The sequence below is a fragment of the Mobula birostris genome, chromosome 32 (genome assembly GCF_030028105.1).
Source record: "Mobula birostris isolate sMobBir1 chromosome 32, sMobBir1.hap1, whole genome shotgun sequence".
Lineage (NCBI taxonomy): Eukaryota > Metazoa > Chordata > Chondrichthyes > Myliobatiformes > Myliobatidae > Mobula > Mobula birostris.
The window spans coordinates 9735023-9879201 of record NC_092401.1 but is presented as its reverse complement, the minus strand read 5'-3'; the positions used below and the strand labels follow the sequence as shown (position 1 = coordinate 9879201).

Genomic DNA, 144179 nt, shown 5'->3' with positions numbered 1-144179 from the left:
TGGGCAATTAAAGGTTAGTATTTCAAGTTGATAACATTCATGTAGTCTAGTCCAGCCGAAGTTGTTTCTGCTCGGTGAACTAACCTAGATTCGCAATCGCTTGCAAAGGATACGAACTTGCACTTAGATCCCAAGTAGAGATTTTTTCTCAAATGCACCGCACGGTTTCACTGACTCAGTACTGTGGATGAGGCATCACTGTACGTGAAAAGGCAACCTGATTACTGTTGAATCATAGCTGATCTACCGAGACGTGTCTTTGACTTTGTGCAGTCACTGAGTGCTAACGCACATGTCACAAGAGAGTCCTTTCAGTACTGCAATGTGTCGCCATCTCCAAGCAGGTTCCTCACCTCACTATGAAAATTGTTCACTCTGGGAACTCTGACACAGTGTGTTCATCTTCACAGGATCACCGGACTCAGCTTCCTGCTCTTTCAGCCCATGCCATTGAAAACTACAGCACAGAAACAGGCCCTTTGGCCCATCTAATCCATGCCGACCCATTTAAACTGGCTACTCCCATCGACCTGCACTGGGACCATACCCCTACCATCCGTGTACCTACCTGAACTTCTCTTAAACATTGAAATGCTTGCATGCACCATTTGCACTGGCAGCTCGTTCCACACTCTCACCACCCTCTGAGTGAAGAAGCTTACACTCATGTTCCCCTTAACCATTTAACCTTTCACCCTTAACCCATGACTTCTAATTGTAGTCCCACCCAACCTGGTGGAAAAAGCCTGCTTGAATTTACCCTACCTATACACCCTCGTAACTTTGTATGACACTGTCATACATTCCAAGGAATAAGGATACAATTTAATGTCAGAGAAATGTATACAATATATATCCTGAAATGCTTTTTCCTAACCTATTTGATCTTTCCTTATAACTCAGGTCCTCTGGACCCAGCAACATCCTTGTAAATTTTGTCTGCACTCTTTCAACCTTATTCACTTCTTTACTGTAGGTAGGTGACCAAAACTGCACACAATACTCCAAATTAGGCCTTGTTTTATGTTCCATTTGCCTTCAGTTTAGCTGATCCATGTTGTTGGAATCAATGACCTTGTGGTTTGGTTCATTCAGTTCTTGACCTTGTTCTGGACAGACCAATGACTCCAATTGAAACACTCACAACACGCTGGAGGAACAGAAGAAGGGTTCCGGCCCGAAACGTTGACTCATCGTTTCCACGGATGCCGCCCGACCTGCTGAGTTCCTCCAGCGTGTTTTGAGTGTTGCCTTGACCCCAGCATCTGCAGACTATTTTGTGTTTAATGACTCCAATTGGCTGCATACAAAGCACTCTGTAGTTTGGATTCAGTTCTTGCAAGTGTGTCGTCTAAAGCCTCCATACTTGAGGACTGAGAAGGAACAAGACCAACTGAGGCAGCTGTTCCTCAATTGCACACCCAGAAACATAACATTTATTTCCTCATGCCGTTAGTTTCCATTGCAGTCTCCTTTTTGAAAATTTGGTGCATGTATTATTCTAGGATCATACTCACTTGTTGCGATCTTAAACTACAATTTAAGCTTACAAGTTGCATTAGAAGAAATAAAAACAAATACATGCTCACTCCAATATTTCTCCTCCTCTCCCTCCTTGCCCAACACAGTCCTTCTTAGTTTAGCAACGCAAACAACAGGAATTCTGCAGATGCTGGAAATTCAAGCCACACACATCAAAGTTGCTGGTGAACGCAGCAGGCCAGGCAGCATCTCTAGGAAGAGGTGCAGTCGACGTTTCAGGCCGAGTCATGACGAAGGGTCTCGGCCCGAAACGTCGACTGCACCTCTTCCTAGAGATGCTGCCTGGCCTGCTGCGTTCACCAGCAACTTTTATGTGTGTTGCTTCTTAGTTTACTTGTCTTTCTTCAGTAAAAGTTGCTCCTATGGTCACCAACTAATGGCGACTCTGACATCCTGCACTCGTTCCTTGTCGACCTTTACTTACTTGTGCACAAGGAGAGCAGCAAGACCCTTTTCACCACACTGCTCTGAAGATTGAATAAAGAAATGCCATTTTTAAACAGGAATCTGTAAATTGTATGCAAATACTGGTTCAATAGAAACTCTTTGCATTTCTGAATGTCATCATTTGCATACTTAAGTATTTGAAGAGCTTCAAATTCCTTCGTATACATATCACTAAGGATCTTATTTGTGGCTGTGTGGTGAGAAAAGCACAACAGCCACAGACGGTTGAAGAAGTTCGGCATGAGTCCCCAGATGCTAAGGATTTTCTAAGGGGCACATTTGAGAGCTTCCAGACTGGCTGCATCACTGCCTGGTATGGGAACTGTACTTCCCCCAATCGCAGGACTCTGCAGAGAGTGGTGCGGACAGCCCAGCACATCTGTAGATGTGAACTTCCCACTATTCAGGACACTTACAGAGACAGGTGTGTAAAAATGGTCTGTAGGATCACTGGGGACCCGAGTCACCCCAACCACAAACTGTTCCAGCTGCTACCATCCAGGAACCGGTACCGTAGCATTAAAGCCACAACCAACAGGCTCCGGGACAGCCTCTTCCACCAGGCCATCAGATTTTTACCCCTCATGTAGTCAATTCAATCATAATACAATTTTGGGTGTTAATAACCCATTAAATCTATATGTTAAAGGCCCATAATACTTACAATTCAGAATCAGGTTTAATATCACTGGCATATGTTGTGAAATTTGTTGTTATGCAGCAGTACATTACAATACATAATAAAATCTAAATTACAGTAAGTACAATATATATATTATAATAATATATTATAGAAAGAATATACATATCTAATATATATCCAGTATTACAGTAAGATGTATAAATATATTACTATGGTTGGGGAGTCGAAGACCAGAGGACACAGCCTCAGAACAAAGGGATGTCCTTTTAGAATGGAGGAATTTCTTTAGCCAGAGAGTGGTGAATCTGTGGAATTTGTTGCCACAAGCAGCTGTGAAAGCCAAGTCATTGCCTGTATTCAGGCAGAGGTTGGTAGATTCTTGTTTAGTCAGGGCATGAAGGGATACAGGGAGAAGGCAGGAGATTGGGGCTGAGAGGGAAATGGATCAGCCATGATGAAATGGCAGAGCAGACTCGATGGGCCAAATGGCCTAATTCTGCTCCTGTATCTTATGGTCCTATAGTTAAAAAGTTAAATTAAATAAATAGTGCAAAGAGATATGGAAAAGAAGCAGTGAGGCAGTTAAAGTTAGTACAGTAACTGTCCCTTTTGCATTTTTATCTTATCTTGGTATGCTCGGTGACCTTTGGCCCTTGACTTGAACAGAAGGGCTGTACAAAGGTTTTCAAGAGTTATGTTCAGCCAGGGTGACTGCACAATGTCTCCACACTATCTGCATCAGCTTATCATCTCGACTGTGGCCTTAGTGACCGTTCCTACATAGAAAGGCTGTACAAAGTGTCTGCACTCTCTTCTGTTAGCACACCATTGTAACCCTTCCTTTATCCACCACGCAGTCCAAGATGTGTATTACATGAGGGGAGCTCCTCCTTACTGTCTGCATCAATTCTGGAGAAATGCACTGTACAGCTCAGCAGAAAGTCACCGAATGAACAAGCAAATGGCACCTAACTTTGATTACTGATCTCCCTCCATCCTAGTACAAGATTACTTAGCATCTCGGGTCTGTTCTACAGTTCAGTGAAATGCTAACTACCTTGTGACCTTTGTCTCTTTATCCTCCCATAACTTTATCCCTTTATCGTTTTAACTAAGTTATTTATAATTGACAATTGCTCCAAAATTGTATGTCGAGTAAGTTCCCCTGCTCCTACCTATTTCTGTTTCCAAATGGGAAATGGGTCTAGTGGTATGAATGGAGAGGGAGAGTGTCATGAGCCCTGGGGGCCTCTGTGGCTTGCTGTAGAGTGCTGGGCTTCAGATTTCTCAAGCACCTGTATTTTTAATTGTTAGAGCCATTACGCCCAGGTGCTTTCCGTTTGGTCTTGTTGGGTTGATTGTGACCGGCACGAGTTTCCCACATTCTATGATTATTTAAAGGGGGCTCTCACTGTACTCTGGAAGCAGAGTCCTACTGTGTGTTGGAGAATGATCTGTCTTGCAGTGTTGAACGCAGCAGGCCAGGCAGCATCTCTAGGAAGAGGTACAGTCGACGTTTCAGGCCGAGACCCTTCGTCAGGACTGTCCTGGTGAAGGATCTCGGCCTGAAATGTCGACTATACCTCTTCCTAGAGATGCTGCCTGGCCTGCTGCGTTCACCAGGGTCCTGACGAAGGGTCTCGGCCTGAAACGTCGACTGTACCTCTTCCTAGAGATGCTGCCTAGCCTGCTGCGTTCACCAGCAACTTTGATGTGTGTTGCTTGAATTTCCAGCATCTGCAGAATTCCTCGTGTTTGTGTCTTGCGGTGTTGCTCGGTCCTGCCTCTGATACCCTGTCAGTACTCCTATATCTAACCTCTTGTTTCCGGCCCTTCACCGAAAGTCTACCATTCCTCCACTCCTGTGCCAAGTCATTGTCAGTGCTTACCAATACTGAGGCTGCCGTCTGCCGCACCTGGGTTGAGTTGGCCAGTGACAACCATGACAGAGAGAGCAAGAAAGATTAGTCCAATCAAAGGGAATTTTTTTGAGGGAGTTTGCTTTTTTTCTCACAGAACTGCATCTTCATACTTCTCTCTCATCCTATCTGCTGAAAGATCCAGCTTTCTGTTTCCTCTCTGCTCAGTGCTCACATTTCGTACTGTCTCATCTCCTCTCTATCACTCTGTAGAGATATCAGGTACCAGTGTATGGAACAAAAGACAATAGGTGCAGGAGTAGGCCATTCAGCCCTTTGAGCCAGCACCACCATTCACTGTGATCATGGCTGATCATCCACAATCAGTATCCTTTTCCTGCCTTCTCCCCATATCCCTTGACTCTGCTATCTTTAAGAACTCTATCTAACTCTTTCTTGAAAGAATCCAGAGAATTGGCCTCCACTGCCTTCTGAGGCAGAGCGTTCCACAGAACCACAGCCCTCTGTGTGAAAAAGCTTTTCCTCAACTCCGTTCTAAATGGTCTACCCCTTATTCTTAAACTGTGGCCTCTGGTTCTGGAACCACAACTTCAGAACCCCAATTGTCCAGTACAGGCACCTGCCTCCATTTCTAGTGGTTGGCCCTGGAGAGAGGATACAAAGTGTTAGACCAGGCCCATCACAGGTGTAACAGACACAAGAATGTTGGAGGAACTCAGCGGTTCAGGTGATGGATGGAAATGAGCAGTCAATGCTTCGAGCTGAGAACCTTCATTGGGACAGAAAAAAGAAGGGGCCAAAAGCCAGAAAAAGGGGATGGGGAAGGGAGAGGAGCACAAACTGGTTGATAAGGTGAATCCAGGTGAGACGGGGTAGGGCAGGAGGGGAGAAAAGGGAGGAATGATATGAGAAACTGGGAGGTGATTAGTGGAAGAGGCAAAGGGTTGAAGAAGAAGGAATCTGATCGGAGAGGGCAACAGACCATGGAATAAAAAGGAGTTGGGGGTATCAAAGTTCAAATTACATTTATTATCAGTGTGTATACACTATACACCCTTGAGTTTTGTCTCCTTACAGACAGCCACAAAACAAAGAAACCCGAAAGAGCCCATTGTTAAAAAAGACCATTGTGCAGAGAAAAGCAAACTATAAACACTAGCAAATACCATTCTGAACTGAAGACCATTGAGAGAGCCAATCCACAGACCCCCAGTTCGGGGCAGAACCGTGTAACTGTCCGGGAGCACTGAGTGGAACTGACTTGTCCCTCTGGCGCCAACATCCTGACCTTTTCAGTCCGGCCCAGAGCCTAGGTCGTTGTCCAAACGTGGGGTTCAGTCGCTGCAATATGCTCTGGGGCTTGGAACCTGCCACCTCGATTCAACGAGGAAGGTGGTGATGAGGGTGGGGCAGGGGAATCAGAAGAGCTATAGGGGTAAGGGTAAACAGGGTGGGGTGGTGGAAACACAGGGAAATGAAATCGATGTACAGTAGATGCCATAAGGCTGGAGACTACCAAGATGGGATATCAGCCAGCATTCCAATTTAATTTAGCAACATTTTCTTCTTGGTCTTTTTTTATCTCTGGTTTAGCATCAATTTATTTCCTCCCACCCACCTTCCACTGCATTAGATTTTGTATTTCATGATATGGCGTGGGTTCCAAGTCTGTCACTTCTTCAAATAGTTCAGTTTATTATCAGAGAACGTATATAGTACACAGATTGAAATACTTGTCTTCGCGGACATCCACAGAAGAAAAACAGAAGGACCTCAAAAGAATGAATGAAAGGATGTTAGAACCCCAAAGACCCCTCTCCCCCCTCCCCACACAAGCAGCAGCAAGCATCAACACAAAGAGCTCCCCCCTTCCCCCCAACTTCAGCGAAAAGCATCAGCACCCACCACCTACCAAGCAACAGCAAAGCACCCAAAGAGAGACCATGCTCTGCAGTCAACACAAACTATAGCTTACCCAACCGTTCGACATGCTGCAGGCTCTCCCTCTCTCTCAGTAACGAGGGACAGAGAGATGTCACCCCATTCTCACAGCGTACGGGGAGACTGACAGTCTAATGAATAAACCAGATCTAGTTCATGGGAACAGCGGGAAAGAACTCTACAGGTCATGGGTCAAGGGTGAAAGGTGAAAAGTTTAAGGGGAACACGAGGGGAAATTTCTTCACTCAGTGGGTTGCGAGAGTGTGGAATGAGCTGCCAGCACAAGTGGTGCATGCAAACTCGAGCTCAATGTTTAAGGGAAGTTTGGATAGGTACATAGATGGTAGGGGTACGGAGGGCTATGGTCCCGGTGCAGTTTGATAGGAATCTGTCTAGGTACCATATCTGATGCAGATGTTGGTGACCATGGTTTTCCATACAGATCTATCCCTCGTTCTCTGGATGACTTCCATCTCCTCGATGGGTAGCCACCTGGCTAGGCTTTTGATGTACATAAGCCGAGGTCTTCCTCTAGGTTTGCTCCCCTCGATCTTTCCAGAGAGTATGAGTTTTTCTAGTTCATCTTTCCGCACGAATCTGAGTTGTCTTTCTCTTATTGTTGGTACGAGTAGGCAGCTTAAATGGTTTGTCATGGACTAGATGGGCCAAAAGGCCTGTTTTTGTGCTGTACTTTTCTATTCAACACTTGATCTGTTCTTGTGAGTTATTGAACTATAGGTAAACAGTACTAGTAGGAGGCTAGATACCTTTAACTCACTGGATATTTCCCTATGTGATCATGTAGGGAAAATTTGTGCGCACACAACAAATAGATTGATCACATTTTTGTTTCACTCCTTTGACACCCAGTGTGGAAACTGTGTGTCCCCCGGCCACAACCTTCCATTCCCCTCCTCGTGTGGTGGCAGTAGGAACATTTACTGGGGAAAAGTCTGCAATGAGGCCCTGGCGATTTAGTGAAACCCCCTCCTCCCTTCCATCTGAAGGTACTTGCTTTGGGCTGTTATCGCTCATTCAAACCACAAGCTCCAGTTAAAGTGAGAAATTGTAAATGTGAAAACTGCATTTTAGTCAGAGATGGAACTACCCTTGAGAGTAGCGAACCAGAAAAAAAAACAGGGGCTGAAACTAAAATTTAGTGTTTATGGGAATGTAAACAAACAGGATGTGAGAGATTCTTCTCCGCCCCCAGAACTCTCGCTCTCCAGCAGACTGACTCTGGACCTCATTTCACTGCAGGCTCTGTGTCGTTCCACTCAGGATTTTCAGTCCTGACACTCAGTGCCGTTTACGTCCATCTTAGCAGAAGCCTTTTCTTCTATACACTCACTTCATCACTCCACTGCTCACACACATACGCCAGAAGACCACAGAGCAGAATTAGGCCATTCGGCCCATTGAGTCTGCTCTGTCATTCCATCGTGGCTGATGTATTGTTTTCCTCACAACCCCAACCACCTCCCTCCTCCTCGTTACCTTTGACGCCCTCACCAATCGAGAACCTGTCAACCTCCGTTTTAAAGGCACCCAAACACTTGGCCTCCACAGCCATTTGTGGTAATGATTCACCACCCTCTGACTAAAGAAATTGCTCCTCATCTCCGTTCTAAAGGGAACATCCTTTAACTCTGAGGCTGTCTCCTCTGATAGACTATCCCACAACAGGAATCTTCCTCTCCAGCAAACCTCTATCTGGGCCTTTCAATATTTGCTCGGTTTCAATGAGACTCCCCCTCATTCTTCTAAACTCTAGTGAGGAGAGGCTCCTCATACATTAACCCTTTCATTCTCAGGATCATTCTCATAAACTTCCTCTAGACATTCTCCAATGCCAGCGTGTTCTTTTTTTTTAGATACGGGGCCCAAAACTGCTCACAATACTCCAGATGCGTCTGAATAATGCCTTATAAAGCCTCAGCGTTACATCCTGCTTTTATATTCTAGTCCTCTTGAAATGAATGCTAGCATTGCTCTTGCCTTTCTCACCACCGACTCAACCAGAAAGATAACCTTTTGGGTATCCCCCATATAGAAAGCCTGATCACTTCATACACAGAGCCCAGATCACCGTTCAGAATCAAAATCAGGTTGTCTTTCACCGGCACGTGTCATGAAATTTGTGGCAGCAGTACAATGCAATACGCAACAATTGAGAGAAAAAAGCTGTGAAATACGGTAAGTATATATAAAAAATAGTTAAATAAGGAGTGCAAAAAATAGGAAATAACAAAGTAGTTGAGGTAGTGTTCATGGATTCAATGCCCCATTCAGGAATTGGATGGCAGAGGGGAAGAAGCTGCTCCTGAATCGCTGATTGCGTGCCTTCAGGCTCCCGTACCTCCTTCCTGATGGTAACAATGAGGAGAGGGCATGTCCAGAGTGATGGTGGTCCTTAATGAGGCGTCGCTCCTTGAAGATGTCCTGAATACTGCGGGGGCTGGTGCCCATGATGGGGCTGACTCGGCGTATGAACAACCCAGTGCTTGCTCGGAGGAGCAGCTGAGTTCTCCCTCTCCCAGTATGCAATACCTGCCCCATTCATCATTGGGAGTACACAGTCAGTCTATCAATGGTCACACTGAATGTTTCTACAAAGGTTAGCACATTACTTGTGCATGACCGTGAAATGAAATACAAGTGTCCACCCTGAGGAGGTAAGTTAGCGCTGCTTGTTCAACATCATTAGGAGTTTTGACTTGTCTTTCACTTTCATTTATCAAACACACAATAAGATCCTCTATTTTCTCACAAGCACGAGAAAGTCTGCAGATGCTGGAAATTAAAAAGCAACGCACACAAAATGCTGAAGGGACTCAGCAGGTCAGGCAGCGTCTGTGGAAATGAATAAGCAGCCGACGGTTCGAGCTGAGACCCTTCTTCAGGAGCGGGAAGGAAGGAGGGGGGCAGACGCCAGAATAAAAAAGCTGGGGGAGGGGAAGGAGGCTAGCTGAAAGGTGATCGATGAACCCAGGTGGGTTGGGAAAGGTCAGGGGCTGGAGAAGTAAGAATCTGATAGGAGAGGAGAGTGGACAATAAATGAAAGGGAAGGAGGAGGGGACCCAGGGGCAAGTAATAGGCAGGTGAGAAGCACAAGGCCATAAGACATTGGAGCAGAATTAGGCCATTTGGCCCATCGAGCTTTCTCCGCTATTCAATCATGGATAATCCTTTATTGATTGCATGTCCAAGCAAGAACCTATCAAGTTCTGTCTTAAGTACACCAAACGACCTGGCCTCCACAGCTGCCTGTGGTAATAAATTCCACAAATTCACCGCCCTCTGGCTAAAGAAATATCTCTGCATCTCTGTTTTGAAAGGACGCCCCTCTATCCTGAGGCTGTGTCCTCTTGTCCTAGATTCCCCCACCATGGGAAACATCCTTTCCACATCTACTCTGTCTAGGCCTCTCAACATTCAAATGGTTTTAATAGGATTACCCCTCATCCTTCTAAATAGCGAGTTCAGGCTGAGCTATCAAGCTTTCCTCGTATGATAACACTTTCAGTCCCAGAATCATCCTTGTGAACCTCCTCTGAACTCTTTCTGATGCCAGCACATCTTTTCGTAGATGAGTAGCCCAAAACTGTTCACAATACTCAAGTCTCACCTGTGCCTTGTAAAGCTTCAGTATCACATCCCAGTTCTTGTATTCTAGATCTCTTGAAATGAATGCTAACATTGCATTTGCCTTCCTCACCACCGACTCTACCTGTAAGTCAACCTTCAGGGTATTCTGCACAAGGACTCCCAAGTCATAGTCACAGTCATAGTCATAGTCATACTTTATTGATCCTGGGGGAATTTGTTTTTTGTTACAGTTGCATCATAAATAATAAATAGTAATAAAACCATAAATAGTTAAATAGTAATATGTAAATTATGCCAGTAAATTATGAAATAAGTCCAGGACCAGCCTATTGGCTCAGGGTGTCTGATCCTCCAAGGGAGGAGTTGTAAGGTTTGATGGCCACAGGCAGGAATGACTTCCTATGACGCTCTGTGTTGCATCTCGGTGGAATGAGTCTCTGGCTGAATGTACTCCTGTGCCCATCGAGTACATTATGTAGTGGATGGGAGACATTGTCCAAGATGGCATGCAACTTAGACAGCATCCTCTTTTCAGACACCACCGTCAGAGAGTCCAGTTCCACCCCCACAACAGGCAAGTCCCTCTGCATCTTAGAATTTTGGATTTTCTTCCTGTTTAGAAAATAGTCTGCACATTTATTTGTACTACCAAAGTACATAACCATGCATTTTCCAACATTGTATTTCATTTGCCACTCTCTTGCCCATTCTCCTAATCTGTCTAGGTCCTTCTGCAGCCTACCTGTTTCCTCAACACTACCTGCCCCTCCACCAATCTTCAATTCATTTGCAAACTTGGCAACAACGATCATAAAAAGAAGCGGTGACAACACAATCCCCTGTGGAACATCTCTAGTCACTGGCAACCAACCAGAAAAAGATCCTTTTATTCCCACTCACTGCCTCCTACCAAACAGCCAATGCTCTACCCATGTCAGTAATTTTCCTGTAATACCATGGGCTCTTAACTTGTTAAGCAGCCTCATCTGTGGCATCTTGTCAAAGGCCTTCTGAAAGTCCAAATATACAACATCCACTACACCCCCTTTATCTATCCTACTTGTAAGCTCCTCAAAGAATTCCAACAGGTTCATCAGGCAAGATTTTCCCTTAAGAAAACTGTGCTGACATTCCAACTTATTATATTAAGCCACTTAAATACCATACTATAATATTATTGTACTTTATACATGTGCAGAGCACATACCAATACAGGATGATCAAAAATGGCGGTGATGAAGAATACAACCAGATAGAAAATACACATGCTCCAGAACCACCCAATGGGAAATAGCCACTAACTCTAATCTCACGCCCTTCCCAAAAACCCAAGAAAAAGGCAAGCAATCTATGATAGAGTTCAAAGCCAATGACCGCTCCATCTGTATTTTCTTTCCCTACCCCCAGTTAGTAAAACGAGTAAAGTGACCTTGTAAACAAGACAATAAAGTCTCAGCAAAGAAAAGCATTTACATTCCATCATCTAATAAACAAGAAACAACCAAAATAATGTTATCTCTTAGAGAGAAAAACCAGCACCATCTTTAAGTTTAACATTAACTCCCTAAAAAAACTTTAAATTGATTTGTGGAGGTATCTCCATCCCGATAACAGAGAATATTCTTTCTTCTCACATGTTTATAAAAAATATTCGAGGAGCAATTATATTATAATCGATCCCCCGCTTCTTGCCTAGTGTTAAAAATTGCAAATATGACACTATTGCTATATCTGATCATGCGCCTTTGAGTTTGTCTTTTGAATTTGATGATGTCATTCTTGCCCGCCCACCATGGCGCATGTCTCAGACATTATTGCAAAAATTTAACTTTGTCAGTTTTGTTGAAACCCAGAAAAAAGTTTTTTTTTTATTTTTAATGATATAGGGGGTATGTCTAAATTAATTATATGGGATACATTTAAAGCATTTTTACGTGGTCAGATTATTTCTTATTCAGCTAAACTTGAAAAACGGACTAAAGCAGAATTAGATAGAATTTCAAAACAAATTAAATATTTAGATAATATTTATGCAATTTCCCCCAATATTGATTTATTTAAACAAAGGGTGGAACCTCAATCACAATATAACCTGTTATTAACTCATCCCATTGAAGGCTATTTGCTTAAGTTAAAGAGCCAATTTTATATGTTTGGAGATAAAAATAATAAACTGCTCGTATCTCAATTAAAAATGGCTACAGCCAAAAGGCAAATCATGAAAATTCGTAGGAAAGATGGTACCTTGGCTCAGGAATATGAAGAAATTAATAAGATTTTTCAAGATTTTTATGCTGAACTTTATACATCTCAATGTCCGTTAGATTCCTCTGAAATGAATGCTTTTTTATGAAAGACTGTTTTTCCTAAAATCCCGGCTGAGGATCAAAAAACTCTTGATGCTCAAATCACTGAAGCCGAAATTCATAAAGCTATTTTTTCAATGCAATCTGGTAAGTTCCCAGGACTTGATGGTTATCCTGTAGAATTTTATAAAAAATTTGGAAAGTTGCTTTCTCCATATATGTTGGAAATGTTTAAGGATTCTTTTGAGAAAAGTGACTTACCCTCTACTTTTTATGAAGCTTCTATTTCTTTAATTCTTAAAAAAGATAAAGATCTCACTGACTGTGCTTCATATAGACCTATTTCGTTACTGAATGTTGACGCTAAGATTCTGTCAAAGATAATGGCTAATCCGTTGGAGAATATTTTGAGTAAAATTATTTTTAAAGATCAAACAGGCTTTATAACAGGTGAGAAGACAGCTGAAATGTCTCAACCCAAGCAAGGCTGCAGGACCGGATGGAGTCAGTACCAGGGTGCTCAAAGCCTGTGCACCTCAGCTATGTGGAGTACTTCGCCATGTACTCCTCATACTCTATGAGGCTCCAGAAGGTTCCTGTACTGTGGAAGACGTCCTGACTTGTCCCTGTGCCGAAGACACCGCGCCCCAGCAGCCTCAATGACTACAGACTGGTGGCATTGACCTCCCACATCATGAAGACCCTGGAGAGACTTGTTCTGGAGCTGCTCCGACCTATGGTCAGGCCACACTTAGATCCCCTCCAGTTCGCCTACCAGAGTTGAGGATGCCATTGTCTACCTGCTGAACTATGTCTACACCCACCTGCACAAGCCAGCGAGCACTGTGAGGGTCATGTTTTTTGACTTCTCCAGTGCGTTCAACACCATCCGCCCTGCTCTGCTGGGAGAGAAGCTGACAGTGATGCAGGTGGATGCTTCCCTGGTGTCATGGATTCTTGATTACCTGACTGGCAGACCACAGTACATGTGCTTGCAACACTGTGTGTCCGACAGAGTGATCAGCAGCACGGGGGCCCCACAGGGGACTGTCTTGTCTCCCTTTCTCTTCACCATTTACACCTCGGACTTCAACTACTGCACAGAATCTTGTCATCTTCAGAAGTTTTCAGATGACTCTGCCATAGTTGGATGCATCAGCAAGGGAGATGAGGTTGAGTACAGGGCTACGGTAGGAAACTTTGTCACATGGTGTGAGCAGAATTATCTGCAGCTTAATGTGAAACAGACTAAGGAGCTGGTGGTAGACCTGAGGAGAGCTAAGGTACCAATGACCCCTGTTTCCATCCAGGGGGTCAGTGTGGACATGGTGGAGGATTACAAATACCTGGGGATACGAATTGACAATAAACTGGACTGGTCAAAGAACACTGAGGCTGTCTACAAGAAGGGTCAGAGCCGTCTCTATTTCCTGAGGAGACTGAGGTCCTTTAACATCTGCTGGACGATGCTGAGGATGTTCTACGAGTCTGTGGTGGCCAGTGCTATCATGTTTGCTGTTGTGTGCTGGGGCAGCAGGCTGAGGGTAGCAGACACCAACAGAATCAACAAACTCATTCATAAGGCCAGTGATGTTGTAGGGATGGAACTGGACTCTCTCACAGTGGTGTCTGAAAAGAGGATGCTGTCTAAGTTGCATGCCATCTTGGTCAATGTCTCCCATCCACTACACAATGTATTGGTTGGGCACAGGAGTACATTCAGCCAGAGACTCATTCCTCCGAGATGCAGCACAGGGCGTCATAGGGAGTCATTCCTGCCTGTGGCCATCAAACTTCACAACTCCTTCCTTGGAGGGTCAGACACCCTGAGCCGATAGGCTGGTCCTGGACTTACTTCATAATTTACTGGCATAATTTACATATTACTATTTAACTATTTATGGTTCTATTACTATTTATTATTTATGGTGCAACTGTAACGAAAACCAATTTCCCCCAGGATCAATAAAGTATGACTATGACTGTAAAGGGTCGATATTCTTTTTCAAATGTTCGGAGACTATTTAACATTATATATTCATCCTCTTTTAAAACTCCACAATGTTTTGTATCTTTGGATGCTGAAAAAAGCGTTCGATTGAGTCAAATGGAAATATTTATTTATTTATTCAATGTTTTAGAGAAATTTGGCTTTGGTGCTAATTTTAATAATTGGATTAAAATGATATATAAAGCCCCTATTGCTACTGTTCTCACTAACAGTTGTAGGTCTCCTTTTTTTCAGCTTTCTTGGGGGACAAGGCAAGGTTGTCCATTAAGTCCTTTGTTGTTTAATTTAATATTAGAACCCCTTTCTATTACTCTTCGTGAAGCTAAAAATATCCATGGGATTTTTGTGAATGAGACCATGCATAAGATCTCTCTTTACGCTGACGATTTATTGGTTTATATATCTAATCCTGACGAATCTATTCCTGCCTTGCTAAAATTATTTAATGAATTTGGAGATTTTTCAGGGTATGAAATAAATTTCAGTAAAAGTGAATTGTTTCCTTTAAATGATTCTGTCTCTATATATGATAACACTCCTTTTAAAGTCACGGACTCTTTTAGATATTTAGGTATTATAATTACTAAAAAATATAAGGATCTTTATGAAGCCAACTTTGTTCCTTTAGTAGACTCTATGAAGTATTTACTTAGTAGATGGAGTCCACTTACATTTTCACCTGTTGGTCGTATTCATATAGTTAAAATGATGATTTTACCAAAATTTTTATATTTATTTCAGAATATTCCTGTTTTTTTGACTAGGGAGTTTTTTGATTGGATTGATTCTATTATTTTATCTTTTATTTGGAATAATAAAAGACCAAGAATTAGTAAATGTCACTTACAAAAATTGAAAAAGGATGGAGGTCTTGCTTTGCCTAATCTAAGAATGTATTATTGGGCTGTTAATTTATAATTTATTATTACAATGGGATAAGCGTCCTTTATCTAAGATTAAACAGGATTGGGAAAAGAATCTCAATTTGACTTTTATGACGGAGGATTGGATGCAGATTTTGAAGTTGGTTAACTCTTCTTCAATTTGTGCTAGCCGTTCATTGATTCAATTGATACATGTCTTTCTGGTTATATTGGGTTGATAAGAGTGATCGGACAACTTGGGTAGACCTGAAACTGAAAGTGTTAAAACAGTTTTATTTAACATCATTATTGGGAGCTGCTTTACCTATACAATTAGCTCAAGTTGCTAATTTAAACCTATATCCTGTGATTAAGTATTCTTTACAAATTTGACTCCAGTTCCGCAATTGTTTTAATCTTAAAAAATATAAACTTTGTAGTTTAATTTATCGAAATTACTTTTTTAAGCCTTCTTTGAGTGATCCAATTTTTTTACTTTGGAAGAATAAAGGTATTAATTCTTTTTTGAATTTATTTAAAGAAGATAGCTTTATGTCTTTTGATAAATATTCTCTTTCATACTCACACTTTCTGCAATACCTTCAAGTTAGACATTTTTTACAAAAATATTTAAGTAATTTTCCTTACATATTGGAGGCTGACCTGTTAGATGCTATTATGAGTATGAATCCTTCGATCAAGGGTTCTTTTGGAAGAATTTATAATTTATTATTACAATGGGATAAGCGTCCTTTATCTAAGATTAAACAGGATTGGGAAAAGAATCTCAATTTGACTTTTATGACGGAGGATTGGATGCAGATTTTGAAGTTGGTTAACTCTTCTTCAATTTGTGCTAGCCATTCATTGATTCAATTTAAAATTGTACATCGTTATCATTTGACAAAGGAGAGACTTCCTAAAATCTTTTCTAATGTTGATAGTCATTGTGATAGATGTAAAACTGAGATAGCTACACTGACACATATGTTTTGGTCTTGTTCTATATTGGAACAGTTCCAGAAGTCAGTTTTTTCAATAATTTCTAAAGCACTTAAAATTAATCTACAACCTAATAAATTAACTGTGCTTTTTGGAATAATTCCTCAAAATATTCATGGTATTTCTGTGTCTGACCAACATGTTATTGCATTTGTTACATTAATAGCTAGGAAGGCCATTTTGTTGAAGTGGAAGGATACATCAGCTCCCACTTTGTCACAATGTTTCTGTCAAGTGATGCTATGTCTTAGTTTGGAGAAAATTAGAAGTCAAACCTTTGAACCTTTATTTGATTTTGAGAAAAGATGGGGCTCATTTGCTCGTTATTATCATTTAAGCTAATTGATAGATTTTTTCCACGATCTAATTGTAAATTTTTTGGTATATTTTCTTTTCTTGCTGGTGGTTTGATGTTTATTTTTAGATGCTTTTTTGTATGACGCGTGGGTCCGGGGTTGTACACCTAATGGGGTTTTTTTTCTCACTTTTTCTGCTTAGTAGGTTTTTTTTGTTATCACAAATTTTTTTTTCAATCTTTAAGATAATGTCTTTTTTGAGACATTGTAAGTGTTGTTACTTCAATGTACTCATGTTATTTCTTTTGTCTAATATAACAATAAAAAGATTTGAAAAGAAAGAAAACTGTGCTGAAGTTGTCCTATCTTGTCCTGTGTCACCAAGGACTCCATAGCTTCATCCTTAATAACATCAAACAGCACTGTAGAACTACTGACACCAGAAGGATTTCAGGGGTTCAGGCTAACTGGTCTATAATTTCCTTTCTGCTGCCTTCCTCCTTTCTTAAAGCGTGGAGTGACAGTTGCAATTTTCCAGTCCTCTGGCACTATGCCTGAGTCCAATGATTTTTGAAAGATCATTCCTAATGCCTCCACGATCTGTACCGCTACCTCTTTTAGAACTCTCGGGTGCAGTTCATCCGGTCCAGGTGATTTATCTACCCTCAGGTCTTTCAGTTTTTTGAGTACCTTCTCCTTGAAATAGTAACTGCACTCGCTTCTCTTCCCTCACACCCGTCAACATCTGTCACACTGCTACTGTCTTCCACAGTGAAGACTGATGCAAAATACCCATTCATTTGCCATCTCCTTGGCCCCTGTTATTATTTCACCGGTCTCATTTTCTAGCGGTCCTATATCCACTCTCATCTCTCTTTTATTTTTTACATACTTGAAAAAACTTTTACTATCCACTTTGATATTATTTCTAGCTTGTTTTCATATTTCATCTTTTCCCTCCTAATGATTCTTTTAGTTGCTCCTGTAGGCTTTTAAAAGCTTCCCAATCCTCTGTCTTACCACTGTTTTTTACTTCGTTGTATGCACTCTCTTTTATCTTTACATTAGCTTTGACTTCCCTTGTCAGCCAAGGTTGTACTATTTTGCAATTTGAGGATTTCTTTGTTTTTGGAATACATCTATCCTACACCTTCCTCATTTTTCCCAGAAACTCACGCCATTTCTGCTCTGCTGTCATCCCTGCCAGCATCTCCTTCCAATTTACTTTGGCCAATTCCTCTCTCATGCCACTGTAATTTCTTTTACTCCACTGAAATACTGCTACATCAGACTTTACTTTCCCCCTTTCAAATTTCAAGTTGAACTCAATCGTATTGTAATCACTGCCCCTAAGGGTTCTTTTACCTTAAGCTCCCTAATCATTTTGGGTTCATCACATAATAATCCAGTCCAGTTTTGCTGATCCCCTGGTAGGATCGACGACAAACTGCTTTAAAAAGCTATCTCTTAGGCATTCAACAAACCAATTCTCTTGAGATCCATTACCAACCTGATTGTCCCAAGAGACCTGCATGTTGAAATCTCCCATGACATTGCCCCTTTGGCATGCCTTTTCTATTTCCCGTTGTAATCTGTGGTCCACATCCCAGAGACTGTTGGGAGGCCTGTATATAACTGTCATCAGGGTCCTTTTACCCTTTCAGTTTCTTAACTCAACCCACAAGGATTCAACATCTTCTGATCCTATGTCACATCTTTCTAACGATTTGATGCTATTCTTTACCAGTAGAGCCACAGCACCCCCTCTGCCTACCTTCCTATCCCTCCGATATAACGTGTAACCTTGAACATTCAGTTCCCAACTACAACCATCCTTCAGCCAAGATCCAGTGACTGCCACAACATCATACCCGACAATCTGTAAAAGTGTAACAAAATTAGCCACCTTATTTCTTATACTCTATGCATTGAGATATAACCCTTTGAGTACTGTATTTGCTACCCTTTTTGACTCTGCATCCCTAATGCACTGATAGTCACCCTGCTGGCTGCAATTTTGTCCTATCATCTGCCTGCCCTTCCTGACAGTCTGACTGCACATTATCTTTGATTTTAACCATCCGTCCTATCCTGAGTCCCTTCACTCCAGTTCCCAACCCCCTGCCAAATTAGTTTAAACCCCCTCCAACAGCTCTAACAAACCTGCCCGTGAGAATATTGGTTCCCTCAGGTCCAGGTGCAACCTGTCCCTTTTGTCATATCTCCCCCAGAAAAGATCCCTATGATCCAAGGACCTGAAGCCCTGCCCCCTACACCAGCTTTTCAGTCACATATTAAGCTGCCAAGTTATCCTGTTTCTACCCTTCCTGGTGTGCGGCACAGGCAGCAATCCAGAAATTACTACCCTGGAGGTCCTGCTTCTCAGCTTTCTACCTAGCTCTCCTGGGGAGAACATACAAACTCCTTACAAACAATGGCAGGAATCGATCATTGGTGCTGGAAAATGATTGCACTAATCACTACGCTAGTGTCCACTACATATTAGTAACCCTGGTGCATCTTTTGATTTTTCTCCAAGAGGACCACAACCTTGTCGTTGGGTTTGGAGGCTTGCGTGGCTCAATGACCCGGAGGGCTATGCTGGCTGGAGTCAGGACTTCATGCCAAGCAGGTCAAAGGTCAGCCTAAGAGTGGTCCACCGGTCCTCCAGGTTCAGGGGTTCAGCTCAGGGCTAACAACCCTGACTGAGAAAACAAAATTGTTACAGAAACAGCAATGAAGAATCCTTCTGCATCCGAATGCAATGGTATTCCTCATTCTCCTCCCTGGATTCGTGTGACAGACTGTAATGAAAAATGAGAGGAATCTACTGACATTATGAAGGAAGCCCTGAGCACCGGCGTAGATGGAGGATCTTCATTGCTGTGTAATGGGCAGCAGTTATCTTTTGATCTTACTTGCCAATATTTTTAATGAGACTTTAAATTAGATTAGATTAGATCATGAGGACACGCTGTCCTCTTTTATTGTCATTTAGTAATGCATGCATTAAGAAATGATACAATATTCCTCCGGTGTGATATAACAGAAACACAGGACAGACCAAGACTGAAAAACTAACAAAAAACACATAATTATAACATATAGTTACAACAATGCAAGCAATACCATAAGAACCATAATACCATGAGCACGGTAAAAAAAAGTTCAAAGTCTCTCGAAGTCCCACGTCGCACGCAGACGGGAGAAGGAAGAAAACTCTCCCTGCCATGCCCGACCACAGTCCGACTCTGAGTCGTCCGAAAACTTCGAGCTCTGATCAGCCCTCTGACACCGAGTACTGAGCGCCATCTCTGCTGAACACTTCGACCTCAGCCTCGGTTGCCAGCAGCAGGCAAAGCTGGGGATTTTGGGGCCTTCCCTCAGAGATTATCGCACAGTAGCAGCGACAGTGAACCGGGCATTTCGGAATTTTCTCCAGATGTTCCTCTGTGCCTTCTCACATCTGTCTCCATCAAATCAGAATTGTCCACGGCCCCTATTTAACAAATATGGTATCATTTCACCGGAGAGCTGCGCGTGCTGCGTCGCGCCATCATCTTCTCCTCCCGCCTCCTTTCAACTTTTTAAAATTTAATTCTACCCTGTAGCTTGCATATTCCACTAGGCTTTGTCAAATGTCGAGCTCTTTGTACCTTACATAAGCTTTCATATATTTTCCTTTTTCTTCCCTGACCACCTATGGGAATCTAGATTTACAGAGAAGGGGGAGAGGTGTAGAGAATGGAGGAATTGACTGTGATGGGGACACCAAGAGTATCCATATTCCTGAACACCCATGGGTGCTGCACGTTGATGACTTCACATAACTTCTGGTACAAAATGGAAAGACTGATATCTGAAATTGCTCAATTTAACATTCAACGTCGAGGGTTAAGCCTGTGCCCTTCGATGTGTCCCTCCTCTCTAATCTGATGTGTACTTCCTATTCCTAACAATGTTTATACTGATACTTAATCTAAATTGAGGAACCGAAGTTCAAAATGCAAAGAACATTTATCATCAAAGTTGTATAATTTACATAGCCTCGAGATTTTTCTCCTTACAGGCAGTCACAAAAGAAAGGTACCCAATAGAACCCGTAAAAAAGGCCGTCAAACACCCAACATGCAAAAACAGAACAAATTGCGCAAACAATAAAAGTAGGCAAATAACAGCCGGAACTGAAGTTCACAAAAGTGAGTCCACAGCCACAGCCAGTCATCACTGCAGCCGATCCAGAAGCCTGTTAGTTAGCGGCCACAGCTTCAGTTTAGCACAGAGACGAGTAAGTGTTGTGCAGCAACAAACTGAACACTGGCCGGTCCCTTGTATCCGGCCCCGACACCCTGATATTTTCATTCTGGCTCAGCGCTTAAATTGACCAAACATCAGTTCGTTCCTTGCCACTTCCTTACGCTCTCAGGCCCAGGCCTCAGATTGGCCCATACCCAACCTTTCCAATCTGGCCTGGTGCTTAAATCAAGCCTCGCTCCTTGTTCGCCGGCCCGGGAGTAACCCAAGTGCTGAGCTAAACCTTGGCCAGCGCTGAGTTTGAAAAGAATGGACAGAAATCACAGTTGGGTTTACTGTTATCTGCACAAATACATTGTGCACAGATGCAATGAAAAACTTACTTGCTGCTGCATCACAGGCACCTCGCATCAGATAAACAGCATTCACAAGCGAAACATAAATTATACATCATTTTCACAGCAAGGAACACAACTAGAACAAAATAAAGTCGATTTTAGTGCAACATGGTTATAGTGCTTATAGACTATAATTTTAAACTATAGTGATTACAGTTTTGTTTGGTTTGCTCAAGAACAGAATGGTTAACCTGTCCTTGAGCTGTGAGCACGTGGCCAAGTGGTTAAGGCATTGGACTGGCGACCTGAAGGTCATGAGTTCGAGCCCCAGCCGAGGCAACGTGTGTTGTGTCCTTGAGCAAGGCACTTAACCACACACTGCTCTGCGACGACACTGGTGCCAAGCTGTATGGGTCCTAATGCCCTTCCCTTGGACAACATCGGTGTCGTGGAGAGGGGAGACTTGCAGCATGGGCAACTGCTGGTCTTCCATACAACTTTGCCCAGGCCTGCGCCCTGACCCTGCAGATCCATGGTCCTGCAAGACTAACAGATGCCTTGAGCTTGAGGGCGTGGGACTTCCGGCTTCTGTACCTCCTGCCCAATGAGTGCTGTGAGAAGATGGCATGACCTGGATGGTGGGGATCTTTGATGACGGATCTTGCGTTCTTCAGGCCCCACCTCCCGTAGACATCGCCAGTAGTGACGAGGGATGTGCCGGTGACGTATTGAGCAGCGTCCTCCACTCTCTGCAGCTTCTAGCATTCCTGCTCATTCGAATTGCTGCATCAAACCATGATGCAGTCAGGATACTTTCGGTCGAGAAGATCTGCAGATGCTGGAAATCCAAAGTGATGCACACAAAATGCTGGAGGAACTCAGCAGGCCAGGCAGCAACTATGGAAAAGAGTAAACAGTCGACGTTTCAGGCTGAGACCCTTCGTCAGGACTGGAAAAAAGAATCGAGGTCAGAGTAAGAAGATGGGAGGGGGAGGGGATGAATAAGTACAAGGAGGTAGGTGATAGGTGAAATGGGAGAGGGGGAGAGGTGAAGTAAAAAGTCGATGGTGAAAGAGATAAAGGACTGGAGATGGAGGGGATCTGATAGGAGAGGATTGAAGACTGTGGGAGAAAGGGAAGGGGGAGGGGCACCAAAGGGAGGTGATGGGCAGGTAAGAAGATAAGGTGAGAGAGGGAAATGTGGATGGGGAAGGAAAGGGGGTTGGCAAATACCATAAGTTCAAGAAACCGATGTCCATGGCAAAAGGTCGGAGGCTACCCACACAGAATATAAGGTGTTGCTCCTCCAACCTGAGTGTGGCCTCGTTGCGACAGCAGAGGAGGCCATGGACTGACATGTCGGAATGGGAATGAGAAGTGGAATTGAAATGGGTAGCCATCTTGCTTTTTCTAGCAGACTGAGGATAGGTGCTCGGCGAAGTGGTCTCCCAATCCCAGTAGTCTCACAGGTGAAGTGTCGCCTCACCTGGAAGAACTGTTTAGGGTCTTGAATGGTGGTGAGGGAGGAGGTGTCGGGGCAGGTGAAGCACTTGCAAGGATAAGTGCCAGGAGGGAGATCAGTGGGGAGGGATGAATGGAGAAGGGAGTCGCGTAGGGAGCGATTCCTGTGGAAAGTAGAAAGTGGGGGGGAAGGGAAAGATGTGCTTGGTTGTGGGAACTCCTAGGAGGTGGTAGAAGTTACGGAGAATTATGTGCTGGATAATTTCAGAAGTACATCTGTAGAAGTTTGTTTGAATATTCAGTGACAAATTGAATTTCTTTAAATTTCTAAAAAAGTAAAGATCCTGGCATACTTTTGCATACTATCAATGTGCTGGGCCCAGAACAGGACATCCAATACAGTAACACCTGGAAATTTAAAACTGATAACCCTCTGTATGAAGGGGTGGAGATATGTCTCTACCAAAGGAGGTGGAAGACTGTCCTTCCCTCCGCTAGCCTACAGGTCACCCTTGGGCAATGTGTACCCCCTGATAAGTGTCACATGGAGCCTCGGGAGCAGGTGATGGATAGTCTTGTGAGCAGCCGGTACACATCACAAGTCCTGGTTATGTGACCGCTGACGCCAGGCAGACAATCTCTGAAGAGTATTGATAAAGGCTGGGGTCACCTTGTGAAGACACTGCCCAGAAGGAAGCAATGGCACACCACTTCTGTAGGAAAACTTGCCATGAACAATCATGGTCATGGATAGAGAAAAGAATAAGGACAACAGCATGAAGAGGGTCTTCCCCACAGACATCGATCAGATTAAAGACAGATAGAAGACCATGATTGCCCATGTCATGCAACATGAAACATAATGATGATGATGGACCCTCCCTACCTCCGATCCTCCCTCCTCCTTCCCTTTCCTGAATCAGTAATCAGCTCTTTAGATTAGATTATGAGGACACTCAGTCCTCGTTTATTGTCATTTAGAAATGCATTAAAAATGATACAATGTTCCTCCAGAAAGATATCACAGAAACACAGGACAAACCAAGACTAAAACTGACAAAGCCACATAATTATAACATATAGTCACAACAGTGCAAAGCAATACCGTAATTTGATGAAGAGCAGACCATGGACACGGTAAAAAAAAGTCTCAAGTCCTGATAACCCCATCATCTCACGCAGACGGAAGCACTGCAAACTTGCCGATGCACCCGATCGCAGCCGACTCTGAGTCCGTCCGAAAACTTCGAGCCTCCGACCAGCCCTCCGACACCGAGCACCGAGCACCATCTCTGCCGAGCGCTTCGACCCCGCTCCAGCCGCCGAGCAACAGGCAAAGCCGAGGACTCGGGGCCTTCCCCTCCGGAGATTCTGGATCACACAGTAGCAGCGGCAGCGAAGCAGGCATTTCAGAAGTTTCTCCAGATGTTCCTCCGTGCTTCTCATGTCTGTCGCCATCAAATCAGGATTGTGCACGGCACCCTACTTGACAGATGACAGACATTCATCACCGGAGTGGCCGCTGCGAGCTGTGTCGCGCTGCCATCTTCTTTAGTTTTGCTACCATTGTGCCAGTCATCTCTCCTGCAGCACCACTCAGCCCGGTATCCAATAAGCCAATTCATCGCCACCTGTGGGTTGTCCAACAACAGTGGTTTTGTTAGCAGACCTGAAGATGGCATTGGAGCTGTGCTTAGCCACACAATCATGTGTGTATGGAGAATAGATCAGGAGGCGAAGCACACAGCCTCGAGGTGCACCTGTGCTGCTGATCAGCGAGGAGGAGATGCTGATACTAATCCTCACTGATTGAGGTCTGCTGATCAGCAAGTTCAGTAACCAGTTGCACAGGGAGGTACCAGAGACCCAGGTCTTGAAGCTTGATAATGGGAAGGTAGAGAAATTAATAATTAATGATTGACGGCACTATGGTTTTAGATAACTAGCTGCTTCACAAATCAATGTCAGATGGATATACTGATAATTTTTAGATCTTTTGGGGAATGCTGTGATTTCCAGATGTTTATATGAGGAATTCTGCAGGTGCTGGAAATTCAAGCAACACACATCAAAGTTGCTGGTGAACGCAGCAGGCCAGGCAGCATCTCTAGGAAGAGGTACAGTCGACGTTTCAGGCCGAGACCCTTCGTCAGGACTAACTGAAGGAAGAGTGAGTAAGGGATTTGAAAGTGGGAGGGGGAGGGGGAGATCCAAAATGATAGGAGAAGACAGGAGGGGGAGGGATGGAGCCAAGAGCTGGACAGGTGATTGGCAAAAGGGATATGAGAGGATCATGGGACAGGAGGCCCAGGGAGAAGGAAAGGGGGCAAGGGGGAAAAATCCCAGAGGATGGGCAAGGGGTATAGTGAGAGGGACAGAGGGAGAAAAAGGAGAGTGAGAGAAAGAATGTGTGTATATAAATAAATAACGGTTGGGCTACAAGGGGGAGGTGGGGCATTAGCGGAAGTTAGAGAAGTCAATGTTCATGCCATCAGGTTGGAGGCTACCCAGACAGTTGCTCCTCCAACCTGAGTGTGGCTTCATCTTTACACTAGAGGAGGCCGTGGATAGACATACCAGAATGGGAATGGGATGTGGAATTAAAATGTGTGGCCACTGGGAGATCCTGCTTTCTCTGGCGGACAGAGCGTAGATGTTCAGCAAAGCGGTCTCCCAGTCTGCGTCGGGCCTCGCCAATATATAAAAGGCCACATCGGGAGCACCGGACGCAGTGTATCACCCCAGGACTCACAGGTGAAGTGTTGCCTCACCTGGAAGGACTGTCTGGGGCCCTGAAACGTGGTAAGGGAGGAAGTGTAAGGGCATGTGTAGCACTTGAGATCAGTGGGGAGGGATGGGAGGGACGAATGGACAAGGGAGTCGCGTAGGGAGCGATCCCTGCAGAAAGCGGGGGGGGGGAGGGAAAGATGTGCTTAGTGGTGGGATCCCGTTGCAGGTGGCGGAAGTTACGGAGAATAATATATAGGACCCGGAGGCTGGTGGGGTGGTAGGTGAGGACCAGGGGAACCCTATTCCTAGTGGGGTGGCGGGAGGATGGAGTGAGAACAGATGTCAGCTTCCTTTGGTGGTGGTTCAGATAGCAGAACATGATGTCTGAACGGATTTCAAGAATGAACTCGACTAGAATTTCTTCTGGTTATTTGTGTGACGCAGCACCCAGGTCCAAATGGGAGAATGGCTAATATTGTGAACTTGACTTCACAGTAAGAAGCACAATAAATGTACAAAGAGTAGCATGAAATTAAAATGTAAATGAAGTAAAGAAACTGATATTACCAAAGAGCGAGTATTGCAGAAATTAATGGGATTAAAACCGTACAAATCCCTTGGATGAAGAATCCTACAAAAAGTAGTGGATATGCCCTAGTCTGTTATGTGTAAAGCCCTTCCCCACTAGTGATCACATCTACATGAAACGCTGTTTCCGGAAAGCAGCATCCACCATCAGGGACTCCCACAATCCAGGACGTGCTTTCTTCTCGCTGCTGATTGAACACACTGGTTAGGTGGCCTTTCATTGATTCTGTTATAGTTACTATTCTAAACATTTGTTGAGTATACTCACATGAAAATGAAACTTTGATAATAAATTTACTTTGAACTTTGAACATTGCAGATCAGGATTTTAAAAGTGGTGCCTCTAGTGAAACCGAACGCACCAGCACTGATCTTCCAAATTGACAAGAATCTGATTGATTTATAATCCCGTCGAATTATAAGTCAGCAAATGCAGAATTTTTTAGTTCAGAAAAAGTTATGGAAGAATACAGGAAACAAAGGCCCAGTTTATCTTTAGCACTAGCCAGCACTGTCTATAATTAATAGTATCATATCAGAGCAGAGCAGAGTTAGAAAATTGTAAGATTTGTTAAGATGCCGCTTGGGATATTACTGAAAGTAATGGCTCACTGAATAATTGATAACAGGGAGAGCAGATTAGTGGAAGTTCAGAAAACTGAGAATGAGAATAAATAGCCTTTAGCAAGTTGACAGTATATTATTAGTGGGGTGCCACACTGCTTTCTTAAGGTTGTTATAGCCGGGGGTGGAAATGGGGACAAGCTCCCACTACCTATTCAATGCTCCCAATGGTGTGCGTCTCAAATAGCCTCTGACAACCAAATCCTTCTTCTGGCCTTCACGTGTGCCTTAGCTACCAAGCCTGGCGGAACCCTTTCTACTGACAGGAGAAGGGGCAAAGGTGGGTTACAGGTGCCTTCAAACCAGTCGCTTTGGGCAGATCAAGCTCGCCAGCCATGCTTGGCAGCTCAGCTGGGAGAAGGAAATCTCTGATCTCAAACCTCCACTGCCTTGTGGCTATACCCACTCATGGGGAGAGGCTTTGGGAGTAAACCCTAAGGGAGCAGTCTGGAGCTGGAGTCACTAAGGCAGTCCTACGTTGAGTTCAATGTTGACTGGCAGCTCCTGTGACCCTGCTGGTACCAAACTGTATCGGTCTCTGCCATTCGTTTTGGTTCATCAGGTGCATGGAGAGTGGTCGCTTGTTACATGGGCAGTACAATACTCCATATCGTACTGCCCAAAGTTGTGTATCCAAACGGCTAGGAGGCAATACCCATGGTCGACTCTGACTGATGGAGGCCCTCATCTCTTATTGATCAAGCTATTTACAGGCTATGTTATGGCATATGAAAATTAGATTAGCTTTATTTCTCACATGTACATCAAAACATTGAAACATATAGAGAAATGCATCATTCATATCAACAACCGATATAGTCTGAGGTTTGCTAGGGGCAGCCCACGGGTGACACCATGTTTCCAGCACCAGCATAGCCGGCACAGGACCTACTAACCCTAACCTGCACGACTTATAGATTGGAACTGCCTGGAATGGAGTAAGGTGCAAACTCCTCACCGAACAGCACTGTCCTCGTGTTTGCGTTACACCAGAAGGATTTCAGGAGTTCAAGGTAACTTCCCCCTTGTCAACATCAATTAGGAAAGTGTGAAACTGCTCTCCTGCCAGTTCTGCCGAAACCCATGAATGAGTTTTAAAAATGAGAATTTAAGTGGTGAGGTGTTATTACTGAGAAATTAGATTCCATGGGGGAGGGACAAGTCTGTTACTGAGAAATTGTTGCTCAGTTTTGCAGAGGCAAAATCCAAGGGCATCCACAGGCATGGGCTCAGCATAACCAACTGGCAGCTAAATTGCGCTGCTGAACTCACACCTCCTTCACCCAGGCTGAATGCTGACCTCTAGCACACGTTCTGCACTGTTAGCACCACATGGGGTGCCTTGAGATGCTCCAGTTTGCCCTCCCCTACTTCCCGTCACGCCGCAGGCTTTTAGCGCAGCGATGAAGATCCTCCAGCTCTGATAGTGCTCAGGGCTTCCTTCAAGATGTGAGTGGCTTCCTTTCGGTTTTCACTACCGTCAGTTGTGCAAGTCAGTGCCTTTACTTCCTGAGAAAACTAAAGAAATTTGGCCTGTCCCCTAAAACCCTCACTAATTTTTATAGATGCACCGTAGAAAGCATTCTTCTAGGGTGCATCACAACCCGGTATGGAAGTTGTCCTGTCCAAAACCGAAAGAAGCTGCAGAAGATCGTGAACACGGTGCAGCACATCACAGAAACCAAACTTCCGTCCGTGGACTCACTTTACACCGCACGCTGTCGGAGCAGTGCTGCCAGGATAATCAAGGACACGACCCACCCAGTCAACAGACTTTTCATCCTTCTTCCCTCCGGGAGAAGGCTCAGGAGCTTGAAGACTCGTACGGCCAGATTTGGGAACAGCTTCTTTCCAACTGTGATAAGACTGCTGAACGGATCCTGACCCAGATCTGGACCATACCCTCCAAATATCCGGACCTGCCTCTCGGTTTTTTTGCATTACCTTACTTCCCATTTTTCTATTCTCTATTTATGATTTATAATTTAGATTTTTAATATTTACTAATTTTAACTATTTTTAATATCTTTAATATTTAATATTTGTAATCCAGGGAGTGTGAAGCGCAGAATCAAATATTGCTGTGATGATTGTACGTTCTAGTACCAATTGTTTGGCGACAATAAAGTGTAAAGTATAAAGTATAAAGTCCCGGGTGGAGACTCAGGAATACCATCGCACTCAGATGTAGAAGGATTCTTCATTGCTGTTTCCGTAACAGTTTTGTTTTACCAGTCAAGGTCAAGGTTGAACACCTGAACTTGGAGGACCGGTGGACCACTCTTAGTCTGGCCTCTACCCTTTGACCTGTTTGGCATGTGTGACCCTACCAAGAGCCAAAGCACAAGGCCCTGACTCCAGCCAACATCGCTCTCCGGGTCATTGAGACACACAAGCCGCCAAGCCCTACGACAAGGTTGTGTCTCTCTTGGAGGAACAGTTTGCTCTGACATCCAAAAATTCATGCAGGTTGGTAGGTTAATGCACCACTGTTGTTTGCCCCTTGTTTGCAGGTGAGTGGTAGAATCTGGAGGCGGGAGGAGAAGATGGCAGCGCAACGCAGCATGCGCAGCTCTCCGGTGAAATGATATCGTTTCTGTTAAATAGGGGCCATGGACAATTCTGATTTGATGAAGACAGAAGTGAGAAGCAGAGGAACATCTGGAGAAACTTCTGAAATGCCTGGTTCGCCGCTGTTGTTACTGTGCAATCGAGAATCTCCAGAGGGTAGGCCCCAAAATCCCCGGCTTTGCCTGCTGCTGGCAACCGAGGCTGAGGTCGAAGCGTTCGGATAGAGATGGTGCTCGGTACTCGGTGTCAGAGGGCTGATCAGAGCTCGAAGTTTTCTGACGACTCAGAGTCGGACTGTGGTCAGGCACGGCAGGGAGAGTTTTCTTCCTTCTCCCGTCTGTGTGAGATGTGGGACTTTCGAGAAACTTTGAACTTTTTTACTGTGTCATGGCCTGTTCTTCTTCAAGTTATGGTATTGTTGCACTGTTGTAACTATATGTTATAATTATGTGGTTTTGTTAGTTTTTCAGTCTTGATCTGTCCTGTGTTTTTGTGATATCACACCGGAGGAACATTGTATCATTTCTTAATGCATGCATTACTAAACGACAATAAAAGAGGACTGTGTGTCCTCATAATCTAAAAAAAACTGATGGGAAGATGTGAACCATTTTCCATGCCTTGGGAGGAATCCGTCACCATACATCAGTAATGTAATTCACCAGTACCTTATGAGGTTCTGCATTTATGGACTAGACTTTATCAGTCTTATGGTTTTTATAGTCTGTATTCTTGCCCGTTCTTTCTTATTGGTGCATTTTGTTCATTTTTTTTTCGTTTGGTGGAACGGGGTTTGGGAGTTGATGATCTTGTTGCTGTTCTTTTGTCTGAAGTGGGGGTGGGTCTGATGTTTTTCTTTGAATGACTTGCATGGTTTTCTTTGTTTTGTTGCTATCCGGAGAAGACGAATCTCAGGGTTGTATACAGCATACATACTTTGATAATAAATTAACCTTTGAACCCTAGATATCTGTAACTTCAATCTTTGAGAAAAAGCTTATCTGACCACGAAAACCTGAGCCCTGGCACAAAGGTCACAATATGCCAGGCAGCAGCGATGGCTGCCCTCCCATATTCTTCTGAGATTTGCACTGCCTTGAACTTGACCCTCCAGGCACTAAGCCAATAACACCAACGGTGTCCACAGAATTGTTTTAAATTCACCGGAATGAAACAAGTCAACATCTGCGGCAATGTGGCCTGATTTACATTCAGTTTGCTATCCAGAAGAGGACACATTGTCCACTTGCCCAACGCAAGGGCGCTGCAGTAGCACAGAGGTTAGTGCAACACTATTACAGCTTAGGGCATCGCAGTTCAGAGTTCAATCCCAGCATCCTCTGTAAGGCCTCTCCTCCCCCTAGAATGCGTGGCTTTTCCCTGGCTGCTATGATTTCATCCGAAAGACGTACGGGGTCGGTTAATCAGTCATTGTAAATTGTCCTGTGATTAGGTCGGGGTTGAATCAGGTTGTCGGGGGTTGCTAGGACAATGCTGTCCAAAGGGGCAGAAAGGCCTACTCCACGCAGCATTGCGAAATTAAATAAATAAATGACAGTCAAAACTGATATTTTTCCAAGCTCATAAAGATAAAATTACCTTTATTTGTCACATATAGGTTGAAGCATTAAGTGTAATACATGGTTTGCGTCATTGACAAACGCAGTCCAAGGATGTGCCGGGAAGAGGTGCCAACATAAGCTACCCACAACTTACTAACCCTAATATCTCCAGTCTGTCTTTGAAATGTGGGCGGAAACCGGAGCACCTAGAGGGACCCCACATGGTCACAGGGAGAATATACGGACAGAAGCTCTATCGCTGTCGCCGGAAAGCGGTGTGCTAACCACTACACTACCATGCCATCTGTACCACAGGCAGAGAAAGGAAAAGATTCAAGAATGTGCTCAAAGCCTCCTTGAAAAGGTTCTCCATCCCCACTGATTCCCGGGAGGGCCTGGCTTACAACCTCTCCAGGTACAGAAGGAACATTCGGGAGGTATTGAGAACCACAAGTTCTCGAGATCAGTAGCTTTCAGAAGCCCTGTGCAAGGCAACAGGGCGGGCACATCACCTCACCAATTTCCATTAATGGAGAATGCCTATGCATACCTTCTTTAATGTGGGGTGGCTGATGCACGGGCAGTCACCACACGATCCTTGATAGGTCGGGGTCAGGGTCCAGTGACATCGAATGCAAGATGACTGGGGACCTTTCACTGCTGCAGCCTTCCTTCCCGTTCACTGCCATTGTAACGTGTCATCATCTTCCGTCAGCTCCAGTGTCGATGTCTTGGTTGGATCGCACTTTTTCTTGAACCCAGTCCTTGACCTTTCCGCCATGGGTGACCCTACCAGACGGTATCACTCCCGGGATCTCAGGAATTCACAAGCTTCTCCACCGTGACAAGGTGACGATCCTCAGCAAAGCCCTCACTTATCCACCTGATACTCCATCAGCCACCTCCTACCTGACCTATGGAAGAGTCGACGGCTAATCGACTTCATAAACCACCCCAAAAAGTGCAAAACCAGAGTGGAAGCGAGCAAACCGTCCTCATTCCTGAGGGACTGTCCAAGTAGAAGATTCCAGAGTAAAATTCACCGAGTTTTTGTCATCAAGGGAATAGGAAGATCTTGGGTAAGAGCAGAAAAAAACCTAGAGATATTCAGCAGGCCAGGCAACATATCCAGAGTGAGAAATAGAGCTAATGGTTCAGGCTAATTCACGAACACAAGGTGTAGGAGCAACACCTTATATTCCATTTGGGTAGCCTACAACCTGATGGCATGAACATCAATTTCTCAAACTTCCAGTAATTGCCCCCCTCCTCTCCTTCACCATTCCCCATTCTTGTTTCCCTCTGTCACCTCATCTCCTTACCTGCCCATCACCTCCCTCTAGTGCTCCTCCCCCTTCCCTTTCTTCTATGGTCTTCTGTCCTCTCCTGTCAGATTCCCCCTTCTCCAGCCCTTTATCCCTTTCACTAATCAACTCCCCAGCTCTGTATTTCACCCTCTCCCCCTCTCCTGGTTTCACCTATCACCTGCCACCTTGTACTTCTTTCTCCCCTCCCCCCCCCCCACCTTCTGATCTTGACTTCTCCCCTTAAGCCCTGGACTGTTTACTGTTTTTCTCTTTTCCATAGAGGCTGCCTGGCCTGCTGAGTTCCTCCAGTGTTCCCTGTGTGTTGCATCAGGCTAATTATTTCAAGTTTACAGTGTTCTGTCTTGCAAAGTGTTTTGTCTTACGGTGGGAGGAGAAGATGGTGGCGCGACGCAGTGCGCGCAGCCTCTCCGGTGAAATGATATCGTATTTGTTAAATAGGGTACCATGCACAATTCTGATTTGATGGGGACAGCCATGAGAAGCACGGAGGAACATCTGGAGAAACTTCTGAAATGCCCGGTTCGCTGCCGCTGCTACTGTGCGATCGAGAATCTCCGGAGAGAAGGCCCCAAATCCTCGGCTTTGCCTGCTGCTGGCGGCCGGGGCCGGGGTCGAAGCGCTCGGCAGAGATGGTGCTCGGTGCTCGGTGTCGGGGGGCTGGTCGAAGTCTCAAAGTTTTCGGACGACTCAGAATCGGACTGTGGTTGGGCATGGCAGGGAGAGTTTTCTTCCTTCTCCCGTCTGCGTGAGATGTGGGACTTTCGAGAGACTTCAAACTTTTTTTACCGTGCCCATGGCCTGTTCTTCATCAAGTTCTGGTATTGTTGCACTGTTGTAACTATATGTTTTAATTATGTGGTTTTTGTCAGATTTTCAGTCTTGGTCTGTCCTGTGTTTTTGTGATATCACACCGGAGAAATATTGTATCATTTCTTAATGCATGCATTACTAAATGACAATAAAAGAGGACTGTGTGTCCTCATAATCTAAAAAAAAAACGTTTTGGAGAGCAGGTGGCAATAAAGGCAAAGTAGGGAGCCAGTTGGGATTTTACTGGCTATCACAGGAAGCTTAAAATGGCATATTAACTACTGTTCCTACTTCTGATGAAATTGTCGTGGGGAGGAGGCCACCCTACTCAAACTGACCAGCAGGTGGAGTCAGTGTGGAGAAAGTTTGCTTGAGAAGAAAAGTATCTGCTAAATCAGAGGCAGAACATTGGAGCCCCTTTCTTCAGTGATGGCAAAGTGGGGGAGAAGATACTCCAGGCAGAATGTTCAAATAACCCAGGGGCAACTAGTGAAAGGTGATAAAATTATACAGCATTAGCAGTCATTTAAATAGAGGTTCTGAACTTGCTTGGGGCAGCAATTTGAGCTGTGGAGCTGCCACCTTGCACTTCCAACAATCCAGAGTCTATTCTGACTCCTTGTGTTTTCACATTCTCCCTTCTTCACTTTCTGTCTAGCATGGATTTCCCCAGTTTCCTCCCACGTCCTGAAGATACAAAAGCACGTACCACCGGGCTCAAAGACAGCTTCGACCTCACTGTTTGAAGACTTCTGAATGGTCCCCTAATACGATGAGATGAATTCTTGGCTGCGCAATCTATCTTCAGGCCTTGCACTTTATTGTCTCCCTGCACAGCACCTTCTCCGTAGCCTGTTGCACTTTATGCTGCACTCTGTTATTGCTTTACCTTGTTCTACCTCAGTACAGGTACACCGTGTAATAATTTGATCTGCATGAGTAGTATGCAAGACAAGTTTTCAACTGTACCTCAGTACATATGACAATAAATTCAAGGGATTCAAAAGGATTCAAAAAACTTTATTGTCATTCTAATCATACATCAGCTGTGCAGGGCAGAATGAGACAGCGTTTCTCAGGGGCAGTGCAATCATAACATAACAAACGTCAACACTAAATAATAAACATAACAATAAATAGTAAAACACAACAGCCACATGTCAGTTAAATCAGTTCTAAGTGTCCAGCGCAAGTTAAAAGTGTCCAAAGCAGAGTCGGGTAGAGCAGCTATTTAGCAGTCTGACTGCCTGTGGGAGGAAGTTGTTTAGTAGCCTTGTGGTTTTAGTTTTGATGCTCCGGTAAGAGGTCTTGGACAGAAGGTAGGGAGACCCTAATAACCTTCTCTGCTCCCCTAACCACCCTCTGCAAGGCTTTTTTGTCGACAGCACTGCAACTGGAGTACCAGGTTGTGATGCAAAAGGTCAGCACACTCTCAACCACGCCTCTGTAGAATGTAGTTAAGATATTAGTGGGGAGTGATGCTTGTTTAAGCTTCCTCAGAAAGTGCAATCTCTGCTGGGCCCGTTCCACAATCCCAGTGGTGTTCCTGGACCAGGTGAGATTGTCCGAGATCTGCACCCCACGGAACTTGATGTTTTCCACTCTCTTCACTGTGGAGCCGCTGATGCTGAGACAGATCAGCCTGAGGTCAGTGCTCAGGCCAAGAAAAATCAATGCCATTTCCAAATATTGGTCAGATAATTGGCCCTCTTCTCATTGTTACCATCAGGTAGGGGGTACAGAAGCCTGAAGGCAAACACTCAGCGATTCAGGAACAGTTTCATCCCTTCTGCCGTCTGATTTCTAAATGGACATTGAACCCATGAACAATACCTCACTACTTTTTTATTCTAATTTTAGAATAAAGCAACAGTACCTTTATTTCCGGCAGAGCATCAAGAAAGCTCACCTCTGTCCCAGGATACTGACGGACTTTTACCGCTGTACCATTGAGAGCATACTCACCAACTGCATCTCAGTGTGGTACGGCAATTGTCCCATATCAGACCGCAAAGCACTCCAGCATGTGGTGAAAACTGCCCAGCGGATTATCGGCACCCAATTGCCCACCATTGAGAACATCTACCATAAACGCTGCCTGGGCAGGGCGAAAAGCATTATCAGGGATGCATCTCACCCTAATCATGGACCTTTTACTCTCCTCCCATCCGGTAGGCACTACAGGAGCCTCTGCTCCCGCACCAGCAGGCACAGGAAGAGCTTCTTCCCTGAGGCTATGACCCTGCTGAACCTCTCATCACAGCGCTAAGCAGTATAGCCCCCATATTGTACTGTCTCAGTACTTTTATATTTGTGTGCTGTAGCACTTTTTTTTATTTGCAGTTATGTTGTGAATAACACTATTCTTTGCATTTCTGGTCAGATGCTAATTGCATTTCATTGACTTTGTATCTGTACTCGGCACAATGACAATAAAGTTGAATCTAATCTAATCTAATAGAATCAGGTTTAGTATCACCAGCATGTGTCATGAAATTTGTTAACTTAGCAGCAGAAGTTCAATGCAATACATAATATAGAAGAAGAGGAAATAATAATAATAATAAATCAATCAATTACAGTATATGTATAAGGAATCGATTAAAAATTGTGCAAAAAAATAGAAATAATATGTATTAAACAAGTGAGGTAGTGTCAACGGGTTCAATGTTCATTTAGGAATCAGATAGCAGGGGGGAAGAAGCTGTTCCTGAATCGCTGAGTGTGTGCCTTCAGGCTTCTGTATCTTCTACCTGATAGTAACAGTGAGAAAAGAGCATGCCCTGGGTGCTGGAGGTCCTTAATAATGGATGCTGCCTTTCTGAGACACTACTCTTTGAAGTTGTCCTGGGTACTTTGCAGGCTAGTACCCAAGATGGAGCTGACTAGATTTACAACCTTCTGCAGCTTCTTCCGGTCCTGTGCAGTAGCCCCTCCATACCAGACAGTGATGCAGCCTATCAGAATGCTCTCCATGGTCCAACTATAGAAGTTTTCGAGTATATTTATTGACATGCCAAATCTCTTCAAACTCCTAATAAAGTATAGCCACTGTCTTGCCTCTTTATAACTACATCGATATGTTGGGATCAGGTTAGATCCTCAGAGATCTTGACACCCAGGAACTTGAAACTGCTCACCCTCTCCACTTCTGATCCCTCTATGAGGATTGGTATGTGTTCCTTTGTCTTTCCCTTCCTGAAGTCCACAATCAGCTCTTTTGTCTTACTGACGTTGAGTGCCAGGTTGTTGCTGTGACACCACTCCACTAGTTGGCATATCTCACTCCTGTACGCCCTCTCGTCACCACCTGAGATTCTACCAACAATGGTTGTATCATCAGCAAATTTATAGATGGTATTTGAGCTATTCCAAGCCACACAGTCATGGGTATAGAGAGAGTAGAGCAGTGGGCTAAGCACACACCCCTGAGGTGCACCAGTGTTGATCGTCAGCGAGGAGGATATGTTATCATCAATCCACACAGACTGTAGTCTTCTGGTTAGGAAATCGATCAATTTGCAGAGGGAGGTACAGAGTCCCAGGTTCTTCAACTAAGGCCGTGTGAAGAGCCATTGAGATTGCGTCTGCTGTTGACCTATTGTGGTGATAGGCAAACTGCAATGGGTCCAGGTCCTTGCTGAGGCAGGAGTTCAGTCTAGTCATGACCAACCTCTCAAAGCATTTCATCACTGTCGATGTGAGTGCTACCGGGCAATAGTCATTAAGGCAGCTCACATTATTCTGCTTAGGCACTGGTATAATCGTTGCCTTTTTGAAGCAAGTGGGAACTTCCACCCGTAGCAGTGAGAGGTTGAAAATGTCCTTGAATATTCCTGCCAGTTGGTTGGCACAGATTTTCAGAGCTTTACCAGGTACTCCATCAGGACCTTCCGCCTTGCGAGGGTTCACTCTCTTTAAAGACAGCCTAATATTGGCCTCTGAGACAGCGATCACAGGGTCACTGGAGGCAGCAGGGATCTTCACACCTGTAATTATATTCTCCCTTTCAAAGTGGGCGTAGAGGCGTTGAGTTCATCTGGTAGTGAAGCTTATTTTCCACTACTTATTTAATTTAACTATTTTACATATCTATATTTACTGTAATTCACAGTTTTCTTCTATATTGTCATATATTGCATTATGCTGCTGCTGCAAAGTTATTTCACAACATATGTGGGTGATATTAAACCTGATTTGGATTCTGCCCCCTAGTGGTAGAACCTGGAAAGAACTGATGGGAATGCAGGCAGAATAAATTAGCAGAGGAACAGACACAAAATGCTAGGGGAACCCAGCAGGTCAGGCAGCGTCTATGAAAATGAATAAACAGTCAACGTTTCAGGCCTAGACCCTTTATCAAGGTTCACAAAGGGTCCTACAAAATCCTACAAAATGCAGTGGATATGACCTGGTCCATCACGGGTAAAGTCCACCCCACCATTGATCACAGGAGGAAGGCAGGAAAGCAGCATTGATAATCAGAGACCCTCGCCACCCAGGTCATGCTCTCTTCTCACTGCTGCTGCCAGGATTGTGCTACAGGAACATCAGGACTCACACCACCAGGTTCAGGAACAGTTATTACCTCTCAATCATCAGGCTCCTGAACCAAAGGGGATATCTTCACTCAACTTCACTTGCCCCATCACTGAAATACTCCCACAACCTCCTGTCTTGCTTTCAAGGACTCTTCATCTCACGTTCTTGATATTTTTGTTTATTTATTTATTATTGCTGTTATTATTATTATTATTATTATTATTATTTCTTTTAGTATTTGCACAGTTTTTTGTCTTTTGCACACTGGGGTTGAATGCCCAAGTTGGTGCTGTCTTTTATTGATACTATTATGGTTATTATTCATTATTATTCTATTATAGATTTTTTGAGTATGCCCATAAGAAAATGAATCTCAGGGTTGTATATGGTGACAAATATGTACTCCGACAATCAATGTACTTTGGACTTTGAATGGGTTTATGTGAAACTCTTTTTGAATGGGTTGATAATCATGGACAAACCTGCCATGAAAACAGTAGAATGTAATATTTTAAATATAAAAATGCTAAATATATATGTAGCCCCCCCCCCGGCCACCCTCAGGGTCGCTCGGCTCGCTGTCGTCTAGGGAAACAGCCTCGGCCCCGACAAACTGGGTAATTCATTTGTGTGGATGCTGTGTGAGATACCCCACCCCACCCAAATAACAGACAATACACCAGATGCAATTAAATGATTTACAGTTTATAGATATTACTGGGATTATATAATTAAAAGAGAATAAAATATAAAAGGAAAATAAAAGGCGCCACACTTATCAAAGTTCAATCTCTTCGTGCACAAAAACTGTTGGAGCTCAAGGACCTTCTTCTTCACCCTGCGACCCCTCGGACCACCTCGACCAGCCGCCTGGGACCAACAACGGTGGTCGACCAGACGCTCCACACGAGTCCGTCTCCGTCTCCTCGCCGAACGTCCCGCTCGGGGTCCGACCCCGTTAGCGGACTCACAGCACCTCGTCCATCCTCTGTCTCACTCTCCCGCCTTCTGCCTCAAAACCCCGCGCATACAGTATCTTCAAATACACCAAAACCATAACAACTATCCCAATTGGTTAATAGCACCCTCTTATCACCCTCTAAACCACTATAAGCTGCTAGCGCAAACTTTCTCGGCGTTTAAGACAACAAAGCCGCATTCTCCAGATTAACATAACAAAGACGTCATTTTAATTAGCCTCCGCAGTAACATAAAAATCGAAACCCCCTTACACTCTCCCCCCACCAAATAAAGTCATGTCCTCATGACTTCTAAATAACTGGCCACCCAGTCCTATAGACACACAGCACACACATACACAGATACACACAGTGACAGTGCTCCCCAAACAGTGGACCTTACTCCCGTCCCACGGGCGCTAAACAGGCCAACCTATCTGGGAGCTTCTTAACTCTCTGAGACCTCCGTACCCCCTCACCTAAACCCACAAGGCTCAGACACTACTAGGGATACCTTGGGCCTGCTTGCCAACTCCTCTCTCACTCAGGCCACCACTACAGCTCGGAGCCCCCAGTCCCATGTCCAGGGCCCCGCCTCTCCTCCTTCCCAATCCTGCCGCAACTCAGACTGCCCACAGCTAGCCCTCCCCACTACACCTGACTCAGTGGGAGAAGGGCCAAAGGTCTCTTCCTCAATCACGGGGAAGTTAGCGAAAGGCAGCATGTTCCACATGTGCAGCACATCATCCTTCGAATCCGTATCCTTCCTCATTCCCTCGATCGATAGCTGCTGGTTAAGTTTCTCCAAACTGAAACATTTAGCCGGGGCTACCCCCTCAGCCTCCTGCAGTCCAGACGTCAGCTTCTTCGGGGACTCCTTCAGCTCTCGCCACAGCCTCAGCAGTTCTGACTCAGGGTTCCTGGCCATCTCAATCTGGGACGCAGTTACCCCACCAGCTTCTTCCTCCCTGACCTGAAAAGCAGCAGTTAAAGGATGTTCAGCCTCCAGTTGTTTCTTCCTGAGGGCGTCCTCCAGGTCAACGTTCAGTTTTTCCACTTCATTTAAACTCGCGATAGTCATCTTCAGGTTCCTTTCAAGCGTCCGCCTCCCTTTTCCGAGATCTGTCCTCCTAGCCAGAGAAGACACACTGAAAACTTTCCCCCCTCTTTCAAATAACTGACAGCTGTCACTACGGTGTAAGTGAACCTGACAGCTCTAACACCGTCACCAGCCCGCCTACTCAAACTTTCAACCAATCCCTGTCGCTCTCCCTCAACCGAGCCTGCCACTCATCTAACAACTGAGAGATCCACTCCGCCCACGTCTCACACGCCTCCGCCCCTCTTGGGATGGACACTATCCCAAGTGCCAGGCGGAGCCTGCCAGAGCTAGAACATTTATTCGCAGACTCTACCTCCAAATCAGACCACTCTTTCCTCTCTCCCCCAACCGCATGGCCAGCCCCTAGTGCCACCTCCAACTCGTCAATGCTAGTCTGAACTCGAACAAAGACCTCACCCACCACGCATACAGCAATCACCAGCAAATAACCCACAGAGACACACATTACAGATTTAAACAGGGCACCCACACAGCATACCAGCAGACTCAATCCTGGACAAAGCCCACACAATATAGCCCCCCCTGACCACCCTCAGGGTTGCTCGGCTCGCTGTCGTCTAGGGAAACAGCCTCGGCCCCGCCAAACTGGATAACTCGTTTGTGTGGATGCTGTGTGAGGTACCCCACCCCGCCCAAATAACAGACAATACACCAGATGCAACTAAATGATTTACAGTTTATAGATATTACTGGAACTATATAATTAATAGAGAATAAAATATAAAAGGAAAATAAAAGGCGCCACACTTATCAAAGTTCAATCTCTTCGTGCACAAAAACTGTTGGAGCTCAAGGACCTTCTTCTTCACCCTGCGACCCCTCGGACCACCTCGACCGGCCGCCTGGGACCAACAACGGTGGTCGACCAGACGCTCCACACGAGTCCGTCTCAGCTTCCTCGCCGAATATCCCGCTCGGGGTCCGACCCCGTTAGCGGACTCACAGCACCTCGTCCATCCTCTGTCTCGCTCTCCCGCCTTCTGCCCTCAAAACCCCGTGTGTACAGTATCTTCAAATACACCAAAACCGTAACAACTATCCCAATTGGTTAATAACGTATTTCTTATCACCCTCTAAACCACAACAAGCTGCTAGCGCAAACTTTCTCAGCATTTAAGACAACAAAGCCGCATTCCCCAGATTAACATAACAAAGACGCCATTTTAATTAGCCTCCGCAGTAACATAAAAATCGAAACCCCCTTACATATAGATTTTTGTTGGAAAATAATTTTAAAAATCAGATATTTAAGCACATATATCAGTGATCTGAGCGGGTCTGGTTCTCATTTGCAATTTCTGAAATAACCTGAGGCTGAAACGGGGAGAGACGGGGCGAGGATGAGCATGGCGTTCACTGAATATTGCGTGTCAGGAGGACATACAATTATCCAGCAATGCAGGTAGAGACTCTGTTGAAGAATCCCTTATTGCTCCATCTCTCCTTGTCATAAAAAGTATTTACCCTGGAATATTACCAGGAGCTTGAAGACGCCTGCAAGGATCTAGTTCCTGCTGGTTACTTGCTGAGAAAATATTTCATGGAGGCGGGGTGATATTGGTATTGGTTTATTAATGTCCTGTGTACTAAGGCTAAAAGCATCTGTTATGCATGCCAGGTGGATTACACCGAGAGAGGAAAATAAAGCAGAATGTAGAATATATTGTTGCAGTTACAGAAAAAGTCCAGTGCAAGGAGACAAAGTGTAAGGGCTGCTACAAGAAAGACTGGGAAATCAACAGTTCCTCATTTAGCATATGAAGGGTCTGATAACTGTGGGTGCCTGGCAGGAGATGGAGGAATTGAGAACCGAGCGGGGAGGAGTCCTTGTTTATGTTGGCTGCTGTCCCGAGACAGCAGGAAGTGCAGACAGAGGCCATGGAGGGGAGCCTGATTTTCATATTCGATTGGGCTGCTCCGTGTCATTTCTTGCGATCTTTGGCAGAGTAGTTGCCTTAGGCAGATGTGATGCATCTGGATAGGACACTTCCTGGAAAAACTGTTGATTCATTGAGGACATGCTGAATTTCATTAGCCTTGCGAGAAAGTAGAGGCATTGGTGTGATTTTTGTTTTGGCCATTATGTGGCCGGAACAGGACAAATCGCTGGTGAGGGAATCTTTTAACCAATTCACCTCACCACTATTGATACAGACAGGGGCATTTACTTCACCCCGCTTCCTGAAGTAATGACCAGTTCCACTATTTTGCTGACACTGAGGGTTCATGTCTTGACATCATACCAATTTTGTCAACACCCGAAGAGCTTGGGTTGTACTACTATTTATACAAACAATTTCTCTCTCAGTATGTACGCAGTCAGGAAGGCTTTCTGTTTGGCTTATGCATCCCCTCCTTCGCAAACCATTTGAGCACTTTGTCCTCCTGCTACTTCGTTGAGTTGTGTCTTCTCACGTTGACCCAAATTACTTCTCAGATACAGGGGGCGGCACACTGACACAGCCAGGAGAGCTATTCCCTCATGGCTCTCGTGTACCAATTTCAACTCTGACCTTTGGCACTCTACTGCACAAAGCTTTTGCATTTTCTTTGTACATAGGCATCCATTAGTCTCATGAGACCATAGATTTGTGCCTTGGAAAGTTTCCAGGGCGCAGGCCTGGGCAAGTCTCCCCTCTCCACGCCACCGATGTTGTCCAAGGGAAGGGCACTAGGACCCATACAGCTTGGCACCGGTGTCGTTGCAGAGCAATGTGTGATTAAGTGCCTTGCTGCCTCAGCCAAGACTCGAACTAGCGACCTTCAAATCATTAGACGAACGCCTTAACCACTTGGCCACGCGCCAACACTTTCTTTGTAACAATGTGGAAAATTCCCTGGTATTCCGGTTTCTACCTACGTCCCAGGATGGGTGGGTAGATTAGCTGGTTGCTGTAAATTGGGTGAGTGGCAGAACCAGGCAGGGATCTAGAATGACAGTCGTACAAAACGGAAACAGGCCCTTTGGCTCAATGAGTCAAATCAAGCATCTACCGACACTAATCCTCGACTCACACTGATTTCTCCGCAGTTTCTCATTAACTGATAGAGGTTTGTAAGATTATGAGAGGATTAGATAGAATAGGCAAGGAGTATCTGTTTCCCAGGGTAGAAATGCCAAATACCAGAGGGCATGCATTGAAGATGAGTGGGGGTAGATTCAAAGAGGATGTGAGGGGTAAGTTTTTTACTCAAGGGTGTTGGATGCCCTGCCTAGTGTGGTGGTAGAGGCAAATACATTAGAGGCTCTTAAGAGACGTTAGATAGGCACATGGATGTAAGGAAGATGGAGGGATATGGGCATTGTGTAGGTAGGAATTAGTTTTGGGTGTATTTGATTTGCTTTTTAGCTGGTTCAGTACAACATTGTGGGCCGAAGGGCCTGTTCCAGAGCTGTACAGTTCTATGTTCTATGTTCTGTATTCCATGTTTTACGTAACTCCCTGTGGATTCCACCATTTGCCTAGACAATGAGGTTAATTTATAGTGGCCGATAATCCTACTAACCTGTATGTCTGTAGGACTTCGGAGGGAAGCAGAACACCCAGGGGAAACGCATGTAGTCCCAGGAGGAACCTGCAAACTCCACACAGACAGCACTCAGCAGAGGCTCCTAACCCTTCTTATGCCATGGGCCCCTACCATTAACCAAGGGGTCCCAGGTTGGAAACCCCGGCACCCAACCTGGCAGACCACAGTACGTGTGCTTGCAACACTGTGTGTCCAACAGAGTGATCAGCAGCACTGGGGCTCCACAGGGGACTGTCTTGTCTCTCTTTCTCTTCACCATTTACACCTCGGACTTCCAACTACTGCACAGAGTCTTGTCATCTTCAGAAGTTTTCAGATGACTCTGCCATAGTTGGATGCATCAGCAAGGGAGATGAGGCTGAATACAGGGCTACGGTAGGAAACTTTGTCATATGGTGTGAGCAGAATTATCTGCAGCTTAATGTGAAAAAGACTAAGGAGCTGGTAGTAGACCTGAGGAGAGCTAAGGTACCAATGACCCCTGTTTCCATCCAGGGGGTCAGTGTGGACATGGTGGAGGATTACAAATACCTGGGGATACGAATTGACAATAAACTAGACTGGTCAAAGAACACTGAGGCTGTCTACAAGAAGGGTCAGAGCCGTCTCTATTTCCTGAGGAGACTGAGGTCCTTTAACATTTGCCGGACGACGCTGAGGATGTTCTACGAGTCTGTGGTGGCCAGTGCTATCATGTTTGCTGTTGTGTGCTGGGGCAGCAGGCTGAGGGTAGCAGACACCAACAGAATCAACAAACTCATTCGTAAGGCCAGTGATGTTGTGGGGATGGAACTGGACTCTCTCACTGTGGTGTCTGAAAAGAGGATGCTGTCTAAGTTGCATGCCATCTTGGTCAATGTCTCCCATCCACTACATAATGTACTGGGTGGGCACAGGAGTACATTCAGCCAGAGACTCATTCCTCCGAGATGCAGCACAGAGCGTCATAGGAAGTCATTCCTGCCTGTGGCCATCAAACTTTACAACTCCTCCCTTGGAGGGTCAGACACCCTGAGTCGATAGGCTGGTCCTGGACTTATTTCATAATTTATTGGCATAATTTACATATTACTATTTAACTATTTATGGTTCTATTACTATTTATTATTTATGGTGCAACTGTAACGAAAACCAGTTCCCCCCAGGATTAATAAAGTATGACTATGACTATGATTGAACCCAGGTCTCCAGAGGTGCAAGCCAACAGCTTTCCTAGCTGCTCTCCGGTGTCGGTAGAATATGGAAATACAGGGAGAATAGTCACAAGGAAAATGTGTGCTCTATGATCTGACATGGACTTGATGGGTCAAAGTAATCCCCACTGTGTTGTAAGGAAATATGGTGTACACCTCATAAATAAAAGAGATAGAGTCAACAAGAGCGATCTTTTTTTAGAACTGAGATGGCAATCTTTATGCCACACTAGAACAGTCTCAAGTGCCAGCCCACGCCCCGGTAGCTTGAAGCCAGTCAGTGTAACTTATGTGTTTTCCATAGTATTGTTTTTGCCCATTTTGAGATCATGGGACCATGCTCTCTCAAATACAATATTGTTTAGTAAAAAATTGGTCAAAAGTGGAAATAAACCAAAGCTCCCTAAAAGAAATGTGCATGATCCTCTTCAATAGTACCCTTCCTTTAGTTTGAATTAACAATTATTTTTCAATATCTTGGAAAGTTAGAGAGTCAGGGACACCCCCCCCCCCCATCACCCAGGCCATCCTCTCCTCTCACTGCTGCCATCAGGAAGAAGGTTCAGGAACCTCAGGACCCACAGCACCAGGTTCAGGAACAGTTATTACCCCTCAACCATCAGGCTCTTGAACCAGATGAAATAACTGCACTTGCCCCATCACTGAACTGCTCCCACAACCTATGGGCTCACTTTCAAGGGCTCTTCATCTCATGTTCTCTATATTTATTGCTTATTTATTTATTATTAGTATTATTTCTTTTTTTTTGTGTGTTGTCTTTTCCACGCTGGTTGAATGCCCAAGTTGTAACAGTCTTTTATTGACACTATTATGGTTATTATTCTCTTGTGTACTTATTGAGAATGCCTGCAAGAAAATGAATCTCAGAGTTGAATATGGGTGACCCTGATGATAAATTTACTTTGAACTTTGGAATTTTTAACCTTCGGAAGAGATCTTTACAGGTGATGTAGTACGCCACTTCTCCGATGCCAAAGAAGGAAGCCCAAAGGTCAATCAGCACTGGAAGCCAAGGCACGACAGCTGAGGTCCTGGTTCTGCGGGTCTGTAAGTCCACTGGAGAAGTTGAAGGTGCAGTAGGGACCGTAGTGGTTCAAGAAGGCAGCTCATCACCACGTTCTCAAGGGCAGCTAGGGATGGGCAATAAATGCTGGCGTAGCTGGCAACGCCCACATCCCATAAACGAATAAATTTTTAAAAGCTGCATCTTTTCTGCATCTGTTTGAGGCTGGAGGCCGACATGCAGCCTGTCACGGGTTTAGAGGGCTGTCTATGTGTGCATTGGGAGGGTGGGAGGGAGGGAGGAAAGACACCTGTTTTGCTGTTGTTGTTATTCAAATTTGTCCTGTCCCCTAAAACCCTCACTAATTTTTATAGATGCACCATAGAAAGCATTCTTCTAGGGTGCATCACAACCTGGTATGGAAGTTGTCCTGTCCAAGACCAAAAGAAGCTGCAGGAGATCGTGAACACAGCGCAGCACATCACACAAACCAATCTTCCGTCCTTGGACTCACTTTACACCGCACGCTGTTGGAGCAGTGCTGCCAGGATGATCAAGGACACAAACCCACCCAGCCAACAGACTTTTCATCCCTCTTCCCTCCAGGACAGGGCTCAGGAGCTTGAAGACTCGTATGGCCAGATTTGGGAACAGCTTCTTTCCAACTGTGATAAGACTGCTGAACAGATCCTGACCCAGATCTGGGCCGTACCCTCCAAATACCCGGACCTGCCTCTCAGTCTTTTTGCAATACCTTACTTCCCATTTTTCTATTTTCTATTTATGATTTAAAATTTAAATTTTTAATATTTACTAATTTTTACTATTTTTAATATTTAATATTTGTAATCCAGGGAGCGGGAAGCGCAGAATCAAATATCACTGTGATGATCGTACGTTCTAGTATCAACTGTTTGGCGACAATAAAGTATAAAAGATTGTGTGCCTGGCAAACGTGCAGGGCATGCTGTGTTGGCGCCGGCCGGCTTGCAGGCTGCCCCCAGCACGTCCTTCGGTTACGTTGGCTGTTAATGCAAGTGACGCAGTTCGCTGCATGTTGCAATGGACTCGCGATAAGTAGGTGAATTTGAGTCTGACTCGAGTGTCGAAGTGTCAAAAGTTGACACTGCAGCTCCTTGACCCTTCACATTTGCACTTGACTTGACTGAGCGTAAGCCAAAAGCATGCGTCAGGGACAGTCAGAAGCCCAAGCCCCCCAACAACGAGGTTGTGTTCTGTATGAATAAATGTCTCCTCCTTTTGCTTGTTGTTTTTGACAAGCTATTTTAAATTTGTCATCTTAAGCTATCAACCCACTACATGAGGAAATCCTTTCTTCAAATTTATTCCGGTTCAAGTTTATTGTCATCCAGCCGTATACAAGTGCAGGACTGCGGGGAAGTTTTAGGCTCATACTGTATATGTAACCAGGTGCCTCAGACTTTGGCACAGTACTGTATTCGTCGGTGTGGAGCGGGAGCAAAGGATGTTGGGATTGGTGAGGGTGGAGCACCGCGAGAGGGGTGTGGGGTAGCTGGGAGACAAGGAGTGCCAGTGACAGAGGGTGGTCGCGGGTGCAGACGCACCCAGCCCTGAGACACCAGGCCTTGGGGCAGGGAGACGGGATTCCAAACAAAGGGTTTATTGATCACTACAGAATGTCTCTCTGGTGCTTCCTGCTCCCTGCCCTCTCCCTTCCCCTCTTCCCGACCACCATTCCCCTCGCACTCGCATCCACAATAGAGACTCGTATCGGAATCAGGTTTTTCATCACTCACATATCATGAAATCTGTTTGTTTTTGCAGCAGCAGTACAATGCAAAAATCTTAGTATAGATCTTTTGCACAGTACTGTAGAATGGTAAATGAAACGTTCCTATGGACCCAGCTGCACAACACAGTATGTATAACTCACACACAACGCATAAAGTAATATTACCACAAATAAATTAACAAATGATAAGGTGTATGTATGACACAAGTTAAAAAGTAAACTGTATAATGCTACTAGTGCTTCATACCTGATGAGACCTGGGTGGTGGCAGGGAGTTCAGTTGTCTTACAACCTGGGGGAAGAAGCTGTTTCCCATCCTAACAGTCCTTGTCCTAATGCTATGATACATGCTGCCTGATGGTAGGGGGTCAAAGAGACTGTGGACAGATGGCAGGGATCATTGACAATGCTCAGGGCCCTGCATGCACAGCACTTCTGATAAATATCTCCCATGGGTAAAAGAGAGACCCTAATGATCCTCTCAGCAGTCCTTACGATCCTTTATAGGGCCTTGCAGTCAGATGCCTAGCAATTTCTGTACCAGATAGTGGTATAGCTGCGCAAGATACTCTCAATGGTGCTCCTGTAAAAATTGGTTAGAATGGGGGCAGTTGGGAGGTGGGGAGCCCTCACTCATCTCAATCTCCTCAAGAACTGGAGAGGCTTTCTTAATCAAAGAGGTGGCGTTGAGGGGCTGGGTGAGATCATCCGTTATGTGCACTCCGAGAAACTTGGTGCTCCAAACTCTCTCCACGGAGCAGCGAGGAGTGGTCAGCCCGTACCTTCCTAAGGTCCACAATCATCTCTTTGGCCTTGTCCACAATTCCACTCAACTTGCTGTGCTTGCACCATTCCACCATTCCACTCTCCCTCTTCTCTAAAAGCCGTCTCACCATTGTTGCTGATGAGGCCAACCTCCCGTTGTGTGATCAGTAAACTCGATGACTCAGTTTAAACTGGATCGATCAGTACAGTCATGGCTCAGCAGCAGTCCTGAGGGCTGCCAGTGCTCAGCATGATGGAGCTAAAGATGTTGCTACCAACATGGACTGACTGTGGACTTTCAAGCCAAGTCAAGTTTATTGTCATTTAACTATATACACGTATATAACATATATAACCATATAATGTTTATAGAAACGAGACAACATTGCTCTGAACCAGCGTGTAAAGCACAATAGTATACATAACACATGATAACCTATGAAGATAAGGATAAAATCTACAGATGAATCACACATAAATAACAAACTAAAGTGCATTAATATTAAATATTGTAAGGTACGGAACAGGTTGACCAGTGACACTTTGAATATGATCCAGCTGGGATTTCAGAAGCTAATGGCCTGGGTGAAGAAACTGTTTCTCATCAAGTCAAAGGGGATGCTGAATGGATGGGTGGGATCCTTAAAAATAAAAAGGGCCCTGTGTACGCAGTGTTCCTGATAAATGTCCTCTTGGATGGTAGGGAGACCCCCATGATCCTCTCAGCTGTTCTCATGGTCCTTTGTAGGGACTTCTGGTGCAGTTTTCAGCTGCTCCCATACCAGATGGAGATGCAACTTGTCAGGACCCTCTCAATGATGCTCCTGTAAAACTGAGTTAAGATGGCGGGGGAGCCTTGCTTGCCTCAATGTCCTTAGGAAGTGGAGACGCTGCTGTGCCTTCCTGCTCACGGAGGTGATATTAAGGGAGCAGGTGAGGTCATCCATCATGTGAGCTTCCAGGAACTTGGTGCACTTAATTCTCTACGGAGGAGGAATGTATTTGCACAGAGGGATGGTTCATCTGCACCTTCCTGAAGCCAACAATGACTTCCTTTGTCTTCTCCACGTTCAGGCTCAGGTTGTTCTCACACCAATCCACCAGCTGCTCCACTTCCACTCTGTACTCTGTCTCCTCATCATTCTGGATGAGGCCAACCATTGTTGTGTTATCCACAAATTTGATGACACGGTGTCAGTACCTCCAGCTGAACTCTGTCTTCTTGTGTGTTTTCCCCGGCTATCAGTCTGTGGTTTTGTATCGCCACGTGCTCCTGTCCCCGCTCCTGCTCTACTCCGGCCCCTGTATTACTGAGTACTCCGTCTCTCACCTGTTTCCCATTATTACCTGTATTACTGCCACCTGTGTCTCATTGTGCTCCACCTATCATCTGCCTCTCTGGTTATTCTCAGTGTATTTCAGTCCTGTGTTTTCACCTGATTGTGCCTGTGAATTTTCCTGAGCCTTTCCAGCATTCGTATCTGTACTCTATCTATTTCCCGATTCTGGTTTTTGGATTTCTCTGGATGTTTTTGATCTCTGCCTGAACTTTGATGCTGACTTTGTTTGCACCTTGGGATTTGTTACTCAATTAATATCACTGTGTGCACGGTACTGGGTCTGTGATTGGGTCCCTGCTCCAGTGTCCTGACACACGGTTTGAGCCCGATCCCGAGACACAGTCATACGTCAGCAGTGTAAACAGCAGTGGGCTGAGCACACAGGCTTGGGAGTGCCAGTGCTCGGCGAAATGAGATGTTCCTGCCCACACGGACTGACTGGCCTTACTCTTCATTAGTCCAGTCTCCAGTTACAGAGGGAGGTGTAGAGACCCAGTGAGGACAGTTTCCCCACCAGCTTCTGGGTTATGATGGTGTTGAACACCAAACTGAAGTCCATAAACAGCAGCCTGGCATATGAGACCCCATTCTCCAAGTGAGACAGGACAGAGTGGAGGGCAGAGACTATTGCATAGCAGTAGATCGATTTGAGTAATAAGCAAACTAGAAAGCGTTCACTGTAGCCGAGTGAGAGGCTTTAATGTGCTCCATGACCAGCCGCTCAAAGCATTTCATAATGGTTGATGTTAAAGCCACTGGGCAATAGTCATTTAGGCAGTCTACTGTCACCTTCTTTGGCATTGGAATGATGGTTTACACCTTGAAAACTGAGGGACAATGGATTGTTCCAGAGAAATGTTGAATATATACATCAGCTCCCCTGTGCAGTGGGCTGCACAGTCTTTCAGAACCTGACCTGGATATGTTATCAGGCCCTGTAGCCTTGTGTGGGTTAACTCTGGCCAAGGTCTTCCTCACCTCTGCTTCAGTCAGACAGAGTGTCTGCTCCCTGGGGGAAGGGTGCCTTCCTCACCAGCACTTTGTTCTGCACATCAAACCGGGCGTAGAAGACATTCAGCCTTTCAGGGAGTGGAGCATCCTGGTCACTGACACACAGGGTAGACTTGTAGTCTGTTATCCTCTGAATTCCCTGCCACATGTGCCCCGCATCACTGGTATTGCAGAAGTGGCTGTAAGTTTTCTGAGAGTGTTCCCATTTCGCCTTCCTGGAGCAGGAAAGCACAGTTCTTGCTTCCCTGAGAGCTGTCACATCCCCCGATCTAAAGGCAGCATCACGATCCCCCAGCCGTGCTCGGACCCCAGCAGTAAGCCATGGCTTCTGATTTTCCCTCACCCAGATGTGTTTTGTGATGGTAACATTCTCAGTACACTTTTCTATGTAACCTGTCATAGAATCCACGTATTCCTCAATGTTAACATGGTTGCCATTGGTAACTTGGACATCCTCCAGTTCCTAATACCAAGAAGTCCAGGATCCAGTTACAGAGACAGGTTTTAAGACCCAACAAGGGCAGTTTATCCACCAGTTTCTGAGGGATGATGATATTAAATGCCGAGCTGAGTTTGATAATTTGCATCCTGACATACAAGGCACCATTATCCAGGTGGGACTGGATGAGCAGACATCTGAATTTGAGCAATAGGTGAACTGGAAAGGGTCCAATACAGCAGGAAGATGGGATTTAATGCCATCACCAGCCATTACTTCAATCACCTCAACACTGAACTGATTCCACAGCCTATTGACTCACTTTCGAAGACGTTACAACTCATGTTCGCAGTATTATTTATTTATTTTTACATTTGCACATTTTGTTGTCTTTTGCACATTAGTTGTTTATCCATCTGTGTGTAGTTTTTCATTGATTCCAATGTATTACTTTATTCTACTGTGAATGCCCTCAAGAAAATGAATCTCATGGTAGTATATGGAGAAATTTACATACATTGATGATAAATATACTTTGAATTTTACTGTTTACTAACCAAACATAGTTCTGCGGACTGACAGGAGAAGCTCGGATGTTCACTTGGAATATAAGAGATTGAGAGGGCATCTCCAAGTCCAGGGTCCACGACCCCTTGCTTAGAGGCATTAGTCATTGTTAAGGAACTCCAAAGGGATCCCACTATCAAACACATCTTTACCTCTACCTCCACTACTGGCATACGGCAGGGATCGCTCCCTCCATGATTCCCTCGTCCAGTCATCCCTCCCCATTAATATCCCTCCCAGCACTTAGCCCTGCAAGCAAACAAAATGCTACATCTGCCCCTCCACCTCCATTCAAGGACCCAAACACTCCTTCCAGCAGAGGCAACACTTCACCTGTAAATCTGTTGGGGCCATCTATTGTATCCACAAGACCATAAGACATAAGAGCAGAATTAGGCCATTTGGCTCATTGAGTCTGCTCCACCATTTAATCATGGCTGATCCTTCTTTCCCCTCCTCAGCCCCACTCCCCGGCCTTCTCCCCATAGCCTTTGATGCTGTGTCCAATCAAGAACCTATCAAGCTCTGCCTTAAATACACCCAGCAACCTGGCCTCCACAAGCTGCCTGTGGTAATAAGTTCCACAAATTCACCACTCTCTGGCTAAAGAAATTTCTCCACATCTCTGTTTTAAGTGGACACCCCTCTATCCTGAGGCTGTGCCCTCTTGTCCTAGACTCCCCCATCATGGGAAACAACCTTTCCACATTTACACTCTCTAGGCCTTTCAACATTCAAAAGGTTTCAATGAGATATGTCCCCTCATCCCTCTAAATAGTGAGTACAGACCCAGAGCTATCAAATGTTCCTCTTATGATAACACCCTCAGTCCCGGAATCATCCTTGTGAACCTCCTCTGAACTCTCTCTGATGCCGGCACATCTTTTCATAGATGAGGAGCCCAAAACTGTTCACAATACTCAAGCTTCACCTGTGCCTTATAAAGCCTCAGTATCACATCCCAGTTCTTGTATTCTAGACCTCTTGAAATGAGTGCTTACATGGCATTTGCCTTCCTCACCACTGACTCAACCTGCAAGTTAACCTTCAGGGTGTTCTGCACAAGGACTCCTAGGTCCCTTTGCGTCTCAGATTTTTGGATTTTCTCCCCGTTTATAGTCATAGTCATACTTTATTGATCCCGGGGGAAATTGGTTTTCGTTAGAGTTGCACCATAAATAATAAATAGTAATAAAACCATAAATAGTTAAATAGTAATATGTAAATTATGCCAGGAAATAAGTCCAGGACCAGCCTGTTGGCTCAGGGTATCTGACCCTCCAAGGGAGGAGTTGTAAAGTTTGATGGCCACAGGCAGGAATGGCTTCCTATGATGCTCTGAAAATTAGAAAATAGTCTGCACATTTATTTCTTCTACCAATGTGCAATACCATACATTTTCCAACATTGTATTTCATTTGCCACTCTCTTGCCCATTCTCCTAATCTGTCTAAGTCCTTCTTCATCTTACCTGTTTCCTCAACACTACCTGCCCTCCACCAACTTTCATATCATCTGCAAACTTGTCAACAAAGCCATCTATTCCATCATCTAAATCATTGAAATACAGCATAAAAAGCGGTCCCAACACTGACCCCTATGGAACACCACTAGTCACTGGCAGCCAATCAGAAAAGAATCCTTTTATTCTCACTCACTGCCTCCTACCAATCAGCCAATGTTCTAACCATGCCAGTAACTTTCCTGTAATACCAAGGGCTCTTAACTTGGTAATCAGCCTCATGTTTGGCACCTTGTCAAAGGCCTTCTGAAAGTTGAAATATACAACATCCACTGCATCCCCTTTACCTATCCTACTTGTAATCTCCTCAAAGAATTCCAACAGGTTCATCAGGCAGGATTCTCCTTTAAGGAAACCATGCTGACTTCGTCCTATCTTGTCCTGTGTCACCAAGTGGTCCATAACCTCATCCTTAACAAGTGACTCCAACATCTTCCCAACCACTGAGGTCAGGCTAACTGGTCTATAATTTCCTTTCTGCTGCTTTCTTCCTTTCTTAAAGAGTGGAGTGACATTTGCAATTTTCTAGTCTTCTAGCACTATGCCAGAGTCCAATGATTTTTGAAAGATCATTACTAATGCTTCCACAATCTCTGCCACTACCTCTTTCAGAACTCTTGGGTGTAGTTCGTCTGGTCCGGGTGACTTACGTACCCTTAGGTCTTTCAGCTTTTTGAGCACCTTCTCCCTTGTAATAGTAACTGCACTCACTTCTCTTCCCTCACACACTACAACATCTGGCACACTGCTAGTGTCTTCCACAGTGAAGACTGATGCAAAATACTCATTCAGTTCATCTGCCATCTCCTTTGCCCCCATTATTATTTCTCTGGCCTCAATTTCTAGTGGTCCTAGATCCATTCTCAACTCTCCCGATGCAGCCTTTACACTGATGTGACCTGTCGTAAACTGGGGAACATTTCATCGAGCACCTCCGCAACAACTGCCAAAAGTGGAACTTCCCAGTGGCCAAACATTTTAATTCCAATTCCCATTAACATCCCAAGGTGTTGATTCCTGACCTCCTCTTGTGCCATGAAGAGGCCACCCTCAGTGTGAAGGAGTCACACTTTATATTCTGTTTGGGTAGCCTCCAACCTGATAGCATGAATATCGATTGCTCCTTCTGGTAAGAAAAAACTTCCTCCCTCTTCCCTCTTCTTCTATTGCCCACTCTGGCCTCTTACCTCTTCTCACCTGCCTATCACCTCTCCTGGTGCCCCTCCCTCCTTCCCTTTCTCCTGTGGTCCGCTCTACTCTTCTATCAGATTCCTTCCTCTCCAGCCCTTTCCCACCCACCAGGCTTCATCTATCACCCTTCTAGCTATCCTGTTAACCCCCTCCCCCCACCTTTTTATTCTGTCATCTTCCCCTTTCCTTCCAGTCCTGAAGAGGGGTCTTGCCCCGAAACATTGACTTTCCATAGATGCTGCCTGACCTGATGACTCCTCCTGTGTGTTGCAAGAGTTAAACTGTTTCCTTTAGCAGAGGGGTCGTTCGTTATTGTGATTTGCAAAAGTATCTAAAGTGATATGAGAAAAAGCATTGTTATGCAGCGAATGATTGGTAATGTAGAAGAGCCATTTCCGACTACAAATACGTGAAAATCTGCAGACGCTGGATATCCAAAGCCACACACACAATATGGTGGAGGAAATCAGCAGATTGGGCAGCACCTATGGAAAAGAGTAAACAGTAGACGTTTGGGATGTCCTGATGAAGGGTCTCAGCCTGAAATGTTGACTGTTCACTCTTTTCCTTTCCATTTCTGACTACTCTGTATCCTGTCAATCTTTGATTATTCCTAAAATCATGGTACAGGAAATGCTGGAAACACTCATCAGGTCAGTAGCATGTATGGAATAAAACAGAGTCATCCTCTGTCACGGTAAAGAGCAAAATACTCTTTTATTAACTGAGTGGGTCCATCTCCTCACCTATAACTGATTACTAGTACTGTAACCTTACTGTGTAACCCAAATATTACTATCTTAGAGCTGCTCTGCTCTGACGAGAACATCCCAGTTTCTCAAACCACTCTACATAATCAACATACCTGCTCCTCAGCAATGTCTGGGATACCATTGTATCTTTCCCAATACACCCTCAATTAATCTAAGCAATCTCTTGCAATGTCCTTGAGGATGATCTATGAACACACTTGATGTGAGAGTACTCAGCAATTCCCAGGCAACCATATTTCATGTCCGAGCAGAATGTTTATATATTCTTCCTAGTTGTAGGCTACTTATTCTATTACGACCTAATAATATCTTGCCAGGGCGACAAGACCAACATAAGGTGCATTACCGCCACCTACTGAGTTGGAGACTGGAGCAAAGATTCAGGAAGAATACCCACAAAATTCACCCCCCCAAAAAAAAACAAACTCAATTGATATCAAAAAGTCTAATGGGTGGTAGGCTGGAGACATGTCTCTACCAAAGGAGGTGCAAGGTGCTTCATCCCTCTGCTAGCCTGCAAGGCACCTTGGGCAAAGTGTAGCACCCCACCATCCCACCCTGCCCTGCCCCCCCCAATATGGGTCATGTGAAGCCATGGAAGCAGATGGTATGAGCAACTGGTGTATATCACGTCCTGGTTATGTGACCACTGACACCAGGCAGATAATGACACCTGTCTTGTAAAGACATTGCCCAGAAGAAGATAATGGCTAAGCACTTCCTGTAGAAAAAAATGTTTGTCAAGAACAATCATACCCAACTGCTCTACTCTCTCCATACCCATGACTGTGTGGCTAGGCACAGCTCAAATACCACCTATAAGTTTGCTGATGATACAACTATTGTTGGTAGAATCTCAGATGAAGACGAGATGGCGTACAGGCGTGAGATGTACCAGCTAGCTGAGTGGTGTCGCAGCAACAACCCTGCACTCAATGCCAGTAAGACCAAAAAGCTGATTGTGAACTTAATACCAATCTTCACAGAGGGTTCAGAAGTGGAGAGAGTGAGGAATTTCAAGTTCCTGGGTGTCAAGATCTCTGAGGCTCTAACCTGGTCCCAACATATCGATGCAGCTATAAGTAAGGCAAGGCATTTCATTAAGAGTTTGTCACCTAAAATACTCGAAAACTTCTACAGATGTGCTGTGAAGAATATTCTGACAGGCTGCATCACTGTCTGGTATGGGGGGTGGTGGGGGGCTGACGCACGGGACCAAAAGAACCTACTGAAAGTTGCAAAATTAGTCAGCTCCATCTTGGGTACTAGTCTCCGTAGTATCCAAGCCATCTTCAAGGAGCAGTGCCTCAGAAAAGCGACGTCCATTATTAAGGATCCCCACCACCCAGGCTACGCCCTGTCCTCACTGTTACCGTCAGGAAGGAGGTACAGAAGCCTGAAGGCACACACTCAGTGATTCAGGAACAGTTTCTTCCCCTCTGGCATCTGATTTCAAAATGGACGTTGATCCCAGGAACACTACCTCACATAGTTTTTCTCTTTTTTTAATATATATTATTTCTTTTATAAACCTGATTCTGATTCCTAGTCAAAGACAGTGTCGCCTGTGTCACACGACACGCCACAAAATGATGATCATGAACACAAGGGGATCTGCAGAAGCCGGAAATCCAAAGCAACCCACACAAAATGATTGGGGGAACTTGCCAGATCAAACAGCAGCTATGAAAAAGAGTGAACAGTCAACGTTTCCGGCCAAGAGCCTTCACCAGGGCTTATGACGATGGTGAATGCTTTTCAGAAAGTCCAATACGTACTTATATACCTTATGATGGTAGATATCCTAATAAACTTTCTATGTTAATCTCTGTTTGTCCCAAAGATCTCAATTCCTCCGTACCTCATAGGTACCGCTTTAAACAATATATGCCATACTGTTTCTTGACAAGTGCACTTCCTACAGATACCAATATCATGCATATTAATTCTGAACATGGAAATACTCAATTTAGTATGGCAAATACATAAACATCCAATTTATACATCCTTTTGTACTCATCTACCGGTTGATTAATAGGACCAGGGAAATGTATAACCCGGTAGAAAGATGTACTTTATGCTGATTGGTTTAACCCGCCCTAACCGGCTTTCTAGTTGTCTCTGATTGGAAACTAGTCTGTCACTCTACGAAATCTCGATTTCCGATTGGTTGACACTCTCCGATCGCCTATTGGTATGCTAAGGTGGGCAAATCAGGAGAGCGGAAAGTTGTGCGGAAGTGGGAAGTTTTTTTTTGGTGGGGAAGTTGGCGCTTGGGTCATGGAGCTCGGGGCCAGATGGATGCGGAGGCCGGCGATCGGGGCTGGCGGGCCACTGCTGCTGCTCACGCTGCTCTCCCGCTGGCCTGGCGTTGCGGCGACTTTCAGCCAGCCCTCGGACTCGGAGTTTACCTTCGTGCTTCCGCCCGGGAGAGAGGAGTGCTTCTACCAAAGCGCTGCTCGCAACAACACCATGGAGCTCGAGTACCAGGTGGGGCTGCATTCGTACCGTTAGGCTCCTGGGCCCTTGGAAGCTGTTGCTCATTCAGTATCATCCTCTACCGCGCCTCCATTTTCCCGCACTGTCCCCATATCCATGATTCCCTTAATGCACAGGAATGTACCGATCTCTGTTCTGATTTAACTCAGCGACACTCAAACGTCCAGAGCAGGGAATTCCTAAGCTTCAACACCATTTAAGATTGAGATATCTCTGTGAAATCTCTGTCTTGATCCTTAATTTTGATTTTTTTTATTATTATGAGACCACGATCCCTTATTCTGGGCTCCACCATGTATTGTGTACTGTACCTGAGCGGATATCCACTACCTGTCGTGTGGAACCATATGAGAATTGTACAAGTCTAGACGAGGTTATCTCTCATTCTTCTAAAGCCTTTGAATATAGACTAAGTCTTTATCATTGGCTTTCTAATTCCTTACTGTCGGTGATCAAGGTTACCGGTGTTCCTTTAGAACGCTTCCCTATCTCTTTCACCTTTGTGATCAAAGCAGATAACTTCGCTGTTTTTTTTGTCACATATTGAGACAATCTCTGAAGAGCATTGGTAATGGCTGGGCTCACTCGCCTCCTAAAGACAGTGCCCAGAAGAAGGCAATGGGCAAACCACTTTCTGTAGAAAAACTTGCCAAGGGTAATGTTTGGTCATAGACCATGATTGTCCACGTCATACAACATGACACGTAATGATGGTGATAATATTCTAGCTGTCATGTTTCTGCCTATTTAACCCACCCCCTTGCAGGTTCTTTACATCCTCTTCCGTATTTACAGTCCTATCCAAATTAATATTGTCCCCACAACTAACCTTTAACGCAGATTATGAATGCCTGGGCTGGGGCTCATTCACTAGTCATAGCCCAAAAAGACACGTTTACTCCCAGTTTTTGCTTTCTGTCTGTGTTCTAAAAGCAAACGCTGGACAAACTTGGTGGCAAAGCTCAGTCTGAGCGGAGAAATGAACCGTCAACGTTTTGAGTTAAGACCTCCCTTCATCTGCACTGATCCAGCCAACAGTCCACTTCAGAATCAGGTTTAATATCATCAGCATATGTCATGAAACCTGTTATCTTTGTGGCAGCAGTACAATTATCAAGTGATCAATATCTTCTACTTTGTACAGTACTCCAATGGATTATTCAGACATGGAAATTATTGTGTGCAAGAGGGCCTGAGTGTTGGTACATAAAATGCAGAAAGTAAATATTGGAGAAACAGTGGCAGTTCGGTGGGTTGGGTGGGGGGGAATGTTGCTGGGTGGCAAGAGGTCTACTTACAGTCATTGCAAGAGATTGAGGGCTTCACAACAGGGAGCACTCAATTAGGAAAGGTCCAGAGACAACAACCAGACTGGCTGTAATTCAACACATTAATTTGTAACTTACCTGCAGACATTAAAGAAGGAGGCTGGGGTACAGAGACATAACCTAGTCAGAGTCTTGTCCACTTTCCTGTTGCTGAATGTATCAAATTCTAGTTCAAAGTAAATTTTATTATCAAAGTATATATATGTCACCATATACAACCCTGAGATTCATTTTCCTGCGGGCATACTCAGCAAATCTACAGAATAGTAACTATAACAATAATAATAGTAACTATATCAAGCAGAGCACAGAAGACAACTAACTATGCAAATGCAAATGTAAATAGATAGTAATAAGTAACAGGAACATGAGATGATGAGATAGAGACCTCAAAATGAGTTCATTGGTTGTGGGAACATCTCAATGAATGGGCAAGTGAGGGTAGTCATCCCCTTTTGTTCAAGAGCCTGATGGTTGAGGGGTAGTAACTGTTCTTGAACCTGGTGGTGCAAGTCCTGAGGCTCTTGTACCTTCTACCTGATGGCAGCAGTGAGAAGAGAGCATGGCCTGGGTGATGGAGATCTCTGATGATGGATGCTGCTTCCCTACTATAGATTTTCATGTAGATGTTCTCAATGGTTGGGAGGTCTTTACCCGTGATGCTCTGGTCTGCATCCACTACGTTTTGTAGAATTTTCTATTCAGTGGCATTGGTGTTTCCATACCAAGCTGTGATGCCAATCAGTACACTCTCCACTACATATCTATAGAAGTTTATCAAAGTTTTAAGTGCCATGCCAATTCTCCACAGACTCCAAAAGTAGAGGCGCGGCCGTGCTTTCTTTGCAATGCACTTACATTGTGGCTGGTCCAGGGCAGGTCCTCTAAATAGTAACACCCAGAAATTAAAGCTGCTAACTTACCAGCCGTTACGTCTTTAGAAAGTGGGAGGAAACTGGAGCACCAGAAGGAAACTTGCACGGTCACGGGGAGAACGTACAAACTCCTTACAGGCAGCAATGTGAATTGAACATGGATCACTGGTATTGTAAAACGTTTTGCTAACCACTACGCTACTGTGCGGCCCTCTCCTGAAAATGCAAAGTAACTGAGCCTCACACTCCTCTTGAGCAGAGAATTCCAAAGATTCTTAGGGAATGGATTTATGAACATTTGGAAATGTAAGTATGTATGTATGTATGTCAGCCTGGCATAGTGCAGGGCAAGTTGTGTCTTACTAACTGCATTGAGTTTTCCCAGGAGGTGATGAAGGTGATTGGTGAAGGTTGAGCTGTGGATGTTGTCTACATGGACCTCCGTGGCTTGTCCGTAAAAAGACAAAGGGTAGTCGTCAATGGGATTTAGTTTGGCTGGAGGTCTGTAACTAATGGTGTTCCACAGGGATCTGTACTGGGATGCTTGGTGTTTTGAGGTTGTAACCTCAAAAAACTAGCTGAAAGGAAAACAAGAGAGCCAGGATATGAGTAATTAGTTTCTTTTTAGTGTTTGCTCACATATCACGTGGCAGCATAATGACAAATGCCATTCATACACTTTTACATATAACCCATAATAAATTATGTAAACAAATAAAATACTTAAACAATATATTTACAAAGTTACTGAAAGATTAAACTCACTGCTTAGTTATAAACTCCACCTCAATATAAAATGCTTCGACTCAAATATGTAATGTATTGCCCTCTAGTCATCTATATATGAATATATATACACACATATACGGTGCCTATAAAAAGTATTCAACCCACTTGGAAATTTTCATCTTTGGTTGTTTTACAACATTGAATCACAGTGGACTTAATTTGGCTTTTTTGACACTGATCAACAGAAAAGGACTCTTTCGTGTCAACGTTAAAACTGATCTCTACAAAGTGATCTAAATTAATCGCAAAAATAAAACACAAAGTAATCAATTGCATAAGTATTCACCTCCTTCAGGTCAGGATTTAGTAGATGCACTTTTGGCAGCAATTACAGCCTTGAGTCTGTGTGGATAGGTATTCAGCTTTGCACATCTGGACATGTTTAATCTTTCAGTAATTTCGTAAATATATTGTTTGATTAAGCATTTTGTTTGTTAACATAACTTTTCCCCATTCTTATTTACAAAACTGCTCAAGCTCTGTCAAATTGCATGGGGATCATGAGTGAACAGCCTTTTTCAAGTCCAGCCACAAATTCTCAATTGGATTGAGGTCTGGACTCTAACTTGGCCACTCCGGGGCATTAACTTTGTTGTGTAGCTTTGCTTTATGCTTGGGGTCATTGTCTTGCTGGAAAACAAACCTTCTGCCAAGTCACAGTTCTCTTGCAGACTGCATCAGGTTTTCCTCCAGGATTTCCCGGTATTCTGCTGTATTCATTTTACCCTCTACCTTCACAAGCCTTGCAGGGCCTGCTGCAGTGAAGCATCCCCACAGCATGATGCAGCCACGGCCATGCTTCATAGTAGGGATGGTGTGTTTTTGATGACGTGCGGTGTTTGGTTTATACCAAACATAGCATTTAGTATGATGGCCAAAAAGCTCAATTTTGGTGTCATCAGACCATACAACCTTCTTCCAGCTGACTTCAGAGTCTCCCACATGCCTCCTGGCAAACTCTAGCCGAGATTTCATGTGAGTTTTTTTCAACAGTGGCTTTCTCTTTGCCACCCTCCCATAAAGCTGCGACTGGTGAAGCACCTGGGCAACAGGTGAATGCGTTGTCTCTCCCATCTCAGCCACTCAAGCTTGTAACTCCTCCAGAGTTGTCATCGGTCTCTTGGTGGCCTCCCTCACTAGTCCCCTCCTTGCACGGACACTCAGTTTTTGAGGATCACCTGCTCTAGGCAGGTTTACAGCTGTGCAATATTCTTTCCATTTCTTGATAATTGACTTAACTGTACACCAAGGGAAATTCAGTGACATGGAAACTTTCTTGTATCCATCTCTTGACTTGTGCTTTTCAATAACCTTTTTATGGAGTTGGTTGGAGTGTTCTTTTGTCTTCACTGTGTAGTTTTTGCCAAGATACTGACTCACCAGCAGTTGGACCTTCCAGATACAGGTGTATTTTTACTACAATCAATTGAAACACCCTGACTGCACACAGATCTTCACTTAACTCGTGCGACTTCTAAGACCAATTGGCTGCACCAGTGGTGGGGGGGGGGGGTGGTGAATACTTCTGCAATCAATTATTTTGTGTTTTATATTTGTAATTAATTTAGATCACTTTGTAAAGATCTGTTTTCACGTAGAGACGAAAAGGTTTTTTTCTGTTGATCAGTGTCAAAAAAGCCAAATTAAATCCATTGTGATACAATATTGTAAAACAATAGAGCATGAAAACTTCCGAGGGGTAGGGGGAATAATTTTTAATTTTAAAGGCACTGGATACACAGTATACTATATAATACAGTTACTATATAGATAGCCACAGCATAGTAAATTTGAAATTGTCCCATTCGGCCTAAAATTTTAATGGCTATGGAGGATTTCTTACTCTTGGAGGATAACATCTTTCCTGACGAGGGAGTCACTCTGCCTGGCAGGTGAGACTTGTGGCTGTGAAACAATGTCAGGTTCTGGGGCCCCCTCTGTGGTGGTTGCAGGAGTTGAGTCTGAGACTGCAGGAGGTGGTTTTGACAGCTTTGGGCACCACAAACGTGACATGACTGCATATATACCGTAGGAGAACTGTCACAGGCAAGCTTTGCATAATGTGTGAATGTAGTATCTGACATCACCATTTCTTTTGGCTTCTGGAAAGCTGCCAAATACTGCTTTGTCATAACGTTTTCTTCAAAATCTGGGTTCAAGGGGTAGTGCACAGTAGCCAGGTTTGGCAGGAACCTGTTGTATTAATTGACAAATCCTAACAAGGACTTCAACTGTAATGCATCCTTTGGCCTTGGGGCATACACCACCGCTTGAATTTTCTAAGCATATTTGTGTAAACTTGTGCATCATCTGTGTGACCATACTAAGTGATGCTTGGTTTAAAGAATTCACACTTGTCAATGTCATGCTCTGAGCCCATAATCTTCTAATTTTTCTGATCCCTGAAAGTTGCCTCACAGGTAGATAGGGTAGTTAAGAAGGCTTATGGGGTGTTAGCTTTCATAAGTCGAGGGATAGAGTTTAAGAGTCGCGATGTAATGATGCAGCTCTATAAAACTCTCGTTAGGCCGCACTTGGAGTACTGTGTCCAGTTCTGGTCACCTCACTATAGGAAGGATGTGGAAGCATTGGAAAGGGTACAGAGGAGATTTACCAGGATGCTGCCTGGTTTAGAAAGTATGCATTATGATCAGAGATTAAGCTAGGGCTTTACTCTTTGGAGAGGAGGATGAGAGGAGACATGATAGAGGTGTACAAGATAGTAATAGATAGAGTGGATAGCCAGCGCCTCTTCCCCAGGGCACCACTGCTCAATACAAGAGGACATGGCTTTAAGGCAAAGGGTGGGAAGTTCAAGGGGGATATTAGAGAAAGGTTTTTTACTCAGAGTGGTTGGTGCGTGGAATGCACTGCCTGAGTCAGTGGTGGAGGCAGATACACTAGTGAAGTTTAAGAGACTACTAGACAGATATATTGAGGAATTTAAGGTGGGGGCTTGTATGGGAGGCAGGGTTTGAGGGTCGGCACAACATTGTGGGCCGAAGGGCCTGTACTGTGCTGTACTATTCTATATGTTCTATTCATCTTTTAACACTCTTGAAATTTTGGAGATGTTCCCTGTCAGCCTCACCAGTAACAGTGAAGAAATACCAGGTTAATACCATCCACAAACCCGTAAAGAAGCTGAAATCCCAGCTTGTGCGGGTCAAAGGTGACCTGGGACTCAGGGCAGCTGGCGTTTACAGGATTCTCGGTGAATGCAGACCAGCGTGTATCGGCCAGACAGACACACATCAAGGAGCACAGGGGGTGTATCCGTTTGGGTTACCCCGAGAAATTGGAGGTAGCAGAACATTGCATACGTGATGACCACAGGATTGACTTACAGGGCACAAAAATACTGTGCAGTGGCTTTTGGGACTGCCTGGTAAAGGAAGCCATTGAAATACAACTAGAGGATGAGATTTTCAACAAAGGTGAAGGTCTCTCTCTAAATAAGAACTGGAATATGATCAAGCAAGCTGGGATAGCAGGAACTTAACTGGTTGAGGACGAACCATTCAGGAGGGACAGACGAGGGGAGCTGAGTATATATACTACCGGACTAGACATGACCCTGATGAAGATGGCGGAGTTTGTCATCGAAACATCGGGTATAATCGACACCTGGACCTGGCTGGAAGCCCGGGAACAGTTTACACCAGGAAAGCACTAGATCCTTTTTCAGGATATACAGGTATCCCTTGCTTTTCGAACGTTCGCTTTACGAAACCTCACTGTTACGAAAGACCTACATCAGTACCCTGTTTTCGCTTTCAGATGAGTTCTATGGTATCGGAAAAGCCTGAAAGAGCTCGTAAGGGTGTTACACTTACAGTAAAACTAGACATAATTAAGCGTTTCGGTCGTGGTGAACGAAGTAAGGACAACGTGAGTTTGGCTTGTGGAAGCTGACGAACATGATGTTGAAGAGGTTTTGGCATCCCGTGACCAAGAACTGACAGATGAAGAACTGATGCAATTGGAAGAAAAAAGGATAACCATCGAAACCGAATGAGTAATGATAAAGTACGACTTTAATTTTGAAAGGGTACGTCGGTTTAGGAGATATTTGCAGGATGGTTTGAGTCCTTATTAAAGAACTGTGTGATAGAAAAATGCGCGAGGCTCAGCAGTCAAGCAAGCCTTCCACATCAGCCACAGCAGACGACGAACCTCGACCTTCGACATCGAGGCAGGTAGTCATAGGAGAAGATGAGCTGCCTGCCTGATGGAAACAGACGATGGCCACGGACAGATACCGATTCGCGGAGAATGCAGCAGTAGCCAGGAGGCATACAGCACATCTTTAAGAAGAAAGCTGAAATAAACATGCTAATTAATTAGGTGCCGCCGACACATAATTGTCGGCCCAGATCAGAGGTGATGCAATCGGAAATCGGCACTGATCTGGGCGGACCATTACATGCCAGGCGGCACCTAATTAATTAGCATGTTTATTTCGGCTTTTTTCTTAAAGATGTGCTGTGTGCCTCCCGGCTACCACTGCGTTCTTCGCGGCAATGTATTGGTCACTGGCCCGGAGGGTGGGGGCCACTGCACCACCCCAGCCTGTTACGACTCAGTCTAACACACCATCATCAGCGCTGTCTTCCCGATTCCCGTAAGTGATACTACACTGTACATACATTATTTCTACTTTATATCGGCTGTGTATTTTTACATGTTATTTGATATGATTTGGCAGCTTCATAGTTTAAAGGTTACTGGAGAGAGTGTTTTTGCCAACAGCGCTTGCGTGAGATTTTCTGCCGACAGCGCTTGCATGAGATTTTCGCTACGGAGAACAGTTCAGTAATGATTGTGGAAAAGTGTTTCTACTTTACATAGGCTGTGTATTTATCATATCCACCGAGATGCAGCACAGAGCGTCATAGGAAGTCATTCCTGCCTGTGGCCATCAAACTTTACAACTCCTCCCTTGGAGGGTCAGACACCCTGAGCCAATAGGCTGGTCCTGGACTTATTTCATAATTTACTGGCATAACTTACATATTACTGTTTAACTATTTATTGTTCTATTACTATTTATTATTTATGGAGCAACTGTAACGAAAACCAATTTCCCCCGGGATCAATAAAGTATGAGTATGACTATATCATTCCTGCTTTTACTATATGTTACTGTTATTTTAGGTTTTATGTGTTATTTGGCATGATTTGGTAGGTTATTTTTGGGTCTGCGAACGCTCACAAAATTTTCCCATATAAATAAATGGTAATTGCTTCTTCGCTTTACGACATTTCGGCTTACGAACTGTTTCATAGGAACACTCTACCTTCAGATGGCGGGGGAAACCTGTATTTCAATTGCAGATATGAGCAGAGAAATGGTGGATTAAGTCTAATCCAGCCAAAGCAAAGTGTTGCACTGTGGAGGATCAACTCTAAAGGGACAGTGCACTGGTAATGGTTGGCAGTGTTGGTGTACAGAGGGATTTTGGGATCTTAAGTCCTTGGCTTCCTGAAAGTGGCGACACACATATGGCATGCTTGAAGAGTGGAGAAGTTGTATTTGCAGATTTATAAAATCTTGCTGGGTTACATCTGGAGTTCAGGTCACCCCATCATAGGAAGTATATTGAGACTTTGGAGAGGGTGAGGAAGAGGTTTGCCAGCATGCTGCCTGGATTAGAGCATGTGCTGTGAGAAGAACTTGGACAAACTTGGGTTGTTTTCTCCAGAGCGATGGAGGATGAGGGGAGATCTGATAGAAGTTTATAAGCTTATGAGAGGTATAGAAAAGTAGACATTCAGTATCACTTACCCAGTATTGAAATGTCTTAACACCAGAGGGCGTGCATTGAAGGCGAGAGGATTTAAGTTCAAAGGAGATTACGGGGCTATTTTTTTTACACGGAAAGTGGTAGGTGCCCAGACGTGATGCCTAGGGTTGTGTTGGAGATAGATGTGAGAGAATTGGTTAAGAGGATCTTTGACAGAGTCATAGAAAAGTACAGCTCAGAAACAGGCCCTTTGGCCCATCTATGTGCCAAACCATTTCAACTGCCTGATCCAGTCGACCCGCACCGGGACCATAACCCTCCATGCCCCTACTATTCATGTATCTATCCTCCCTTAAGCATTGAAATCGAGCTCGCATGCATCACTGGTGTGGGAAGCTCGTTCCACACACTTAGGACCTTCATGTTCCCCTTAAACTTTTCATCTTTCACCCTTAACCCATGACCTCTGGTTGTAGACCCACCCAACGTCAGTGGAAAAAGCCTGCTTGCGTTTATCCTATCTATACCACTTATAATTTTGAATACCTCTATCAAATGTCACAACCTGCTATGTTCCAAAGAATAAAGCCTTAACCTATTCAATATTTCCTCCAGACCCAGCAACATCCTTGTAAATTTTCTCTGTACTCTTTCAACTTTATTTACATCTTTTCTATAGGAAGGTGACCAAAACTGCACACAATACTCCAAATTTAGACCTCACTAATGTCTTTTACAACTTCAACATAACATCCTATCTCCTGTACTCAATACTTAAATTTGTGAAAGCCAATCTGTCGTAAACTTTCTTTATAACCCAATTACCTGTGACGCCACTTTCAAAGAATTATGGACCTGTATTCCCAGATCCCTTTGTTCTACCACACTCCTCAGTGCCCTCCTGCTCGCTGGGTAAGTAAAGACCGACCCTGATTGGTCCCACTGCAGTGCAACACCTCACACTTGACTGCATTAAATTCCATCTGCCATTTTTCCAGCTGGTCCAGTTCTCTCTGCAAGCCATGATAGCCTTCCTCACTGTCCTCTACACCCCCAATCTTGGTGTCATCCATAAAGTTGGTGATCCAGTTAACCACATTATCATCCAGATTGTAGATATAGATGACAAACAGCAATGGTCCCAGCACTGATCCCTGCGGCACACCACTAGTCACAGGCCTCCAGTAAGAGAGGTAACCCTGTACTACCACTGTCTGGCCTTCCCACAAAGCCAATGTCTAATCCAATTTACTACCTCATCTTGAGTGCGGAGCAGCTGAATGTGTTTGATCAACCTCCCATGCAGGACCTGACCTTGTCAAGTGCCTTGCCAACGTTCATTCACTGCCTTGCCTTCATCAACTTTCCTTGTAGCTTCCTTTTGAAAACTCTTAAGATTGGTTAGACATGAACCACCACGCATGAAACCATGCTGACTATCCTTAATCAGTTCATGTCTATCCAAACACTTATATATCAGGTCCCTTAGAATACCTTCAATAATTTTCCCATTACCAATCTCAGACTCACCAGCCTATAATTTCCTGGTTTATTTTTAGAGCCTTAAACATAGAACACATTGGCTATCCTCCAATCCTCTGGTACTTCACCTATTGTTAAAGATGAGGCAAAAGCAGTGGGGGCGTGGCACTGTTGATCAGAGATAGTGTCACGGCTGCAGAAAAGGAGGAAGTCATGGAGGGTTTGTGTACTGAGTCTCTATGGGTGGAGGTTAGGAACAGCAAGGGGTCAATAACTCTACTGGGTGTTCTTTATAGACCACCCAATAGTAACAGGGGCATCGAGGAGCAGATAGGGAGACAGATTTGGGAATGGTGCAATAACAACAGGGTTGTTGTGATGGGAGAATTTAATTCCCCCAATATTGATTGGCATTTCCCTAGAGCAAGGGGTTTAGATGGGGTGGAGTTTGTTAGGTGTGTTCAGGAAGGTTTCCTGACACAATACGTAGATAAGCCTACAAAAGAAGAGGCGTACTTGATCTGGTATTGGGAAATGAACCTGGTCAGGTGTCAGGTCTCAGTGGGAGAGCATTTTGGAGATAGTGATCATAATTCTAAGTCCTTTACCATAGCATTGGAGAGAGCTAGGAACAGACAAGTTAGGAAAGCGTTTAATTGGAGTAAGGGGAAATATGAAGCTATCAGACAGGAACCTGGAAGCATAAATTGGGAACAGATGTTCTCAGGGAAGAGTACGGAAGAAATGTTGCAAATGTTAAGGGGATATTTGTGTGCTGTTCTGCATAGGTACATTCCAGTGAGACAAGGAAAGGATGGTAGGATACAGGAACCATGGTGTACAAAGGCTGTTGAAAATTGAGTCAAGAAGAAAAGAAAAGCTTACAAAAGGTTCAAAAAGCTAGGTAATGATCGAGATCTAGAAAATTATAAGGCAAGCAGGAAGGAGCTTAAGAATGAAATTAGGAGAGCCAGAAGGGGCCGTGAGAAGTCCTTGGCGAGCAGGATGTGAAGAGCAAGAGGATACGTGAGAGAATAGGACCAATCAAGTGTGACAGTGGAAAAACGTATGGAACTGGAAGAGATAGCGGAGGTACTTAGTGAATTCTGAAGCAAAGTATTCAGTACAGAAAAGGACATTGACGATTGTAGGGAACAACGGACTGAAAAGCTTGAGCATATAGACATTAAGAAAGATGATGTGTAGGAGCTTTTGGAAAGCATCAAGTTGGATAAGTCACCGGGACTGGACGGGATGTACCCCAGGCTACTGTGGGAGGTGAGGGAGGAGATTACTGATCCTCTGGCGATGATCTTTGCATTATCAATGGGGATGGGAGAGGTTGTGGAGGATTGCAGATGTTGTTCCATTATTCAAGAAAGGGAGTAGAGATAGCCCAGGAAATTATAGGCCAGTGAGTCTAACTTCAGTGGTTGGTAAGTTGATGGAAAAGATCCTGAGAGGCAGGATTTATGAACATCTGGAGAGGCATAATATGATTAGGAATAGTCAGCATGGCCTTTTCAAAGGCAGGTCATGCCTTACGAGCCTGATTGAATTTTTTGAGGATGTGACTAAACACATTGATGAAGATAGAGCAGTAGATGTAGTGTATATGGATTTCAGCAAGGCATTTGATAAGGTATCCCATGCTAGGCTTATTGAGAAAGTAAGGAGGCATGGGATCCAAGGGGACATTGCTTTGTGGATCCAGAACTGGCTTGCCCACAGAAAGCAAGGAGTGATTGTAGATGGGTCATATTCTGCATGGAGGTTGGTGACCAGTGGTGTGCCTCAGGGATCTGTTCTGGGACCCCTTCTCTTTGTGATTTTTATAAATGACCTGGATGAGGAAGTGGAGGGATGGGTTAGTAAATTTGCTGATGACATGGAGGGCTGTCAGAGGTTACAATGGGGACATTGATAAGGTACAAAACTGGGCTAAGAAGTGGCAGTTGGAGTTCAACCCAGGTAAGTGTGAAGTGGTTCACTTTGGTAGGTCAAATATGATGGCAGAATATAGTATTAATGGCAAGACTCTTGGCAGTGTGGAGGATCAGAGGGATCTTGGGGTCCGAGTCCATAGGACACTTAAAATTGCATTGGCCTTCATCAACCCTGGGATTGAGTTCAAGAGCCGAGAGATAATGTTACAACTATATAGGACCCTGGTCAGACCCCACTTGGAGTACTGTGCTCAGTACTGGTCACCTCAGGCAAGGAGACCTGATAGAGGTGTATAAGATGATGAGAGGCATTGACCGTGTGGATAGTCAGAGGCTTTTTCCCAGGGCTGAAATGGCTGGCATAAGAGGGGACAGTTTTAAGGTGCTTGGAAGGAGGTACAGAGGGGTAAATTTTTTACACAGAGAGTGGTGAGTGCATGGAATAGGCTGCCGGCCACGGTGGTGGAGGCGGATACGATAGGGTCTTTTAAGAGACTCCTGGACAGGTACATGGAGCTCAGAAAAATAGAGGGCTTATGGGTAACCCTAGGGAATTTCTAAAGTAAGTACATGTTCGGCACAGCTTTGTGGGACAAAGGATCTGTATTGTGCTGCAGGTTTTCTATGTTCCTATGATTTAAACATCTTTGCTTGGGCCCCGGTAATTTCTGCACTTGCCTCCCATAGGATCCGAGGGAACACCTTCTCAGGCCCTGGGGATTTATCCACCCTGATTTGCCTCAGGACAGCAAACACCTCCTCCTCTGTAATCTGTCTTGGGTCCCTGAAGTTTATGTTCCTTTGCCTCACCTCTGCAGACTCTGTCTCCTGAGTAAATACAGATGCAAAATAATCCGTTTAAGATCCCCCCTGCCCCAATCTCTTTGGCGCCACACATGCAGTACCATTCTGATCTTCCAGTGCAGTGGTCCCCAACCACGGTACCAGGCCACAAAGCATGTGCTACCGGGCTGCGAGGAAACGATATGATTTGGCGATATGAGTCAGCTGCACCTTTCCTCATTCCCTGTCATGCACTGTTGAGCTTGAACACACGCAAGGTCATCAGTGACCCAAGACATGCAAAGGAATGGGTCCGTGACCCATTTGTGAATGTCCCCAGTAAATCATCCATGTCAGCGCGGGAAGAAGATCAACTCCTCAAGCTTGCAAATGACGGCGGGCTGAAAAGTATGTTTGACATAACATCTCTGCCGGCATTCAAAGTCAAGGCTAAGTATCCTGAGGTAGCCATGAAAGCACTGAAAACGTTGCTTCCATTTCCAACAGCATATCGCTGCGAAGCGGAGTTTTCGGCAATGAATGCAACGAAAACTAAATTGCGGAATAGACTGGACATAAGGAAACCCCTTCGAGTATCGCTGTCTCCCATCACCCCTCGATGGGACCGTCTTGTTACAGGAAAACAAGCCCAGGGCTCCCACTGATTCAGCGATATTGGTGTGTTGAGATGATTTTATATGTTCATACAGGGAAAATACGTGCTGTGTGTTTAATATCCAAACGTTACTTAAAATGTTATGATGCTATTGACTTGTAAGTGACTATAGCTGACTTATCACTATACTCATGTGAGGAGAATATGCGCTATGTGTTTAATATTAAATTCGTTAGATAAACCCTTTTAGAAACGAAATTGAGTGTATTAGCCACTTATAAGAATATTGCAAGAATATTGTCAATATTAAACCAGTGCAAAAAAGGTTAGGGACCCCTGTTCCAGTGGACCAGTTTTGTCCCTTGCAATCCTTTTGCCCTTAATGGATCTGTAGAATCCCTTAGGATTCTCCTTCACCTTGTCTGCTAGGGCAACCTCATGCCTCCTTTTAGCCCTCCTGATTTCTTTAAGCCTCCTCTTACATTTCTTATACTCCATAAGCACCTCATTTGTTCCTACCTGCCTATATCTTCTATGCACCTCCCTTTTTTTTTTCTTAATTAGGGCCTCAATATCTCTCAAAAACCAAGGTTCCCTATACCTGTTATCTTTACCTTTTATTCTGACGGGTACGTACAAACTTTGTATTCTCAAAATTTCACTTTTGAAGACCTCCCACTTAGCAGGTACACCTTTGCCAGAGAACAGCCTGACCCAGTCCACGCCTGCCAGATCCTTTCGGATGCCATAAGAATTGGCCTTTCTCAACCTGCAGGCCTGACCAGTCTTTTTGCATATTCACTTTGAAACTAATGGCATTGTCATCACTAGTTGCAAAGTGCCCTCCTGCACAAACTTCTGTCACCTGGCCTGATACATGAATGTGCAGGAAATGGTGGATGTGGACATGGTGCAGGCAGAAGGGATTCCTTTAGTTGCACATCTGATTGCTAATTTAATTAGTTTGGAATAACACTGTGGGCGGAAGAGCCTGCCCTGTGCTTACTGTTCTGTGTTGTATGCTCTACTGCCCTGTTGGGGTGAAGGAGCACTTCAGAACTATCCTGGACAGTGGGTGCCTTTTTAGGTGACTGTATCTCTGGTTGTAGCTACACCAATAGCGAGAAACTGCTCGACAAGAATAGGAAGTTTATCTCTTTGTATCTGATGAACATCTGCTACATTCCCTCTATCTCAAGAATATATCTCTGTTCGGGTAGGGAAGCCGTACATGTTCACGATACTGCAGACATGATCTCACCAGTGCCCTGAATTATTAATCATAGTCATAGTTGTACTTTATCAATCCCGGGGGAAATTGGTTTTCGTTACAGTTGCTCCATAAATAATAAATAGTAATAGAACCATAAATAGTTAAAAAGTAATATGTAAATTATGAAATAAGTCCAGGACCAGCCTATCGGCCCAGGGTGTCTGACCCTCCAAGGGAGGAGTTGTAAAGTTTGATGGCCACAGGCAGGAATGACTTCCTATGATGCTCTGTGTTGCATCTCGGTGGAATGAGTCTCTGGCTGAATGTACTCCTGTGCCCACCCAGTACATTATGTAGTGGATGGGAGACATTGCCCAAGATGGCATGCAACTTAGACAGCATCCTCTTTTCAGACACCACCATCAGAGAGTCCAGTTCCATCCCCACAACATCACTGGCCTTACGAATGAGTTTGTTGATTCTGTTGGTGTCTGCTACACTCAGCCTGCTGCCCCAGCACACAACAGCAAACATGATCACACTGGCCACCACAGACTCGTAGAACATCCTCAGCATCGTCCGGCAGATGTTAAAGGACCTCAGTCTCCTCAGGAAATAGAGACGGCTCTGACCCTTCTTGTAGACAGCCTCAGTGTTCTTTGACCAGTCTAGTTTATTGTCAATTCGTATCCCCAGGTATTTGTAATCCTCCACCATGTCCACACTGACCCCCTGGATGGAAACAGGGGTCACCGGTACCTTAGCTCTTCTCAGGTCTACCACCAGCTCCTCAGTCTTTTTCACATTAAGCTGCAGATAATCAGAGGAAGATATTTCTAATCCTAGTAACAGCGAACATACCACTTGCTTCCATAATCACCGGCTGTGGGTGTATTAACTTGTGATTGAAACACAAAAATGCGCAGATCCCACCACCTCTCGCCACTAAAAAAAACTGGCTTTCTGTAAAGTCATAGACAGGTGGGCAGACCAGAGCTATGGGAGCTTGCCCAGATGAATAGCAAACAGAGACATTTGTACACTTAAAAACGCAAACACGAGGAATTCTGCAGATGCTGGAAATTCAAGCAACACACATCAAAGTTGCTGGTGAACGCAGCAGGCCAGGCAGCATCTCTAGGAAGAGGTACAGTCGACATTTTGGGCCAAGATGGTCCTGACGAAGGGTCTCAGCCCGAAACATTGACTGTACCTCTTCCTAGAGGCGCTGCCTGGCCTGCTGCGTTCACCAGCAACTTTGACATTTGTACATTTGCTCCTTTTCTGACCTATTTCCCAGTTCTAGGCAGAGACGATACCCTCTTGGTGTTGTCTCATTCTAGAAGGTGCACTAAGCGAATGCCACATGACTGGAGTAAAATATTGGCCTCAGCTAAAGTGGCAAAGCCATTTCCGTCAGCTTAACCTGTTGTGGTTTCTTGTTTCAGCTTTTGAATTGTATTCACTTCTGGTTCTGCCTTTTCTTGATAACTTAGGTGGCTTTGGCAAGAGCACAAAAAATGCTGGAGGAACTCAACATCTGTGGAGGGAAATGGGCAGTCCACCTGAAACATCAACTGTCTGTTTTCCTGCATGGATGCTGCCTGACCTGCTGAGTTTCTCCAGCACTTTTCGTGTGACCCAGATTCCAAGCCTGTATTCTCTTGTGTCTCTCTAAGGATCATTGGCGTTCAGTAGCGGCTTGTTTCCATTGCCAAGCGCTAAGGGTGAAGACAAAGCATCAGGTTGGGTGTGTCTGAAACTTCCTTGTGATCTCCCTACAGGTGATTGGAGGAGCAGGCCTTGACGTTGATTTCTCTGTGTTTGGCCCAAGTGGTGAAAACCTGATCACCGAAGCCAGGCGGTCCGACGGTGTCCACACGTGAGTTTAACCGTACAGACAGCGTCATGTGTGTGATGTCATGCGTCAGCCCAGCCCCTCAGCCATTCTTCACTTAACCATCTGTGGTTGTCTATCTGACTCTGCAGGGCAGCCAGCGCTCATTCACAAAACTGCTGAATTCTGTTGATTATCTGGAGACCAGCTTTCATTCCCTTTCCTATCTCATCGGTACAGGTACAGAGGTCAAAGGTAGCTTCTGGGTTGGGGGTCAACTAACCCAACAGACCCATCCTGAGTCCAAAGCCCAAAGTCCTAGAGAAGCGGTAACATTGCCTGGTACTAAGAGCAATAAAACCGTTAATCAGTTTCCATGCCTGTGTTTCTCCAGTCTAAAACTGATTCGCAGTATTTATCATTTGCCTTTTCAACATGAATACCTCTGTCTTAGAAATGGCTTCCTCAGTATTTGATGGGACATTAACTGGAGACTGCATGTTCGGATGTGATTCTGGAAATGTGGGATAAGAACTGAAATACAATGCATTATCATACAAATTAAATTTAAATACAATGTGTTATTATACAAGTTGAACTATTTTCCATGAAGGTTATCCATCCAGCCCTCAAGGGGTTAATGCAAATCTATATCGCATATGAAATGAAAAACAGACATGTTTAAACTCAGCAGGTCAGGCTGAATCCATAGAGGGAGATGTTATCTGCCCTGCAGAATCGTTCCAGCATTTTCTACTTTTTATTTCAGACTTTCATTATTCAGCAGGTCAGATAGCATCTCTCTCGTTCTATGGATTCTGTCTGACCTACTGAGAGTTTAACTACTTCTGTTTACATTTCAAATGCCATAGACCTGTGGTCTGCTAATGCCTCAGTTTTTAGAGTTCTTATTGTATTTAATTCCTGCCACGGACCCATCCCATCCACCTAACAATCCTTGTTTCTTGATGTTTATCCACTATTGTTTCTCTGATCATATCACTTCATTTAAATCTCTTGACTGAGTCTTCAGTCATCTAAAGGTAAACTTCTTTTACTTACCTCACTGAATTTGCCCAAATAACTTACTGTGTCTAGGTGGAATTGCTATCTGGGTACACACTTTTAGAAGCAGTGATTGAAGCAGGCTGTTTCGTTTGCTTTAGATGTGTCACAACACTTTGCTAGAAATGAATCCAAGACAGGCCAGCAGTGAAATCTTTTGCTGAGTATTTTCTATATTTGGTCCATAGCATCGAACCTACAATGGAAGGGGATTATAAAATCTGCTTTGACAATTCCTTCAGCACCATTTCTGAGAAGCTCATCTTCTTTGAGGTAATTTTTGATGATGTTCAGGAGGACTGGTCAGAGATCGTAGAACCCGAGGAGTTGCTGGATGTTAAGATTGACGACATCAAGGTGAGTTGGAATCACTTTCAGACCCTATCCATGTTCTGCCTCATGTTGAATGCGTTAATACTGGCCCAGAGCTGTGTCCATTAAACAGAATCAAAACAGAAAGCTATTTGCTCCTTCAACTCTATGCTATTTTAAAGTACTGTAATCAGACATGCTTGTTTTTCTCCAACTTTGCAAGTAGCTATCCAAATCCCATTGGAAAGCTCAGCCTTACGGGCACTGAGATCCAGATCATGTCTGCTCTAATTAATGAGAAAAGATTTTCCTCACTCCTCCCTTGGATCTTTTTCCCAATATGTTAAGTATTTCTTTGAAAGTGGCACCACAGATAGATAGGGTTGTAAAGAGAGCTCTTGGCACATTGACCTTCATAAATCAAAGTACTGAATACAGGAGTTGGGATATTATGTTGACGTTGTATACGACGTTGGTTAGACCTAATTAGGGCAGCACAGTAGTGTTGGCCTGGTATGGTAGCATAGTGGTTAGCACAACGCTTTACTGTACCAGCGACCCGGGTTCAATTCCCGCCACTCCCTGTAAGGAGTTTGTATGTTCTCCCCATGACCGTGTGGGTTTCCTCCAGGTGTTCTGGTTTCCTCCTACATTACAAAGACCTACCAGTTGGTAGGTTTATTGGTCATTGTAGATTGTGCTGTGATTAGGCTAGGATTAAATTGGGTGATTGCTGAGCAGCACAGCTCGAAGGGCCGGAAGAATGTACTCTGTACTGTATGTCAATAAATTTAGAGTAGTGTGTGCAGGAATACGTAAACTATCCTACGCTATCTACTAATGGAGACCACTCCGTCTAAACCAGTCACTGTCCTGCACTGCATGAAATCCCCTTTGTGCCAAGGAGAATAACCTTAGTGTCTTCAGTCCAACATTACCCATGGAACTGTCAGCTGACAGATGTGCTGCCAGAGTGCAGTGGACCGTTAGACCCAAGGCTGGGAGAAAAGGCTCCACAATTTCTGTGTGACTGGAAGACGATGAACACATATTCAGATTGAGCATTAAAGTCATACAGCATTGCAGCACAGAAACAGGCCCTTCAGCCCATCTAGATGATGCTATTATTCTGCTTAGTCCCATTGACCTGCAATAGAACCATAGTTAAACCTCCTGTCCATGTACTTAACCAAATTTCTCTTGGGTGTTGAAATCAGACCTGCATCCATTTCTTGTTTCACACTCTCACCACCCTCTGAGTGAAGACGTTTTCCTTAAACATTTCACCTTTCACCCTTAACCTATGACTTCTTGTTCTAGTTTTATCCAACTGGTGGAAAAGGGCTGCTTGCATTTACCCTAACTACGCATGCCCCTCATAATTTTGTATACCTCTTATCAAATCTTCCCTTATTCTCCTAGGAATAAAGTCCTAACCTATTTAATCTTTCCCTTTAACTCAGGTCCTCGTGTCCCAGCAAAATCCTTGTAAATTTTCTCTGTACCCTTTCAATCTTATATTGATATCTTTCCTGTAAGTAGTTGACCAGAACTGTACAGAATACTCCAAATTAGGCCTCACCAATGTTGTTTACAACTTCAACACAACATTCTAATTAATGCATTCAGTGCTTTGATCTATACAGGGCAATGTGTCAAAAACCCTCTTTATGACCTGTGATGCCACTTTCAAGAAAATATGGACCGCCATTAAGTTTTAATAGCACCAAGACTTCATGGCGGCTTTGGAGCAATCAAACACGTTTTAAAACCCCCAGAAGTGAGCATGACAGAGAGCACACATCGCCAGTGCAACATAACAATTGCCTTTCAGAACATTATGCATGTGAAGGGCTATTCAATCCCCCTCAACTGGCAGCTGGTACTCCTTCCCCTCCCCCACCCACCACCTTATTCTGGCTTCTTCCCCCCACCCTCCAGTCCTGATGAAGGGTCTCAGCCTAAAACACCGACTGTTCCTCCCTGTAGATGCTGCTGAGCTGCCGAGTTCCTCCAGCACTTTTTGTGTGTTACTGTGGATTTCTAGCATCCGCAGAACCTCTTGTGTTTACCATAATTAGATCATAAGACATAGGAGCAAAATTGGGCCATTCGGCCCAATGAGTCTGCTCCACCATTTCTTTGTGGCTGAACCATTTCGCTGTCAACCCCAATCTTCTGCCTTCCCTCCGTAACCTTTCACAACTTGACTAACCAAAAACCTATCAACCTCCACCCAATTACAACATCCACAGCCGCATTCACTGCCCTCTGGCTGAAGAAAGTAAGACCATAATTAAAACCTGTGTTTCTGTTTGCTTCAGTTTTACTAGTTTGTCTTCCACCTTTGTGATATGTCTGATGCAATGCTTTGTCTGGTTTCTCTCCCAAACCATTTCAACTGATTTACTCATATTGCACCTAACAATCCATCCAGTCTATTCACTTCTGATCACTTGAAGTCCTCCTTGTGCTTTGCCATATAGGAAGAATTTAAATAGAATAGATTGATTGCTGCCCACAGTTTTCACGGCTCACATTCACCCTGACTGTCCATCACTCATTCCTCAGGAGGCGATTGGGAATATGAACCACAAGCTGGACAAGAGCGTGCAGATCCAGGCCACTCTGCGAGCCTTTGAGGCACGAGATCGCAATCTGCAGGAGGGCAACTTGGGCAGAGTGAATTTTTGGTCTGCTGTTAATCTGGGAGTGATGTTGGTGGTGTCTTTTGTCCAGGTCTACATGTTGAAAAGTCTTTTCGATGATCGGAGAAAAGTCCAAACGTAATTTAAGAAACTGTAAGTTGAAGCAGAGGTGTGAACTGGTACGGCTGATTAGATGCGGCTTTTTCCCTTGGTTTGGGGTATGCGTGGCGTATGCTGGATTCTTTGGGAAACTGGGAAACAGGAGGATGAGGGGAAGATTGATGCAAATTGTACTTACGGTGGCTGTAAAAGAGATTTACAGAATACTGAGAATGTTAAATATGTACATTGATATCAGTGTGCTTATTGTTAATAAACTAGGGCAGAGGGTCTGGGTGTCAGGTAGCTCATCCTACCTGAAGTGTACAGTATCAATAAAGAATTAATTTGATTTAAGAAATTTAACAGATCAATTGAATGAGATTTTTATTTCTCAAAGAGGATTTGGTTGGGTTGAGTTGAGTACTGTCTATGATGAGGCTGAAGATTAGCAGAAGGCAATGAAATATTTAAAAGCTAGTACAGTTAAAATATTGTTGGGGGTTGGCCAATATTCATTTTATTTTTCACATTTACATCAACACTTACGGTGAATTGTTTTATTTGTGTCAACGATCTACACAGTCCTGAAGAGCTGAGGGGTAGCCTACAAGTGTGGCCATATTTCTGGTGCCAACACAGCATGCCCACAACTTGCTATCCCTAACTTGTACCTCTTTAGAAAGTGAGAGGAAACCACATAGTCAGGGGAGAACATGAAAACTCCTTACATACAGCAGTGGGAATTGAACCTGGACTGCTGGCATTGTATAACGTTACACAATCCGTCAAACTACATGAAAATAGCCGCTTTGATATTAAACCTGGTTAAGGGGCAGAAGTTAACAACTAATTTTAAAAAGCACACTGGTTCTCTGAAAGCGCATCAAGTTAAAAGTTAAAAAAATGTCTGAGTCGCTCACAAACCACCCTGTGCATAATCATTTATTCATAATTTAAAAGAAAATATATACAGCTGAAGGCTGCAAGTATGGGTTGTATGAATGAAATTGTCACTCAGCCAGAGGGGAGAGTGTTCACCCCTAACTGTAGACACAACAAAATCAATGACATTTATTTAAATATCATGGACGGAGCTCGTGTTCAGCAAGGTTAGGGAGAACCCTTGGAAAGATGGTGAAGACCCTCTCTATGCCTCAGGGATCAAGAGGACCACTGGCCTGCCAGTGGTTAGTTTCGAGGCAGAAGAAATCTTATTGATGTTTCGAAGATGGGCGTGAGAAAACTCTACCAAGAGTCAGGTGCATTTGTGAGCCTCACAATCTGAGGTTCCGGGCCTTGGTGGAGGTGAATCGGTGGGGTGGAGAGAAAATCAAAAACCCTTCAGAAATTACATGTTTAAAGATCTAACTGTAGTGTGATACCACAGCTTGATGGAGTATAGAAGAATAATGGGGAATCTCAGTGAAGTCTGATATTGAAAAGCCTGGATAGAGTGGATGGATGATCAGAGGGCATAACCTCAGCTGTTTTTTTAGAACAGAGGTGAGGAGGAATTTCTTTAGCTGGAGGATGGGGAATCTGTGGAATTCGTATCCATAGTCACTGTGAAGGCCAAGTCATTGGGTATATTTAAAGCAGAGGTTGATTAGGGTGTCAAGGGTTACAGGAAGAAGACAGGTGAATGGAGTTGAGGGGAATAATAAAGCAGTTTGATGGAATGCCAGAGCAGGCTCGATGGGCTGATTAGCCTAATTCTGCTCCTATGTCTTACGGTCTAATAATCTTACAGGGGATGTGAACTGAATGCCTTCCAGGCTAAAAACCACTTTGAAATGATTTGACTGCCTCAGCACCAGAGGCTGTAAAGATCATGCAGAATAACTTGCTCAATCAACTTTGCCAATTCCTGCCCCTTTCCACTAACCACTACCAATGAATTATTATTCTTTATTTCTAAGTGAGCAGGATTAATGGAGTCTTTAAGTCAGCTGTCTCAGTGCAGGAAAAGTCAGGAAGGTCTGGTTGCATGAATCACCCCCTGTGCCTTGATAGTAAGCCAATTATTCTATTGTCTGGTACAGTTTCCTAGCCAACAAACCAGCCCATGATATTGCAGTAGTTCATGTGCAATATTTCACTCAGTTCTTCCAGAAATAGCCAAATAGTAGGAAGTCAAAATACTTTTTCCAATGGTAACAATATAGAGACAAAAGGGTGTAGGTTTAAGGTTAAGTAAATTAGTTTTAAAGGGAATCAGAGGCAAAAGGTTTTCTTAAAATAGTGATTGATAGCTGGAACATGCTGCCAAGAGTAAGTGTAGGAATAGATAAAATCATTGCCTGTGGAATTTAAACTATAAATTACTGCTCTAGAAAATCCTGCCTCCAAGAGGACCACAACCTTGTCATGGGGTGTGGAGGCTCGAGTGTCTCAATAACCCGGAGAGTTTTGTTGGCTGGAGTCAGGGCTTTGGCTCTTGGTAGGTTCATCTGTGCCAAACAGGTCAAAGGGTGGAGGCTAGACTAAGAGTGGTCCGCTGGTCCTCCAGGATTGGGAGTTCAGCTCAGGACTAACAACCCTGAGTGGTAAGACAAAACTGTTACAGAAACAACAATGAAGAATCCTTCTACATCTGAGTGGCCATGGACGGAGGAAGAGGACCTTCATTGCTGCCCTAAACACCAGTGGTGTAATGGGCAGCAAGTAGAAAACCCTGGTTAGCCCACACTTAGGCAGGTTGTGGAAGCTTCAGAGAGGGTGTAGATTTGCCAGGGGGCTGCCTGGACTAGAGGGCATGTCCAAAGCTTCTCTTTGGATCAGATGAGAGCCATAGATAGAGAGGCTAGCTTAGAGACTTTTCCAAGGCAGAAATGGCTGATTGATTAAGGCGATTTGAGGAAAATGTGGGTGGGGGGTGGATGTAAGAAGTAAGTGTTTTTTTACACAGAGTGATGGATGTGTACAACACCCTGCCAGGTAGTCAAGGCAGATACATTAAAAAAAACTCTTAAGGACATGGGATATTAGGAAAATGGAAAGTGTTGTATGCAGAAAAATATTCTTCTGTAATGTTCTACAGATGCAAGAACAAGTTTGTGAACCCTTTGCAATTACCTGGTTTTCTGCATTCATTACTCATAAAATGTGGTCTGATCGTCATCTAAGTCACAATAATAGAAACACAATCTGCCTAAACTAATAACACATAAACAATTGTACTTCTCGTCAGTACTGAGTACACCATTTAAACAATCACAGTCTAGGTTCAAATAAAAAGTATGTGAACCTCTGGGGTAATGCCTTCTACAAAAGCTATTTGGAGTCAGGTATTGCAATCAATGAGATGAGATTGGAGGTGAGGGTTGTAGAGGTGCTCTGCCCGATAAAAAAGACACACAAAGTCAGGTTACTGACAGAACCTGCTCTTCTTAAGGAAGATTTATGTGTACCAATCCTCGATCAAAACAACTTTCAGAGGACCTTAGAAGAAGAATTGTAGAGATGCATGAAGCTGGAAAAGGCTACAAAAGCATTTCTAAAGATCTGAGTGTTCATCAGTCCACTATAAGAGAAATTGACCACAAATGCAGGAAACTCAGTACTGTTGCTACTCTCCTTGGGAGTGGACATCCTGCAAAGATCACACCAAAGTGCAATGCTGAATTAGGTGAAAAAGAACCCAAGGGTAACCGGAAAACCTCTGCAGAAATCTCTAGAGCATGCCAAGCTCTCTGTTCATGTGTCCACTATAAGAAAAACACTGAAGAAGAATAATGTTCATGGAAAGACACCATGGAGGAAACCACTGCTCTCCAAAGAAAAAACAATAACATTGCTGCACGTCTCAAGTTTGCAAAAGACCACCTGGATGTTTTGACAATGCTTCTGGGACAATGTTCTGTGGACAGATGAGACAAAAGTGAAACGTTTTAGTAGAATGCACACCGCTATGTTTGGAGGAAAAGGGGGCACTGTACACCAAAACTTCACCCCAACTGTGAAGCATGGTGAAAGGAGCATCATGGTTTGGAGCTGCTTTGCTACCTCAGGGTCTGGACAGCTTACAATCGTTGAAGGAACAATTAATTCAAATTTGTATCAAGACATGTTACAGGAGAATGTCAGGGTAGCAGTCCGTCACCTGAAGCTTAATAGAAGTTGGATGATGCAACAAGACAATGATCCAAAACACAAGAATGGTTTAAAAAGAAGAAAACTTGTGTTTTGGAATAGCCAAGTCAGAGTCCAGACCTTAAACCAACTGAGATGCTGTAGCATGACCTGAAGAAATATCCCAGAAATATTAATGAATTGAAACAGTTTTGTATCAAGGAATGGTCTAAAATTTAGCCTGTCCCCTAAAATCCTCACTAATTTTTATAGATGCACTGTAGAAAGCATTCTTCTAGGGTGCATCACAACCTGGTATGGAAGTTGTCCTGTCCAAGACCGAAAAAAGCTGCAGAAGATCGTGAACACGGCGCAGCACATCACACAAACCGATCTTCCATCCTCGGACTCACTTTACACCGCACGCTGTCGGAGCAGTGCTGCCAGGATAATCAAGGACACGACCCACCCAGCCAACACACTTTTCGTCCCTCTTCCCTCCGGGAGAAGGCTCAGGAGCTTGAAGACTCATACGGCCAGATTTAGGAACAGCTTCTTTCCAACTGTGATAAGACTGCTGAACGGATCCTGACCCGGATCTGGGCCGTACCCACCAAATATTCGGACCTGCCTCTCGGTTTTTTTGCACTACCTTACTTTCCATTTTTCTATTTTCTATTTATGATTTATAATTTAAATTTTTAATATTTACTAATTTTTACTATTTTTAATATTTAATATTTGTAATCTAGGGAGCGGGAAGCGCAAAATCAAATATCACTGTGATGACTGTACATTCTAGTATCAATTGTTTGGTGACTATAAAGTATAAATTAAGTAAAATTCTTCCTTGCCATTGTGCAGGGCTGATCAGCAGCTAAGGGAATGTTTGGTGGAGGTCTTGCTGCTAAAGAAGGTTCTATCAGTTATTAGATACAAGGGTTTACATACTTTTTCCAGCCTGGACTGTGACTGATTAAACAATGTGTTCAGTAAAGACATGAAAAGTACGATTGTGTGTTACTAGTTTAGGCAGATTGTGATTGGCTATTATTGTGACTTAGAGGATGATCAGACCACATGAGTAATTAATGCAGACAACAGATGCAGAAAGGGTTTACAAACTTTTTCTTGCAACTGTATGTTTTAATTGGGCAAAGGTGTAGAAAAATACAACTTTAATGTGGGCAAGTGGACATGGTATAGGTGGACAGAAAGGTCAGCATGTTGGTGGGTCTGGTGGGTAGAAAGACACATTTCTGTGCTTTACACCTAACAAATAAAAATACAAATAAATTTTGTCCATGTTTCTATTAATTTCTTGTATTAAAACCCATTTAGCTACATCATTTTACCTCATTGTTCAAACAACCTGTACACAAAAATCTATCATATACAGAAATGATTGATAGATATGGCTTAGACAAACCCATATTAAAGTCCATTAAATTTGCAAGTTTCAAATATCATGCAGAAGTCAAATTCATCCTTTAAATGAGATGAAATAGTAGTGACAAAGGAACTGGAGAAGGAAGGATGTGCCTAGATTCCTGGAGCAGGTGTGTGATACTCAGATTCACTGAAGCATTAGATGCAGGATGCTGAGTGTCTGGGGCCAAGGCATTCATAGTTCCCCAGTATGCAACAGTAATTACAGAAGCACATTGGGACACAATCAATAGCCAAATCTTGAAGGAGCTGCTGGAGGTGGACGCCTAAACACAAGAGAAAAAGAGGAACATTAATAACCAAGGAGGGGACTTAGAACCTTTAGTAAACATTCAGTCATGCAGAAGAAGCCTTTGCTTACCCGGAAACTGAAGCCTCCACAATAAAGGATGTGCTGCACAAGTTGATGAGCACACAAAGTTCCAGAGCAATTATTCACGTTAAGCTTGCAAATCATTTAGAATTTCAAGATTATTGAATAATGTATGCCGTACATCACTGAATGTGCAAAATACAGACAGTGATACAATGATTGCGTAATGGTTAGCACAACGCTTCACAGTACAGGCGACCCAGGTTTAATTCGCGCCACTGTCTGTAAGGAGTTTGTACTTTATAACCGCAAGCACGTGGGTTTCCTCCTGGGGCTCCAGATTTCTCCCACAGTCGAAAGACATACCGGTTGGTAGGTTAATTAGTTGTTGTAAATTGTCCGGTGATTAGGCTAGGACTAAATCAGGGGTTGTTAGGCAGCATGAATTAAAGAGCCAAAAGGCCCTATTCCGCGCTGTCTCAATAAATAAACAATAATTTTTTTTTTAATTTGGAAAAAGGAAAATATTCACATATGAGGTATCATCCTGGCTGCAACTTAACCAAACTGTGGCTGTAAACTTGTGCCGCATTCGTCAGAACAGTGAGAGGAGCTGTGACACTGAATGTCGTTTTGGTGCCATTTCAAACTTGCAGAATGAGTGAGAACCTTTCCAGTGACAGGAGAATCTGTAACCGCACAACATAGATTTCAGATAAAGTGCCAGAGAAGAATGCAGAAACAGATTATGCAGTCTTAACTAACAAAACAAACTCACAGCACAGTCACGATGCACTGAATGGCCCTTTGTATGATAGTATGACTATCATTTTAGATTAACTCTTCTGAAGTACCAACCTACACTTTGAACACAGGAAACAGTGCATTCTGAAAATCGTGACTGTGAAGATTAGAAAGGTAAAGAGCATCAACAGTCCCAATAACCTGAGTAGTCAACAAGATCGAAAACCGCGTTAAACCGACTCAGAATGTTTAATGGTAGCATTTTCCTTTGCGCACACACTCAGTGGCCAGATCATTAGGTACACCTGCACACCTCTAATCAGCCAATCATGTTGCAGCAACTCAGTGCATAAAGGCATACAGACATGGTTGAGAGTTATTGTCCAGACCAAAGATCAGAATGGGGAAGAAATGTGATCTAAATGACTTTAACCATGGAACGTTCGTGCCAGATGGGGTGGTTTGAGTATCTCAGAAACTACTGATCTGCTGGGATTTTCTCACACCAGTCTAGAGTTTACAGAGAGTGGTGTGAGAAACAATTAAAACATTCAGTGAGCGACAGTTATGTGGGTGAAAATGCCTTGTGAGAATGGCCAGACTGGTTCAAGCTGACAGGAAGGCAACAGTAACTCATATAGCCATGTTACAAACAATGGTGTGCAGAAGAGCATCTCTGAATGCACAACACGTCAAACCTTTTTGTGGGTGGGTTACAGCAGCAGGTTCTACTCCTGTATCTAATAAAGTGGCCACTGAGTACATGTCTCACCTCAACCCCAAACTCCCACTAAAACGGAAAGTGGTGGACGCTGGACCCAAAATATTAACTTTCTCCTACCACAGATGCTGCTTAATCCTTGAGTGTTTCCAGCAACTTTTTAGTTTCCAATTTCCATCATCTAGTTAAACTTTTATTCACCAGCACCTCCACCATTTCCTGGAACCCAAAGCCAGAGGAAAACAGAAGACAAAGAGACACAAGGAAAAAGCTCCTTCTACTGTAGATCCCTTTATTTCAATCCATTACCATACAGAATGCAGGCACTTCATTTCAAATCAGTTAACAGTCAACAGAATCACACAGCAGGAGAGAGAACATTCAGGTATCTGTTAATTGAGGCAGAACCCTGATCTGAACATTTGATGAAATAATCATTGCAAAAGATCTCAGTCACTACTTTGTAAAATAGTTAATTAATTCAGTTATCTTTTTTCCCTCTAGAAATTATAGTTTATGGAAAGATCAGTGATCAGAATTTGCCATTTATATTACAAAAACCAACAGGAGTTTGGTGCTAATCTCCCGAAACCTGGTGGAACCCCCTGTCCCACATTGCATGAGTTATGTTCTCTTAATCGCAATGGTGATAATGTTTCAAGGATTATACCCAAGTGCCTCCAGCAAATTCTCCCTCTAAAAGTGAGAGAAATTAGTTTTGATTCAATAACTAATATATATATTTTTATATAAAACTGCTCCCACCACAGCAGGACAGTAAGACCATTAGGATATTTGAGAATGATTTCTTGGGGAAGGCTGGGTGAACATTGCTTTTAACCCACTCCCATCAAATGTACAGAGGACTCTCAAATGCTGTTCCATTCTGCTTTGGACAATCTTACCCTGGACTTTTGAATTTGGTGGGATTTAGGGATGGTGAGTGGGGAAGTATGCCAGGGAGAGGAGAGGGAGAACTGATTACAGACCAGAGGAATCTCTACTCTTAAATTGTTCCTAATTTTTTTTTTTGTTCTACCTGAATGACTGGTATTTAACTCCCACAACTTGCACAGAGAATGCTGTAGATTAGAAGTTAATGCCCAGTTCACTGTTCAGCAGCAGCTACCACAAACATCTGGCCACACAGCCCCAGCAGAATATTGCTACAATCAATGAACAGGCTATTTACATCACGAATATGTGCTTGTGAAAATAATTTAACCAGGAAAATGGATTCCAGCTTCATAAACAATGCTAGAATTACTGGGACAAAGCACAGACAAAGGGCAGGTTAAGAATCAGATTCACCAATCCCACCTACACTGTGGACATCTAATTTCCATCATGAAATTCATTTCAGGGCTTGCAAGAACTGACTGAGCCTCACTTGCAAGAGCTAGAAGGGAAGCTATGGTATGGGTTCAGGATGTGGTGTTAGGTCAATTTACCAATCTAATCCTCTTCCCGGGCAGTACTTAACAAGAAATAAATCAGGCACAAAGGCAGTACCGAGAGGAAGAAGGGTGACCTTACCTGCAGCAACAACTCTAAACTCATCTATATTACATATAAGGTGACTGGAATCTAAGATTCGAATGGCAATCAGATTATGTTGCTGTATCCTCTTGGCAGAGAATTCATCAGCTAATTATAAAGCTGTGCTTGTAGTTGGTGACGACTCACAGCAGCGAACCCAGGGTCCGCTCTCATAACACCTGGGCATCTTTGCCAGCAAGTGTCCCTCTTGTGTGTCCCTCAATGGTCATCCCAGTCAGAGAACTCACTCTTTACCGCCACTGCTTCGCGCTCATCCCCTCAACCTCCACCAGGTGCTTCCCACCTTATAACCCCTCATACGTCAAAAGGGGTTAATTTGCTACTACACTCCCTCATCCTATTAATTCCTCTAACACGACCCCTGCTTACTGACCACTCCAATGTCACAGCATTCTGGTCATGATCCCAAATCCACTTTGCACAAAATCATTCAATGCCACGGATCTCATTCCGGATCCTGGAGCCCTCAAGGCTGCCATACACCCAGCAGCAGTGGAACAGCGATGGGACGGAGCATGGTGCCTGAAGTACTGGCTTTCGGTTCGGGAGGCAGTCACAACACAAGTGCCCGGAGACAGCAAGTCATGTGGTTAGAATTCATTCACATACAGTGGTTCTGTAAACCAGGGAGCGGGCAAAGGCATAAAACAATTTGGCAAGTGCAAAGTTTCTCAAGAGGGCACATCAAAGGAGCAGTGAGTGAGAGATACCGCTTCCTAGAGTCTGGTGTTGGGGGAAAACAACAAAACCAAGAGGTAAATCTTTGTTTAAATAAAGTTCAGTTAAGGTCATCTTAGTGCTTCCAGCTTGTGTGAAAAGGCAAGGTCGGGATTACACTTGGGTAAATGCAGCCCTGTGGATCCTGTGTTTCACACCGCTACTGCCCCTCAGCGGTTAAATACGCAAAAAAAGTAGGGCTAATCAACTATAGCCTATAAGAAAATGCTTCACAGGATAAATCCCACTGTTTAATCCAGTAGGGAATGCTCGGCTGTCCGGATAATTGTGGGCCGGTTTGGAGCAGCGGGCGGTCTTCTGCTGGGGGAGACAAAACAAAACGGGGGTCAATATAATGGGAAGAGACAGGAGCAAATCAGGGTTCATTTCAACACGGCACAGCCGGAGTACAAAGCCAGAACCTGCCTCAGCGTTTTTCTCAGTCACGCACGTTGTTCCAGAGTGTACACAAAAGGGGAAAACAATACGGGAGGGTTAACAAGTGGGAGGTAGGGAGAGAGGCTCAAGGCGGAGGGAAAACATCACGCTGGTTTGGTGCGATGAGGGCAGTGGAAGGGAGCAAAGTGCTGGCGTGAGTGGCAGTGGCATCGGTCTGGGGAAGAGGATGTGGTGGTTGAAGAAAAAGAGGAAAAAAAAACTGGGAACCAGTGTTTTCCGGGGAATGAACGTGGACGGCAGCGGTTACAGGGGTGGTGGTTGGGGCCGTGGCAGGGGACACGGAGGAACAAGGGAAACTGGCCGGGGTGCATTGCGATATTTATGGGTGGAGTTAATAATGGCAGACAAGCTGAGACAGCCCCAAAACCAGTTACTGAAATGGAAGCAAACAACAAAAGGCTTATCTGAGCTTGGAACCAAACATGACACTGAGGATGCGAGGTTCTGCTACTGGGAAACGGATAAAGTTGACTCTGAGAAGCATGGAAGAGAATCCCCTCCAAGTTCCTGTTATTTTGTTTCAGTCAAGTTAAATTTCTGCCCATTCAGTCCTGGATTTTAAACTGTCTGAGAGTGAAGAGTTAGGGGTAGTGGAGGGGTAATCCTGTTGAGTAATATCATCTGAAAATGTGTCATTAAGGAGGAAAAAAACAGGTGAGATGTAGAAAGGTTGAAGGATAAATTTTTCAACAACACCAGAAGTTAAGTGTAGGGAGATAAGCCATTGCAGTGATTCTCTGGCTGTGAATGAATGCAATCAGGCAAATGCTGTCTCATGCAGATGAAAAATGATGACAAGGACTTTGTGGCTAATAACGTTAGAGACAGGGCCCAATTAGTGAAGCTTGAGAGAAAAGGTCACAATTGTATTTGACATCATTGGTGACTTAACAGTTCACTGTTCTGTGTGGCAGCAGCCAAAATCTGATAAAAATCCCTTCAAACAAGGTGTTCCAGGTAAGATGCGGGTCACTATGAACCATTTAAAGACAATGGAAGGGAGGGAGGGAACGTCGACTCAGACCATGACAGGCCCTGCGTCGGGCATTTTCATGCCTTACAAGGCGCAGATTGGAAGTCTGTGTGGGGCGCCACTCCTCGCACAGACACTAGAGCAATGTGTGATTAAGTGCCTTGCTCAAGGATACAAACACTCTGCCACAGCTGAGGCTCGAACTAGCGACCTTCAGATCACTAGACAAACAACTTAACCACTTGACCACGTGCCCGACACTGGAAGATGAAACAGTAATGAACTCAAAGCAGGCAGTAGTAGCAAATTGAGTTTGCTAAAATCTTGGATAAGTAATTCACTGCAGATGTGGATGAAGGCAGTAAAGATGTGGGCTGTTTTTGTGTTATAGAAATCAAAATCAATAGTTTCAAATTTTATAGCTTTTTTCACGTAGGGTTCAAAACACCCCACTGCTCTATGTAGCTAAATATTTATGGAGTACAGTCATAACTGCTAATTATAAATCGTGCCATCAAATGGGATTATCGGCCTCAGAGATATATATTGAACACAGGGGACACGACTGAGAAGCTCCCCAAGTCTTTGTACTGGTAACTCAGGATCTCTGTTAAACTTGTCATTCGAAAGACAATGCCAGCACCAGTATAATGCTCCGTCAGTTCTGCACTGGAGTATCAGCCTGGAGTTCATGCTTCAGGCTCTCAAGTGTAGTCCTGAGCCGAAACTGACTTGGAAATGAGATTGTAACCTACCGAATCCTAAATAAAGGAGGACTTTAAATGAATTACAACCAGCTGAAATGTTCACCGGAGAACATGAGAGAGAGGAATTATGGGACACACCTGAGAATATTTTTGAGGGGGTGAGTGCAACCCAATAGCCTGGCTTTCAGGTGACGAGTGTATTGTGAGGGAGGGCAAAACATTGAGTGCAGGTAATAAACTTCACTGTGGAGTATATGATGAGGGAGATCTACAGACAGACATATGGGGAGGGGGGATAACAACCAAGGCACACACACAGAGCCCACAACCACTCTCACCCACCTTCACACACACACAGAGCTCACAACCACTCTCACCCCTACACACACACCCACACCCCATCACCGCTCTCATCCCTTCACACACACACAGAGCTCACAACCACTCTCACCCACCTTCACACACACCCACACCCCATCACCGCTCTCATCCCTTCACACACACACAGAGCTCACAACCACTCTCACCCCTACACACACACCCACACCCCATCACCGCTCTCATCCCTTCACACACACACAGAGCTCACAACCACTCTCACCCCTACACACACACCCACACCCCATCACCGCTCTCATCCCTTCACACACACACAGAGCTCACAACCACTCTCACCCACCTTCACACACACCCACACCCCATCACCGCTCTCATCCCTTCACACACACACAGAGCTCACAACCACTCTCACCCCTACACACACACCCACACCCCATCACCGCTCTCATCCCTTCACACACACACAGAGCTCACAACCACTCTCACCCCTACACACACACCCACACCCCATCACCGCTCTCATCCCTTCACACACACACAGAGCTCACAACCACTCTCACCCACCTTCACACACACCCACACCCCATCACCGCTCTCATCCCTTCACACACACACAGAGCTCACAACCACTCTCACCCCTACACACACACCCACACCCCATCACCGCTCTCATCCCTTCACACACACACAGAGCTCACAACCACTCTCACCCCTACACACACACACCCACACCCCATCACCGCTCTCATCCCTTCACACACACACAGAGCTCACAACCACTCTCACCCCTACACACACACCCACACCCCATCACCGCTCTCATCCCTTCACACACACACAGAGCTCACAACCACTCTCACCCACCTTCACACACACCCACACCCCATCACCGCTCTCATCCCTTCACACACACAGAGCTCACAACCACTCTCACCCCTACACACACACCCACACCCCATCACCGCTCTCATCCCTTCACATACACACAGAGCTCACAACCACTCTCACCCCTACACACACACCCACACCCCATCACCGCTCTCATCCCTTCACACACACACAGAGCTCACAACCACTCTCACCCCTACACACACACCCACACCCCATCACCGCTCTCATCCCTTCACACACACACAGAGCTCACAACCACTCTCACCCACCTTCACACACACACACACCCCATCACCGCTCTCATCCCTTCACACACACACAGAGCTCACAACCACTCTCACCCCTACACACACACCCACACCCCATCACCGCTCTCATCCCTTCACACACACACAGAGCTCACAACCACTCTCACCCCTACACACACACACCCACACCCCATCACCGCTCTCATCCCTTCACACACACAGAGCTCACAACCACTCTCACCCCTACACACACACCCACACCCCATCACCGCTCTCATCCCTTCACACACACACAGAGCTCACAACCACTCTCACCCCTACACACACACCCACACCCCATCACCGCTCTCATCCCTTCACACACACACAGAGCTCACAACCACTCTCACCCCTACACACACACACCCACACCCCATCACCGCTCTCATCCCTTCACACACACAGAGCTCACAACCACTCTCACCCCTACACACACACCCACACCCCATCACCGCTCTCATCCCTTCACACACACACAGAGCTCACAACCACTCTCACCCACCTTCACACACACCCACACCCCATCACCGCTCTCATCCCTTCACACACACACAGAGCTCACAACCACTCTCACCCCTACACACACACCCACACCCCATCACCGCTCTCATCCCTTCACACACACACAGAGCTCACAACCACTCTCACCCCTACACACACACACCCACACCCCATCACCGCTCTCATCCCTTCACACACACACAGAGCTCACAACCACTCTCACCCCTACACACACACCCACACCCCATCACCGCTCTCATCCCTTCACACACACAGAGCTCACAACCACTCTCACCCCTACACACACACCCACACCCCATCACCGCTCTCATCCCTTCACACACACACAGAGCTCACAACCACTCTCACCCCTACACACACACACCCACACCCCATCACCGCTCTCATCCCTTCACACACACACAGAGCTCACAACCACTCTCACCCCTACACACACACCCACACCCCATCACCGCTCTCATCCCTTCACACACACACAGAGCTCACAACCACTCTCACCCCTACACACACACCCACACCCCATCACCGCTCTCATCCCTTCACACACACAGAGCTCACAACCACTCTCACCCCTACACACACACCCACACCCCATCACCGCTCTCATCCCTTCACACACACACAGAGCTCACAACCACTCTCACCCCTACACACACACACCCACACCCCATCACCGCTCTCATCCCTTCACACACACACAGAGCTCACAACCACTCTCACCCCTACACACACACCCACGCCCCATCACCGCTCTCATCCCTTCACACACACACAGAGCTCACAACCACTCTCACCCACCTTCACACACACCCACACCCCATCACCGCTCTCATCCCTTCACACACACACAGAGCCCACAACCACTCTCACCCACCTTCACATACACACAGAGCTCACAACCACTCTCACCCACCTTCACACACACCCACACCCCATCACCGCTCTCATCCCTTCACACACACACAGAGCTCACAACCACTCTCACCCACCTTCACACACACCCACACCTCATCACCGCTCTCATCCCTTCACACACACACAGAGCTCACAACCACTCTCACCCCTACACACACACCCACACCCCATCACCGCTCTCATCCCTTCACATACACACAGAGCTCACAACCACTCTCACCCCTACACACACACCCACACCCCATCACCGCTCTCATCCCTTCACATACACACAGAGCTCACAACCACTCTCACCCCTACACACACACCCACACCCCATCACCGCTCTCATCCCTTCACACACACACAGAGCTCACAACCACTCTCACCCCTACACACACACCCACACCCCATCACCGCTCTCATCCCTTCACACACACACAGAGCTCACAACCACTCTCACCCACCTTCACACACACCCACACCCCATCACCGCTCTCATCCCTTCACACACACACAGAGCTCACAACCACTCTCACCCCTACACACACACACCCACACCCCATCACCGCTCTCATCCCTTCACACACACACAGAGCTCACAACCACTCTCACCCACCTTCACACACACCCACACCCCATCACCGCTCTCATCCCTTCACACACACACAGAGCTCACAACCACTCTCACCCCTACACACACACACCCACACCCCATCACCGCTCTCATCCCTTCACACACACAGAGCTCACAACCACTCTCACCCCTACACACACACCCACACCCCATCACCGCTCTCATCCCTTCACACACACACAGAGCTCACAACCACTCTCACCCACCTTCACACACACCCACACCCCATCACCGCTCTCATCCCTTCACATACACACAGAGCTCACAACCACTCTCACCCCTACACACACACCCACACCCCATCACCGCTCTCATCCCTTCACACACACACAGAGCTCACAACCACTCTCACCCACCTTCACACACACCCACACCCCATCACCGCTCTCATCCCTTCACACACACACAGAGCTCACAACCACTCTCACCCACCTTCACATACACACAGAGCTCACAACCACTCTCACCCCTACACACACACACCCACACCCCATCACCGCTCTCATCCCTTCACACACACACAGAGCTCACAACCACTCTCACCCACCTTCACACACACCCACACCCCATCACCGCTCTCATCCCTTCACACACACACAGAGCTCACAACCACTCTCACCCCTACACACACACCCACACCCCATCACCGCTCTCATCCCTTCACACACACACAGAGCTCACAACCACTCTCACCCACCTTCACACACACCCACACCCCATCACCGCTCTCATCCCTTCACACACACACAGAGCTCACAACCACTCTCACCCCTACACACACACCCACACCCCATCACCGCTCTCATCCCTTCACACACACAGAGCTCACAACCACTCTCACCCACCTTCACACACACCCACACCCCATCACCGCTCTCATCCCTTCACACACACACAGAGCTCACAACCACTCTCACCCACCTTCACACACACCCACACCCCATCACCGCTCTCATCCCTTCACACACACACACAGCTCACAACCACTCTCACCCCTACACACACACACCCACACCCCATCACCGCTCTCATCCCTTCACACACACACAGAGCTCACAACCACTCTCACCCCTACACACACACCCACACCCCATCACCGCTCTCATCCCTTCACACACACACAGAGCTCACAACCACTCTCACCCCTACACACACACACCCACACCCCATCACCGCTCTCATCCCTTCACACACACACAGAGCTCACAACCACTCTCACCCCTACACACACACCCACACCCCATCACCGCTCTCATCCCTTCACACACACACAGAGCTCACAACCACTCTCACCCCTACACACACACCCACACCCCATCACCGCTCTCATCCCTTCACACACACACAGAGCTCACAACCACTCTCACCCACCTTCACACAGAGCCCATCACCACTCTCACCCCTACACACACACACAGCCCAACACCACTCTCACCCCACCCTCGCAGACAGACAGGCATGGTGGAGACACACACTTAACACACAGGTTGACAAGTGGATAGACAGACGCCTTCGAGACAGTGGGACAAATGGACAGGTGCTCCACTGCCTGAGGCATTCCCCAACACACTGCAAGACAGACTGGTGCCCCCTCAGGATACAGGTGGGGGTGTGAGTGGGGAGGAGACCCCCCCCACTCCACACACTGGAACTGATCCTTGGGCAGATGGGGCAGAGGGTGCAATAAAAATTCCAAAAGAGATAATCCTGTCCGTAGACAATCCCGAAAGTCACAAACACCCCTCCTTCACAGCAATGCCTGCACTGGATGTGCCCCCACAGACAGTGGGATATACCTACCTGGGCAGCCCTGGCGGTCCAGGTGGAATCCGTGCCGGCCGGGAGGGAATCTGGGGTGGGGCCCCAAAGGCATCGTTTGTGGGAGCAGGCCTCGATGGAATGGGAGGGGCTCCGAAAGCCTGCACCGGGGTCAGGATCAGCGGGGGTCCCGGGGTTGGTCCTCGTACCCCAGGCGGTCTGTTGGGTGGTCCCGCTGCAGGGTGCGGTCGGCGCTGAAGCTTCGGGCTGCCGGACAAACCGAGACCAGTGTCGTCATCCCAACACTGCAAATGGCTTCAACCCCAAGCACACCCTCCTGAGACATCCCCAACACAACGGACTGCTGGTGGGTTACCAGCCCAAACCCCTCCCACAACTAATCAACCACACTCCATTACCCGTGTCACAGCCAAGCACACCCTCCCTAACACAGACAACATCTCATATCCCTCCTGCATCGATATACTATCTCCACCTCCCACATCAACATGGCACTTTTCACCTCCCTGCCAATTCAATGAAACCCCCTCTTCCCCATTACTCACCCATGGGGGCACACAGTCACCCTGCATCAACACCCCCGCCCAATTGGGATGGGGAGTAAACAGGTCAGCAGACTGGGGGACCCAGCTGCCCCGAGTGGCCCCGAGCGGCCCCGAGCAACGTGGGACCCACACCGGGCCCGACACTACTCCTGGCTTTGCCTACCTGTGCCCCGCTGACGGAGCGGACAGCCAGGAGTCGTCGACCGGTGGGGGCAGCGGCGCACTGATGGTGCTGGTACTGATGTCCCCGATGATGTGGAGCGCTTCCTTGATAGCGTGATACATCCGCAGCATCTCGTCACGTCTCTGTGCCTGCTCAGCCGATTCTTCCATTAAGCTGTTTTGGTCCGTGGAGGAGTACAGGAAGGCCAGCAGCTCCGAGTGGATGAAGTCCTTGGTCTGTCGTAAGAACGAACACGTTCACACACATTTCTCGGTGCCCTCTCCTCACGGGGGATTTGGATGTCCCTTCCCAACAGTCCTCCCACCCAGTGACGACCAAGGCAAAAATACTGTTACAAGGACCCCAACTTGATATTAACTACAAGCTCCACCCTCACCTCTCCTCCTCCAAAGGGCACTTTACATCTTCTCTCCTAACCCCCCATCTGCACCCTCTATCCTCTTCCCCATCAATCACACACCTGCTCACATGTGCTCTAACCACTGGAAGCATACACAATCCCCATTCCTACCGCACACATTATCTACTCACACACACACAGTCCACTGCCCCAGCTTGCACCCAAACACTCCCCCTCTCACACACCCCAGCCAGATTGGACGCCACTGTAGCCTAACGGTTAGAGCTTCACTGTTCCAGCTCAGGCCGTTCCAGAGTTCAATTCCAGCGCTGTTCTGTAAGGAGTCTGTCTGTCTGTCTTCCCCACGTGATGGGTGGGCTTTCCCCAGGTGCCCCGCTTTCTCCCCGCAGCCCAAAGATGTTCTGGGAAGGTTAATTCGTCCTGTGATTAGGTTAGGGTTAATCAGGGCTGTGGGTCGCTGGGGCAGCGTGGCTCAATGGGTTTATTCCGTGCTGTATCGCCAAATGAATAAAATCCTGTCCCCATGATTGATCATAACCAAATTACATTGTTGATCATGAGGTGCATGATGGTCTTTGGCATCAGATCCCTGATTGACTTATTGACAATGCCCATATAGGAATCCACCAGGTTGCGAATCGTCTCTACTTGTCGTTCCAGCTGAGGGTCCATCGAAAACGTGTCTGAGGTGCTTCCGCTCTCCTCGTCTTCTGCCTGTGGAACATTACCAGCAGTTAATGTGTCCACTCCCCATTTCACAGAAACGCTTCCTGTCCCTAGCCCTCCAGAACCCACTTTTCCATAGTACGCCCCTGCCCCCTCCTCAGCTCCAAAAGCCACTGAAACCCCTATCGTCAACTCTCAAAACATGTCCTTTTTCATTACTACCATCAGGGAGGAGGTACAGGAGCCTGACACGCACTCAATGTGTTAGGAACAGCTTCTTCCCCTCTACCTTCAGATTTCTGAATGGTCCATGAACACTAACCTCACCATATATATATAATTCTTATTGTAATTTTCAATATATTTTATGTATTGCACTGTACTGCTGCAACAAAACAAATTTCACGACACAAGTCAGTGGTAATAAACCCGATTTTGACTCCATACTTCTATACGAGAACATAACTCCCCTAGTTAAAGACATATCCCACCCTTCCCAATACCTCACACCCCATACCTCAACACACTTATCAAAATCCCTCATCTTCCAGCCAAGGGATGCTGGATACGAGTTGTAGTGGATACACTGCTCCCCACTGTGTATGGTACAATTGAACAATTAACTGACCCAAGCCACTGAACTGAAATCTCAGTGGTGGTGGTGGTGATCAGAGCAATGCCAATCATTATATGAAATACTGGTCCCCTCCAACACTTCCATGAGCCTTTCTGCCATTAAATCACCATTCATCTACCTCAGACCTCCAGCCTTTGACATCCATTACTGATAAAGATCTACTGATCCTGGTCATGAAAATTAACTCTAGTTTCCCGTAACCACATTATTTTGGAGGAGGGAGTTTTGGACTGCCTTTGTTTTTAGTTTCCTTTACTGAGCGGATAGGGTCACGTCAGAACACATGGAAAAAGCAATATTTTTACAAGGCAGCAATCTGAGCTGCCTAGTGTGGAGAACAGTCCATAAGACATAGGAACAGAGTCAGGCCATTCGGCCCATTGTCTTCTCCTCTCTCTCAACCTCATTCTCCTCCCTTCTCTCTGAAACCTTTGACTGTACCATGCACCAAGCTGAACCTTACATTCTCCCTCTCTGGATAAACCCCAGCTCTCAGGAAAGAAGCCTTCCAACTGTCCACATCCTCCTGGGACTCGCAGGCCAGCTCTATCTGCCGGTAGTCTTTATAAACGTTCCTGGAGAAGAGAAAAGATTGTCAATCCTCAGCGCCTGCCACCAATCACTGTGCAAACCCCAACGCTGAGCCACCAGGAAGCAGAGCATTAGGCCACGAGAGCGACAGTTTCCTGTCATATTTTCATACTGTTTCAAGTCTGATTTTCGTTTCCGAACATCTCAGCTCCAGATCAGCGCTGCATTCCCTGCGTCAGTCAGAGACCAAGATGAAAACGGGTAGTTGATAGTCAAGACTCTGTACACTTATGACTGTGTGGCTAAGCACAGCTCCAATCCCATATTCGAGTTGCTGACGATACCACTGTCATTAGCCAAATCAGCACATAGGAGGGAGACTGAAAATCTGGGCAAGTGGTGTCACAGCAACAATCTCTTACTCAAGGTCTGCAAGACCAAGAAGCTGGTGATTGACTTCAGGAGGAGGAAACCAGAAGTTCATGAGCCAGTCCTCATCGGAAGATCAGGGAGGAGAGGGTCAGCAACTTCAAATTCCTCGGTGCTATTATTTCAGAGGACCTGCCCTGGACCCAGCACGCAAATGTAATTACAAAGAAAGCACGGCTGTACCTCCACTCCCTCGGGAGTTTGTGAAGATTTGGCATGACATCTACAACTTCGAAAAACTTCTATAGATGTGTGGTGGAGAGTATATCCACTGGCTGCATCACAGCCTGGTATGGAAACGCCAATGCCCTTAAACAAAATATCTTACAAAAAGTAGTGGATGCGTCCCAGTACACCACAGGTAAAGTGTTCCCCATCACTGACCATATCTACACAAAGCGTTGTTGCAGGAAAACAGCATCCATCATCAGGGAACCCCCACCACCCAGGACAGCTCTCTCCTCGCTCCTGCCATTAGGAAGAAGGTACAAGAGCCTCAGGACTCTCACCACCAGGTTCAGGAATACTTATTACCCCTCAGTCATCAGGCTCTTGAACCAAAAGCATAACTTCACTCGCCCTATCACTGAGATGTTCCCACAGCCAATGACCCACTTTCAAAGACCATTCCTCTCATGTTCTTGATACTTATTGCTTATTTATTATTATTTCTCTTTGTATTTGCATAGTTTGCTGCCTTTTGCACATTGGCTGAACATCCAATTTGCTGCGGTCTTTCATCGATGCTATTATGGTTATTCTAATATGGATTTATTGAGTATACCCACAAGAAAATGAATCTCAGAATTGTATATGATACTTTGATAATAAATCTACCTCGAACTTTCTCTTCTTCCCATAATCTTTCACACCCTGACCAATCGAGGACCTATCAACCTCTGCCTTAAATACACTCTTCATCGAGACCCTTCAGATTCCCAATAGTGTACAACATTTTACTCCCCCACAGGGCTGCGATGCAAACTGGAGAACCGACCTGTGTTCAGTGTTGAAGAGTGCAAAGATGTGCTTAGTGGACATGAAACCTTTCTCCACATCCTTCAGCTTCAGGTTGTCGAGGGGCAGCATGTACTTCTTCTCTTTCTCCTGTAACATTTATACGATCATTATTAGCAGACCCACAGCCCGTCAGTGTACTCCGCCGTTACCTTAGTGCCTTTGTGCTTGACAGGCAGCTGGTGTCACTGCAGTGTCGCTGAACTGCGTGCTGAGCACTTTTCAGGAGGTGGTCAGTCTGCAGCCAAAGTCCATGCAGGAAAGAGGGACTAGAGACTGCAGGATAGACGAGAGCTTCAAGCAGCCAGTACAAAAATCCCCAGTGCATTTTACTTTCAAATCAGTATTCAGCTGTGCATATGAGGGGAGGGCAATAGTGCTGACTAGACTCACCAGGGGGACCAGCTCCGTTACAGTATAAAGGTGTCAGCTGGAAGGGGTGAAGTAGACAAATATCAAGAAAGGCAGCAAGTAGGAGATAAGATTTTTAAAAAAAACAAGATCTCAGTTAAATTACTGGGCTATTGCCAGAGTCTGTACCGATGATCCAAAAACTGGAGAACTTACATTTAATAAAGCTGAAAAAAGTGTGTCTTGGGTATCTCTAACTATGAAACCACAGGGTTGCTCCCTAAACTCAGGAAAATGTTGGCATCTATTAACAAGAGCACAGAAGATGGAAAATTATGAAATAACCAACATTGGTAAAATATAAAGATGGGATTTTTTTTAAATGATGAGCGATTTCAAACTTGTTCGGAGTGTCTGTGTAGATATTTGAGTAATTAAAGATAAAAGGTACCTTGACCATTATTGTGAGAGAATTTGAGCAAAAGGATACAGGGAGCTTGCAGCAATTATATAGAACGTGGTGAGACCGCATCATTTGTAGAAGCTGGTCTTCCTACATAATGAAGAATATGTTTGCAATGGAAGTAATGCCGTGAAGATCCACAAACTGATTCCTGGGATAGTACGCTTGCCATGCAAGAGATTATGCAGATTTGACTGACATCCAGCACAATTTCAGAATGAGAGGTGACCACATGGAAACATTCAAAACTACATCTCGAAGGCAAGATTTATCAGGGAGAAGTTTCTTTGATCCAATTGCATAGCACTTAAGGAAAAGCATCGCTGCTGTTGGGAAGGATAAGTGCAAAGTTAAAGAGGATGTAAGTGATTAGAAAGTTGAGAAAGCAAATAAAACGAATGCTGAAAAAATGCAGAGGTTCAGCAGCACTTAATGCAAGGAGGTGTGGATTAAAGCTCCCAAGTCAAAGACAAACAGCAGTGTGCCATCAATGATATTAAATTGAGATAGAGGTTTAACAAAAAGGGCTTCACAATTTGATTGAAGCATGGTTGATAAGCTAGAAAATTCAAATGAGGTCATCTGGGTTGTTGAACAAAGGAATAAGATCATAAAAACAGCTCCCAGAGGGGAGCAAATAGACAAAGTTCTGATAAGCACATGCAAATAAGTCACAGTGGAGATTTCAATTATCGTCTCATGAAATATCGTAGATACTGTAAATGATTTAGAAGTAGAATTCTTATAGTTCATTCAAGGTAACTTTAATCAACAAAAGAAGGGCATTTGTTTTAGGAAATACTAGGCAGATGGGAGAGCATCAGCAGGAATGCATTTTAATAGTACTAGCTAATAACCATTGAGTTTAGCAAATTACAGAAAAGGAGCAGGAGTAAAGATTTTAAAATTGGGACTAGTCAATCCTTTCTTGTGAATTCTAGAAGTGGACTGGAAACAGCAATTTTAATATAAATAAATGTCAGAGAAGGGGAAGGCAAAATGATGGTGAGGCATTCAAAAAAGGAAAATGTGTGCAAAAGAAAACATCAAAAAGGGAAATGCTTTAAATATGTAGTCGCCTGGAGTATAGAAAGCTCAGGGGTAAAATTAGGAAGTAACTTAGGGAAGTACAGTATTCTTAGGGGGAGGGGGTTTAAAAAGAGACAAATTCAATGAAATCCACTGGTACTTTGCAAATTAATTAGGGTAAAGTCTTTAGAGGTCAAAATGTCAACGTGTGTGAGACAGAAAACACAGGGAATGATTAGTGAACATTATTTGCTAAAGGTATGTGGACATTACTGCATCTGTCACAAAAGAAGGATAGGCATTTAATTATGGAAGTTGTTGGAGGGATTTTTGGGCTCAGTACATTTAGCAGATAACTGAGGCCACCAGTCTTCAGATCTGAACTGTGGATTTGATTTGAATACAGCTCTGAACAATAGGTTCACAGACGAGGCAGGCCAGGAAACAGGCACTTAGCTGACGGCCAGCATACGTGCGAGTCCGATCAACATTCCACTGCATGGATGCCACAGCGGTTAACGCTCGTTTTGGGTGTGATGGTGGGAAGATTGTAAATATGGATTTGTTTGACTTATCCTGATTTTTTTTATATATATCTTTAGCAAATAAAATGTGTGTAGTGCTGGATTTGGGCATAGGCAGACCCTTCCACCTCAAGCATCTCCGTATGGTGCCTGCTGTATCTTATTTTGTGAAATAAAGAAGCTGCTTCATATCGACCAGTACTTTTTTCTGGTGATTCATTCAAGCAACAACAGAGGTGATGTGTGAAATATAGGATATGATGAAAATTAAGGGAGAGAGATATTGCAAATGATTAAATTATGAATATTAACTTAGAACCTTTAAATTGATAGAAGATTTTAAAAGAAGTTGAATATACTTTTACCCAAACAGCGATGAGTGAGGGTCAGGTATGCATAGATAGTGGGGCAGAAACACTCAACACATTGGAAAAGCACTTGATGTCCTGGTCAACAGGAGTGTAACAGAGTGCTGGACAACTTTTCTACAACAGGCAAAGGCAGAATGGGCCAAACGAAAACTTGCAAAAGTTTCATGAGATAAGTTTCGGTGGTTCAAGTAGAATGGAGTAACTCTGCAGTCACCTCAACCTCCTTTGTCTGGGAGGGGCTGCTTCCAAAAGTGACCAGTGATCCTGTCATTAAATCTGGCGTCCTCTGCCAACCCTCCACTGAGAACAATAAATATTATTGTAAATGGCTCACCTCATCATCCTTATACCAGGAGAGTGATTCTGCTGTCAGCACGAACCAGTATTCTTTTGAACCACCCTTCATGAGGCTGATGTTGTTGATAGTGATCCAGCCCCTGCGGATGACCTGGAAACAGCCAGCAGAATTATCAATATGTGCTGAAAGTACCTCAGGTCTCGGCCCAGCATCCCCTACCTCAAACACATTCCCCTGGTGCACCCCTGGAATTACACATTTCCATGGACTTCCCAATTTCAGGAATGGCAAATCCCCACAGCCCTACCCCTATTGTGCATACCCTTCCCTCTATCACTCGCAAATTACAAACCTGCCTCTGCACCATTGTTTTTTTCTCCCCCCCTCACCTCCAGTAACCTCTCCCCTCCCCCGACACTATCCAAGAACAGCCATTTTATCTCCCTATGACTAATTTAGATCATAGAGGGGCACAGGCCCTTCAGCCTGTTAAGACTGTGCTGACCATCAAGCACCCATTACTAAGTTAGTCCTATCCCAACCTACTTTATTCCCCCCCCCCCACATTCCCACTAACTGCCCCCACCCCCATATTCTACCACTCATCTACACAACGGGGGCAATTGACAGTGACCAATTTATTCCAATGCAGGTCAAACAACCTCACCCCACCCCCCAGACCCACGAGTGTAACCCCATGGCACAGGAAATACCTCATCACAATAGGTTTAACATGAGTATGGACTGTGGGGAGGAGATATCCAAACAGGTAAACGCAGCTTCAGCCTATGACAACACTCCCAGCGAGTTCACAAGTGGTTAGGAAGCATCAGAACAACACAATTAATCAGGTTTGGATTAAACAGTGCAGGATGGGCGGATTGTCACCACCAGCACTTGCCATAATCACCGCCAGCCAGAGGCCAGCTCAGTGCCTGTCAATGTTACGGAGACAAGTTATACAAAACAGATGGGTTAATCCAACACAAACTTGGGTTAGTCATCTACCTCGGTACAATCAGAGGAGGGCCGGGGCCAATCCGCTCGCAGCAATGACATCACCAGTCCCAAAGCAGATCCTGACCTGTCATCCATTCACCTGGGATCTTGCTTGTCACTTCTTCCCGCAGGGTTCCATCCTACTGCCTCCCCCAGCCACAGTTCCTCTTCTCCCTTCCCTCCAGCCCCCCCAGATAACTCCCACTAATCACTCAGTGCTTCCCCACCCCCCCCAACATTGATAGATTTCCTTTCTCACTACTTCACCCCAAATAATTTAATCAGACGGGAGGGGGTGTGATATTGACGCAGTGAGAAAGAAAGACTAACAACTGGAGGAGGGGGGCCGAGTAATCAGAGAAGGAAGTGGTTCTGAAGAATTGTGGGTGGGGAAGCAGTACGGTGGAGGTGCTGTGGGAAGCCACTGTAAGGGGGGCAAATCCTCAGCGCATGGATGTCAGGTCAGGGGCCAAAATAATGCAAGAGTCCAAACACAGTTGAGAGGGAGGGCAAACAGGATTTGCAGATCGGGCAGAAGTGCAGAAAGCTGCCACTCCTTGAACTTTTTTTTGGACTTGCTCCGAGGGCAAGAGTTTTCAGGACTGAATTATGGAATTAATTTAACTGGATCCAGGTTCAGTGATTGACGACCGGTCCAACAGCACTGACATTAAATGTCACATGTCAGAGAGTGGAGCGAGTTAGCGGCATTCCAACTCCAACAAAGAACTGGGCATTGGAAGGACTGTGGTTTCATTAACCTGAGCAGATTCCATGATTCAATGGCTGCTCAGGAGCAAGTTGACGGAGTCCGGGCCCGCCACCCCAACACTGCTGAAGAGAACATGCCAATTTAGCAAAGATACAGCTTTGCATTTTAACTGAAGAGAGAATTTGAGAGCATGGATGATTGGATGATCTGATATCAAGCGCACAGAAAGGAAATCAAAACCCAGAAGACGATCTGTTGATGATAGGGTGTCAGTGGGAAGCATTTTGTGGACAGCCCAAAATCTAAACCCTCCTCTCACCATGAGACAGGCTGGATTCATATCTAAGCTACAGCAACACACAACACAAACGGTACTCACCAAGATCTCACCCTTTAGCAGTGTTACAAGTTTAAGGGAGTTGGAATATCAGAGAGAAAATGCATAAGTGGGGAGGGGTGGAGTGAAAAGGGGGCAAAGAGAAAGTGAAGAGTTGCAGCAGAGGTCAGTAAGGAGAGAAAACAAAAGGACATGCCGTTACTAAACCGTCAAGAGCCCCAAACACCTGAAATATCACTGTTACAACACCAGATCCCTGCGGATAACACCAGGCACGTTCTCCCACTAATGTTACTGGCAATAGAGAAGGTGGGGGAAACAAAGCAAGTGACGGAATAGTCCAGGAGGAAAGGTGGGCAAGGGGAGAAAGGTAACTGAAAAGGGAGGGAGTGCACAGGCAGGGAGGGGAAGGTGTGCTTACAGGCAGGAGAAACAAGTGCTGCGCTTTGATGATCCATCACATTGATGTTACTTCAATTGGGGTGAGCATAGGTGGGGACAAGAGGTACAATGCACAAGGGACAGTGAGGACAGAGGAAGAGAGAGAGCATTACTTTCAGATGTACAAGGGCATTTCTACAGGTCAAAGGCCAGAGATGAATGAGTAGGACTGTAGGGGTGGTGCAACACAATGAACAGGGGAGGTGGGAGGGGCAGCAACCTGTCTCCATATCCGTCGGTGTCGCAGTGAGGCAGACAGGAGGCGTTGCTTCCCCACGGACTGTCCAAGCAGTGCCTTGCACTCCCAACTGGTGCAGGTCCTGAGTGGCCAAGAAACGAGGGGAGACATGTACAACTGGCAGTGACCTGATGTCCCCAATCTCACCCATTCCACAGTGAGCAGCATCTAGTCTGTAAAGCTCAGTTAAAATGATGCAAACTCACTCCAATGGTGAAACACAGGCACTCAAAATCCAGATATTACAGAACCACACATTAGTACACAGTGAAGTCCATTGCAACGTGCACTTATATTTAGACATGTGGTCTGGTGCTGGGGGCGCTTGCTCTTACCTGATTGGGAACCGTCCGTTTCTTTGCTAGCTGACTGCTCCTTTGTTGTGCACTGAAAGAAACAGCTAAATCTGTAAACACATCACACTTTGCATAAATTCATGCACCACTGCTATTCAGACGCCTGGCCTTCCAGTCATCCCCATAATACAAAGAGCCCTGCCTACGTTCACAAGCCTGAACATTGTCATGGGTATAATTAAAAACAAATAAATATTTTCATTTACAGGTGAATCTCCTTCCAAGCCGATTGGACCCCAACCCCTCTTTCCCCATTTTACTACTCCAGGAATTGCCACAATAAGCGAAGTTTGAATAATCTGCTCCTTTTGCCATGTTCTGGATGAGCCAAGAAGCCAAGGAAGCTCAGCAATGCCCCTACTTCCTCAGGAGACTAAAGAAAATTGGTACGTCCCTGTCGACCCTCGCCAATTTTTATTCGTGCACTGTAGAAAGCATTCAGTTTAGATGCACACGATTCAAGATTGCTTAGTGTCATTTCTGGTACAGTGTAAAGGAGAACAAAGTAATTGTTAGTCTGATCCAATGAAAGCCCTAAGAGCACTAAGATAAAGAACGCAATGATAATAATAAAAACACAATAATTTAAATTCATAAGATACCTTGTGCAAATAGACTGATCATTTGTTCATAAAGAGACACCAGGCACAGGAGTCACATAAGGTGACTGACAGGAAATTATGAAGCAGTGGTGGTTTGGGGTGGAGTAGAGTGCAGACGTTTTGATCAACCCTACCACTTGACAAAAGTAACTGTTTTTAAGTCTGGTGGTCCTGGTGTGGGTGCTACGAAGCCTCCTCCCTGATGGGAGTGGGACAAACAGTCCATAAGCAAAGTGGGTGGGACTCTTCATGATCTTACTGGCCTTTCTCCAGCCCCTTTCTGTATATTTGCTCTTGATGCTGGGTAGGCTGGTGCCAGTGATGTGTTGGGTAGCTTTAACTACCTGCCTGCCGCAGTGCAGCTTCCATACCACGCAGTGATGCAGTGTTTAGTGAACAGCTCGATGTGGCAACTGCTCTGCGCACCACTGCAGGGAACTGCAGAAACGCGGATACGGTTTAGCACTTCACAGGAACCAGCCTCCCCTCGATGGACTTGGTAAAGCAGCCAAAATAATCAAACACCCCACCCACCCAACATCCACTCTTCCTCCCTCTTCCAGCAGGCAGAAGACATAAAAACCTGAGAGCACGTACCACCAGGCTTGAGGCCAGCTTCTAAATCCCACTGTTGTGACAACTTGTATAACAAAATGGACTCTTGACTTCACAATCCAGCTCATTTACGAACTTGCACTTTACCACTTACCTATGCTGCACTTTTCAGTAGCATTTACACTTTATCCTGCATTGCTGCTGTCAATGTACTGTGTAATGATTTGATCTATATGAACAGTATGAGACAAGCTTTTCACTGTATCCTGGCACATACAAGACTATAAGATATAGAAGCAGAATTAGGCTATTTGGCAATCAAGTCTGCTCTGCCATTTCATTGTGGCAGATCCATTCTCCCTCTCAGCCCCAATCTCCGGCCATTTCTCCATATCTTTTCATGCCCTGACTAATCAAGAATCTATCAACCTCTACCTTAAATATACCTAATGACTTGGCCTCCATAGCCGACTGCAGCAACCAATTCCACAGATTCACCACTCTCTGGCTATAGAAATTCCCCCTCATCTCAGCTCTGAAAGGACACCCCTCTATTTCGAGGCTGTGGCCTCTGGTCTTAGACTCCCCCACCATAGGAAACATCCTCTGCAAAGTAAAAAAAAAAATTGGATCACTCAAAGAAGGCTTAAAAAAGTAATTTCGATAAATTAAACTGCAAAGTTTAAATTTTTTAAGATTAAAAAAATTGCAGAACTGGAGCCAAATTCGTAAAGAATTATCACAGGATATAGGTTTAAATTAACAACTTTAACTAATTGCATAGGTAAAGCAGCTCCCAATAACGAGGTTAAATAAAACTGTTTTACAACTTTCAGTTCCAGGTCTACCCAAATTGGCCGATCACTCTTACAGCTGCTCTGCCTGTATGCAGACGATAAGATGTTTACCATATTCAGAGATTTATGTGATTATTGGACTAGATATTAGTTTCTTTTGGTTTTTCGGTGATTTCTTTCTTGTGGACGATTGGCGGGTGGGTGATCAGTTCAGTTTTGGGTGTTGGGACTTGGTGCTAGCATTGCAGCTCTTTTCTGTGAATGAGGGGTTCGGGGATGGTTACGTTTAGGAGATCGTGATTGTTATTGTGGCTGTTTTTTTAGCTGCCGGGGAGATGGAGATGTTGGGGTCGGCAAGTCCTGTTTCTTTTCTTTTTCGTACCGGTGGGGGGGGGGGGGGCGTTTGAGTTGATGTATTTAAATACCCATGGTCATTTTGTATTGAATTGCTTTCTGGAGTAGACAAGTATCAGTTGTATTGTACATTCATACTCTGACAATAAAACAATCCTTTTAAACCTTTGAGGCCACCCCTCATTCTTCTCAATTCCAGTGAGTAGAGTCCCAGAGCCATCAGACACTCCTCATATGATGCCTTTCAATACCACCATCATTCTTGTGAACCTCCTCTGAACCCTCTCCAATGTCAGTACATCCTTTCTTAAATAAGAGGCCCAAAACTGCTCACAATACTCCAAATGAGGCCTCACCAGTGCATTATAGAGCCTCGACGTTATGTCCTCGCTTTTTATATTCTAGTCCTCTTGAAACGAATAATAAACCAACACCAATAGGTTATCAAATTGGGAGCTTGCTGATCTAAAACGTTTCTAAGGCAACTCACACAGATAGACTACCAGAAGCTTTATCAACTCCCAGCAGAGCGAGCAAGACACCATCTCACAGGCACTCACTGTGATAAAGGAATAGCCTCTACCCAGCTCACAGTGGTAATGTCAGGTCGTGGATGCTTCCATTTTGGAGGGGAAAAAAAAAGCAGGAAAACTTCAGCTGAATCAAGCCAGTCCCATTACTTAACAGCATCAGAGCTTCAGAAACCCAGAAGAGCACAAGTTCACAGCAACAAGAGTTTGGTGGTTTTATATGAACATGAATGAGAGCTACTTTACTAAAACATGATTACTACAGGTATAAATATGAAAGAACTATTTTCCCTAGTTACAGGATCTTGGACTACAGACTGAAGGAATTGGGCATTTAGGACCGAGGGAAGTGAAATCTATTTACTCACACTGCTGAACTTTTGTAACGTACTACCACATATCTACTCTGCCATGGACGGTCCCAAGCCCAGCTGCAAAAGGAGGAGAGCTGGGCAAGGGGCTAGCAACGCCATCCCATAAAACCGCAGTGCTACAGAAATGCCAACAGAAGCTCTAAAAAGCACATCCCTGGGAGAGGAAGGATCTTCGCTTAGAAGACATATGAAGTAGTCTGGTGAAAGCCTAAAGTCTGTGGAAGGCACAGGGTCAAATCAACCTTCTATCGTTCAGGACCACCACCACACTGGCCCAGGACAGAGGACTCTGGCAAGCTGCTGTCAGCAGCCGATCCCTTCTTGGGGAAAATGGTGTTTAACTACCACAGATCACTGTTGAAGCTGAGGTGGTTTAGTGCAATTTAAAATTCAGGTGCAGGCTGATAGATTCTTTGCTCACCGATACAACTGAAAAATTACAGGGACAGAGCAGGAAAATGGAAAAACTAGATACTTAGCCATTATCACTGCATAGCAGAGAAGACTTGACACTCTCAATGGCCTACTATAATTAATATATTACATATACACACACACACACACACATTATACATTTATATAATTTATATACATACACACACACACATATACATATATATTATATAAGCAAAGGCATCCGTTAGTCTTGCGGGACCACGGATCTGCACCTGGAAAGTCTTCGCTCTCCAGGGCGCAGGCCTGGGCAAGGTTGTATGGAAGACCAGCAGTTGCCCATGCTGCAAGTCTCCCCTCTCCACTACACCAATGTTGTCCAAGGGAAGGGCATTAGGACCCATACAGCTTGGCACCAGTGTCGTCGCAAAGCAATGTGTGATTAAGCGCCTTGCTCAAAGACACAACACATTCCTTCGGCAGGGGCTCAAACTCACGACCTTCAGGTCACTAGTCCAATGCCTTAACCATTGGCCACGTGCCCACACTATATACATAATACATTATACACACGTACTTACTTGGCAAATCCAATAAAGTCCTCGTGGTTTGTGTTGATGTAAGATAATTCAATATCAATCAGCAGAAGTATCTAGGAGAGAACAGGACTGTTACAAATGATCCCTTTTTATGATGCATTCACAGTCAACAGAGCTTAAGTTAGCGGCTCTTCACTGCCTGGGAGGATAACCCATAGACAAGATGCACCAGTCAGGTTTATGTAACCCAGTCCCAGCCGGAAGATACTCACTCACCTGATCCTTGGTCTTTCCTTCACGGTCTCGAACATGAGTGGTTACAATTCTCTCTGTCTCTTCTCGTAACCTGGGAAAGGAGTTCAGCTGCAAGGAGAGGAGAGCAGACAGCACTGCAGTTTGCTGGGGTCTAACTCAAACCAACAGTCACAAACAGTGCACCACAAACAGATCAGTAATAGTGAGAAGGAATCTGGTCTGGAGCAGATCAGATTCAGTATGAAACACAGCAAGCCCATTGCCACCACATATCAGCTAACAACAACCAGCAGGCTGTGGAGAAAGTTTTGAATGAAATGCATATCACGATGCACATCGATAATGGGACAAGTTAGGACAAGTTTTAAACTGAAGGACCTGTTTTGAGTGACAATGCAAATTTATTCAAAACTTCATCACAAGCCATGGAATCAGACACAGCCAAGACAAGACAGGGTGATGCAGAGAGATGGACGAGTATCAAGGGCAGCATGTGTGGACTGACCAGGGGCACCCTGCAGGGCAAAGAATACATTGCAAAGGTTGATCTCTGTCAACACCATCTAAATCTTGAACTACAGTAGTGGTCAAAATGGAAAACTAAAGATAAGAGATGGGAGCAGGAGGTCAGGTCACAGTCATGGAGGTAAACTGGCAGCACTCAGTACTCCATCCTTTGAAGAGAATGAAGGTCCTACTTTATGCCCCACTGTATCAGGCTCGTCAATTGGAAAGCTCAATAAAGAATCTACCTATAAGAAACCTGAGAAGGCTCATTCTTCAGGAAGAGCTTCATCAACATTCAATAAACAGGCTTAGTGTTTGCAGTACAATAGAAACACTAAACCTGGAGGCCTCACTACTACGTTTAATCTACAACCTTTACTGCACTGTCCCTCCCAACCTAAACCCCAAGGTCACTACAACTCCATTAGAATGGCAAATCCCAAGGTCAATGTTAGGGAAAATTAAAATGGGAACATTATACTTAAATATTATACTTCTGATGGTTTAGCTATTAACTCACTATGACCAAGCAATGAATATGGAACTACTAGGTCACTATGGCAAACCTCCATTTCAACGAGGCCACACAGAGACTAGACAACAGCCGAATGCAAGCTGGGCGTTAGGCCAAGGCTCCTGACATTCTCTGATATGCTACTATGTATGTTTCCAGACAGACTAAGCTCACGCCTCCTCTTTCAGTGCTACATTAGTCTCTCGACTGCCTTTGGGGTATCGTATCATTCCTGCTCTGTACCAGGGATACAGAGACAACACGGGAGAGCACACTGAACTTATATTGCTCTTTCGGCCCATTAGGTACTTTGTGACTTCTACACTTCACTCAGAGAGACTGAAGAAATAAGATTAATCCCCAAGTACAGGCTGCCTTACACCGCTCAGTAATTAATGAATCAGCCCCACACAAGTTCAATTATATTGTTACCTTGTCACTACACTTTCTGATGACAGTAGCTAGTTCGGAGACCACCATATCAATGCACTTCAAGCACGGCTCCTTCAACTTGTGCACCTGCTTTTTCACAATGGCTTCGAATGCCATGTCTGGGGTGAACAGCCCTGTCCTACACACAGCAAGCACAGAGCAGAGAGAACGGGGTGGGGGGGGGGGGAGGGGGGCAGGGACAGTGTGGGAACAGCAGGACCAAGAGCCAGCAAGAGAGGCATAGAAAGGAGAAAGAAAACAAAACAGACAGAATGCAAGAGAGTTAGCACGTCCATCGTCAAGGTGAGCAAACTGAGCTAGCAAGGCGCAGTGACGAGTGTTGTGGGACTTGTGAGGAGTCTCTTGCCAGGCTGCAAGGACGTAGATCAGTTAAACGTGAAGCTCAGCTCCCACAGTAACATCTCTCTGGTGCTCAGGCACATGACTGAAGTTCCCAAACCATCTACTAACTGTGCTCCTGTGCGCAGAGGGCAAGAATCTGGGGCGGGAGGGGGAGGGGGAAAGAGGTATCACCCTCAACCCATTGAGTGGCATAACATCTGCTGCTTTTAATTTCCCAAAAGCAAGCACAAGGAGAACTACGGGCATTACCGCTGGGTTATCCCAAGATCATCGTAGGTGACCGCTTCAAACAGATACTCCAGACAGTTCAACCCTCCTAATGATCCACAGCACTCACACAGCCTCTGCCAACTCAGTTTGCTTCTCGCTGCTAAGTAATGCATGCACCATTACTTATGACAAAACCATTACACCCACTTTGTGTTCCTTCAGATGTTCTGTTTTTGGGAAGGGCAGGGGGAGACAGTTTCTCTCACTACCAGCTCGACCATAAAACCAGAAGTTTTCCTGCCCAGCGGTGCCCCTTTCCACAGGGGTATGAAAACGGAAACATTTACTGCGGGCTCATGTCCACCAAATGCATGAAGAACAAGACAGCAGTGGACCGCTGTGTGTGAGTTTCAATCACCTCCACCCCCCAACACTGATCCAGTTCACTGGGCACACCAGGAGATCTTTCACCAGACCCTAATGTAAGGGAGCTTACAAAGTAGGAAGTGACACTACACTTGAAATGTAGTCCCCATGGTTTTCACTCAGCACTAACAGAGTGATACTGGAACAAAGAAGGCTGAATGGCCTGTTCCTGTGCTGTACTGTCCCTGTTCGATGTGTTTTTGATTTGTTTTAGCTGGTTCAGCACAACACTGTGGGCCGAATGCCCTGTTCCTGTGTTCTATGTTCGAAAGTGATGAATCTAAAGAATCTGGGTACTTCACAAAGGTAAGGAAACCCTTTTTTTTCCCCCCAAAATGGGATATTGAAAATGAACTATTTAAACAGTTAGTGAACAACTCAGAATTCAGCAACTATGGCCCGGGGAATAGAATATCAGCCAGGTTTGCTTTGATCCAGTTTAAAATTTTAAGACACAGACCAGAAAGTACCTTCAGTCAGATGAAGCCACAGAGAACTGCGTGTTCTTTGAATCAGAAGAGTGGTACCAAAGTCTATTGGCTACCTGGTTAATCCTTCTCACAATCTTTCCCAAAATAAAATGTTTACTGACTGAATTTATTAACATCAATATCACGATCTACCGGCACATAACCACAGTCCACCTCAATCTCCAACCTGGCCTCACCCACCGCAGCACAGGGGGAAGAATTCCACAGATTGTGGGACAGCTGAAGGAACATGGCAGCAAGTCTAATGCATTACTGTCAGTGCAGTTAACTCAGATACCCACACCAAGGATTAAACACTTGGGAGGCGCAGAGCAGTAAATTTATCAAATCAGCATCACCCCAAAAGAAAGAAACACAGTGGCCATCACCAGTCAGGAAGCTTCCTTTCCCCAGACTGTTAAAAGTGAATCACGTTGTAGGTCTCCATAGCCTTGAGAGGAGGAAAAGGATTCCAGGAAACTGATGAGAGCCATCTGCATTGCCCAGATGGGGCACAGAGCAGGCATGAAAATGCAAAATGACAGAATGGCCACATCTCCCTGTATTTTGGTTGTAAAGCATCAGTAACATGCTGCAAACATTGCCCTTTGACTGTGCAATCTACAGTAGGTACCTTCCGCCCAAAAAGGGCGCTGGGGGACGTTTGCAGAGGTCAGGATCTCTGCAGCCACACTGTACTCTTCGTCTGCAGCCCCTTGTACCCAACTGGTCCTCATGCATAGCTGACCGTTTACATGTTAGATCATGCACACAACTACACAGGACAAGGGTGCTGGTGCACGTGAGCCACCAGGGCGGCGGGGGTGGGGGGGGGAGGGGAATACCTTCAGTGTGCACTGTCTGACTGTGTTTACCAGCTCCTGGATTACCATGTCCACACACTTCAAACACGGAGCTTTCAGCTTCACCACCTGCTTTTTCACAATTGCTTCAAACGCCAAGTCCGGGGTGAACAGCCCCGTTCTAAAGCCGGGTAAGGGAAAGAAAACAAAACAAAACAAAACAAAAAAAAAAGTCAAACACGATTTGGAACATTGGGAAGCCAGCTCGGAACGAGCAGGACCTATAAGGCTACGGTCCCAAAGCCGCGGAGATTTGTTCCTACATGAGACTGGGCTTTTTGTCTTCTGGTCAGCAAGCTCTTCAACCACGCTTCTATGTGATTGCAGTGTGCAATTCAGAGTGATCTGTACACTATATTCGCATATTCATTAACAACGTGCTGTCGGGCAAGCACCTTCCCAATCTTTCAGGCAAGACGTGACAGACTCGCAGGTCTTTCCCGGGTTATGACAGAGTTCTGTTCTTGTGAACTATTCACAACCGGAGCAGTTTGCAAGTCAGAAATGTTGCCATGATCAGAGCTTGCTTGCGGTAGGAGGTGCCTGCAGCCCGACAGCACCCAGCAAATCCGTCCCTCTGGTCTCCTAAATGCTCTTTTGTACGTAGGCAAATTGAGTGTTTGTAAACATATGAGGACCTACATCCATAGATGTGGGTTAAGATTGCTGGCTGCATTCAGAGAGCCAAGGTGATGACAATGCAGCCTCTCTAGCTCATCCGATTATTGCCCTGAAAGTGAATTTTATTCTAAAGACATCCATGCGTATGGCCATAGCAGCCTCACACTCACAACACATCTGGTGTGTGATCTTGCAAATGTAAATCCTCAGTCCCTTGATGCTGTGCATTGTGCCATGACCTGCCCCCCCCCAACACTTATCACTTGCCCAAACCCAATTGAGAAGTTAACTTGTGGGTTTAAAGAACATGTTCTGCAAAATAAATTAAACGGGAAGATGGTGGGAACTGCTAACAGGTTAGGCAGTATCTCTGGAGACTGAGTTCACGTTTCAGGACAATAACCTTTCATTGGAATTTTCATCACTGATCATGAGAGACCATTGGCTGGAAATATCATCTTTGTTTCTCACTCTATAGGTGCTGGCTGACTCGCTGAGAATTTCCAGCATTTTCTGATTTTATTCCAGGCAGACAACATCTGTATTTTTTTCCTTTCTCCCAATCCCCAACTCTCCACCCCTCCCATTTTCAGCCACTTGCTGAGTTTACAAAAGATTCCTACAGTCCTATCTGCAAAACACTAAACTCACTTACACATTTTTTTTTACTGCTGAAGATTTGATCAGCAGGGTTGCCCCATAACAAGCGCATGACTCATTTCACCACAAGCACATCCCACACCCCTGAATCTGCTGCTTGAGAGGGTGTGTTCTGTCCAAGCAGCCATGCTACATAAAAGACTAGGGACCAGGACACAGCACCGCTCGCTGTGCAAAGAATGCATGATCCAGAATTCAATACCACTCACTCTGAAATACAATCCACGACACAGCACCACTCACTGAGCAAACAGCATTTGGTCAAGGGCACAGCACTATCCACTGAGCAAACATTACACAAGATATTGCTTCTCACATACCATATAAAGTTAGCGATCCAGTACCAAGCACACATTCCTAGATGTGGCAACACCCACTGTCCAAAGGGTATATAATCCAAGGTGATGGAACAGTCACTCCGCACACGGTTTGCAGTCCAGGATTCCACACTATCTACTGCACAAACACTACACAATCGAAGACACTGCATCACTCACTACATGAACAGACACGATCTAGTACACAGTACCACTCACTGTGCAAATCAGGCACGATCAAGGATGCTATTAATGAATCAATCCCAACAGTGCAATGTTCCAGCTGGTTTGTGTCTTGTTCTAGTCCTTTCTCTCTCTCTCTCGTTTAGTGCTACAAGGAGGCCCTTGGTTTTGCCCGCACTCCTTTCTCTGTGAGAGTTCATGTGGCCAATTATACTTGCCTAACGCCATGGATATTTTTGATTGCATAGCTGATCTCTCTTCTCAGATCCTTTTCATCAAACTCCATCTGTACAGAAAAGTTTGAATTTACAACACTGTGAATTTGCTGAGTCAGACCAATATCAGCAAAGCATGCATGAAGAAATACACTCAATGGCCACTTTATTAGGTACACCTGCTTGTTGATACAAATACTTAATCAGCCAATCGTGAGACAACTCAATGCATACAAGCATGCAGACATGGTCAGGAGGTTCAGTTATAGTTCAAACCAAACATCAGAATGAGGAAGAAATGAGTTCTAAGTAACCATGACCATGGAATGATTGTTGGTGTGAGACAAGGAGGTTTGAATATCTCAAAAACTGCTGATCTCATAGGATGTTCCTGCACAAGTTTCTAGAGTTTACAGAGAATGGTGCAAAAAAAAATACTGCGGGCGGCAGTTCTGTGGACGAAAACACATTGAAAGAGATTAGAGGAGAATGGCCAGACTGGTTCAAGCTGACGGGAACTCAGTAATCACACGTTACAACAGTGGTGTGCAGAACAGCATCTCTGAATACACAACATGTTTGAACCTTGAACTGGATGGGCTACGGCAGCAGGAGTCCACACAAGTACTTAATAAAGTGACCACTAAGTATAATTATCCTTCCACGGCACCACGAACCTTCACAAGCTCAAACGGGAACCGCTCATGGAAGATACGATTAATTCTTGCACCACCAGACAGTTCTACTGTATCCACTTGGTCCCCCGAGCCTTCAATTCTCTTCTCAAAATCCACCCCAAACTGTTGCACCATCCTGAAAGTAGAAAAGTAGCAGTGAAAGAGAGGCTTTCATTCACATCATTGCCATCCCACGTTTCAGGACACACATAACTACAAACTGTATTTGAATGAGAAGTCATCTCTCAGAATCAGGTTTATTATCACTGGCATGTGACATGAAATTTGTTAACTTAGCAGCAGCAGTTCAATGCATTACATAATCTAGCAGAGAAAAATAATAATAATAAATAAAATAAAAATAATAAACAAGTAAATCAATTACGTTTATTGAATAGATTAACAAAACATGCAAAAACAGAAATACTGTATATTAAAAAAAAGTGAGGTAGTGTCCATTTAGGAATTGGATGGCAGAGGGGAAGAAGCTGTTCCTGAATCGCTGAGTGTGTGTCTTCAGGCTTCTGTACCTCCTACCTGATGGTAACAGTGAGAAGAGTGTATGCCCTGGGTGCTGGAGGTCCTTAATAATGGACATTGCCTTTCTGAGACACCGCTCCCCAAAGATGTCCTGGGTACTTTGTAGGCTAGTGCCCAAGATGGAGCTGACAAGATTTACAACCTTCTGCAGCCTCTTTCGGTCCTGTGCAGTAGCCCCTCCATACCAGACAGTGATGCAGCCTGTCAGAATGCTCTCCACGGTACAAGTTTTTGAGTGTATTTGTTGACAAGCCAAATCTCTTCAAACTCCTAATAAGGTATAGCTGCTGTCTTGCCTTCTTTATAACTACATCGCTATGTTGGGACCAGGTTAAATCCTCAGAGATCTTGACACCCAGGAACTTGAAGATGCTCACTCTCCACTTCTGATCCCTGTATGAGGATTGGTATGTGTTCCTTCTCTTACCCTTCCTGAAGTCCACAATCAGCTCTTTCGTCTTACTGACGTTGAGTGCCAGGTTGTTGCTGCGACACCACTCCACTAGTCGGCATATCTCACTCCTCTATACCCTCTCGTCACCACCTGAGATTCTATCAACAATGTTTGTATCGTCAGCAAATTTATAGATGGTATTTGAGCTATGCCTAGCCACACAGTCTAGTTTATATAGAGTAGACCCCTGAGGTGCGCCAGTGTTAATCGTCAGCGAGGAGGATATGTTATCACCAATCCGCATAGATAGTGGTCTCCCAATTAGGAAGTCGAGGATCCAATTGCAGAGGGAGGTACAGAGGCCCAGGTTCTGCAACTTCTCAATTAGGATCGTGGGAATGACAGTATTAAATGCTGAGCTATAGTCAATGAACAGCAACCTGACGCAGGTGTTTGTGTTGTCCAGGTGGTCAAAAGCTGTGTGGGGAGCCATTGAGATTGCATCTGCTGTTGACCTTTTGTGGTGACAGGCAAACTGCAATGGGTCCAAGTCCTTGCTGAGGCAGGGGTTCAGTCTAGTCATGACCAACCTCTCAAAGCATTTCATCACGGTCAATGTGAGTGCTACTGGGCAATAGTCCTTAAAGCAGCTCACATTATTCTTCTTAGGCACTGGTATAATTGTTGCCTTTCTGAAGCAAGTGGAAACTTCTGCCCGTAGCGGTGAGAGGTTGAAAATGTCCTTGAATACTCCCACTAGTTGGTTGGCACAGGTTTTCAGAGCCTTACCAGATACTCCATCGGGACCTTCCGCCTTGCGAGGGTTCACTCTCTTTAAAGACAGCCTAACATCGGCCTCTGAGATAGAGATCACAGGGTCACCAGGTGCAGCAGGGATCTTCACAGCTGTAGTTATATTCTCCCTTTCAAAACGGGCATAGAAGGCGTTGAGTTCATCTGGCAGTGAGGCATTGCTGCCATTTATGCTATTGGGTTTCGCTTTGTAGGAAGTAATGTCTTACAGACCCTGCCAGAGTTGCCGTGCATCCAATGTTGCCTCCAACCTCGTTCGCAATTGTCTCGTCACCCTTGAAATAGCCTTCTGTAAATCATACCTGGTTTTCTGGTACAGGCCTGGGTCACCAGACTTGAATGCCGCAGATCTGGCCTTCAGCAGACAACGTACCTCCTGGTTCATCCACGGCTTTTGGTTTGGGAATATACAGTAAGTCTTTGTAGGCACACACTCATCCACACAGGTTTTAATGAAGTCGGTAACAACTGCAGCATACTCATCCAGGTTCGAAGATGAATCCCTGAATACAGTCCAGTCCACCGATTCAAAGCAGTCCTGTAGGCGCTCCTGTGCTTCCCTTGTCCAAACCTTCTTGGTCCTCACCATTGGTGCTGCCGTCTTCAGTCTCTGTCTATACTCAGGGAGTAGAAATACAGCCAGGTGACCAGACTTCCCGAAGTGAGGGCGTGGAGTATCACGGTAGGCATTCTTGATGGTGGTGTAGCAATGGTCCAGTGTGTTGTTTCCTCTGGTATTGCAAGTGATCTGTTGATGGTAATTGCATGGTGATTTTTTTCAGACTGGCCTGGTTAAAATCTCCCAAAACGATGGTGAAGGCGTTAGAGTGCGCTGTTTCATGTGTGTTGATCCCATTACTCAGATTATCTAAAGCCTGCTTGACATTGGCCTGAGGTGGAATGTAAACTGCTACCAAAATGACCGCAGAGAACTCTCCTGGTAGGTAAAAAGGATGGCACTTTACTGCTAGATATCTCAGGTCTGGTGAGCAGAATTGGGACAGCACAGATATATTTGTGCACCAAGAAGAGTTGATCATGAGGCATACTCATCCACCTCTGCTTTTGACAGACTCTATAGATCTCCATGGGCATTTCTGACCATAATCGGTGTTGTTTCCGTCAGTTTTAAGCAGCGATAGCTTGTTTAAATGCATTAAGACATCTTTGTCGACTGTACTGACCTTGGAAGCAGTTGTGCTTTTTAGCTGTACCAGGCTGAAACGGGAATATTTAAATATATCCACTGAGAGTGCTGCTGCTACTCAAGGCACGCCTAGGCGCCCCACAATCAAAGCAGTTCTCATAACCAGCACCAATATTCCGTCCACCACCTTATTGACCATCATTACCATTATTATGTACTGTGTCGTATGACAAAGGCGATCACACTCTTCCATCTGTCTTTAATCTGATTGTTGCCTTTATGCTGTTGTTCTTATTCTTTTCTCTATACGTAAATGATTGCTCATAGCAAATTTTTCTACTGAAATAGTTTGTCACTGCCTTCTTCTGGGCAGCGTCTCCACAAGACGGGTGACCCCAACCTTGATCAATACTCCTCAGAGATTGTTTGCCTAGTGCTGGTGGTCGCGTAACTGGGACTTGTGACATGCACCACTTGCTTCCAAAGCTTCACGTGACCCGAATCAGCTGGGGGTGGGGAGGCTAAGCAGGTTCTACACCTTGCCCGAGCAAACTGCAGGTCAGCAGAGGGAAGGAGTGCCTTACACACCACCATCCGATTCGGAACCAGCTTAAAAAGGGAACAATAACCAGGACATAGGTCAGCTCTTCCGCAACTTCATGTGCTGAAGGGCTTTAATTGAACACCTCATAAGGTGAGCATCTCCCTCTAAAATAAAAACAGAACCTGTTAGGACTGTTTCTGTGAAGATTTGGGTGTTCCTGCTAATGGCTACCAATTATTTGTTTTATACAAATATTTCCTGAACACTCCTTTTTTTTTTTTGCAGCAAATAGCTTGCTTTGCTTCGTCAAAGGAAGTTAAACATACTGATAGCGTTGGAGCAGCATGATTGCCAAACCAGGTAGAAGCAGCAGATTCCCTTCCCTATGGACCGATGAAGCAGGTGGGTTTCTGCAACTAGCCAGTCATTCACAGTCACCTTTACGGTTTAAATCCCTCAGTCACCACGGTGGTACCTGAACTCATAACCTCAGAAGAAGGCCTTTAGATCTGAAAAGGCACTTGGTCGTACCAGGGAGAATTTGCCCTCACATATTTGAAACTCCGCAGCAGCAAAGTGCTCCATTCGTAACTAGCCCAGCAAAGGCAGCTAGGGATGGACAATAAATGCTGGCATTCTATAAAACATTCAGATCCCCCAAAAAATATAAAATCACCCCAGTAATGATAACCATCACATTGTCCTTCTCTGCTAAAGTCTGATTAAAAGCTCGAATCCAAGGCCAAGAATCACATGCTTAACTTACCAATGCTAATGGATGTATATGAGAAGCAGTATCAACTTGAACATTGAGAACAGTTTGGTTTATAAAAGATTACAACACCAGGGAGAGGCTGCAGTATTGGTGTTATTACTTCAAACCCACAGCAAATCAATTGCCACCTCATTCTGCTCTGGAATGAATTCATTCATACCAGAAATCACAAATCATGCAACTCTGGGCGAACAGCGGAGCAAACAGACCAGCAGAGCTCACCTGGCTCACTATGCCACTTACTGGAGGAGTGCTTTGGTTTTCCTTGTGGGATCATCTGGTCGGAAGTTTTTATATTCCTCTACCTCCTTCTCCAGGGAAAGCATCTGGCTCTGCAGCTTGTTTCGTAATGCAGGCAAGGTTTCACGGATGTGGTTTGTCAGTTGCTGTGATGGAGAACACAAACAAAATCAAAACAGAAGACTACAGTGGCGGGAACTGGGGCACAAACCTAAACTGCGTCCCATCAAGCAACCCAGCCGCAGCTGAACTTCCAACTCCCACTGAAATGGGGCCCCCACCCGAGACTTAACCCCCATGATGTTACCGATCATTCCACTCAGCCAAGTCTTGCCTTTGGTGGCATTTGTAGATACCACCAAATGTCATCTTGGACTTCAGAAAAAAGCTACAGCTTTCTGATACAGTTCCAACCCCTGCAGATGGACTACAAGATTTCAGATATCAACATTAATTTGCAAACTCCCAACATGGTTATTCATATCATTGGCTTTTTCGTCCCACAGAAGAAAATAAAAAGAACAGCATTTTAATAGAGAAATAGTACACCTGCGCATTAATGCAAATGTTTATTTATTGAGATACAGCGAACAAGCCCTTCTGACCCTTCGAGCCATGCCACCATCCAGCAATTTCCCAATTTAACCGTAGCCTGATCATGGGACAATTTACATTGACCAATTAACCTACCAGTATGTCATTGGACCGAGGGAGGTCACCGGTGCACCTGGAGAAAACCCATGAATGGACGGAGAGAGATAATGAGTCAGCCCGGCAGAATTGCACAGCAGACTCGATGGGGTGAATGGGCTAATTCTGCTGATGTCTTATGGTGGACATACAGACTCCTTACAGATGATGTCACAATTGAGCTCTGAACTCCAGCGCCCCTAGCTGTAACATTGCATTAATGACTATAGTGCTCAAATATCTAATTAACTATTCATTGGCAGATACTGAATATATAAAAGCATGCAGGCATTGCCAAGAGATTCACTTGTTGTTCAGACCAAACATTAGAATGGAAAAGAAATGTGATCCAAGTGACTTTGACCATGGAATGACTGCTGGTGCCAGATGGGGTGGTTTGAGTATCTCAGAAACTGCTGGATTTCCTGGGACTTCCACATACAACAGTGTCTAGAGTTTACAGAAAATGGTGTGAAAAACAAAAAAAAAAAATCCAGTGAGCAGCAGTTCTATAGGTTAAAATACCTTGATAATGAGAAGTCAGAGAAGAATAGTCAGACTGGTTCAAGCTGACAGGAAGGCACCAGTATCACAAATAAACACACATTGCAACAGTGGCTTAGACAGGATTTGGAGAATAGGCAAACAAGTGGCAGTTGGAATATAGTGCAGGGAAGTATATGGTCACGCACTTCGGAAGAAGGAATAAAAGCATAGACTATTTTCCAAACAGGGAGCAAATTCAGAAATCAGAGTTGCAAAGGGACTTGGGATTCCCTAAAGGTTAACTTGCAAGTCCAGTCAGTGATAAGAAAGGAGAATGCAATTGCTAGCATTCATTTCAAGAGGACCAGAATATAAATGCAAGGATGTAGCAGTAAAGCTTTATAAGACATTGATCAGACTGCATCGAGAGTATTGTGAGCAGCTTCGGGCCCTATATCTAAGAAAAGATGTGCTGGCATTAGCGAGGGTCCAGAGAAAATTCACAAGAATGATTCCAGGAATTAAAGGGTTAATGTATAAGAAGCATTTAATGGCTCTGGGCCTGTACTCGCTGCAGTTTAGGAGGAGGAGGAGGAGGAGGAGGAGGGTGGGTTTTTATTGAAAACTATCAAATATTGAAAGGCCTAGACAGACTGGATGTGGAGCGGAAGTTTCCTAGTTGGGTGAGTCTGGGCCCAGAGAGCACAGCCTCAGAATAGAGTGACATACCTTTGGAACAGAAATGAGGAATTTCTTTAGCCAGTGGGTGGTGAATCTGTGGAATTCATTGCCACAGACAACTGTGGAAGCCAAAGTAATGTGGCATATTTGAAGCAGAGGTTGACAAGACTCTTGATTAGAAAGGGCATCAAAGCTAACAGGGAGAAGGCAGGAGAATGGGTTTGGGAAGGATAATATATGAGCTATGATGGAATGCAGAACAGACTGCGTGGGTTGAATAGCCTGTTTTCTGCTCCTATGTCTTATAGTGTGCAGAACAGCATCTTCCAACATACAACGCGTTAAACCTCGAAGTGGTCGGGCTACAGCAGCAGCAGGCAAGAAACATACACCCAGTGGCTACTTTATTAGATACAGGAAGTCCCAAATAAAGTGGCCATTGAGTGTGTGACGCCGTTCACCTGGTTCAGTGTCTTCTGCAGATGCGGAGTCCCCATGCGATCAGCCATATGCCTGTATGAGGGGTGCGACAGGAAAAATTTCCTTTCAGCTGCAAGGGCTGCACGGATATCTTTCTTCCCATCTATGTCTTTCTGACTTCTATTCACCACACCAATGTAACCTGTGAACAATAGGGACAGAATTATAGTTCAGAAAAACGCCTTTCATTGTTTGACTTTAGTACTCCCTGCGTGCAAGCTCTTGCTGTTGAGTGAAACATTCCCCATTTTGAGTAGCCAGTATCACCATACTCTTGATGCTAGTATAAAATAGGTTAAGGTGTACAGAATAATGGGAAACGTGAATGGACAATCCAAGTTATTTCAAGGGCACAATTTCAAAACTTTGGGAGGTCCTCCATGCTTTCGTTCTGAACATATTGTGATGCTGGACTTCCTCACGTATCCAGTAAGAGGAGCATCAACATTTGTTTTGTCTTCTAGCAGAAATCAGAGGAACCAAAGTTGATAGTTAAGCTTCCAGAAACTTAACCGTGTTCCGTATAAGCATAAATAAGTGTGCCTTTTCTGTGTTTTTTTGTATTGCAATTTTGAGCTTTATTTTTTGAAAAAGCTTTATACCTTTAAATTTTACATCATTTTCTAAATGATCTGATTTGAATATTTGCAATGTTTGCAAATACGTTTGCAAACTATTTGCCTGTGCAGTGTGACTTTATTGGCTTTTTCGGGGGCGGGGGGCAGATTGTCTTTCTTCCCCCAGTGTGAAGGCTCTGTATCCAGACGTCTATCTCGATTTGCCCACATTTCTGAGCACTGGGCAAATCTGTGACGTCAACCTATTTTATCTTCTAATACACAGATTTTCTTCCCATTGGTTCATGGTAATTATTAAACATGGCGCTGCGCGGTCCTTCACCCTACTGTTGACGGCTCCCAGGTAAGTATAGGTAAAAAGGCAGAAAGGAAGGGTGGCTTATGGCCTGCTGAGTGGAACTGAATTGAAGAATCCATAGATCATACATTATATACCAATTTGAAGAAAGGTATGACTAGACCCGTCTATGAGGGCCATGACAGGGTGTCTCTGAAAAGGGTAATGAGCTCACAGTCACTTCTGAACCTCTGAGTTCCAACGATGGATCCATTTGTGTAGAGTGTACATGGCACCTCTTATAGCAGGTAGGGAAATTCAAGCCAGAGTGATCTCCTATACCGAGCAATTTGAGAGAAGATTAGCATAATTTATGATACCATAAACTATGGTTTATGATATTCATAAGCAACAGGGTTTTGGGTAGGGTGATGGAACCAACAGAGCAAAGCACTGGGTCCAGTTCTTGTTATTGTACATTATGTTCCCAAGTGTCAAATACTTGGAGAAAAGAACCCAAGAGAAACTATCCCTCACAAGTGATTGAACTGGGTGGATCTCTTTTTCTTGACCCTTTAAGGCTGCGAGTGGGTTGGACAGAAGGAAGTGAACACATTTTCACTTGCAGGTAGAGAATGTGTTTCAATAAATCCAATGGGAATTCTCGTGCAACCTTGTCCAATGAAAGTCAACTCACTGTCACACAGGTGATTGAGGGGAAAACACTCAAGGAGTAGCTGGATTTGAAAAAAAAGAGGGAAAGAAAAGATCGGAAGTCACAATGATGGGATAAGATAAAGAGGGATGGGTAGTATTCAGAAGATAAAGCAATTTGAAGCATAAACACTGATACAGGACAGTTGTGTCAAATGGTCTGAGTTCCACTCACCCCTACGGAGAGGCAGGAGACGATTTTCTAGAATATCCCTCGCATCCGTCCCTTCATCCATTAGATCCAACTTAGTGATCACACCAATGATCCTTAAACCTATGCAGAGAGAGAAACAATTTACAGCTTGCATTATCTAAACATTTTGCAAAGATAGGACAGTTTCACGGGTTTGAAAATGCAAACGTAGAAGCTGTGAAGTGGTGTTATAAATGAACTTCCTGAGCAGACTGCATGCTTTTACCATTACTTTCAGTTCTCCATTCAGTAACCGCAGATAGACTTCAACACTAACCAAGTACATTAGGGATATTATGGTCAGTGCACTCACGAAACAGATAAGTAAGCTCCTAGATACGCCCCAGTGAAGGGCAGGGGTTCCCAACCAGGGTCCACAGACCCCTCAGTTAATGGTAGGGGTCCATGGCATAAATAAGGTTGAGAACCCCTGGTTTAAGGCAATCCTTTTGTCTTTGCCTCATCTGGGAATTTCTCCCAATATCAGAGGCAGATCTGAACATGTATTAGTATGCTCGACAACTCGTCAATCCATTACCAGTACCCGTACTGTAGGTGGTCAAGGTGAAGAACACCCTTACCTTGTGGGTCCACCTCCTTCGCGATCTTCAGTGCATCTGAATTGGCAAGGTCAGAGTTTGCTGGAGTGACAGCCAAGATGAGACAGTTATCCTTACTGATGAACTGCATGATCATTTCCTTGATCTGGTATTCAATGTCCGCAGGCTGGTCACCAACAGGCACCTTGGTGATGCCCGGTAAATCGATCAGAGTCAAATTTAAAACTAGCAACAGAGAACACAGGGGGATGAATTAGGACCAATAGTAACTTAACACGGAAACCATGATATGCCCACACTACTGAAGACAAACCCACCCTCACCTTAGAGACAGCCACCCGCCTTATTCAGGGCCAATGCCGCCCGCATGATAACAAACTGTCAACACCTTCCCTCCAGTGAGAAATTATGGTCTTGCCACACGTTTTGCAGGATCGGGTGCTCAGAACACAGTCACACACAGTTGTCTCTAGTGTAGCAGTCAAAGGGTTAAAACAATCACAGAGAAACAGAACGACAAATGTTTTCAGTCTGAAGCAATATTTGGAGATTACTTCATACAGAGATGGTTAACAGTCCAGGATGTTCTTGATAATTGCCAAATATGACCAAGACTTAAAACGACTTCTTTGAAGGTGGGAACCTCTAGCATTAAAGAAATTTAGCAAAAAAGAAACTGGCTACTTGGCTGCCCCGAGATAAGGCGCAATGGGTTTAGTCTATGAATTCTCTGATGGCATCCAAGGTCTCAGCATCAGAAAAGCTAGCCGAAACATAGTAGTAAGATAACAAGATGCCTAATTCAACACTGCAAAATAGCTCGTGTTGAGACGTGATCAAACTCGTGAGGTGTGAAGTCCCTGCTTCAACTGTAAGGAGAAATCAATAGTATGTCTCCCTGTTTATTTGATTCAGTCAATACCAGTAACTGGGATGTTACACAACTGAAGTGGAAAATGAAGGTGGAAGCATAAAAAGCGACAGCTCAGAAACAATAGAACAAATGGGTCCAACCTGGACTGGACTGTAACCCACTGGAGAAAAGCAGGAGGGAGAAGAAATCTGGCAATGTAACTTGTTACTGAACCCTAGACCAACACGAGAACCTTAATGCAAGGAGAAATTTGGACGAAGGACAGAACATGAATCTGAGACTTGGGAGCAAGGGAAAATCACCCATCTGAGACTGGTTACCCACACGACTTGATGGGTAGTATACTGTTGAAGCTGGAACTGTTTGTAGTTTATCTTCGCAAATACAAGTATGAATCAAGTTAAGCACACCTTTCACCAGCTGTCAGTAGAGTTTCCCTGATATAACCGTGTACTGAGCACACACTGACAACCATATTGGGATCTGTGAGACTGGTTTCGTCTTCCACATCTTCCTGGTGTTGGTGCACCGCCTACTCATAAACCCGTTAATCTGAAGCTAGTAGCTCGGTCACTAGGACTTCTCACTTCCTGTGGTTACTTAGTCCATATGGTAACAATTACATCTCTTTTACTTGCCAAGTCGGCAGCTATACAACACACAACAAAGGTCAGTTTATGAACGTTACTTGCATTCAGCAAAGACTCAAATGCTCGCCATGTTTAATCTGATCTACCCCTTTTACAGATGGCGACAGTGCCTCAAGAAAGCAAGCTTGCAGGTAACACTTCCTCCACGTACAGCCCTAAAAGCCAGGCGTGCTTCAGAGTTTCTATGATGCCTCGAAGATCCCACTCACCATGTGGAGAATACACTCTTAGGTTAATAGGAATTGCTGAGATCCCCTTATTACTCCCGGTGACTCTGTCTGTCTCAACTTCGATCTCCTGCCGAACCTCATCAAAATCTGTAAACTTCTTCCCCTTGCAGTGCAGGAACTCAGCATGTTCTGAAGAGAAAGCAAACCATTATGCAGACTCAGAAATGGACCCAATATAGTGGGGGTGGGAGTACTACAATATAAAAGACCCTTCAACAACGATGCCAGCATGCAAGGAGCCAAAGGTTAATGATGAGTTAGAGGAAGCTGTGTTGGGACAGGCTGCTGCTTTCCAACAGCACAATGAGCAATCTCAGCTACAGCGATAGGAATAATAAGCTAAAAAATACAAGAGCAGAATAATTTTTAAATGAAGAGATACTACAGAATGCTGTGCTACAGGGTGAGCTCAATGTCTTCATATGGTACACTAGACACGAGCTTATCACACAGCTTATCTAGTAATTAGGAAGGTAAATGGGACATTGGTCTTTATGGCAAAAGGCTTGAAGTGGACAGCAGGTATTGGGGAATCCAGTTGCAAGGTTGCATGGAACCATCCCACAAGGAAAGTTTGAGTAGATTATACCTATGGATTTTCAAAGAATACGGGTGATCTTATCAAAATGTACAAGTTTATGAAAGGGCTTGACAGGGTGGATGCTGAATGGTCATTTACTTCCCTGGAAGCAGGGACTATGGTTTCAAAATAAAAGGGTTGCCCATTTGAGATGGAGACTGAGGAAAGGGAAACAAACTGTTTAAAATTCTCAATGCGGAGACTTCATCATCGACTACAGATAGATGTTCGGACTACAGGGGAGTTGAGGATTATGGAATCAGGCAGGAAACAATCACAATCAAAACTGTGGCCTTACTGGATAGCTGATTCGGCTCAAGGTGCCACATGAACAACTCCTACTCCAACTCCTTATGCTCTTACATGACACAGTCACACAGGTACCTGTTTTTGCATTGATCAGCTGCAGAATGAGCGGCCGGCGAGTGACAATCCCTGAGCCACGAGGAAGGAAATCCCTGAAAGCAGAAGAGACCCATTGAGTCTTTCCTCCACTGAATGGTGGTCACAAGGTGTCATCGGAGCAACAGGATTCTAGAACACTCTCTACAAGGTTCAGAACCTTATGTAACCATATAGCTATATAACAATTACAGCACGGAAACAGGCCAAACTCTTACCCTATCCTAGTTGCACCGACCTGCACTCAGCCCATAACCCTCCATTCCTTTCCTGTCCATATATCTATCCAATTTAACTTTAAATGACAACATCGAACCTGCCTCAACCACTTCTGCTGGAAGCTTGTTCCACACAGCTACCACTCTCTGAGTAAAGAAGCTCCCCCTCATGTTACCTCTAAACTTTTGTCCCCTAATTCTCAACCCATGTCCTCTTGTTTGAATCTTCCCCACCCTCAATGGGAAAAAGTCTAGCCATGTCAACTCTATCAATCCTCCTCATAATTTTAAACACCTCTATCAAGTCCCCCCCGCCAACCTCCTATGCTCCAAAGAATAAAGACCAAACTTGTTCAACCTTTCTCTGTAACTTAGGAAATGAAACCCAGGCAACATTTTAGTAAACCTCCTCTGTACTCTCTCAATTTTATTGACATCTTTCCTATAATTCAGTGACCAGAACTGTACACAATGCTCCAGATTTGGCTTTACCAATGCCTTATACAAATTCAACATTACATCCCAACTCCCATACTCAGTGCTCTGATTAATAAAGGCCAGCAAACCAGAAGTTTTCTTCACCACCCTATCCACATGAAATTCCATCTTCAGGGAACTATGCACCATTATTCCTAGATCCCTCTGTTCTAAAGCATTCTTTAACGCCCTACCATTTACCATGTATGTCGTAATTTGATTAGTTCTACCAAAATGTAGCACCTCACATTTTTCAGCATTAAACTCCATCTGCCATCTTTCAGCCCACTCTTCTAACTGTCCTAAATCTCTCTGCATGCTTTGAAAACCTACCTCATCATCCACAACGCCACCTATCTTAGTATCATCTGCATACTTACTAATCCAATTTACCACCCCATCATCCAGATCATTAATATATATTACAAACAACACTGGACCCAGTACAGATCCCTGAGGCACACTGCTACACACCGTCCTCCAATCTGAGAAACAGTTATCCACCACTACTCTCTGGCATCTCCCATCCAGCTACTGCTGAATCCATTTTACTACTTCCATATTAATGCCTAACGATTGAACCTTCCTAACTAACCTTCCGTGTAGAACCTTGTCAAAGGCCTTACTGAAGTCCATATAGACAACATCCACCGCTTTACCCTCGTCAACTTTCTTCAAAAAATTCAATAAGATTTGTCAAACATGACCTTCCCCGCACAAATCCATGTTGACTGTTCCTAATCAGACCCTGTCTATCCAGAAAATTATATATACCATATCTAAGAATACCTTCCATCAATTTACCCACCACTGACGTCAAACTGACGTCAAATTATTCTTTGGATAATTGCAAAGAATGGCACTTACAAAGAACATATTGCTTTGCTGGTTGGGTTGAGTTCTTCTCTGATATGGCAATTTACCTGCAAACATTTTGTCACCATACGAGGGGACATCGTCAGTGCACTGTTAGTTGTGTCCCCTCAGGATCAAAGAATCAGAGAACAACAGAGCAACCCATCAACCACTCGAGCTACGCATTTTCCAAATTATTTCCAACACACTGCCTTACTTTTAATTACTTTGATATGCTTCTAATTCAAAGCTCCACAGGGAGCTTGCACATATACACATCCACACACGTACTCAGGGTAGGCACGTGCACAGAATAAGTCAATTATGGAGAAGTACAATACAAGTGATGTCACATCTCAAATCCTCCAGCCTCCTTTTCATGAATCACAAGCATTACACTTGCTCTGCGAGTAACGTGACAATAAATCAAGCTTCATATAACCCCTCTGCTCATCCAGCAGCACACCCGCTCTCGCTCACGTGGTTGTCGCTGCGACACAGACACGCAGCCCCCGCCAACCTTATGGGGGCCACGGCGCAGCGCCTGCTGTCAGCCAATCGGCTCCCTGAAACCACGAACCGCAGTCGACGATCACAACACGGACTGCTGAGTGAACAAATAATCGGTGCCACACTCCAAACGCTCCAGCAACACTCAACGCTCAGCATTCACACCCCTCGACAAGCTGATAAGCCTCCAGAGTTGGATTAATTTCAATATTCTCAAGCCTGCTCCTTGCCCAAAGCCAGAGAGGGCATGGCTCCCCTCCCTATCTCCTAAGTCATATTAGATCAATAGGCAAGAGACATCTGAGAAGAAAGGTGGTTGCTGTAAAGGAGAGCATAACAGTAACATTGTATTTTAGGGATCATTATTAATTAAAAGATGACCAAGATCAGTAAAAAACCAAATACATGCACACCTTGTGGTAAAACCATACCAAAACAACCGTCCATAGTTCCAGGCGTTACCAATTCCTCACTCATTCTTTCCTGCTGTACCCCAAATATAGATTCAGAATTTGCTTTCAGAAATCAGGAATCATTGCACTGAGGTTTAGTAAGGGGTGTTATAGCACTTGGGGTCAAAGTGTTTTACCACTAAGTCCCAATGAAGACATTTCTAAACTTCTCCCTTCCATATCTTATATCTGCACTCTAACCACCAATTGGAGTGGCTTTCCTTATTTCTCTTTTGGGAAATATTCACTTCAGTCCCCTTGATTTTTGTATAAATTTTCATGAAAGCAATTGAGCCGATCACTAATTTAATTGGTTCAGTTCAACACCGAGGGCCAAATGGCCTGTTCTTATGCGCTACCGTTCTGTGTCCTATGCTTAAACCTCCAACTTTTGGGACAATTTTACTGAACTTCCTCTGCATCCTCACTAAGGTACACAGAAGTGTGCTTGGCTAATCATTTTAAAATTTCAACATTTAGTAAATACTTCATTAGCCCTGATAAAATTACGGCGGTCGATTACCTGTTCCCTTGAGTATTTGATACACCTGCTACTGTTGTCTCGTCTGTATATTTGGAAAATGTCCCCTCCCAGAGACAGTAAATGTGCAACAATTCCCATTTTAACCTCGGCCGGTAGACATCAGATTCCACGTTACATTTGTCAGGCAGAGCCCTGACAAAGCACATAGCAAATTCCATTCACAAAGCCTGGCGTCCAGCAAGATGAAAAATTCAAATGATTCTGGAATCACTTTCAAAGATATTACTCTTTCTCTTAAAGGAAGAACACCGACCAACCAGTGATATTCTCATTAACAGCATAAAGCTAATGGTTAAGTGCAAGTTGGTGAACAAGAAAATCAACTTCCTACACCCAGAACACGTAACTTGCTCTATGGGGATTGTTTGAGGCAAATCACACATTAAGGAGACATTGACTACACAACGGGGAACTAAAGAATTAGAGGAATACCGGTGTTGATCTTCGTCATGAGAGAGTTACCAGGAAGAAAGAGAAATGACTTTGTATCATCTCATAAACTTTCCACCTGGTCACCTTATCAGCCACTCCTGTTCCCACACAGGACCCATCAACCACAAAACATGAACGCCATCTCTGATTTTGATGGGCTGCCCATAAAAACAATTATCCCTGGCTAGAGCTGGCATGACATGGGTTGAGCAGCTAGAACAAGGCTCCCCCTGACATAAGGAAGAGTTAGACTACTCAAGGTTGTGTCTGAACTTCTACTTTAACACCATTCTGCTCTATTATGAACATATTCCTAGATTTCTTTAATACACAGAAAACTGAACCTTCACAGCCAAATACAGAACCTCAAAGATTCAATTCATAAGCACGGGTACTTCTCCTATTTTCAATGCTAAATGGTTGACAGCTTATTGAGACCCAGGGAATTAGATCTCAGGGACAGGTGGGTGAATGATAGAGTGTAGTGAGTGACAGGGTGCGGTGGGAGTGAATGGGAGGGGTGCAGCAGGTGGGTGTGGTGGCAAACGCCGGGGCGTAGTGGATGGGGATTGAAGATAACTTGTCAGGTGGATGAAGTGTTGAGTCGGGGAGATGCGGTGGGTGAAGATGAGGATTGCAGCAGGTGGGTGCTGTGTTGAATGGGGGTGGGTGGGGAGTGAATGGGAGGGGTGCAGCAGGTGGGTGCTGTGTTGAGTGGTGTTGAATGGGAAAGGAGGAGTGGTGGGTGTGCTGTTGAATGGGGGTGGGTGGGGAGTGAATGGGAGGGGTGCAGCAGGTGGGTGTGCTGTTGAATGGGGGTGGGTGGGGAGTGAATGGGAGGGGTGCAGCAGATGGGTGCTGTGTTGAATGGGGGTGGGTGGGGAGTGAATGGGAGGGGTGCAGCAGATGGGTGCTGTGTTGAATGGGGGTGGGTGGGGTGTGAATGGGAAGGGTGCAGCAGATGGGTGCTGTGTTGAATGGGAGTGGGTGGGGTGTGAATGGGAAGGGTGCAGCAGATGGGTGCTATGTTGAATGGGGGTGGGTGGGGAGTGAATGGAAGGGGTGCAGCAGATGGGTGCTGTGGTGAATGGGGGTGGGTGGGGAGTGAATGGAAAGGGTGCAGCGGATGGGTGCTGTGTTGAATGGGGGTGGGTGGGGAGTGAATGGGAGGGGTGCAGCAGATGGGTGCTGTGTTGAATGGGGGTGGATGGGGGAGTGAATGGGAGGGGTGCAGCAGATGGGTGCTGTGTTGAATGGGGGTGGGTGGGGATTGAATGGGAGGGGTGCAGCAGATGGGTGCTGTGTTGAATGGGGGTGGGTGGGGGAGTGAATGGGAGGGGTGCAGCAGATGGGTGCTGTGGTGAATGGGGGTGGGTGGGGAGTGAATGGAAAGGGTGCAGTGGATGGGTGCTGTGTTGAATGGGGGTGGGTGGGGAGTGAATGGGAGGGGTGCAGCAGATGGGTGCTGTGTTGAATGGGGGTGGATGGGGGAGTGAATGGGAGGGGTGCAGCAGATGGGTGCTGTGTTGAATGGGGGTGGGTGGGGATTGAATGGGAGGGGTGCAGCAGATGGGTGCTGTGTTGAATGGGGGTGGATGGGGGAGTGAATGGGAGGGGTGCAGCAGATGGGTGCTGTGTTGAATGGGGGTGGGTGGGGATTGAATGGGAGGGGTGCAGCAGATGGGTGCTGTGTTGAATGGGGGTGGGTGGGGATTGAATGGGAGGGGTGCAGCAGATGGGTGCTGTGTTGAATGGGGGTGGATGGGGGAGTGAATGGGAGGGGTGCAGCAGATGGGTGCTGTGTTGAATGGGGGTGGGTGGGGATTGAATGGGAGGGGTGCAGCAGATGGGTGCTGTGTTGAATGGAGGTGGATGGGGGAGTGAATGGGAGGGGTGCAGCAGATGGGTGCTGTGTTGAATGGGGGTGGGTGGGGATTGAATGGGAGGGGTGCAGCAGATGGGTGCTGTGTTGAATGGGGGTGGATGGGTGGGTGGGGGAGTGAATGGGAGGGGTGCAGCAGGTGGGTGTGGTGTTGAATGGGGGGATGGGGAGTGAATGAGCGGGGTGAGGGATGAATGAGAGTGTAAGTGGGGTGGTGGCTGTGGGGCTGAATAGTTCCCCGGGAGGGTTCGGTGTTGAATGGGAGGGGAGCACTGTGTGGATGCGGTGGGTGGAATGGAATTTAATAACGTGAAGTGGGGGGGCGCCTATTTTGACCACTGATGAACTACGAGTCTCCCCTCCGGCGCCAGACCTCGGATCCGGTTGCAGGGCCGCGGGTAGCAGCTCCTACCGCCTCTTGTCAGGGCCTCACCTGCCGACGAAGTTCTCGAGTACCGAGCTCTTGCCGGCACTCTGCCCGCCCACCACGGCGATCTGCGGCAAGTCGAGATTACAGCTCTGCCCGATGGAACTGAAGGCATCCTGCAGCTTGTTAACCAGCGGAATCAGCTCCTCCATCCCCCGGTTCCCCATGGCGGCGATCCCGATCCCGGCCCCCGGCCCGGACTCGTTCACTCTCACCGCCTGCGGCCTGTGCTTCCGCTCCCACCCTGCCTGTGACCTTGTCCATTGGTCACAAGTACTGTCAATCATCTCTATCCAACTAATCAAACATTGGTTGTAGGAAGTGGGTAGCACTATCCTTCACGTCAATCATTTATAGCGTTAATATTATTTGGCAACGTTCCCATCAATCAAAGTGATGCCGAGTCTTATTGGGTTAGTCTATTCCCAATTTTGAATATTTGGCCTTATGATGGCGGCAATTGGGTTCCCCCTCACGTCAATCATATGACTGCCGATTGTGATTGGTTCTGCTGTACCACCTACGTAACTTAGGTCCCGGTTACCCCTGGAGCAAAGCTGTCGTTCGTTGACGTCAATCAACTTAACCCAAATCCTGATTGGATGCTGATGAAGTCACCCGACTTTTACCTCGCCCCTTCCGAACTGGCAGTTCGCCGGCTTTTATCGCTATGTCGTCATTTCGAATAGTTTACCGTCACCATGGAGATGGATACTTCCGGGATCAACGACTAGAGCGTATTAAAAAAATGAGCAGGAAGTGACCTTTGTGAAAAAGATGAAGGGTGGGAGATCGAGCTCTGCCAGTTCCGTAAAAACGTCTGCTTGGCAAGCCCTAGATCCTTTTTCCGCTGGTTATTTTGGGCATATATCTAGGGAACGTCTTCCGCACGGATCGCAGGACTTCTGCCAACTCAGTCTAATCTCATTCATTGGCAACGTGATGGAAACAGAATTTACCCGCCAGTAATCAACTCACCGATAAGTAGTTTTACCAGGACCGTCCTGTTATTTCGTTCGCTATGCTCTTATTCTAAACGTGAACTCAAGGGATGATTGAGTATGGTTGCCTTTGGCAGCAAGGCAACAAATTGCCATGGTCAACACACACACACACACACACACAAAATGCTGGAAGAACTCAGCAGGTCAGGCAGTATCTATGGAGGGAAAATGAACAATCGAGGTTTCGGGCTGAAATCCCTCAGGAAGACTGGAAAAGGCGGCTCAGGAGCCAGAATAAAATTGCTGGGGGGGGGTGGTGAAAGGTGAGCCCAGGTGAGGGGAAGGTGGGTAGGTGGGTGGGAGGAGGAGGAATGAATTGAGATGCTAGGGTTGGAAGAGGTAAAGGGCTGAGGAAGGGGGAACCTGATACGAGAGGAGAGTAGTCCAAAAGAAGACGGGCTGTTCCAGGCCTTGAGTGGTGGTGTAGAGACAGGTGTAGCATTTGCTCCACTAAGGAGATTGGGGGGGCAGGGATGAGTGGGCAAAGGAGCAGTAGAGGGTGTGATCCCTGCAGAAAGTGTGAGTGGGGGCGGCGGAGAGGTGTGCACACACTGGGATCCCATTGAAGGCCGCAAAAGTTGCGTGGAATGATGTGTTGGATGTCGAGGCTCATGGGATGTTAGGTGAGAAGAAGCAGAATGCTATCCCAGGGAAGGGAAAGGGGGTGAGGATTGATGTGTGAGAAATTGAATAAATACGGCTGAGGGAAGCATCAATAGTGATGAAAAGGAAATCCTGATTTCAGGAAAAACAGAGGATATCTCGGATTCCTGGAAAGGAAAAACCCATCCTAAGAGAAGGGAACAGCATCCTTACAAGTGACAGGGTGGGAAGGGGCATAGTTAAGATAAATGTGGATATCAACGGTTTTGTAAAAGATGTTGGTAGATAATCTGTCTGGGGAGATGGAGAGAAAGGTCAGAGGTGAACCAAATACATTTGAGAGCAATATGAACGTTGGAGGCAAAATTGATGAACTCGGCATAGGTGCAAGAAACCGCAGCAATGCATTCACTAATGCAGCAGAGAAAGAGTTGGGGAGCATTACCGATGTAGGCATAACTGAAACATCAAGAGGAAAATATTCCAAGAGTTGGAATCATGCCTACCACAAAAGAAGATGGTTATGGCTGGATAAGGTGAATCATCCTCGCTTCGGAACTTTGCCGTTGGAGACTCGTAAGTCCAATCATTTTCAGCCGCTTTATGTATGACCTTCTTGCCAATATTAAGGTAGAACAAGGGAGATCCACTAATGAAAAGGAGTAAGGAAAAAGAGTTAAATGTGATTCCTCCTTGGTACATGCTAAAACAAAAATGGAGGATGGTAAGACAAAATGGTGTTAGCTTGGAGTGAGATTGTTTAGAGAAAGTACAAGAGAAGCAGTCCACAGCAACGTTTAGCGAAAGTTAAAGGAGGGCACATCGACGGCCGTAATGGTGAAAAACGAGTTGGCCCCTGGGGAAGTTGAGATCATTGTGCAGGTGCAGGGTACCCAGTGCGTGGAGAAGTACTGGGCTTATAATTATGTTCAGCATTGAAGGAATCTTAAACAGCATACAAAGGAGAGAGCTTTCCTATTCTAGGTCACGACCAGTGCGAGTGTTGAGAGTTGGGGAAGACGGGGACAAGTACATCCAGAAACTTACCAAGTTAGAGAGAGAAAGGCTGTGTGAAAGTTTATTGGCGTTCTGCAGATCAGCTCGTTTTGTAGACGATACTGCGAGTATTCTTTTGCTTTTTGTACTACTTATAGATATTTGTAGTTGTTCTCCCGCCCCCCCCCCCCCCCGTGTTGCATTTGTGCTGGTTCTAATTCCTTGTGGCATTCGACGCGTGCGCACTGCCTCCCTTGCCCCGGGCTGAATCAGAAAAGAACACAGAACGAATTTTGAAACAATTTTCCTCGCGGATATCGAGTGTTCAATTCCACTTACAACTCCTCAAGAAATACATTCATTTCCCCAAATAGTTATTCATTTACCCACAGCACACAGGGGCCGAGAGTCCTGGCCAGCTCATCTCTTTCCAGGTCATGACTACAGTAATAGATTGTAAACAGGGGATTTTATGCAGTGTGGATGGTAATAATCCGCAGACCCAGCCTGGCTCGGATTTAGTTGTTGTTTTCGGTTCGTGGGGATGGTTTTGGGGATAGATAGCGCAGGGAGCTGGGGGTCGGGGACAGAGAGAGTTAGAAGTCGGGGGTAGAAGCTGGTGTTCGGGGTCCGGGTCGGAACACTCCGCTATCGAGTGTCAGCGATCCCAGAGGTTGGGGTGACAGATGCTGAAGAGACGAGCGACCCCCAGATCGGCGAATCCCGTGCGACAGGAGTCACGGGGGCCGGGGAGCTCCCGCCAACACCTCCCGGGCACCGGCGAGGGGTAGTGAGCTGTGAGTCCAGAAGTCGAGGCCAGAAGGTCAAATCCACGTTTGGCGATTCCTGGGGTGGACAGATTCCGAAGGTCGTGGCCCATAGGTTGGCTTGTCCGGAGGTCAGAGAGTCTGGGCCGGTTACGGGAGGTTGAGGGTCTGAGGTCAGGGCCTGGAGGCCCAGAGGTGTCTGTCCTGGGATTTAGAAGCCTGACTATGCGAGTGAGGATGGAGTTTATTCTGCTGGTGAGGTGACTGGGTGCAGAGTCTGGTCACCAGGCGGGAAATTATTGTTCCTGCTGCTGCCGCCATTGAACACTGTTGGCATACTGTGCTGTCGCCACACATTCCGGCCACATTTGCTGGCTGGCCCTCTGCACATCCTTGGGTGTGTTGGTCGTTAACGAAAACAATGTGTTTCTCTTTATGTTTTGATGTGTGTGTGTGAGAGAGAGAGAGAGAGAGAGAGTGAGTGTGTGTGTGTGTGTGTGAGAGAGTGTGAGTGAGTGTGTGTGTGTGTGTGTGTGTGTGTGTGTGTGTGTGTGTGTGTGAGAGAGAGAGTGAGAGAGAGAGAGAGATAGATAAATGAATTAAAACGAATCACGCTTGCGGTCAGCCTAAGCTACAATTGGCTCCAGGACAGTAACGGGGAAAGGAATACCGCCACCCGTCAGACACAAGGGCCGGGGTACAGGTGACAGGGATTGTCTCAGTCTGACAGGCTCTTGTGATCAGGGCAACAGGGTACCGGAAAGGTCTGATTTTTCTTCTGTTCACCGGTTATGGGCATCAAGACCAGCATTTATTGCTGGCAGGGAACTGGAGGAGTCACGTTTTTGAATCGTGGTGAAGATGTTCCCAGGGTGATACGGGATAGGAGTTCCAGAATTTAGACAGTAATACAAGGAAGAAGTAATGCAAGGTGCAAGTCAGAGGAGTGCGCAACGCGGGAGCAACTTGCAGAATATAATATTAATATGCTGCCTTTGTCTTTTTTACGGTGGTGCTTGGGGAAGTAAATGCGGTACATTTGTAAATGTACACACTCAAGAAGTGGGGTTGGGGTAAGTAGAACACCCATTAAGGATTATTCAGTGCTGAATCCATTCTCATCAGCTATACAATCCCATTAATCCCAAATCCTAAATGCTTTCCTAGTAGGTCGAGTCTCACCAAGCTGGACCATAACACGAGCATCACCTGTACTTGGAATCATCCTGGTCAAGACCAATTCAGAGGACCTTCACATTTCTCTTACAGTACAGCAATTAGGGGACGCTACAAACCTGGGGCTTGGCCACTTCTTTTTACGTGTTTAATGCATCCTCTGTACTGCACACCCTTAGGAACTGTGACATTTAGTCCAGTGATAAGCTTGATTTGGATCTCTTGCTGCTACGCCAAATCAAAGACTGAGTTCGTCAAGGGCAGTCACATTTCTGGACTCGGCCCTTTCACCTTGTTTGAAGGGTAGTGATCCTTGTAGAACATAAGCTGAGCAGCTCAGACATGCTGCGCTCCGTTCCAGTTGATACCCAATGAAAGCTTGGAGACAGTGCGAGAGGGAGGATAGGCAGGTGACAGAGAAGGGATACGCTCAGACCGAAGGTTTGAGATGTGTTTATTTTAATGCAAGAAGCATCATGAACAAAGCAGATCAGTTTAGAGCGCGATTTAGTACTTGGAGATATGATGTTGTGGCCATTACCGAGACTTGGATGGCTCAGGGGCAGGAATGGCTACTTAGAGTGCCAGGCTTTAGATGTTTTAGAAAGGACCCGGAGGGAGGCAAAGGAGGTGGGGGGGTGCGCGGCATTGTTGATCAGAGGTAGTGTCACGGCTGCAGAAAAGGAGGAAGTCATGGAGGGAGTCTACTGAGTCTCTGTGGGTGGAAGTTAAAAACAGGAAGGGGTCAATAACTCTACTGGGTGTTTTTTTTAAAATAGACCGCCCAATAGTAACAGGGACAATGAGGAGCAGATAGGGAGATAGATTATGGAAAGGTGTAATAATAACAGGGTTGTCCTGGTGGGAGATTTTAATTTGGTATTTCCCTAGAGCAAGGGGTTTAGATGGGGTGGAGTTTGTTAGGTGTGTTCAGGAAGGTTTCCTACAAGAGAGGCTGTACTTAATCTGGTATTGGGAAATGAACCTGGTCAGGTGTCAGATCTCTCAGTGGGAGAGCATTTTGGAGATAGTGATCACAATTCCATCTCCTTTACCATAGCATTGGAGAGGGATAGGAACAGATAAGTTAGGAAAGAGTTTAATTGGACTAAGGGAAAATATGAAGCCATCAGGCAGGAACTTGGAAGCATAAATTGGGAACAGATGTTCTCATGGAAATGTACAGCAGAAACGTGGCAAATGTTCAGGGGATATTTGCATGTTCTGCATAGGTATGTTCCAATGAGACAGGAAGGGATGGTAGGGTACAGGAACCGTGGTGTACAAAGGCTGTAGTAAATCTAGTCAATAAGAAAACAAAAGCTTACACAAGGTTCAAAAAACTAGGTAATGATAGAGATCTAAAAGATTATAAGGCAAGCAGGAAGGAGTTTAAGAATGAAATTAGGAGAGCCAGAAGGGGCCAAGAGAAGGCCTTGGCGTGCAGAATTAAGGAAAACCCTAAGGCATTCTACAAGTGTGTGAAGAGCAAGAGGGTAAGATGTGAGAGAATAGGACCTAGTAAGTGTGACAGTGGGAAAGTGTGTATGAAAGCGGAGGAGATAGCAGAGGTACTTAACACTTTCCTTCAGTACTGTGTTCACTACGAAAAAGGATCTTGGCGATTGTAGGGATGCCTGACAGCGGATTGAAAAGCTCGAGCATACAGACATTAAGAAAGAGGATGTGCTGGAGCTTTTGGAAAGCGTGAAGTTGAATAAGTCTCTGGGACCGGATGAGGTGTACCCCATGCTACTATGGAAGGTGAGGGAGGAGATTGCTGAGCCTCTGGCAATATTTGCATCATCAGTGGGGATGGGAGAGGTTCCAGAGGATTGGAGGGTTGCAGATGTTGTTCCCTTATTCAAGAAAGGGAGTAGAGATAGCCCAGGAAATTATAGACCAGCAAGTCTTACTTCAGTGGTTGGTAAGTTGATGGAGATCCTGAGAGGCAGGATTCATGAACATTTGGAGAGGTATTATATGATTAGGAATAGTCAGCATGGCTTTGTCAAAGGCAGTCCGTGCCTTACGAGCCCGATTGAAGTTTTTGAGGATGTGACTATACCTTTTTGATACCAAAAGGCAAATTGGTGTTCTAACTGGACTGGAGCTATTGAGTCAAGAGGACCAGCTAGCTCTGAACCACTTCTTTCATTGTGATCTGCCTGGATAGTACTTGACATACCTGGATGCTCAATACAGTGTGATGTGAATGGAATTGCTGTTGTGATGATGGGAATCTCGGGAAGTCACCCCCTTATGATAAAGATACAAGTGCTGCAGCCTCATATGCTAGGCCATGACATCACCAATCATATCCTTCCCTAATTCTTTTTCCTCTGCAATTTACGCCTGTATGTGGATGGAATGCGGATCTCTGACTTGCTTGTTGTTTGGGTCCAGGTGGAGCCTATGTGAAGGGTGACTACCTCTTGAATCAGCTGACCGTAAGTTCAAGAGGCAGCTCTGATAGAGTGAGAATACTCACCATCTGAGTGATCGCCTTTTGCTACTTCTCAAATTCAGAGTGGGTGGCTCATTACGTAGAGAGAATCTTACCAACAGCCAGGTGTTAGCAGTGTTGCAAGCCTTAGCCTTTTATTGAGCTAACTCCTTTTAAGTTAATATACAGTACATATACTAAAAATAAACATCTGATGGAAATGAACACTTTCAGTTCATCCTTCACCATGAGTAGTAATGAACAAATAGATTACATAAATCAAGCTGCATGAATCACACAACATTAAACCTTGGTCTTTTCACCTCATTGCTTAGTGCATATTCACCACGTACGCCACAGACATATCCTTAAATATTGTGTCAGTTCAATAAGGTTCAAGTAATAGTTATTAAGTGCAAGGTTGCTGTTCAGTGTCAGGCAGTAGACCAATGAACAGAGAAATACTCAACAGCTGTTGGAAAAACATCCTGTGAAGTCCTGGCACTCTCCCAAACACACAATCAAAAAAAAACTACATGATTATAGAAAGTGCAATGGAATCCAGGCAACTGGTGAATCCCAACTACTAATTAAACGATGTTCAGAGATTACGCTTCATCCAGAACAGTGGTGGATTTAGGGAACTGAAATTAGACAATTCAGAAATATCCTTGAGCCACAAGGAGATCAGAGAAGGAATGACATGGCATCTAGAGGCAAACAGGCTTGGATTAGTGCGAGCTCAGAATGCCTTAAATTGCAGCATTGCATCTACTTGAAACTCTTAAACAAAACATTCCCATTTCAAGGAATTTGACAGTTTCTCGCAAAACAGCTCAGTTTGTTGTCCTAGTTATCGACTTAGCGCATAAAACATGGAATACACCAGGCACCCCTCAAAGCCCCTTAACTATTTCCCCATGCCCCATTCCTCGTGACTATTTCAGGGAATTCCAGTGATGAGTTTATATGACCCAGTCAGAGGATGAATTCCTGGAAAATTGGAGGCTTGATTTTACACAGCTTTGCAATCTCCACAGTTAAACACTCTCTTCACAGCATCTGACACTACAAGCCCAGGACAGACCTGGAAGCTGTTCTTCAGAGACTACTGCCAAGCTAATAAAGTTTTTCATTTTGCTATACAAGTCCCACTGAATCTTTGGATGGCGGGGCTGCAACAAAGACCAGAGGGCTGCAACTCAAAGACAGGCAGACGTTCCCACCAGAATTTTGGGTTATAGAAAAATCCCAAGGAGATTCCAGCCTTAGAATCACAAACATTAAACTATCAGCAGCAACCTTTTATTCAACTGATGCAGCTGGGCTCCTCCAGTGACCCCATGAATATATCCAAATAATACAAACAGCCACAAAGGGCTTAGAAACACTGAGCCAACCAGCCAGAATTCTTGCCAGTTGAGTTTCTCCAAGTAGGTACTGTAAATGATCCAGGCCCACCCCATTGCCTGTGCCAACACTGTCACGACTGAATTTTTAAAAAAGCCTTGTAACATGTCACACAAAAGGCAAATGTGCACCAGCAAAACACAGCACTTCCAGGAACCGGGGGAGAGACAAAATGAAGCCAGAATTTCCGACTTTAGACAATGGTAACTGAACTCATTCACCAAAGTGCAAGACTTCACAGCTCGAGCAAAGCTTGTATCACTGCAGCTACTCAAAGCCCTGTTTCTCCCGGTGCACATTCATGGGGTTGTATTTTAGAAAGGATTTATCTATCAAATGCGAATGAATGGAAGGCAATTATTGCAGCTTGCAGCAGGGATAGGAAGTGCTGCTGAGATGCATGTGTGCATGTACATACAGACAAGCTCAACCCTAACACTACTCACACTCTCCTGTACTAAGTCCACACAAGAACAGTTTACGTGGCACAATCATTTCTTGGCTCAGCTGAGCCAAATATGACATTTATTTCAGGGTCTCCTTGTGCACTAGGAATTTGCTCCGAACAAAATGGCTACCTGTTCCAGTCAATTCACTGAATATAACCATCACATACAGGGCAGTATGGGGTGGCTCAATCCTATAATACAGATAATCAAACACCTATAATCACCAGTCTGAGAAGACCCAAATTATATCACAATGGCACATATCCTGGGGTAAAGTCCCCAGGCCAAGAAGAAGGGCGTTATTTACCACAAATGCTCCACCCCTCTCCCCAGAGTGAAACACTATGGAAAGCAAGTCAACGATGACGATACCCTTGGTTCCAGAGTTGCAGACGGTATATCCCAACCAACGATCAATGTTCCCGTTCCCGTATACTTGCTGCCAACAGCACCTAGAGATGAGGGAAAACCCAGGGCCACAGTAAATTGAGAATCTTTTTAAGTGAGGAAAAAGTAGCATCGTCAGTCACATAGTAAAACTCCGACTGTGAGGAAGTAAACAAGTGATGGTCTCTCCCCGTCTTTGCTGTCTGGGATCAGTGCGGCCGGGTACTGGACTCTGAGGCGTGGCGGGTGCGTAGTATGGTGTGTCCATTCACGTAACCATTGCGTTTGGTCAGGCCACCGGCCAGGATATCCTGAATATGCTGCACAATCAGATTGATGGCAACTGCAGAGAGAGAGAGAGCAAAGATTTCAAATGAACGCACCAGACAAACTAGGCAACCTCCCCCCACCCACTACACTTTCTAACTCCCTTCAAGTATCCACACCCTCAACCATTGCCCTTCTGGATTATACTAAACCCACAGAACAACATAGAAGAGTTCCCTCAGAGAACTGTCAGTAATTCTCACCACGCTACAGGAGATGCAACGTCCTTGGAAGAGATCGAGCAGGAACACCAAGTTTGCATTCGGGGGTTAGACAGGGCTGGAGACAACCCACAATAGGAGGCAAGCTCCAGGTTTGCAGGATCAGGCATTTGGATTGAATAAACTAGAAAATATTTCCACTGGTGAGTCAATCGGTAGAAAATTATTTTGGCAGAAGACCAAAAGGGGAGAGAAATAGAAATGGAAATGTTTTGTGTTCCATTTAAAAAGACACTGGGAACAGACAATCAATAACTTTAATGGAGTTTTTATCTTTCCGCAATGGAGCAATGCTGGTAGCGCCACCATTTATTATTTAGTTTATTTGTTCTTTGGGGTTTTTCTTCTGTTTCACGGATGTCTGCTAAGAGTAAGAATTTCAGGTTGTATACTGTATACATTCTCTGATATTACATGGAACCATTGAACCATTTATTGTTCACCCCTACATCCCTGTGTAAATGGAGATTCCTAAACCTCATCAGTCTGTACTCCCACTGTTGTTGGAGAGTGTGTTCCGGGATTCGGAGTTAATGG

General features: G+C 45.2%; 3 protein-coding genes across 12 annotated transcripts in view; 1 reads left to right on the top strand and 2 right to left on the bottom strand.

The window, feature by feature from the left end:
* Positions 1 to 56805: 56805 nt before the first annotated feature.
* Positions 56806 to 78160, top strand: LOC140191033 (transmembrane emp24 domain-containing protein 1-like). The gene is made up of 4 exons (XM_072248084.1): positions 56806 to 57050; positions 73623 to 73720; positions 74929 to 75097; positions 77624 to 78160. Exons 1-4 carry the CDS (start codon positions 56841 to 56843, stop codon positions 77840 to 77842), a joined length of 696 nt encoding a protein of 231 aa, XP_072104185.1. The 5' UTR covers positions 56806 to 56840; the 3' UTR covers positions 77843 to 78160.
* Positions 78161 to 83038: 4878 nt separating this feature from the next.
* On the bottom strand, positions 83039 to 134090 carry dnm2a (dynamin 2a). Of its 9 annotated transcripts, none has more exons than XM_072248315.1 (21): positions 133863 to 134090; positions 128042 to 128115; positions 127057 to 127206; positions 125345 to 125548; positions 124746 to 124844; positions 122983 to 123143; positions 120668 to 120810; positions 116212 to 116347; positions 115538 to 115605; positions 111207 to 111345; positions 109775 to 109861; positions 109541 to 109611; positions 105334 to 105385; positions 104362 to 104373; positions 102308 to 102421; positions 99216 to 99325; positions 97722 to 97833; positions 96502 to 96669; positions 95574 to 95809; positions 94887 to 95111; positions 83039 to 83588 (listed from the first exon to the last, which is right to left on the bottom strand). In XM_072248315.1, the coding sequence occupies exons 1-21, from the start codon at positions 134021 to 134023 to the stop codon at positions 83549 to 83551; spliced, it is 2562 nt and encodes an 853-aa protein (XP_072104416.1). In that variant the 5' UTR covers positions 134024 to 134090; the 3' UTR covers positions 83039 to 83548. The 9 variants fall into 9 exon arrangements, with proteins under 9 accessions (XP_072104416.1, XP_072104409.1, XP_072104411.1 ...); XM_072248308.1 differs by lacking the exons at positions 83039 to 83588; positions 111207 to 111345 and adding exons at positions 83616 to 87698; positions 113521 to 113659; XM_072248310.1 differs by lacking the exons at positions 83039 to 83588; positions 111207 to 111345 and adding exons at positions 83616 to 87695; positions 113521 to 113659.
* Positions 134091 to 140984: 6894 nt separating this feature from the next.
* Positions 140985 to 144179, bottom strand: part of LOC140191136 (uridine-cytidine kinase 2-like) — an 11694-nt gene continuing 8499 nt past the window's right edge. For both annotated transcript variants that reach the window (XM_072248258.1, XM_072248257.1), the window contains exon 7: positions 140985 to 143437. In XM_072248258.1, coding sequence (XP_072104359.1) covers positions 143304 to 143437 — 134 coding nt within the window. In that variant the 3' untranslated portion in view covers positions 140985 to 143303. The remainder of the gene's footprint in view (positions 143438 to 144179) is intronic.

Coding starts and splice junctions, on each gene's coding strand:
- LOC140191033 (XM_072248084.1), top strand. CDS start 56,841: ATGGAGCTCGGGGCCAGATGGATGCGGAGGCCGGCGATCGGGGCTGGC. Junction 73,721..74,928: donor CGGTCCGACGGTGTCCACAC/GTGAGTTTAACC, acceptor TTTGGTCCATAG/CATCGAACCTACAATGGAAG. Junction 75,098..77,623: donor TTAAGATTGACGACATCAAG/GTGAGTTGGAAT, acceptor CTCATTCCTCAG/GAGGCGATTGGGAATATGAA.
- dnm2a (XM_072248308.1), bottom strand. CDS start 134,023: ATGGGGAACCGGGGGATGGAGGAGCTGATTCCGCTGGTTAACAAGCTG. Junction 113,660..115,537: donor AAAAATATCCATGGCGTTAG/GCAAGTATAATT, acceptor ACCCGGCTTTAG/AACGGGGCTGTTCACCCCGG. Junction 109,862..113,520: donor TCAGACAGTGCACACTGAAG/GTATTCCCCTCC, acceptor CTCTCCTTGCAG/CTGAACTCCTTTCCCAGGTT.